At 41.7% G+C, this 121,896-nt stretch overlaps 1 protein-coding gene across 16 annotated transcripts; it reads left to right on the plus strand.

Moving 5' to 3' along the window:
• The first annotated feature begins 34,715 nt into the window (after nt 1-34,715).
• Nucleotides 34,716-121,674, plus strand: CD44 (CD44 molecule (IN blood group)). Of its 16 annotated transcripts, none has more exons than XM_020963845.2 (18): nt 34,716-34,991; nt 67,749-67,914; nt 73,631-73,764; nt 78,724-78,795; nt 80,040-80,255; nt 89,270-89,392; nt 90,819-90,935; nt 91,774-91,896; nt 92,721-92,840; nt 95,323-95,442; nt 96,442-96,624; nt 99,202-99,288; nt 102,324-102,416; nt 103,903-104,103; nt 107,843-107,890; nt 111,597-111,677; nt 114,228-114,306; nt 118,011-121,674. In XM_020963845.2, the coding sequence occupies exons 1-18, from the start codon at nt 34,742-34,744 to the stop codon at nt 118,222-118,224; spliced, it is 2,427 nt and encodes an 808-aa protein (XP_020819504.1). In that variant the 5' UTR covers nt 34,716-34,741; the 3' UTR covers nt 118,225-121,674. The 16 variants fall into 16 exon arrangements, with proteins under 16 accessions (XP_020819504.1, XP_020819505.1, XP_020819506.1 ...); XM_020963846.2 differs by having other exon boundaries at nt 102,327-102,416; XM_020963847.2 differs by having other exon boundaries at nt 90,819-90,929.
• Nucleotides 121,675-121,896: the final 222 nt, after the last annotated feature.

A 121,896-nucleotide genomic window follows, 5' to 3' on the forward strand; every position in this document is an offset into this window, starting at 1 on the left:
TGAGACCTAAGGACAATCTAGTCTTATAGGCAAAAGGAATTTGGACAGCTGCCTCATTGAGTCTGCCAAAGGTCAGTGAGGAGGGGATAGGCCAGGGAAGGGAGGAATTGTGCCCCTGACTGGTATCAAACGCTATTCTCTCTGCTCCCACCCTGGAAGCTCAGCCCCCTAAACCCAACTTTCTGAATCCCTTGTCCCTCTGTTCAGTCATTTCAGTCACTTCCAACTCTTTATGACCCCATTTGGTGTTTTCTTGGCAATGATACTGGTGTGGTTTGCCATTTCCTTCTCCAGTTCATTTTACAGATGAGAAAACTGAGGCAAACAGATTTAAATGACTTGCCCATGGTCACATAGCTAATAAGTATCTGAGGCCAGATTTGAACTCAGGAGCATCAATCTTCCTGATTCTAAGCCCAGAGCTCTTTCCACTTTGCCAGCTAGCTGGCCTTCTGTGGCCCTTAGCCAAATGTACAATTTAATTTTAGGCTGGACCTGGTGGGCTGCCAAGGAACTTAGGCTGACACCATCTGTAAGAATTAGCCTTTATGGAAGTGTGGTGCAATGGAGAAAGCTCAGGGTTGAGGAGCAAAGAACTGGGACAGTTAGAAAGCACAATGGTCAGAGCACTGCTCCTTCAGATCAGTGGCAAGGCAGATGATAATAATACTTAATGTCAATTCTATTGATTAAACCATATCCTTTTCTGATGTTGAATCCTTTAGTGGGGAGAACTTTTTTTTTGAGTCTTCAATAATCATGGCGGCTGAGGAGGTAGGGACACCTGTAGGATTTTTGATGGGGAGGTCCATTCAGGCATTGCTCTCCTGGACAATGGTGACATTAATAGATTTAAAATGGTAATGAACATGAAAACATTCTGCAAACTGTAAAGCGCTATCCAAGGAAAGGGATTATGTTCCCATCAATATTATCTTCCCGATGATATAATTTTATTTATTATTTTTTATTGATTATTGTTAGACACAAGGGAAGTGGCTTGGTTGCAACTTCTTGAAGTTCCGTTTTATAAACCATACGGAAGTACAAAACTGAAAGAGTCTTCAGAGTTCATCCGGTTCAACCTTGACAAATACAATCTGAGCCATTTCATTAATGTCAATTTTCAAAATAGGTCAGCTTTTTTTTTTTTTAGGCCATGATCAGGACATAGTGTTAGGGTAGGGAATGGTGTGAGTGGAGTGTTCTTCCAGAGGCATAAAATTAACAAGGGGAGGGATAGATGTCCTGCCAGACCGAGCCCTATCATAGCAGGGTGGAGTTACCAGCCCCAGCTTAGGGCCATGGTTGGTGAGAAAGTCACAGAGCAGCTCTTTGAGTCAGGGGAAAATAAGCCAAGCCAGTTTGGAGAGGTATCACAAAAATGGCTCATCCTATAGCCCTCTCCAGTTTACATGGTGCATTCCTCACAACAGCCCCACCAAGAAGGAATGGAAAAGTCGTGGTTGTGTGTGGCCTGGTTTGGATGATGAAAATAATAATAATTGCACTAGCTCATATTCCCCTGATGCTTTAAGATTTACAATATGTTCCCCTAATGGACGATGAGCTGGCCCCCAAAATGAAAGGGAGGAAGAGGCAGGCTGGATTGCAGATGGGCTTTTAATGACCTCAAGCTGCTCTCCTGCTCAAAAATGCATCTTTTTATCACCCATATTCTCTTTCTCTCTCCCTCCTCTGCTTTCTCTTCTCTCTCCTCTTTCTCCCTCCTCTCTCTTCTCTCTGTCTTTTCTTTCTCTTCTCTCTCTCTCTCTTTCTCATCTCTGTCCTCTCCCTGTCTTTTCTCTATCTCTTCTCTCTTTCTCTTCCATCTACCTATTATCTATCTATCTATCTATCTATCTATCTATCTATCTATCTATCTATCTATCATGTGGCACAGTGAATACAGCACTGGGCCTAGAGTCAGGCCCACAGTCTGGAAGATATGAGTTCAATTCCAGACTCAGATGCTTATTAGCTGTGTGAGCTTGGGCAAATCTTTTAACTTCTATTTGCCTCAGTTTCCTCATCTGTAAAATGGGAATAATAATACCACTACCTCCCAAAGTTGTGAGGATTGAATAAGATATTTGTAAAACATTTTGTATAGTGCCTGGAATATAGTAGGCACTTAATAAATACCTGTTTCCTTCCTTCTCTCCCTACCTTCCTCTATGTATGTATGTATGTATTATGTATCTCCTAGCAGAGTGCCTGGTGGTACATCATAAGTGTTTAATAAATGCTTGCTGAGGTGAAGGAGCCTAATAGGGTGAAATGAGCACTGACTCTTCTGTCAGAGGACCCAAGTTCGAATTTTACTTCTGATGCTTACTACACATATAACCATGTACAAGTCACTTAAATTCCTTGGGTGAAGAGAAAGCAATTAAAAATGAGTTTGTTTTTTTAAATCAAATTTGAATGAATGGTAGAGCTATCAGAAACCTATTTGATTAGAAGAAAATGGAAGGATGGGTCTCCTTGGAAATTGTGCCACTAGGGGCTTGCTAGAATGTACAGGGTCACTGGCTCTTTCCTAGGAGTGACTGACCCCACAGGGGTGCCTCTGGCTGAAGTCACAGACAGCTGGTTTCAGAACAGCCAGCTCTGTCAGGGACTGGCTGTTGGCTGCTGCAGCTGCCCTAAGGCTTGCTCTAGGCCCGGAGGAGAAGCCTATACTTCTCCTGCTTCAAGGAAACAGTAACTCTGGGTCTGCCCCTCAGGTCTCTGCTTGTCATGACTTCGCCCTGATTCTGAGGAAAACACCCCACCTTGTGCAACCAGTACGTAGAGTCTGTCCTGGAAACCGCTCACAAGTTCCTGCTGGCCTGCTCAGGAGAAGGTGGCTCAGGGAGCCACAGGGCCTGCTCAGACGTTGGCTGGGCCTTACTCATGAAGTGTCATGGGGCCTGGATGGGTCTGACCATCAGGAGACTGGCTTTTAGGTAGCATTTTCCCTTTAACTCAGTTCAAAGGACCTAGCTAGTAGGCTCCATAGACTCAAAGATAAAGAGACAAGATCATGTATCATGGAACCATAGTTTCATTGCCAGAATGGACCTTGGAGGTTGGTATAGTCCAATTGTTTCATTTTTTACAGGTGAGGAAACTGAGGCAGATAGAACTTGTTCAGGTTCATGTAGCTAATAGGTATCTGAGGGCAGATTTGAACTCGGGTCTTCCTGACTCTAGGCCCAGTGCAATATCCACTGGGCCACCTAGCTGCCTAAGATGAGGCTATTGAGCTTCAGAACAGGAAAGTGACTTGTGGAAGGTCAAACAGGTGAGCTCTGCTGCACAGCAGAGGTGAGGTTTGAACACAGATGATGTCAAAGCTAGCCTGCCTCCCACTGCACAAACTTCCCTGAAGTTTCCCTAGAGAGCAGGCAGGGTGGTGCAGTGGAAAGAGCCCTAGACCTAATGTCAGGAGCCCTGAATTCTCTCTGGCTGTGCCTTGGGCTCTCTGTGTTAGCTTGAGACAATCATTTTACTTCTCTGGGACTCAGTTTCCCCATATGCACCATGAAGGGTTTAGGATTGATTGATTTCTAATTTCCTTCTGGATCTAACCTGATATAACTCAGCATTATAAATTCCTCTCTATTAAGCCTCTTCAAATACTAGCAATGGTGGGGAAACTGAGTCAGAGCTAGAAGCTTTATTCTCCTCCTTGGCTAGAGGGAGAAACTTATTGGAGGTCTTTGTCTGGACAATGTGTCGTCTCCCCAGGCCAGCTTCCATCCTGTTACCAGAGTTACTAGGGGATTTTTTCCCCCCACCTCCCTCGCCATGTTTCTGTTTCATTCTTTCACCATTGCTGGGATGTCAGTAAGAGCCCCCGAGTGCCAGGGGCTGACCTCATTGGTCTTGCTCATTGGGCAGAAAAGCATCACGGTATAAATAGCCAGCATGACTCGATAACGGTTGCCAGTTACCCTCAGAAATGCAAACCACATGACCTGGCAGAGAGGCCTTAAGCCCCAGAGCTTAGGAGGGCTCAGCATTTGCCAGACCTCATTGCAACAGCAGGGAATTGGCCAGAATCAAGGTGCAGGAGACCTGGCTGAGGGGGAACAGGAAGATTTCCCTGGCTAGCCATCAGGCACTCACCACTTCCTCTTGTTCCCCTACTCTTCATTTTCTGGCCACACCTCCTCTCTTGCCCTGACTCAGCTCCGCTGAATCATCCCTCCCACAACTGGCTTTTTAAAAACTCCTGTCTCTACCACAAAAAACCGCGGTGGCTTTCGTGCATGCAATCACCAGCTGTGGTCTTTAAAACTGAGAGAGATCTTCATCGATTCCAGAAACATTTATGTAGTGACTGCTCAGTATCAGACACTGAGCAGATTCTGAGTATGACAAAGGTCCAATATAATTTCTGTCCTCGGAGATCTTGAGTTCATCCAAAATTACAAAATGAACTACAATATCATATATATGGATGATGATGGAGTATTAACTTATTGATTAATCTATCCTATTTCAAGGTAATTACCTTTGTTAGGTAAAACTATTTCTTGAATGTATTGATCAGAACTTAGAGTGAACAGGTGTGTAGACCTTTTTGAATCAATCAAAATTGGGTTACCCTGCTGGGTGGGGAGGGAGGAAACAGAACTTGAAGTCAAGCTTTTAAGGAAGCTTGGCAAGTGTGGGTTTGGACGATGGTTTGTTATCCAGCAGACTGTAAGCTCCTGGAGGGATTATTTTTGGCTTTGTGTCAGGGGGAGGGAGGGGGAAAGAACATCCCAGGCCAGTTTGTCTAGAATGTACCGTATAGGATAGTAATGCAGGATTAGCTTGGAGAGGTAGTTTGCACCTAGCTTGGAAGGGCCTTAAAATCAACTAACAAGCATATATTAATTACTTACTGTGTGTCAGAAGCTGTGCTGAGCACTGGACGAAAAGAAAGGCAAAAACAGTAACTGCCTTCATGGAAAACAGCCTGAGAGACCCTTTCATCCAGTCCTTTCATTTTGCAGCCAGGAAGATGAACTCATTGGAGGGTCCCAGGAAAGATGGCCTACACATGAAGCTAGAAGCAGAGCTGGGGCCTCTCAAAACTCCTTCTCCAAATAACCTTTCCAAAGTTTCTTTCCCTTGCCAGGGCTTCAACAACTGGCATCTTGATTTTTCCCTCCCTTCAGGGACTTAGTCAATTCAGTGCAGCAAGGCAAAAAGAACTGGGGTTGGGGTCAGGAGACCTGGATTCGAGTTTTGTTTTTTCTGCTATTTTTTTATTTTAGCTATGTGAACTGGGCTAAGTCTCTTCCTCTCTCTGAATCTCAGAGTCTCATCTGTCCAATCTAGTTCAGATAGCCTGTGATTCTGTAAAATGTCTTCCAAGAGGATTAGACTAGAATTAGAGATATCAAACACTTGCCCCAAGTTCAACCCTAACCAGATTAAAATGTCATTGGAAAATAATTAACAAAATGAGTAAAAATGCAGTAGAACTCAGATAATATTATTCTGTGGTTATTCTGTGAGTCAATCTATCATGGGAGGAATCTTCACATATAGTTTTACTGACTCTATTTCTATTTGAGTTTAATCCGAGGGGTTGAGGTAATCTCTGAGATGCCTTAGATCTCACAAAATATCTCCTGGGGTCAGGCAGTCAAATTCCTCCCTTACAATTTTGGAGAGAGACAGTGGTCTAGTGGTGCTGGTAACTTACTACCCCGTGTCAGTCACCCTAGGCATGTTACTAAACCTGTTTTGGTTAGAGTATTGAGCTCAATGATCTCTGAAGACCCTTCTTTGTTGCTGGGAGCATTTGTCCTTTCCCTATCCCTTAGGGCATGGGGAATACAAGAGAAGTTTGAAATGTCCTTCCGGAACTCAAGGAGTTTGTCGCCTATTTGCTGAAGATAGGGCATACAAATACACATAATTATAATTCAATGCAAAAGAAAATCAAATTTCAAAACGTAGGTTGCAGACACCTATTAAGTGCCTTCTATGTGCCCAGCATTGTCCTAAGTCTAGATTGGTAGCTACTTGTATACCCTTGACCGAAGAATGAATCATTCAACTACAGAGGACTTGAGTTTGAATCTCAGCTACGTGGAGTGAGTTTCCAAGTCACATCCTCTTTATGGACCTCATCTGTGCATCATCTATAAAATGAGGAGATTGGACAACATGAGAGCGCTTACAATTCTTGAAAATCTGTGCTGCTTTGTTACTGTGTATTTCTCTTTCACCCAAAGAGTTTCTTAACCTGGGGTCCATGAACTCGATTTTTCAAATATGTATATGTATATATATATATATATATATATATATATATATATATATATACATATATACATATATATATACATATATACATATATATATATATTTGATAACCATATTTCAAAATATTTGGTTTCCTTTGTAATTCTATGTATTTTATTTTATGCATTTAAAAATTATTCTGGGAAGGTATTTCTTAGGCTTTGCTACCCTACCAATGGGGGTCCATGGCACAAAAATAATGTTTAGACCTCTCTCCCACTCTATAGTCTACCCAAACTGGTTCCATTTCTCATTCTTATATCCAATATTCCATCTTCCTACTATGTGTCATTTCAAAGGCTGTTCCTCAAGCTGAGAATACACTTCCTCCTTATCTTCGTAGAGGAAGGGACAGAGGAACTGTGAGCCAATATGAAGGGGGCCATTGAACCCTGTGCCTTCAAAGGGTTGTAGTACGGGCCTGGGATGGCCATCACTAGAGAAGAAAATCTCCTGGAATAGAATCAGCTTCTCTTGGGAAGGAAATGTGCCTGTCCCATATTGGTGCCTGGTCCAGAGACCCATTATCTTTGGGCTGATTCTGGCTGTATATTCATGTGGACAAGAGAATAATAACTATAATAACAATATCTAGCATTTATATAGCACTTTGAGGTTTGCAAACTACTTTATAAATAGCTCATTTTATTCTCCCAACTTTGGGAGGTAGGAAATATTATTATCCCCATTTTACAGATGAAGAAACTAAGGCAGGCAAAAATTATATGACTTGCCCAGTATCACAGAACTAGGAAATGGTTGGATATGAATTCAGATCTTCCTGATGTCAGGTCTAGCACTCTATTTATTATGCCACCTACTTGCCTTAAGGGATAGGAATTAAGTGAAGATATTGGAGAGACCCCTAATAAGCTTTTCAAACATTTGGTCAGCTATTAATATATTGGTGGGTCACATTTAACTAACCAGCTAGCCTATCACTCTTGAGTCTCTGGTGATCAGAAGCTGATAATCCAGTCCACTTGGTGGTGGGGGATGGTCAGGATTACCCAGATGCGGCATCATCCCTCCCACTGAGGTTTGATAACGAGCTGTATTTGCTCTCAAAGGGGGATAAAAATCACTCTCCAGAGAGTGAATGTTGACATTGAAATCAGAAGCCCGAGTTTCTTTTCACCACCCACTCTTGTGGTCATGCTGAAAAACCCTCTTGTCCTGACATGCGCTTCCCTCACTCCAGGGCTGAAGGAAGGAACTGAGTGGGCTGCCCGACTTCTCCTGAGAGATGAGATGTGAGTCACCTCAGTAAGGAAGGCATTGGGGAAATCTCTTCTGGTGAAGAAACCCAAGGGCGATTAGCACGTGGGGGTGGGAGGGCCACTGCCCTGGCCTCAGGCCCCCTGCCCGTTCTAGTCCCCCATTTGTGACTTTGACCTGAAAATGAAGTGGGGCTGGGGGCAGAGCAGATCCTTTCTAAGAACCCTCCTGGCTCCAACATTTTGAGAGGTGCTGGCTGTTAGCTAAGCTTGGAGTCCCATTTCCTCATCTGTATGAGGAAGGTTGATTAGATGAGCCTTAATGTTCCTTCCAGTCTGATTAGTTATACAGTGAAAGTCCTGGACTGAGAGGCATGCGTCACGGCTGAAAGAACGCTGGTCCTGAAGTCAGGACACCTGGGTTTAAATTCTGGCTTAGGTACTTATTAGCTGGATGTTCACTGAAAAGTCAGTGAATCTCTCAGAATCCCCTTGTTTTACAGAATTTCTCAGGGCCTTGGTTTCTTCATCTGTAAGATGGAAACAATCATCCTTGCTCTCTGCTTCATAAATTTCTCAAGGAAGGTGCTTTGTAAGCCTTAAAGCACTGTATAATGGGAATTGTTATTATTGTCCATTTCAGCCATATGTAAATGGTGTGACTAGGTGAAATATGCAAATATATGCCCCGAAGGCTTGTCGCTGAGTCAGTGGAGGCGTCTTAGACGCTCTGAAATGTCTTCAGTGACTTGCCCATGACTATAGAAGCTAGTGTCTCCTTGTTCCTAGGAAATATTTCCTTGATTCTTGAAAACAGCTGTGTACCCACTTAAAAAAAAAGTTTTGTTGAACTTTCTCTTTTTCTTTCTTTCTTCCTTTCCCTTCTTTCCTTCGTTCCTCCATCCTCTCTTTCTCATCTCCTTTCCTTTCTTCTTTCCTCTGTCTGTCTCTTTCTCTCTTATTCTCTCCCCTTCCTTCTTTCTTTCTTTCTTTCTTTCTTTCTTTCTTTCTTTCTTTCTTTTTTTCTTTCTTTCTTTTCTTTCTTTCTTTCTTTCTTTCTTTCTTTCTTTCTTTCTTTCTTTCTTTCTTTCTTTCTTTCTTTCTTTCTTTCTTTCTTTCCTCCCTTTTCTTTCCTTCTTACCTTCCTTTCTTTTTATCATCTAGTGGTTAAACTTCATTACACTCATTTTGGGATGTTCCCTTCCCTCCCTCCATCCTCCTTAACCCCTGCACCAGTTTTCAGTTGTAAAAATAAGGTTAAAATAAGTTAAGCACAACTGACAGTCATATCTTCACCAGAACTGACAGCATACACAGTTCTGCACCTGTAGTCCCTCTCCTCTTCAATGGATTGAGGGTATAGCTAGTAATAGCAAATATCTATGTAGCTCTTACTATGTCCCAGGCATTATGACAAGTGCTTTACAATTATTATATCATTTGATCCTTATAACCCTGCAAGGTACGTGCTATTATCACCCACATTTTACAGTTAAGGAAACTGAGGCAGGAAGGTTAAGTGACTTGCCCATGGTCACATAGCTTCTAAATGTCTGAGGCTGGATCTGAACTCAGGACTGGCACACTATCTACTGATATCCTGTTAGGCATCTACTTTTCTAGGGCTAGGAAAATTTGGTAGTGGGGGAGTAGTTGCAATAGCTCTTAGTAAGTTGGGGAATCCCCTCAACTTTCAAGTGGAGGGCGATCAGCTACTTAAAGACCTACTTTGGAGGCCTGCTAGTGTTGTATGTTTATTCATTGACTGGTTCACTGCATTCGGGGTGAATTGGGGATTTTAGGGGGAAGCTATCTCTGGACCCTTCCAGATGCAGCCTCATGGTATCACCTAGACGATTGCAATCGTCTCCTAATTGCCTTCATATGAACCCTTCTCAGCCTAGCCTCCACCTAATTGACTATTCCTAAAAATTATTTGATTAAAATCGATTATCTGTTATTTATTTACAAATTAACATTCCTAAAGCACAGGTCTGATCACGCCCCCTGCTCATGAAACTCCAGGGGCTCCTTCCTAGTTTTGGGATCAAACATCAACTCGTTTCTTTGGCATTCAAAGCCTCTGACCACCTGGCTCTTGCTGAATTCATTTTACTCCCCTTCACACATTCTATGATCCCGTCAAATTGGCCTACCTGCTACTCCCAGTGCAGGGCTCTCCAGTTTCCACCTGGTGCCTTTGCAGTCAGTCTCCTGGTCCTGAGAATCTCCAGACTTCTCTTAAAGCCCAGTTGAAGCATCAGCGATACCTCCTACAGGAGATCTTTCTGGTCTCCCCTTTGCTGGTAGCTTTTCCTCCCCACCCCCTTTCTCTTTTACTTTGTTCTGTTTATATTTTTAATTTGTTTGTGTTATCTCCCCTTGTAGACTGCAAGCTTCCTGAGGGAGGGGACTTTGCATCCCCAAAAACCCAGAGCCTGGCGCACAGTAGGGACTTAATAAGAGCACACTGATGGATTAATCGTAGGTGACATCCTCTATCTAACTTACATTCTGTATAGTGCTTTAAGATTTACAAAGTGATTCCTCCTAAGATTTACACAGGGATCCCTCCCATAACAATCCTGTAAGGTAAATTAAAAGATTGCAAGATTTTTTTTTTAGATGGACCTGGGATTTCACTGATGCAAAGAACTCCTTTTCTGATCAGCTTTTGTCAGCTTGACTATAGTCATCAGGATTTACTTGAAGACACAGACTAGGTAAGTTATTTGTCCTTAGTATGTATCAGATAAGATTTGAACACAGGTCTTCCTGACTCCAGAGTAGAGCCCTCCAGCTTCTAGACCTATTTGTCATCCACCTTTTATAGGTAAGAAAACCGAGGACCAGTGAGGTTGTGACTTACCTGAGGTCACATAACTAGAGAAGGTCAGAACCTTGATTTGAACTTGGGTTTTCTGGCTTCAAGTACAGAGCTCTTTCTGCCCCCAAATCTTACTCTCCAACTTGAGATAATTAAAGGCTTGACATTTAAGGAGGATGTTGATAACACCAAACCTTCTCTCCTTTTATCTGGTTCTAGATTGCCAGAAATACAATGTTCCGTGAGGCAAATACTTAAAGTGAGGAAATGAGGTTTCAATACAGTAGCCACAGGGAAGGGCAATGCCCTAGTTACATGCTTTGAGGAAGCAGTGACATATGGTACGTGAAAGCAGGCAGCAGTATATTACCAATGATGACTTGTATGAACGAGGTGGTATAAGACGGAGGTATCAAACACACTGCCTGTGGCCTGAGTGAGGATCCAGACAGATTAAAATGTAATTAGGAAGCATTTAATAAAATAAAATATTTAACAGAAAATTTAAATATTTAGCAAAATGAATACACACACTATAGAACATAGATAATGTTAATGCATGGTTTTCTAAGTCAGTATATGGTTCACAGGCAACCTTGGTTTAGTGCCCTTCTGTTTGAGGTGGATGCCCTAGCTAAAAAGAGAAAGTCTTGAGAGCCTGTATTCCTGGGAAAGGAGGAGAACCAATCCTCCCGAGCAGCCTGGGCAGGGGTGTGCTGCAGGGATACCCTGGAGATGTGAAGAGGCAGAGGAAAGATGCCAGAGATTTGGGTGGATACTCTGTGGAAGGAGAATTGGGTGGAAGAAGAGATGGATGGGTTGCAACTTATACTGATAAGATCATCAATTCACCCAAGTATCAACATATGGTCTAAGGCATTTTTGTTGCTGCTACAGGGATGTCAATAGCACTTATGGAAATAGGGTTATTTCCAGTGTGGCTTGCTCCTTCTCTCATGCCCTTGACACACTGGGTCAAGAGGGGAGTTGGCTTACTTCCAAACTCTCCAACTTCTGCCATCTCATAGGGATAGCTAGGTGGTGCAGCAGATAGAGTGTGGCACCTGCAGCCAGAAGACCCAAGTTCAACTCTGGTTTCAGCTGCTTTCTAGTTGTGTGACCTTCATCATTGTCTGCCTCAGTCTCCTTATCTGTAAAATGAAGATAATGACAGCGCCTATCTTCCAGAATTGATGTGAGGATAAAATGAGAGAATATTTGTAAAATGCTCTGCAAACTTTAAAGAAATATATAAAAGCTAGATATTATTATTATTATTAATATTTTCAACTCTGCAATCTCTCTTTTTTTGAGGTTTACCTACCTATTTCAAATCACTCCATCTAGAGCCTTCTTGTCAAAAAACCTCTATGTCATCCCCCCTCCTTTCTCAGGGAGTCTAGTACTTGACACGTGGTCTTCTTCTACTCCACACCCCCACCTTTACTTTTGGACTTTAATATTTGTATTGATGAGACCTCAACACCTAGACCTCCCAGTTATCAATCTTTGAACTCTCATGACCCAATCTCTCACTCAGGAGTGATCTCACCAATGCCCCTAACAATACAATTCCATATTCCTCACTGGGGTTGACTGCCACTCCATCCCTTCTCATCCTGGCTCTGGCCTCCATTTCCTCTCTTCATAGCTTGTTCCTAGAATCGGCCAGTTCAAGGATCCACTTTCCTCTAACCTTTAATTTTTTGCTCCCTCTATTCTTGCCATGGTTTATACCCCATCGGTCTTCAGCTCTGAGTCACCCCCACCATCTGTCTGCCTTCTCAGGTTTTTCTCCTGCACTAGAGAATGGCTGTAGGAACTCCATTCCAAAATAATGTTACCTAATCTCAACAGGGTTGTCACTGCTGCACAGAAATCCTTTCATTCTTTCCTGGTTTATTCTCCCACTCCCCTAAGTAGCTGTTCCAAGGGCTTCCTATTGCCCTTATGATTAAAATAAACACAGACACTCACGTTGGCATTGAAGGTCCTATACACTCTGGCTCCAACCTACTGTTCCAGCCTTACCTCACATCATTCTCCTTCACACACTCTATGTTACAACCTAACCAGACCCTGAGCTGTTCTACAAACTCAACATTCCATCTCATATCTTCATGCATTCTCATAAGTCATCCCTCCTTCTTTGGAATCCTTCTCTCTCTTTTTTTTTTTCAAGGCCAACCTCAGGTAGCATCTCCTTTGTGATGCCATCTTTGATTACACTCCCTTTCCTCGTCCTCCATACAGCTCTTAAGGCTCTCTTCCACTGGCTGGTTCCCATTTGGTTCATCCTTCTTCCTTGCCTTTTTATAGACTCAACCCCCTCCCCCCCCAATGCCTGAAACAATTTCTCTTCTCATCTCTGCCTCTTGGATTTCTAGCTCTCTTCCAAAGTTGATTCAAGGATAACTTCCTAGCTGGGTCTTTCTTGATCCTTATAGCTGTTTGTGGTTCACCACCTCCCATCCTCCAAAATGATTTTGCATATGTTTTTACATTTTGTATTGGCTCATATTATTTCTCCTGCTTTGTTTGCTTCTTCTTAGTATTTTACATTGACTTATCTACATACTTGTGTGTTTCCCACAGTAACTTGTGAGCTCCCTGAAGGCAAGGGTCATGCTCTCTTTCTCTTGTTCAGTGCTTAGGATGAAGCCTAGAACAAAGTAGGCACTTAATAAATGTTTTGTTGAATTGAATAATTGAATTCTTCCTCAAATTAATTTGCATCTTCTTAGCCACATATGTCTTATATTCCACCAACAGACTATGAGCTCTTTGAGTCCAGGAACGGTTTCATTTATATCCTTGTATTCTCCATATCTTGTAAAGAGTAGGTCCTTAATAAATGGTTGTTGAGGTTCGTGTGTTCATGGGGGAAGCTCCTGCAGAAAAGCAGAGTGCTGTATTCTAAGAATATTCTATTCTTTGTAATGGAAGTGAGATCCAAACCTGTGGGAGAACTTGGGGAAAAGAAGCACAAACCTTTTAATATCACATGAGTAGGGAAGGAAGTTTCTCCAATGATTAGCGATGGAAGGGCAGAATTAATATGAGTGATCTGGAAAGGCTAGTCTTCTGGCCATTCACACATTCTGGGGTTGGGACTTTAGCAGTGTTCTAGCAGCGTCTTTGGCATGGAAAGCGGAGTGACAAACGCGCTTGTCCCCTGACCCTCTGGTGCCAATGGGACCCCTCCCCCACTTTCAGCCTTGTCACCTAGTCCCACGACAGTGTGGACACCCAGGAGTTCAGCTCACATCCCCACAATAGATGAACTACAATTGAGTAACTGTTTTCTGGAATGAAGAGGAAAGAGCTATGGAATGGTGTGTGTAGTTCCTTTAACACCCCCCCCCCCCACACACGCACATACATATAATTGTTGTTGTTCAGTCATTTCAGTTGTGTCCAATTCTCTGTGACCCCACTTGAGGTTTTCTTGGCAAAGGTACTAAAGTGGTTTACCATTCCCTTCTCCCACTCATTTTGCTGATGAAAAACTGAGGCAAACAGGGTTAAGTGACTTGCCCGGCGTCACACAGCTAGTAAGTGAAGGATTTGAATTTAGGTCTTCCTAACTGCAGGCAGGGTGGGCTCTATCTACTATATCACCAAGCTGTCCCTGCCTATACAATACATACATAATTAATTGTCCCTTTTTAAAACTATCACTCTCACTTCCTCATGATTCCTTCTTCCAACAGAATTCCCTGTGATAATAAAATTGAGTGAAAACAAAACAAACCAATGCACTGGCAAGAAGAGCAAATGCATGGCTCGTTCTGCACCTGTGGTCTACCACCTCTCTGCCTAGAGTGTGCAGTGGCTCCCAGAGGTGCTCTTTCGATGTCTCGGCAGGCCCTGCTAGGTGGGCCCAGCTGGAACACTTTTTTTTTCTTTCTATGTTTGAGCCGTTGAAATTCTGGTCTTTCTGAAGTATCACAGAGGAAATAAAACAAGAAAAAACCACCTCCAGAGAACACTTCTGGCTCCCTGGGGGCCAAGGCAAATTGTGGGGTGGGGAGACAGAAAGGGGATAACCCAGCTTCAAAGACAGTTAGAGGCACACACAGAAAGAAACCCGGAGTGTGGAGAGGAACAAGTAGATTAATGAATCATGTGGGGGAGAGAGGACTCAGAAAGGCAGGATCTCAGATTTGGAGGGGACCTCAGAGGCATCTAGTAATAGAATCGACCAGTCTCAGGAGCGAGTTTGAACAACCAGTCATTCTATAACAGAGGTGTCAAACTCGCACCCCCTGGGCATCCACAACACTTTCGCATTCAGCCTGAACCAGATTAAAATGTAATTGGGAAGTGTTTAACAAAACAAAAATAACAATAAAATATAGATAATGTTAATATGTGGTTTTCTAAGTCAATATGTGGCCCTCAAGGGTCTTTACATGTTTGTATTTCAGTTTGACACCATTGGCCAACAACATACTGGAAACATGGCCAACTAGCCTTTGCTGGCAGATCTCTGTTAGAGGGAAAGCCTTTCTATCCTTTGGTGGCCCGTTCTGGTTTTTGGATAGCTTGAATGACTAGGAAGTTTTGGTCTCACATTGAGTAATTTGCCTCCTGTCAATGTCACCTGCTCCTCCCAATTCTGTCCCCTTGTGCCTAGTGAATAAGGCTAACCTCACTTCCACACTATGGCCCTTCAGATAATTGAGGACAGTAGTTCTGTTCCAAGTCAGTGTTCCCTCCACCTGGCTGAGCATTCCCAGTTCCTTTAACTAATCCTGATATGGCATCAGTTCTAGGAACATCACCATCTTGGTGACCCTCCTCTGGATCCTCTCCAGTTTGGCAAAGTCCTTCTGAAAACATGGCACCTCTAAGTCAACCTAACACTTCAGGCAGAATCCAGTGGAATGATCTCACTGATCCTGGACAGTATGTCTTTCAATGCAGATTAAGACTGCACAAGTTTTTTGTTTTTTGGGTTTTTTTCTTTCTGGCAGCTACATCACATTGTTAGTTTATACTGAAATTGTAGTTAACTAAACCCCTCAGATCTTCTTCAGGTGAACTGCTTTCTGGACATACCTTCCTCATCTTATACTTGTGGGTCTGACTTTTTTTGAAGCACACCTTCCTTACCTTCCCTCCTCATGAAGTCTAGAGTTTAAATCCAGCCTCAGACACTCGCTATGTGACCCTAGACAAGTCACTTTGCCCTTTTTGCCTCAGTTCTCTCATCTGTAAAATGAGCTGGAGAAGGAAATGGCAAACCATTTTAGTATCTCTGCCAAGAAAACCCCACAATAATTCTTCTCATTATTATCTCTGGAGGCACTTTGTTCTACTTGGTGATGGATAACTGTAATAACTAGGAAGTTCTTCCTTTCATGGAACCTAAGTGCATCTTTTTCACAAAGTCCATCCATTGCTTCCAGTTCTGCCCCCTTGAGCCACAAAGAAGGGCCAAGAGGGACATGATAACTGTCTTCAAGTATTGGAAGGTATTTAATATGGCAGAACTTCATTCACTCGAAGATTCATGTCCTTGCTTTCCTTTCCTCCTCCCAACCACCATGTTTACTCTTCCTCAGGTTAAATATCTGTTCATTAGTCTAGTCCTTGTATGGCATCCTCCCTGTCCCTCTATCATTCTGATGACCCTTCTTTGGATAGTTTCAATTTGGACAATGACCTAGAGAAAGGTTTTAAGATGGATTAGTGAGAAAGATAGAAGAAAAAAATAAACTGGTCAAAGGAAGAGAGGAAAGTCGGGTTGTATTCTAGTATTTGAAGGGCCACTGTCACCTGGAAGAAGGATCAACCTAGATGGACTTGTCTTGAGAAACTAAATATGAAAAGATTTCTCTCTTTTAAAAAATAATTTTTTTTGCCATCTTTCAGTTTTGTACCGTCTCCATTTGTCACTATATGTCTCTTCCTTCCCTCTTCCAGATAGCCATGACTTAAAATAAAGAATAAAAAAGGAGGAGACCCCAACAGTTAGCAAAATGTCTAACATCAATATGCAGTGTTCCATACCTATAGTCCTTTACCTCTGCAAAGGAGAAGAGGACCTTTTTCATATCAACATTATTCCCCTTGAGAGAGGAAGAGGAAATACAGAATAAAAGAGCATAGATGACAGAGACAAAGGATAGAAAGTCAGAAAAAGGAAATGGTTCCAGATGCATTTCATTTCTCCCCTTCCAACAACAACAAGGCCAATAATTAATAATAGGTGACATTTGCAAGGCCCTTTTAAGGCTTATAAAGCACTTTATATCCATCATTTTATTTGAGCCTCACAAAATCCCAAAAGGTAAATGCTACAAGGTCTATTACCTCCATTTTACCGATGAGGAAACCAAAGCTTAGAAAAGTTAAGGGACTTGCCTAGGTTCACAGAGCAAGTAAGTATCAGAGGCAGGGAGCGAATCCCATGTTACTCCTAATTCTACCATACCATGTTTTCTTTCTGCATGTATGTGGCCTATCCACTGACTCAAGTTTATTAAGTGATTTTGTTCAATCATTTTTCAATTGTGTCCAACTCTCCGTGACCCCATTTTGGGTTTTCTTGCCAAAGATATTGGACTGGTTTGCCATTTCCTTCTCCAGCTCATCTTACAGATGAAAAAACTGAGGCAAACAGGGTGAAGCATCTTACCCAGGGTCACACAGCTAATAAGTGTCTGAGGCTGGATTTGAACACATGAAGATGGGTCTTCCTAACTTCTGACCTCATGCTCTACCCACTGTGCCACTTAGCTGTCCCTAAATGGATACTAAGTTTCAGACATATTCTCAAAAACAAAGGGGAACAAACTAACCAACTGACCCTAGCTATGCTGGAAAAGAAAGTTGAGTAGGAGATGAGGACATTTCAATTTCGTTACTCTATTCTCAAATCCTTTCCTGAGTTCACTAGAACTTCTCTTTTTTTTCAGTTTTGTTCTTCCTGAAAGGGAAAACAGTACCTGTCTAGTCTGAGCCACTGTAGAAGTCATTCAGAAACACGCCACTTTTGGCTCCAGCGTTCTAAGCCATTCTCTTTCCCCAGTTTTTCCCCTCTGAGTCCCCTGATGCCCAATGAGTCACACTCTTCTCTCCTCCAAATCCTCCATAAAAACCTACTGGTCAGATGGACTCATTCACACTAAAGTATAAATGACTGATATGGCCTAATGTTATCCGTCCTCGGATTATTTGGTTGGTGGAAAATGCTTGACTTGGAGTCAGAAGGCCTGGGTTCAAATGCCACCCTTGTGACCTCAGGTATGTAATTTAACCTCTATGGGCTTCAAACTACTTCATTTGTAAAATGGGAGAATTGGCCTAGATCATAGATTAATTTAAGCTTTTGGTGTCATGGACCTCTTTAAGAGCCTGGTGATCTATGCTTTTAGATGCATGAAATACATAGGATTACCAAGAAAATGGATTATGTTGAAATAAAGTTGCCAGTCTGCACCCACCATCCAAGTTTATAGACCCCAGTTAAAGAAATTCAAATCCTTCTCAGCCCCTAAGTTCCATGATGCTATTTTCATTTTGTTAAGAGACATAGGAGAGAGATTCTAAATAGTGAACATTTCCCCATCAGACACTCTAACAGGCAAGGATATTTTGGAGATCTTCTCTTTCCTGATGTCTCACTTTACAGGTCACCTGGGCTCTTACCCACAGAGAACCTCAGGCCTCCCTGAACAACTTCCTGGAATGTTAGCCTAATGACCATTTTCATGTTGTAGGTTTACACACAGACTGATGGGATTTGGCTGAAATTTAAGGGAAGGTGGTGTAAGACTTCTCCTTGTCAGCCCCATTGCCAACCAGATCCAAGTTGGGAAGATGGAAAGTACTTTTTTGTGCCTTGTTATAGGCCATGGGCACAAGTTGGGTGTGGTTTAGAGCATGGAGGTCAAAGATACTACCTGGCCTTACAACACACCTGAGTGCAGCCTGAATCAGATTAAAATGTAATTGGGAAACATTTAACAAAATGAACAAAAATTCAATAAAAAGCAGCTAATGTTAATATATGGCTTTCTAAGTCTGTAGGCATCCTTATGTATGGCTCAGTGACCCCCATTTCTATCTGAGTCTGGTTTAGAACATCATAGTGTTGCAGATGTTTTGCAGAGACAGAAGCAATGGAGCAAGGCTGCTAAGTGGGCTCTCCTTTGAGTTTGCATAAGAATGCACTGGTGCATTTAATTTTGCCTCTATGGTCTGACCAAAGAGTTGTCCTCAAACCTGCTTAGCTGAGGAGGGCAGGAAATCCAGGAGATATACCAAGGTTTTCCCTGGACAGCTCCCTTTTTAGCCCCAAGAATGATTAGCTCTATAGGATCATTGTTCCAGAGCTGGGAGACACCTGGTCTGTTATCTGGTCCAAACTCATCATTTAAGAGATGGGGGAACTGAAATCTCAAAAGGTCACACAATTAACTCTTGCAAGCTAGTCAGAGCTGGCTCCAGAACACCTTTCTCTTGAAGTCATGAGGATGCCACTTGGCCATATGGACTGTCCATCGGTTATCCCTCATACTTAGCATAGTGTCTAGTATATTAGCTGCTTAATTATTGCTTACTTATTGATTGATTCTTGCCTATCTCATTAAATATTCTTTTGTAAAAGCTAAGTGTAGTACTTGTTTATTGATAACGTGGAGGAGATAGCAACTGGTTAGGTGATACTAATTTGCAGTAATTATTGCTATTGGAGCATTAATTATTGGTGATCATATTGGGGGAACATAATATGGGAGAATACAATGAATGGAGCTCAGAAATTCGATGGCATAAAGCATTTATTAATGTTTTCTATGCTCTGGGCACTGCGTTAAGCTCTTGAAACACCAATATAAACAAAAAGAAAAATAGATCCTGCCCTCAAGGAGCTTATATTTTAATGTAAAATAAAAGTGAGTTAGAAAATAGAGGCTGGTATCTATCTGTAAAAGGAGCAAAATGTGAAAGTAGTCTGGGGTCTCAAGATCTGAGCCAGGTTAGAGATGAATATGGTTAGTGTGGCTGCTTCTTGATCAGAATTTTTTGGGGGAGGAGAATTCACCAATCAGAGGAGGAGGCATCAGGAGTGGAGGCATTGCTAGATTGAGGGGGGCAAGGTGGAAAAGGCGTCCAGGGCATCTGGGGTTGAGCCCTATTAGGAGCTGACTCAGAACCAATGGCTTTAGAAAGATGCCTCTGATCCCACAGGAGTACCCCTAGAATCTGAGGAAAGATGTAACCAAGCTCTAGGGATTCAACCTGCCAGCATGATGGGGGTGGGAGAGTAAGCTACCCGCTTTAGACAGGCTACAAATACCACAACATTGAGCACATGGGGATGCAAAAGATGGGACTATTTTATTTTCTGGGAGAAGTTCAGAGTCATCAGATAAAATAGGGACAGAGACTAGACCGGTGATTTCACTGGTATTGGAAACTGCCAGTGAAGAAAATTCCTTTGCCTGTACAGCTCTGCCTCTTCTCTGCAATTTAGAATCTTAAGGGGCTGTCTAGGACGCTGAGAGATAAGTAACCTATCTCCCAACACACAGCCGGTAGTGTTAAAAGTAGAACTTGAACCCAGGTCTTTTGGGTTTCAAAACCCTCTCTCTGTGCAGTGTTCCATTCTGCTTCTCTTAAATAAAATTAACTAAATATAATTTAAAAAAAAGATTGAATGGGATGCCTTACATAATCAGAAGACCCCCTTTAGATCCAGTAGAAATTTTAGAGTCCATATAGTTTGGCCCCCCTCCACCCCACTCCCATTTAGCTGAGAGGCCAGGTCATGTATAGTGCAAATATCTCAGGCAAGATTTGAATCCAGATCTTCCTGACTCCAAGTCCAACATTCAACTACCCTATGTCACAGATTCAAGAATGTCATCAGTTTAACACCCTGTATTGGGTAGCCATTGGGGTACATGACCTCTACTGTCCTTTCCTTGCCTATGCCTGGACGGGAGGCTCCATGGACCTACTTCCCTTAGTTAATACAAAAGCGGTCACGGGGAACACAGCAGATTACCACTTGATGATGGCGCTAATGAGGACCTGATGGCAGCAGGTTGAGTTCAGAGTTAAACTTCCCAGGGGAGGGGAGAGTTAGGGGGGAGGCAGAGAGTTGCTGGAGGAGGGGGAGGCACCCAGACTAGCCCAGAAAGGCTCAGCTATTGATGATGCTTGCTAGGCTGAGGCCAGCCAGCTCTAGAAATTCTCCAAGAACCTGGAGGTTGCATAAGATTGTAATCTCAACAACCCCAGTGTGGAGGACATGTGATTAGAGGAGCCATGTTCTCATTGCAACTGTTTTCCAGTGGACTTTAAGACTGCCGTGGGGAGTTAGGCAACTTTCATGTGATAATTACAGTTTTTCATCACTACCCTAAGTGAGTTTTTATGGCATCACATTTTTCTCTGGCAAAGACTGTGGTTAGCATTAGTCTGTGCTAATATTTCAAATGTAATGGTCATTCATTGAACAAATATTTAAGTTGCCCCTGTGAGCAGAGCACTGTGCTGGGTACTGAAGCAAATGTTTCAAAGTCTAAATAAAATTCCTTGCCCTCATGGAGCATACAATCAATCATTCATTTAATTAATCAAGAAGCATTTATTAATTGCAGGGTGTGTTGGTAAATATTTAACAACCGGTTCTGGGGAGGAGGAAGGGCATGGGAAATATACTCACAATGCACTTTTAAATTTATTCGACATTATCAACATCTCCCCCCATTATTTTCTTAAATCTAAACAATCAACGAAACAGTGAATCAGGCCCTGACTTGTAGCATTTGCTGATTTCCGAGGTTTAAATGCTCACTCTGGAAATTTAGCAATCAACTCTCAGAGCAGGTATGAGCTGGCTCTGGGACCCCATGGGCTGGACATTGTGCAAGTCCTTGAAGATACAAATGACCTCCCTATTCCCTGAGACACAACAATATTGAAATCAGGCTGATTAATAACCTTAATGCTGTCTAAATGTTCAAGTGAAAGGAAGAGTCAATCAGTGCAGCAAACTTCATTGCTGTCTAATTTTAAGAAATTGCCCCAGCCACCTCAACCCTCAGCATCCACCTCCCTGATCAGTCCGCAGCCGTCAACGCTGAGGCAAGACCCTCCACCAGCAAAGAGGCTGAAGGCTCAGATGAGGGCTAGCATTTTTAAGCAATAAAGTATTTTTAATTAAGGAATATACATTGTATTTTTTTCTGACATAATACCATTACATACTTAATAGATGATATAGTATAGTGTAAATATAACTTTTATATGCACTGGGAAACAAAAAAATTCATATGACTCTCTTGTGATTTTTGCCTTATTTTGATGGTCTGGAACTGAACCCACAGTATCTCCGAGGTATACCTGTACAGTATTCCATTTCCCATCTTTGCACGGGCTATCCTCATGCCTGGAGAGCCTTCCCTTCCCACTTTCACCTCCTGGAATGCCCAGATCCCTTCAAAAGCTTGTTTAGGGGCCATCACCTACATGGGTTCTATCTCAGTCTGTCTCATTCTTAATATCTACCCCTCACTCCACCTCCATGGTACTTTGTACTTACTGTGTATATTCCTTTCATTTATTTACCTGTGTACCCATTAAATCCCCCTAGTAGACACGGTCCTGGAAGGCAGGAGCAATTTTGGTTCGGTCGTTTCATGGTCAGTGTTTAGCACAGTGCCCAGACACATTTTAGGCAAGAAATGCTCAGCGATTTGCTGCTCTTCCTGACCTAGCAGGTTCCTATTCATAAGGACACAGAATTAATTGATCTGAAGGGTCTCATGGCAATGACCCTTAAGACAGGTCAAGTGGGTAAGGTCAGCCTTTGCCCAAAAGTCCAGAGCCGCTCTGAGCTCCCTGCATGTAAGAATTCATGGCAGGCTCAAAATCTAACTCAGAATCTTCCCCTCACCTGCCCCATTACTGATTTTGCTTGCTGATTGGTGGATTCTGTACCCATGTCCCTCACCTCTGTAATGAAAAGAGGAAGTTGCATTTTCTTTGCTCTATTCCCTGGCCAACTTTGATCATAATTACACTGGATTCAGTTTTGCCCTGGCCGAAATGGACTGCGGCCACCTCCACCTTTGGTGACTGATGGATGCTTCCTTGTGGTCAGCTGTTTCAGTATATGTTTCTTACCACTGGACCTGCTCAGATATTCTTGTGGAATCATCACCTCTACTACTTAGTGTAGGCTTACCCTTGGCTTTGGGCCCTTTTCTGAGATGGAAGGTAAGTTTCCTGAGGACTAGGATTTTGTTTTCGTATACTTAGCACTTAGCACGTAGCCAGTGTCTGAAACACACCAGTTACTTAATCTGTGCTTGTTACCTGATTGATTGGGCCCTTGATGGGCTGGGCATCAGCTTCCTTACCTTGCTACCCACAAGCCTCAGTGTCTGATCCTCCCTCAGCCCAGCTCAGCCCTGGGCACTTTATCCTGGCCCTAAGGACCGCACCCTGAGAGAGCAAAGCGGGAACAATGAAAGATTCCTAGCTGTGCCACACCTCTGGTCCCATCCCTGGACTGCAGTGATTGTCTTCTTTGTTAATTGATGTCTTTTATCTGTACATGCACTCATTTCCCAATGCATTTCTCCCCCCTTCCCTACCCATTGAGCCACCCTCTATAAGAACCATTTTAAAAGGAGAGGGGAGAAAGGAACCAAAATGCTGGCCTTGGCGGTCTATGCAGACGCCCAGCATGATGCCCGGTACTCAGTAGGTGTCTGAGAAACACTTGTTGCCCGATTGCTTCCATACCCATAGTCTCCCACCTCTGATGTGCAAAGAGGAAGCTGCATTTTCTGACCTCTCTGCCCTGGCCGGGTTTGATCATCATAATTACACTGGGTGAGGTTTTGGCTTTTTGCTCTTTGTAGACTTTGCTGTGGTCATTGGGTCGATTTTTTGTCTTGGTTTCTGTTTGCTTGAAGGAGAGATTGTTGTTATAGACACAGTGCCTGAAAAGAGTACTTTTCATTCATTCATTCACTTTTTATCGGATGCCTACTGTTCCATTATTCTCCTGGAATTCTCCTTTGCACTGTGTAGCTGCTTCAGTTTTCCTTTGTTAAAGAAAACCAGGTCATTTTCTTGTTCTGAAATATTGCAAATTCCAAATCAGTGGGGTCCAAATGACCTGGGTTAGATCCCAGGAAAGGAAGACATCTTCAAGGGGATTCTTCAAGGGGAAAAGGAGCGAATCTCAATTCTCCTTGGGGTACTCAATGTCCCAGGACAAGGATCTGACCCAACTTTTATTATTTCTAGAATACTGTAAGTTTCCACAGGACTTTTGAGGTTATTTCCCTAAATGCCTCTGTGATGTCACATCAATAAGCTTAAAAGAGGCAGGATTGCTGGGTGGGGAGTCAGAGAATTCAGATCCAGCTCTCAGCTCTAAGTGTTTTCTGCATGACCTTGGGCAAGTCAATTCCCCTCTCGGGGCTTCAGTTTTCATGAGGCACAGGATAAGCTCTCAGGTGCCTTCCAGCTCTAAGGCCTAGGGCCATTTTGTGGCTTGGAAAATCACAGCCTAAAGGTCAAGTGGCTTGTCCAAAGCGGCTCGGCCAGTTTCAGGTGGAGCAGGTAGACAAACTTGTATAGCCTTGACTTCCCAGGCTGTGGCCCAGTCCTGGTTACTGCTCCGGCAGCACAAGCTGGTGGAGACTTCAAAGGCGAACTTTTCCTGCTCCATCCAACAATTCAGGTGAACTCGGAAAAACCTTGATTAACAGCTTATAATGTGCCAGATACTCTGCTAGGCACTGGGGGATGCAGAGACAAAAAAAAAAAAAGTATTTCTGACCTTCAATCAACTTACCTTCTGTGAGGGGGAATACAGCATACACCCAGACAAAGTCAAAACCAAAAGAGATTCAAAAGTTCACAGAGTCATTTCAAGAAGGAGTCGGGGGGGGGGGATCAGGAAAAGCCTGATCCTTCGGAATGGGAGCACCCAGCTATATTCTTCAGAGGTAGAGATGAGGAGGGAATACATTCTAGACCCAAGGTTATAGTGTCAGGCAAATGCCTGGAGGGAGGAAATAGAACATTGTGAAAGGGAAACAGTATAGTCTGGGCTGGGATAAATTAAACTACAGATTCTCTGGATGGCCCTTTATCTTTCAAATATCCGGCAATTTCCTATTTCCTGAGCAAACTTCCATCACATCCAAAGAGCTGGGTAATATTTGGAGAGAATGAGGGAAGGACTATGGCTTTGTGAGTGAAATGTGTGATGGGTATAATGGGAGAGTCAGTCTGGTGTGGGAGGGGAAGGTAGTGGTTTTCACCTTCTGAATCAGGTGGGAGGAGCTGAGCCCTCAGACTGAAGTTGTAGTTCAGCCAGGTGGCTCTGTGGACAGAGCGCTGCACCTGGAGTCAGGAAGACCTCAGTTCAAATCCAACCTCAGACACTTATTGGTTATGTGACTCTGAGCAAGGCACTCCACTTCTGCCTCAGTTTCCTCCTTTGTCAAATAAGGATGATAATGATAGCACCTCCCTCCTTTGGGCTGATCAGATGGGATCACGTATGTGAAATATTTTGCAAAACTCACAATAGTAGAGAGGCAGCATGGTGCGGTTGATAGAGAGTGAGTCTCTGAGGGAGGAAGACCTGAGTTCAAGTCCTGATGGCTGAATGACTGAGCAAGTCACTTACTCTCTGCACAATGCTGTGTAAAACCGAAAGCACTGCATAGATTGTGGATGTTGTCTTTGTTGTTATCTGCATCCCCAGCCCTGACCAGATTGCTCCTCATAAATCTTAGGAAATGGTTTTCGGAGTTCCTCGGGCTATATCCCTTCCTGTCTGAGCCCCCACTAGTGGTCAGCTTCAGTTGTCTGATGTTTGGATCATAGCGTCACAGCTCTACCAATCAGCAAATCAAGAAATATTTATTAAATACCTACTAGGTGCCAGGCACTGTACTGGGTGCAGGGAATACAAGGACAAAGAATAAAACAATCCCTGCTCCCAATGACCTTCCATTCTAACAGGGAACACAAGCATATGTAAAAATGTAAGCAGTGCAAATGTAGAGTGTATGCGTACAGATATTAACGAAGTAGTTGTGGCAATTTGGAAGGGAGGGCACTAGCAGCTGGGAAGATCAGAAGCAGCTCCATGCATAAGATGGTAGCTGAGGTGCATCTTAAAGGAAGAGAGGGAGCCCATGAGGTGGAGGCAAGGACTGAGCCATGCCAGGTGTGGAGGACTGACTAATGTAAAGGCACAGAAATGGGAGAAAGCTTGGAGGGAACTCACATGACATTTACGAACCACCTCGTTTTGTGTGTGAGGAAACGGAGACCAGGGAGTTGAAATGATCCAAGGTTACACCGGGCACTAAGTGTCAGAGGCGGGTTCTAGGTCCTCTGACTCCAGGGTCAGTTTTCATCCCATTGTACCCTACATGATGTCACTGGGTCCACTGATGAAGCCTTTCTTTTTCTTTCTTTCTTTCTTCTTTCTTTTTTTTGGAGGCAATCTCAGGTTAAGTAACTTGCCCAGGGTCACACTAGATAAAACCTCTTTTTCTTTATTCTTTCTTTTTCCTTCCTTCCTTCCTTCCTTCCTTCCTTCCTTCCTTCCTTCCTTCCTTCCTTCTTCTCTTCCTTCCTTCCTTCCTTCCTTCCTTCTCTTCCTTCCTTCCTTCCTTCCTTTCTTTCTTTCTTTCTTTCTTTCTTTCTTTCTTTCTTTCTTTCTTTCTTTCTTTCTTTCTTTCTTTCTTTCTTTCTTTCCTTTTTTGGAGGCAATCTTGGGTTAAGTGACTTGCCCAGAGTCATACTAGATGAAGTCTTTCTAGACAGGAAAAAAAACCTTAGAGTTTGAATTCTACTGTCAGAGCCTGGGAGAAGCCAGTTTGACCTCCATGCTAGATGAGCCATGGGAGGACTTCAGAGGGAGATGATATAGAAGGGAAAAGGAGGAGTGATGGAAAGAAAGGAGAGAGAAAGGTGGAGAGGTTTCATCAATTTATCAATAAGCATTTATTAAGCACCTACTATGTACCAGGAACTTAGGTACATACATACTAGGTGTTGGGGACACATACACACACACCAAAGAATGAGACATTAGTCATCTCTCAGAAAACTCTAAGTCCATTCAGGGAAAAGATAAGCAAAATTATAGCAGAGACTAGAACTATGATTTCACTAGCACAGTAAACTCCCAGTTGGGGAAACTTTCTCTATTTTCCTCACAACTTATAGTCTTAGGGAGTTAGTTGGGACATGTGATTCACCTAGGGTCACACAGCCATGAGGTATGACTTGAACCCAGGTCTTCCTGGTTTCTAGGTCAGCTCTCCATCCACATTGCCTCCTTGAGTGTGTGTGTGCGCGTGCGCGCACGCGCGCGCGTGTGTGTGTGTGTGTGTGTGTGGTGTGTGTGTGGAGAGAGAGAGAGAGAGAGAGAGAGAGAGAGAGAGAGAGAGAGAGAGAGAGAGAGAGAGAGAAAGAGGGAGAGAAAGAGAATACAAAACAAACCCAGGGTAGCGAAAATTGGAAGGATCAAGAAAAGCCTCCTTCAGGAGGTGATACTGGAACGAGTCTTGGAGGAAGTGAGGGAAGCAAAGAGACAAGATTAGGAGGGTGTGCATTTTGGCTCAGGGGACATCCAGGATGCTGAGACAGGAGCAGAAACAAGGCTAGCGGGGCTGGATTGTAGAGCCCCAAAAGGAGGGTGGTGGACACCAAGGCTGTGGAGAGGTTTCATCAGTCTTTCACTTTATGAGACTTGAAAGACTGAGTGGAAGCTTGGCCAGAGTGAAATCTCACTAACACAATGTTTATGGAACATCCTCCTAACAATCAATTAACAAGGAATTGTGGATGGCATTCGAGGCTGGCTAGAGGGCTGGGTGGCTAGAAGGTAGCAGGAGGGCACTCAGAACAAATCCACGTGCAACTTGCATTATTTAGACAAAACAAAGCTAGGGCCCCCACCTCCCCCAGCCCAGGTCTGGGAACTTGATGCTTCCAAACAGTCTGCTGATAATCCTAATGCTGGTAGATGATCTGGGACCTTGACTCTCACTCTGAGGCTTTCATAATTTCCTAAATATTTTTTATCTCTGAACCCCAAGTCTGCTTGATCCTGCTTCTAAATGCTTGCTGCCTGTGTGACCATGACCATGACTGTGATCTAACCTCTCTAGGGCTCAGTGTCTTCATCTTGTCCAGGGCAGCTGGGTGGCAAAGTGAGTGGAGTTCTGGGCCTGGAGCCTGGGAGACAAGTTCAAATTCAGCCTCAGGCACTGCATGGCTCTGGGCATGTCACTTCACTGCTGTTTGCCTCAGTTTCCTCAGCTGTAAAATGGGGATCATGATAACACCTATCTCACAGGGTTGTTGTGAGCATCAAAGAGATAACATGTGTAAAGTTCTTAGCACAATGCCTGGCACATAGTAGGTACTTATTGAACATTTGATTCTTTCTCTCCCTCCTTCCTTCTTCCTTCCTTCCTTCTTCCTTCCTTCCTTCCTTCCTTCCTTCCTTCCTTCCTTCCTTCCTTCCTTCCTTCCCTTCTTCCTTCCCTCCCTCTTTCCCTCCCTCCTCTTCCTCCCTCCCTCCCTTCCTCCCTCCCTTCCTTCCCTCCTTCCTTCCTTCCTTCCTTCCTTCCTTCCTTCCTTCCTTCCTTCCTTCCTTCCTTCCTTCCTTCCTTCCTTCCTTCCTTCCTTCCTTCCTTCCTTCCTTCCTTCTTCTATACAATGAGGACAATGAGCCTTTGATCCTGTGATCTTACAGTTCCATGCCTCCCTGGGTTCAGAGATCTGCCACCACCCAACTGGTCCTGACCTTTTCCCTTTCCTCTGCTGTTACTCCTATAATTGGATGCATGATTTTCTTAGGATAACACAGGATTATGGTGGTAAGAGGCATTAGAGATCACCCAGCCCAACCTCCTCACTTTACATAAAAGGAAGCGGATGCTCAGAGAGTTTAAGTGATTTGTCCGCTGGCATGTAAGCCCAGTTCTTCTGTTTCCATAGCCAGTGGCTTTGCCCCTAACCTGTACTTCCTGCCCCTTCTCCTCCTGAATACCACATACTCTAAATTGCAACAGTGCATCTCCTGGTAGAAGATACTATACAAACTCTGTAATAACAGAAGATATCTAGAAATGTCCATCAAAGAAATGAACCTGGTTGTCCTGAGCAATGTGATACTTAACTCTTCTATCTAGCTATGGTGCATAGATTTACCAAAGGAAGGGAACTTCCAGACTATTAAACCCAATCCTCTAATTTTACACATGAGGAAACTGAGGCAAGCAGGGTTAAGTGACTTGCCCAGGGTCATACAGCTGGTAAGTTTATGAGGCCAGAGTTAAACTCAGGAAGATGAGTCATCCTGACTCCAGGCCTGGTACTGTATTCACTGTACCACCTAGTTGCCCCTGGGAAATGAGTGGGAGTCAGGGAAATGCCTCTTTAGCAAAGCAGGCTCCCTTGGGTAGCCATCCTTTGGAGACAGGGCCTTGTGGGGCAAGCTTAGTTTTCATAGGTCCTGTGCTTCACAGGATCCTAGAACACAGATTTAGGCCTTGAGAGGTCATTGACTCCAACTCCCTCATTTTATAGATAAGGCGGAGTGGCATTTCTTAACTTGCCTAGACATAGCTAAGTATCTGAAGCAGGATTTGAACTCATGTCTTCCTGACTCCAAATCCAGAACTCTACAGATTGTACCACCTTGCCGCCTCTGCTGAATGACAAGCCTTCTTGTTTCCCATGGCATTAAATAATTTAGTCTTGTCACTGAGGGATGCAGTTCTTTCCAATTAGTTTGAATTAATACAGCTTGACTATATTCTTTCCAGAGCTAGTCAATATTTGTAGCTAAATGGTGGAATTTAGTCAAATTTATGTGTTATTTTGACTCAGTAAGAATCTTTTTTGTGGTTTGCTTCACTTACCTGATATTCGTTGTGATAAAGGAATAAGAGAGGATTCTTTTTTTAAAAGTACCATATATGTATGTATAGTATATGAATATATATCTGCATATGAATATGTATGAATATATACATATGCATATTCAAATATGTATTCACATATAAATATACATACATATATATGTATATGTGTGTGTATATATATATGTATATATATATATACATATATATATATGTATGTATGTATATGTTTGCTCCCAAAGTATACAGGCATTAAGCAATTATTCCTGAGAGTGCTCACTGTTATTCACCCTGCATACTTACATACACATAAATACATGTGTATAGATACACATATATAAACACACATGTTTTATCCACATATGTGTATGTGGATATGTATGTGTGTATCTATCCATGCATCTATCCATCTATCCATCCACTCACCCATCTGTCCATCTATCTGTCTATCTATCTATCTATCTATCTATCTATCTATCTATCTGTCTGTCTGTCTGTCTGTCTGTCTGTCTGTCTGTCTGTCTGTCTGTCTGTGTGTCTGTCTGGCTATCTATCTATTTATCTATCTATTCACCTATCTATCTACCTATCTACCTACCTATCTACCTATCTTCCTACTTACCTACCTATCTGTCCATTTCCCACATTGTCAGTCCTTTGGTTGCAGGAATAGCTAAGCAGCAAGAGCACCATGATGCCTCCTGGTTCACACTACCACTAGAGGAATGCCATTCAATGTGAAGTCAAGTGAGATCATAGATTTTGAGCCAGAAAGGTCCTCCTAAGTCATCTGGTCCAAACCTCTCCTTTAACAGATGAGGCACCTAGAACAGAGAAGTGAGCTGCTTTTCTTGAGTCCACAGAGCTAGCAAGGAGGCAAAACTGTCATTTGACCCCAAGTCTTCTGACTCTCAAACCCAAGGCTTTTTCAATGATACCACTTTTCCTCTCTTTTCTATGAACCTCCCCTAAATGATAATGGATTAGGTTATAACTAATTAGCTCATTAATTTATCATTTGTCTGGAAGATTTTTCCCCAAAGAGCATGCTATTAGTGATTCTTCCTGAGAATGCTGACAGTTGTTGATTCTACATGCCTGAATTTTACAGCTTAGTGCTTAAATGGGTGAGTGGAGCTAAGCCACTGATTTGCTTCCTTGATCTAGTTTGACAGCAAAGTGAGAGAGGGGAGTGCATATACATTGCCCCATTTAATTAGTTTGTGGCTATGTACTTATCAACCTTGACTCCCACAATTTAGCACAGAGCTGTAACTAGCAGTTTTGGTGCCCCTGAAAAATTCAGTTAGGGGTTGAGGCTGTGGGGGAGCTGCAGAGGGGAGTGTGTCTTCAAGTGCCTTGTTAGATGGAGTCATGCTGGGAAGAGGGGCCTCTTGTGTGGCTAAGAATCTGCTCCCAGGCTCTGGCCATTGGTCTTCAAATCTCGACATCTAGAAGGAGGAAGAGGATGGGGAGAAGTACAGGGGATCTAGCTGGGGTGGAGGGAAGACAGGGCCATCAGGATTACAGGATCATAGACCAAGAAGAGATTTCAGAGGTCATCTAATCCAACCTCTTATTTGAGAGATGATGAAACTGAGACTCTAAGTGGTTAAGACCCAAGGTCACCTAAGTGATACGTACAGCAGGTGAGAGGAGCATACATTTATAACTGGAAGGAACCTCAGAGGACATGGAATTCAAGTACTTACTATAACACTGGAGGAAATAAACTGAGACTTGCTTCGGGCAAGTGTTTGAGGTGGAATTTGAACCCAAGTCTTCTGAATTCCAAGTGCATTGCTCTATCCATTACACCACACAACTCCAGCTCCAGGGCTCTTTCCCTTGCACCCCACTGTCTGCTTAGAGAAGGGGGTACCCAGAGTCACACTAGAGAGTCAGGGCAGCTGCTTGGTGTGGGGCCATTATGATGGAGAGCCTATTTGTTCCCCTTCTCCCAACCCCCCAGACGCCATCACTCTGGAGCAAACCTCTGGTTGACTTATTCTTATTACTGTAGCCCATCCCCAGGTCTCAAGGCTGCTTACTCTTCAGCTCCTGCTTTGATCTATACTCTATGCAGCTTATTTACAGTCAAGAAAAAGGTTACTCGCTACTGAATGGTCCACCTGAGAGATCAAAATTAAGCAAAACCAAGCCTTTCTATACGAACAACCCTCCTAGGAGTATCGCAGGATTCCTGAGTCAGATCACCCAAATTGACTGTTGCTAACTCCAGTCTAAATGCAACAGGTGAAATACTATCCTGGGCAGCGAGGTGGCACAGTGGATAGAATCCCTGGTCTGGAGTCAGGAAGATGAGTTCAAATCTGCCATCAGACTCTTACTAGCTAGAGTCACTTAACTCTGTTTCTTCAGTTTCCTCATCTGTAAAACGAGCTGGCGAGGGAAATGGCAAACACTCTAGTATCTTTGCCAAGAAAACCCAAATGAGGTCACTAAGAGTTGGACACAACTGAACAACAAAAGGTTACTACCCTCCACTCCAAAATTCTCTCAGAATGGGTACAGGTCCACAATTTGATTTCTATGTGTTTTCAAGAATGTTCCTCTGAACACACTGTTGCCTCTTATTAGCAATGGAGGAATTAATAAGGTAGTTGTTTCAGTATGATACAGAACTTTTACTGACCTAGATCTCAAACATCCATCCATCCATCATTCATTCAAACCATTTATTAATTATCTACCATCTGTAGAATACTGAGCAAGGTGCCAGGGGGTGAGGGGGAGATGACAGAAATAAACAAAGATTCTTAATCCATAATCCCTGCTCTAATAGAGTTTATAGTCCAGTCAAGAGATATGGTACATATGCAAATGACCATAACACAAAATAATACAGTTCAATACTGGGAGGAACTGTTTTTTTTTTGGGGGGGGAGAATAGGGGATTTATAGTCAGATGACCTTGTTTCAATTACCAGGTCCAACAATTAGAAGCTGTGTGACCTTCAGACTCCACAATCTGGAGCCATCTTCTTTTCCCAGAATTCGTGTATTCTATATTCTAAGTGTATAAATCACTTCAACTTTCTGGGTCTCAGTTTCCTTATTTATAAAATGAGGGCGGGTGGTTCACCTAGAGGACCTCTAGCTGCTTTTAGTATTAAGCCTCTGATCTCATGATTCCAATAGAGGTGTGGGCCATGTGAGGTCTAATAAAGAAGTGGAGAATTGTTTGAAATTCTAATTCATGAGTAGTGTTTTAACTTTTCATGCCATGACAAAGTATCCACATATAGGAATGTAAGCAATGGAAAGATGGACAAGTTAAGCCCAAAGCAAAAACAATTATAATCACAAAGGCTTAAGATGGGTAGGAAGATGAGGGGAAAGTCAAGATTCTAGGAGTAGGGAAGAGTGTAAAGAAAGAGGTGAAGGCAGGGGAGCTTGGGGACACATAAATATGCTTGGGGGATGGTGAGTAATACTGATGAATTCCTACTTGGGATATAGAATACATGGAGTGGGGGAGGGACAATATAAAACAAGTCTGGGAAGATGGTAAAATGGCATCAGATTATAGTCCTGAATGCCAGACAGAGTTGAAGTTTCTTCTATGGGCAATGGGGAGTTGTTGAGGATTTTTGAGCAGCCTTTTATGGAAAGTTAATCTGATAGAACAATTAAGGCCGTTTTAGAGAGAAAAGAGAGTAGGGTTGGGTTATTGTTATTGTTGTTCATTCTTGAAGAGGACCATGGCATCAGGAAGGTGATGCCATGACTTTCAAGTGAATTGTATTTACGTGAGGGAGGGCTGTGCAAAGTCACCAGCCTCACTTTCTCCTCTGGAGCCATCTGGGTCCAGTGGCCAGATATGGATCAGGGTGACTGGAGATGGCATGGATGCAGAAGTGCAGGGTAAGGAGATCCCCAGGAGAATGTTTCTAAATAAAATAAAATATAGGATTATAAAGGAAATCTCAACATATTTTCAAAAGTTTGTAGATCCCCAGTTAAGCACTACTAACCTAGATCTAAAAGGGGTCTCAAAAGCCATCTGGTCGAACCTCATTTTTTAGATGAGGAAAGTGAAGGCTTGAGAAGCTTTGTAATTTACCCTAAGTCACACGAGGAAGTAAAAGTCAGGATTCAAACACAGGTCTTCTGACTCCAAATCCAGCACTCTTTGTATGAGACAGTACTAGCCTCTCTCATACCATGCTTTTTTTTTTTCCTTATCCCAGAGTACTGGACCTTACCCACAACCTAAATAATTGTCTCAGGAATATTTGCTGTTGGTCCCAAGGAGAATCAGCTAAGAAATGTGGATGACCTGGTACAAATCCATTAATTCCTCCTACCGGGAAAATCACTGTGCAAATATGGAGGACAGCATGGTGTGCTATATAGTCCCTTATTCCAGATAGAGAGTATCTGGGGAGTAGGTAGAATGTAAGTTTCTTGAGATTAGCGGCTTCTTTCCATTTTGTCTTTGTATTCCCAATATTTCACAGTGCCTTGCACACAGTAAACACTTAATAATTGCTCATGGAATTGAAGTGAATTGAATTGAGCTGCTGTTTATCCCTACTGGAAAACTGCTCATCACCCCAACACCATACTGGAAACACAACATGACCACTTATCCCATGTTGGCATCACGGTCAGTCATCACTACTCCAGGTGGCTACAATCATCAGGGAAGCAAAGGACCACCAGGGTCATGCGTATGACATTACTTTCCTGTTTGGGGAGGACTATGAGGGAATGGGTACCAGCCCTTTCTGTTGGCTGGAGCAGGGCTTCCCCATTTGGGGGAAATGGATGGAATTGTAACTTCCACCTGTAAATGGGTACCTGGACTCTGGATCTTGAAAGCAGGATGGTACTTCATGAATAGATGCTGAATTGGGAGTCAGGGGACCTGGACTGGAATCTTTGGGCAAGGCAAGTCACTCAACCTGCCTAGACCTCAGTTTCCTCATCTGTAAAATGGGGGAATTTGACTAGCTGCCCTCTGAGGTATTTTCCAGTTCTAGATCTATTATTCTAAATCATGTAAACACCTCAGGACCTCAGTTTCCTCATCTATGAAATGAGGGGTGTTGAAATATGTGACTTCTTGGGATACTCAGAACCTTTGGGGAATTAGGACTGGATTGCTAAAACAGCTCTAAAGAGGGGGAAGCGATTCCTGCTACTCGTTATTTCTAGGTCTTCATTCAGTCCTAACAGAACTAACAGCTTTGGGAGAAAGGATTGATAAGAAAGCCAGACCACCCTCCCAGCCAAGTGCATTGACGGGAACCCTGCCATCTGCTCTTTGCCATCCGTAGTCCTGATTTACAGTCTCATTATACTTTAAAGAAAGCAAGCAAGCAAAGAAAACACAAACCAGGAGCCAAACAAAAGAGCGCTGGTGCCTCCTTAAAAGCGTCTCCCTGGCAGGCTGCTTGCTTAATCATATAACTAACTACCCTTCAGCTATCCACATGGGTGTGCCCTCACTCATGTCCCTCCTTCATCAAAACTGCAAGCAAACTTCCGAGACTCTCTCACTCTTGGACCGACTCATCCGACTCGGACGTGTTCTTCGGTGCCTTTGTCTTAGCGGCTCCGGCTGGGGAAACTCCGAGTTTGTTTATAGAGAAAGAAAGAGAACCCCAGGGCAGACAATGGACAACTCTTGGAGTCGTACGATTTGGGGATTATTCTTAGTGCAGCTGAGCCTGGCCCAGATCGGTGAGTGGATTATGAATGAAAGAAAATGTTCGGGTATTTGTTCAGTGTGGACGGACTTTGACTAGAGGGGAACAGGGACTGCTGAGCTACGGCTGCTGCTGGCTTCGGGAGGCAGGGGGTCTCCTCCTCAGCTCCTGGCTTCTCCCACCCTACCTTACTGCCTTCCACCCTGTCCTCAGCTCTACCCATCACCCAGCTGTCTACCCCCAGTTGTCTTTGCCTAAAGTTTGGTCCCTTGTTAGTAACTTGTGGGAATGGTCAAGTCAGAAAGAAGTTTTCTGTGTTTGCCTCCTCTCAATGAGTGAATACAAGGCGCTGAGAGAGAGAAAGAGTTGAGAGTTTTAGCTCCGTTGTTTCAAATTTCCTGTTGGAAAGAATGTTTCTCTCTCTCTCTCCCTCTCCCTCCCCGCCCCCCGTCCCCCACGCCTTTCTTCTTTTTAAAGTTTGCTCAGGGAAACAGAGATCGGTCCCAAAGCCTGGCCATCACCTCATCCTCTGTACGCTCAGACCACATGGTGTAAAGGAACTGACTAACTGTCCTTGTGGAATCCCCTAGCCTGCTAGGAGTTGAGTAAGAAGCCCATTGCTGGGGCTGGGCAGGGCTGGGCAGGGCTGGGCTGCAGTAGCAGGCTCAGATATGCCCAGGGCAGGAGAAGCTCCAAGTAGATTTCACAGAGCCCAGTTGAAGACTACCCAAGAAGCTTTCCCTGCCTGTTCAACCCCCCACTGATCTTACCTGTCCCTGAATTATTAAAGGATTTTTGTTGTTGTTGTTCTACTAGCTCTCAACTGATCGCAATTGTCTTGTATTGTTCTCTAATTAGATCATAGCTTTCAGATTGGGAGGGTGTTGTGGAGCCATTCAGTGGAATACTGGCCCATAGAATTAGAGGGAGGATTCCCGGTGGACTCAATCCCCTCATTTTAGAGAAGTGGAAACTTCTATTTAGAGGTGGAAGGAACCTCAAAGGTCGTGAAGCCCACCCCTCTTAGTATACAAAAGTGAGGCTCAGAGAGTTAAGTGACTTGAGCCCATATCTTCTGAATCCCCTCCTTCTGCCCCCGCCCCAAACACACACATAGAACACATTTTCTACTACCTGTTTAGAGGAGAATGAGTTTCCTTTGCACATCCTGTATACCATGTAGCGCCTCAAGGGCCCTTCATACCTTAGGTGCTTAATAAATGCTTATTGCATTTGCTAGGGTTGGGGCTGACCAGAAAGCAGATTGGCATTGGGGAGAGATGTGAGAGCATGCTCTGAGTAGGCTGAAGTAAATAATTCCTTACAGCAACCCAAGTCCCTGGGGGAGCCGAAACCTGCTGCTCTCCACTCCCCCTTCCCCCACCTCCCCTAACTGTCTACAAATCCTAGCTCTTAGAAGCTCCGTGGTCGCTTCAGCTGAGTGAGTGTTTGCGGGAAACTGGAAACAGCCCGGCTGCCTCTTCCTGAGCTCCCCAGGAATAGAAATGGTCTGGGGGAGGGGGGTGGGAGCAGAGAATCAATGCTTGGCTCCAGCCTGCTAGCGCTGTGAGAGGCTTGTGAAGATCCCCAGTGCGCTGACTGACTGTTTCAGATCTGGGGCCCTCTGACTTTCCTGACTGAGATGGCACCTCTACAGGGAAGTGAGGAGCGGAGGACCAGCCTGGTGCCTTCTTGGCCTGAGAAGGGATACGGCTTTGGGCCAGTCACGGCAGTGGGCTGGGGCAGCCCTGTCTTGGGTCTGGAGGAGGGGCTGGGAGCTTGGGTGAGCTAGGGATGGGAGGTGGGGTTCTTCCCCAGGGAGGGTTTTCTTTGTCTCTCCTGGCCTCGGTAGATAATTACAGAGCCCATTGGCTTATCGCTCGCTAAATTAATTTCCCCTTTCAAGAAGTGCCAACGGTGTCATTAAACATAACCCAGCTGAGGATTCAGTTCAAGGAGTATTTATTAAGGACCTTCTCGGCTCTGGGGCTGTGCTGTGGGGCCAGAGAAAGTAGGAGAGCTACAACATCTGGCATTATAAACTGTTCCCCAAGCAACCTTGGGAGATGGGTAGCCAGGCACTGGATGGGGAGTTGGGAACGATTTGAGTTCAAACCTTGCCTCAGACCCTGACTAGCTGTGTGACTCTGGACAAATCACTTAATCTCTCTGCGCCTCCAACGAATGAAACAAAAGGGTTGGACTTGGGGACCTTTAAGGTGTTTTCTAACTTTAAATCTTTCGTTGTCATTTCACGCATGAGGAAACCAAATTGGTTAATAGCTAGGTTCGATGATGGAGGCCACAGAATAAGCAACAGAGCCCGGACCTCTCACAATAGATCCAGAGGTCTTTATATTACAAAATTAAAACAAAAATTCAACTTAGGAGGAACTTATTGTCTAATTGGGGAGACAAGACTTGTACCCACCAAGCTGGAGGCAGAGCGGCGTTGTGATTAGAGATCCAGCTTTGGAGTAGGGAAGATCTAGGTTCAAGTCTCATTAGTTTCATGACACTGGGCAAGTCAACCTCTCTGAGCCTCAATTTCCTCTTAAAAAATGAGGAAACTGGTCCAGATGATGCCTAAAACGGCTTCCAGCTCTAACTTGTGTGGTCTACGACCCACTTAGAGGTTAATTTAAGGCATTAGGTAATCAAGCACTGGATTATGTGCTGGAAACAAAAGTCCTAGGAATTCAACAGCCAAAGAGATGGGTGTGAGCTGGAACAATCAGGGAAAGCTTGATGGAGGAGGAGGACCTTGATTTGGACTGTGGAGAGCTGGTGAGCTCTGGAGAGGGTAGAGAAGAGAAGAATAGCTCAGTCCTACAGCAAGTGTTAATAGAGCACCTCCTACCCACCAGGCACCATACTGAAGACACCAAGACAAATATGAACGCCCCTTCCCTTGAGGGGAGGAAGGAAACAATGTGTTTCTATGTTAGGAAACTTGTCCACATGTTTAAGTTAGTGAAAAATTGACACTTCATGCAAATAGTCTGCACCAATTTCTGGTGGAGCTTCATGGGGCACAACAGGAAAATGTTCGTGGTGGAGAAGGCCCTCGAGTTGAACTGTGAAGGCAGTTAGGACTACTGAGTCAGGGATGAGGAGGAGGTGCGTTCCAAGGATGGTGGACAGCCTGGACAAAGGCATGGAAGTGCAGGTACAGGTACAGCCAGTGAGGCTGGCTTGAAGAGTGTGTGAAGGGGAGTAACAGGGGCAGCTTTGCCTTAAAGGTCAGAGAGTGACCCCTTACTTGCTTACATACTTACTTACTTACTTGTATCTCAGGAAGGAGAAGATATTGAATTTCCCAACTGGCTCTAAGGGAGTTATTTAATAACTTTGCACAGTATTAAACTGCAGCTCAAAGCATCTTGACTCCAATTGTCTTTATCATAAACCCAGGGATACTTATTAAGTACCCCAGATATGCTAAGCCTGGCCAGTAAAACTAAAAATGTCCGGTAATTTGCCTGGAGGCGCGCCTGTTCTCATATGGGGTTCTCCTCTCCTTTTCTACAGTTCTTTTTGGGTGGGGTGACTCACATGATGAAATCAGTAGCTGCTCTGGTCCTAGCTGTCCTGACTTTCATGTGCTTGTGAAGCTGTTTGGAAGGGAGCTGGAGGCTTGAGGGGAGGCAAGATTAAGTAAAGGAGACCCCAGGAAGGGAACGAAGGCAGGGAAGAACGTGGTGGAGAAAAGGAGAATTCTCCTTCTCTGTAGTTTAAAGAAGGGAACTTGGTAGTAGTTGGAAAGGGATGGCGGTTGGAGAAACAACTGAGAAAATAAGGAGGAAGAGTGTGGGCCAGAGGGCAAGAGCTGGGTAGCCTAAATATGGGCGATGGTTTAAGGAGAGTGGAAGAGGAACTGGAACAAGCAGGTGGAACTAGAACTGGGCAGGACATCTGCTTCCAGGCTGGTGTTTAGGTTTGTTTCTGGGGAAATGTTGCCTCGGATCGTGCTCAGAGTATGGAGATCTGATACTTTCTGGGGATGATCTCAAAGCCCCAGAGAGTCTATGCATTCTGTTGTTGCAATTCTCTTGGATGTCTGGTGCAAAGGACTTTGGGTGCTTTCCCACGAGATTAGATGAGGAAGAAAAGATAGTGGTGGTATTTCATTCACTCCTTCTCTCATTCATTCTACTTATTCAATGTTTATTGAGCCATAATTGTATGCAAGGTATTATGGGAGGGGCTGTTTTAGGTTGGCAACTTTTAAATAAGCCCCAAGAGGGGAACTTGCCAAGAAATGATTCCCCCTTCCCATTGTGAAACCAATGCAACCTTACAAGCACTTATGAGGCACCTACTATGTGCATGGTGCTGGTGCCAGGGATGCTTAGTTTTGGTCTAGACTCACTATGCAATTATAACAGTCTTAGAGAGGTGCCTGGGGACGCTAAGTGGTGGAGTCATTTGCCAAGGATCATACCTCTATATATGTCTGAGGTGGGGCTTTAACCCAGGCTTTCCTGACACTAGGGCTGCCCCTCTGGCCACTGCTGTGAGGGATCTTAAGGCAAAAAAAAAAACCACATCCCTATATAGACACTGGACCCATTTTTTTTTAGATAAATCTAAGAGAAAGAATCCCTTTCTACCAATTTAGGTTGGCAACTTGTCCGCAAGTTAAAAGTGTTAGCCAAGGTCATATAGCCATTAGATTTCAGAGGACAGACTTGACCTCAGGTTTTCCTGACTTCAAACCCTGCTTTCTATCCATGACGCCATACTGCCTCTGTATACAGCCTAGAAGAATGACTAATTTTCTGTTGGACTGGCCCTCAGGAGGCTGGGTACCTGGAAATGGGCTGAAGGGAAATCAGTGTTGCTGGGTTCCATCTCTGCCTGTTTGAGGAGCCAGGCTTCAGTTTGCCGAGATGCCAACGTCTAGAGGGCTACCCCCTCTAGACATCTCATCACTGCTTGTAGGGGACAAATGAAAAAGCTGGTAAGATGCTACTGGGCTCTGGGCCATGGAAGGCTGGGACTTCCCTCAGAGCTCTCTGAGATTGACCAGAGGATCATTTCAGATGGTTCTGCCCCAGAAAAATCAGTCAGGTCACATGTTAGGGAAGGAGTGAGTTGTAAACATTAAGCATTCACCAGCTCACCCTGTGGCCCCAAGCAGGGTAATCCATAAATCCCTTCTCTCTAATCTCTCAAGGAACCAGGGCAGCCTAACTAAGGTAGGAAGTTTGCTTCTTGAATGTCAGGGATTCCGAAGGAATTTCCAATTCTGCCCCTCTCTGTCATATACTCGTTCTTGCTTAGTTTCTGTCAGTAGGGACAGGGGAAGTGGATTTATTTGACATTGACCCACATTAGAGGCCCCTCCTCACCTCTCCAGGTCCCTAGTAAACAATTTTATTTTGGGGGAAGCTGAAATAGGAGGCAGAGTTTCTTTCACCCTAAAAAGGTGTTCTAAGGAACTGACCCACTCCTGTTCTTGAGAAGGGAAGGTCAGGTGTGAGCTTGGACCCCATTCATTTCTCCCCCTCCAGCGACCCATGCAGTCTGTGTGTGTGAGAGTGGAGGGTCAGGAGGGGAGCAGTAATATCAGCCACAGCTGGGTTTCCTCGGTCCCTCTTCTTTTTCCTTCTCCTTCTCTTACCCCCCTCTAGAGTCCTGGAAGGAGAGCAGGACTTGTGAAAGAAAGAGTAGAATCATGAGCAGATGGTGCTAGGCAATGTTATTTTTGGAGGGAATCTCTTCTGTGTCAGAAAAGTTCTGAACTTTGGTTGACAGGGATATTCATGACTCAGTTTCCTTTTGTGCCTCAGCCTGAATGAGAGGGGGGTGGAGAGAAGGTGAATGAATGAATGAACAAATAGATGAATGAATGAATGAATGAATGAATGAATGAATGAATGTTAGATTAATCATAGGAGTGCTCAGAATGTTACTCATCAGGCCCAGGGCTTGAGTCCTGAAAAAGCTTCATGGAGAACTTTATAGCTCTGGGAGCAGGTTTTAGCAAGCCCTCCCACCCTGACCAAAGTTCTCTAACTTTTGTGGGTCATTGGCATTTAGGAGGGGTCCTGGCCCAACCCTCTCATTGTGCAGATGGGGAAGGAAACTGACTTGTTCAAGCTCACCTGGCTCATTAAGGGTGGAGCCAAGACTCAGGCCCTTGATGGGAATGGGTGAGTCCCATACATACTGTGAGTGTTTTTCTGAGGAGAGAAAGACATTAGAATTTTCTGGTAGTTCTCCCATCTCCAGGGTCATAGTTGTAGAGTTAGAAGGGAACTAGAAGGAGATCAGATCCAGCCCCCTCATCTTACACAGGGGGAAACTGAGGTCAAGTGACTTTCCCAAAGTCATGTAGCTAGCAAGGGTCTGATGCATGATTAACACCCAGATCTATCCTGACTCTAAGCTCACTGGCTCCATATTGTCTCTCCTCAAACCTCAAGGCCAGAGATGAATGAGGACTCAGCCCAACATTTCATACAGGGCCCATCTGTGAGGAAGGGGTGGGGCAGAGAGGCACATTTACATGATCAGGCTACAAAGAGCAACGAGGCCGTGTGGTATAGTGGATAGAGCTGGGCATGGCATCAAGAAGACCTGAGTTCAAAAGATCTCAGATCTAGAGGCTGGCTTGCCTAGTCCCTTCATTTTTCAGTTGGGGAAACTGAGGCTAAGGGAAATAAAGGGCAAGGTAACCCATGACAGCACAAATCAGAGGTGCTGAATTTGAACCCAATACCTCTGACTCCAGAGCCAAGACCCCCCCCCCCAAGTTTCATGCTTCTTCATCATTTGGGATCTGGCCATATGGCTCATTCTCACTTGTCTTATTATTAAGTGTGTGTGTGTGTGTGTGTGTGTGTGTGTGTGTGTGACAGAGACAGTGACAGAGACTGAGAGACTGAGATATCTACCAGACACCCATGTGACACCGTGCAAATGACTAAAATCACTCTCAGCCTTAGTTTCCTCATCTTCATTGCCAGATAAGTGGACACTGGGCCTGGACTCAGGGACATCTGAGTTCAAATCCAACCTTAGACACATAGCTGTGTGACCCTGGGCAAGTCACTTAACTTCTTTTTTTGCCTCCATTTCCCCAGCTGGGGAGAACAACAGCACCTATCTCCCAGGGTTGTTGTGAAGAGCAAAATGAGATAACATTTATAAAGCACTAAACACAGTACCTGGAATACAGTAGGAGCTTAATAAATACTTATTCACTCCCTCCCTTCTAAAATAGAGACAGTAATAGTATCTATGTCACAGGGCTAGTTAGGAGAAGTGATTAAGATAGCACATGTAAAGTATTTTGTGAAACTTTAAAGCTACCTATGAATAAGAGCCATTACTTTGGGGGGCAGCTAGGTGGTACAGTGGATAGAATAAGGGAGTAAGGAAGTAAGGAGTAAGGAAGACTCATCTTCTTAAGCTCAGATCTGGTCTCAGACCCTAACTGGGTGACCCTGGGTAAGTCACTGAACCCTGTTTGTCTCAGTTTCCCCATCTGTAAAATGAGAAAGAAATAGCAAACCACTCCAGTATCTTTGCCAAGAAAACCCAAGGGGGGTCACAAAAAGTTGGACACAACTGAAAAGGCTCAACAATAACATTATTTTTTATTGAAGGGGTTCTTTAACAGAATCCGTCTCATTCAACACTTCATTCTCCAGGTATGATGGTGTGAATGCTCCACCCACCTATCCAGATTGCGGCTTCTCTATGACTTAGTAGATAGTCTTTGAGAATTGCCAAGGCAGAAACATGCATCCCCCTTGAGGCCTCCTTCAGTTTAGCTAACCTGGCCTTCAATCCATCAATCCATTATTCAATCAATAAGTGTTTACTAAGTGTACTGCTGAGACATGGATGCAGACACTGGGGCTCCAAAGACGTATGGGAGGCAGTCCCTGCCTTCAAAGAGCTTATGTTCTAATGTGAGATCTCCCAGTGTGATCCTAGGGATGCGAAGTGTGGTGGAATTCCTGGCACTTACTCCCTGTATGACCTTGAGCAAGTCCCCTGTCTGGTCTCAGTTTCTCCTGCTGTAATATGAGGGAGTGGTGCTCTATGGCCCCTATGGTGTCTTCTCGCTCTAAATAAATATGTGCTCCTCTGGTCGTACAGAGACATATCACGGCATGGTGGATAGCAGGGCCAGCCTTGGGGTCAAGATGACCTAGGTTCAATTTCTGCCTCTGATTCATTTTAGCTGTTTCACTATATCTTACAATTATTTGAATATGTATGTGTCTCAGAGTCCCCAGCGATGGACTGAGACTGTAATTTACAAATGAGTTGTTGATCTGCGTAGGTGGAGGGGGCTTCCACACCTGAAGTACCCCATGTGGGAGAAATCACAAACCCTGACTCCCTCCTCACCACATTGCAAAAACAAAAAAAAACAAAAAAACAAACCTATGACTAAAAGCCTTATTTTTTCATCTACAAAATGGGGATTAAAATAAACTCACACTGCCTACCATATGTTCACTGTGCAGAACAAGATTTGTAAATGGGTAAAGCAATGATATGGCACTGTGAGCCACATAAATTTGAGCTATTTATTGTTATTTCTTGAGTAAGTGATGACACTGCCAATCTTTTCTGCTGTTTGAAGGTCTTTGGAACTGGTGTGTGTGTGTGTGTGAAATGATTGGAGATATAAAGTCAATGTAAACCATTACCTTCTCTTCCTAATGGATCCCCTCTGGCACTTATCAAATATGCATCCATGGGGCAGCTACCAACGTGGGGTGTGACCTTGGGCAAGTCACTTAAGCCTGTTTGCCTCCGTTTCCTTATCTACAAAATGAGTTGGAGAAGGAAATGGCAAACTGCTCCAGTATCTTTGCCAAGAAAATCCCAAAGGGGTCACAAAGAGTTGGACACGGCTGAAAATGACTGAACATCAGTTTGACTCCAAGGAACCTTTGCCCCTGCAATTTGTATCTCTTTGCTCTAAGGCACACTTGCCCAGTTCCAAACTGCCTCATTATTGGAGCCCGTCTCTCTTGTGGGTGGGGTAGGGGAAGGGGTTCTCTCCTCATTGGCAGCACAGAAAGGACGATTGCTAGCAGGTGGGGAGGATGGGCCATGGGAACCTCATTTCCCTAAGGTTTCAGGCTGTTTGGTGTCTGGCTGGGTCCCTCACTTCTAAGACAAAAATCTACCAGACTGGTGGGCAGCTGGGTTCCTTGCAGATGCATCTTCTGCACCATTTCCGGATGAATCTCAGGGACGGTGGGGAGAGACTGAGTCATTCAAGGAAGTGATTTGCAAACCAGAGGCTTGCAAAACCCTTTTAGATTTTTGGGTTTGTCCCAGATGGGCTTCTGAGAGGCTCATTATAGAACCACAGATTTAGGCCTAGAAGGGACCTTGGAGGCCATGGAGTGTAACCCTTTCATTTCACAGATGAGGAAATTGAGCCCTAGAGAAGAAGACTTAGCAGCTAGTAACCAAGCTGGTCCCCTCCAAACCAAGGTCTCTTTCCAATTTGTTTTTAGAAAGTAAAGCTGATTGCAAGACTTTCCAGGTGAAGAAAATGATTTGTTACCTTTCAATGGAATCATTACATTTATTTACTATTACCTTTTGGCAAGAGGTATGTTTCACTGGGACGTAGGGGTGTTGTCTCCTTTTACCCATTCTTTCTTTGTGTTGATGTCTCCCTTGCCTTTGCTTTGAGATCTTCATGTGGTATACCCTAGAACCAAAGCTCCTATCTTCTTTCTCTGGTTGGGCTTTTCCCCTCCCTATTGTTGTGACCCATCAATGAGAATATAGGTCTTTTTCTTTTTCCACAAATGGAGGTGTGTCTTCCTTTTATGCTGTGTGGCTGGAGAATGGAATTATAGAATGAGGGGAAGGAAAAACATGTAATTGGAGTTTCCTCACACGAATAGTTTGGGCAGCTTATTCATTCCAAGCTATGAATGGAAAGGAGTTGGTGCTTTGCTGTGCGGGGTTAGGGGATGGGGAAAGAACAGCCTTTGTGGTTTTTTTGTCTATAATTTCTTCACTGGAGACCTGGATAAGGCAGAAGTCCCTGCTGCACTTAGGCACAAAACCAGCACTTAATATATGGCTATTGACTGACTGGTTGATTGATTTAGAACCAAAAGGAACTCTCTCATTTTATAATCGGTGTCTACATAGGTTAAGTGACTTAGCCAAGGTCACATAGTTAGTAGAGCTAGGATTTAAACTTGGGTCATTTGGAAACAGCAGGCACAGTACAAAGAACTGCAATTGTGGTTTCAGACTCCTGGATTCTAATCTCCCTTCTAATGCCTGTGTGACCTTGGGCAAACAAGTCACTCTTCCTCCTGAGTCTCCCTTTCATTACCTGTAAAATGGGTTAATCTACTCAGCCTCTGAGGCTTCTTTTAGCTCTGAATCTGTGATTCTCTGGCTATAAATCCAGTATTATTACCACTGCAATGCTCTTTTCTCATTGGTAGTATTGACCTCCTAGGTCAAGAGTGGAGAGGCAGCTCCTCTATCTTTACACTTGGTCAACATCAAAAGGGACCCTTAGCTTAAAGTTTCTCTAAGAAGACCTTCAGATCCTGGGACTCTCTCCTTGCTGAGACTGACAGGTGAGGGAAGCTTTGAGCCTAACAAACTCTTGGAATGAGGTGCTGCTCTCAACAGATTGAGCCCCTACAAGGAATAGGGCTGAAGGTGGGAGAAGAACTTTCTTGTCACCTGAGAGGCACATAGCATAACGGTTAGAGTCCTGGCCCTGGAATTAGAAAGACCTGGGTTCAAAATACTGGCACATAGTAATTTCAATTAGCACATAGTAAGGCAACGCTTGTTTGATTAATTGATTCTGTTGAACCCAATTCTAATCAACGATTAATAAAATTCAGATGTTGTGAGATCCATTCTTGTTCTCTGACCAAAAATTTAGCTAAGAAACAAAAGTCTAAGAGATGGTTTTAGTTCAGGTCTCCAATATCCCCACTCTCTTTTGTATTAACACTTGAAACTGATGAGTGTATCTAGCCCCTGTGAAGAACTCTGATCTGAGGATTGAAGTGGGTCTAACCACCACACCAAAGGTTACCTGAGCTGAGGATTGTCCCTTGCCCCCTGGTATTACAACCACATCTGATGGGCATCCCGGACCACGGTCACCACTGAGAGGAAGTCAGAGATGGTTCAGGGAGTCCACACAGGTATTGCTGAGATTCAGGGAGCCATGTCATTGGAGGGGCAGGAAGTCAGAACATTAAAGAAACAACCATTCTGGGCACCATCTAGCCCTGGGATTTTGTCTCTGGTAGTTATCTCAAGGGACGATTTAAGGGTGATCACTGTCGTATTTGATGATGTGAATTCCAGAGATTTTGAATGTCCCTCAAACATTCCCTAGCCAGACTCTGGGGATCTAGTTTTCATTATTTATTTAAATGCTTCTCAAAACTTTTGCTGTTTACAACCAGCTCTTAGAGTCTTGAGTTCCATTTACTACTTGCTTGTGAAAGGTAGGACTTAAAATCACATGATCAAAGATTTAAAGCTAGAAGGGCCCACCTACTTCAAACTTTTCATTTTAGCAGTGAGGAAACTTGAATGTCTCTGAAACTGTCTCTTTGAAACTTCAATGGGAGCCTCCCACTTGCCATTATTTGGGTACTTGTCCAGTCTCTTCTATAGACTTCCTGACCTTCATCTTCTTGACAGAAGTCTATGTCTTGTGAAATTTCTATAGCTACCACAGCACCTTGGCACAATGCCTGGCCCCTAGGTTTTATTTATTTGCTGTTTACATTAACTAATTTGCTAAATACATATTTGAGGTAGCTAAGTAATGCAGTGGATAGAGTACTGGGCCTAGAGTCAGGAAGATCTGAGTTCAAAACCTCTTTATGCCTTAATTTCCTCATCTGTAAAAGAAGAAGGGCTAGCTTCAAAGGCCTTCAGGGTCCTTTCCAGTCTGTGATCCTTTGAAAGAGCAAGGAAGCTAGAACTGGATGTTTGGGTTGGGAATCTGTCAGGCTTTGGGAATGGCTCCCAGACTTGAGCTGGGATTCCCCTCCATAATCCTAGAGTAACTTCTGTTTCCCTGTCTCCAGCTTTCTAGCCAGTCAGTCAACAATCATTTTAAAGTGCTTACTATGTATCAGGCACTGGTTAGACACAGGAAGGAAAAAAAAATGATTTCCAATTCTAAAGACAAGGGTCAGAAAGATTTAGGATGTGAAGCAGAAAAAAATGAGGTTCTCTGTCCCTTTTCTGACCTCTTTCTAGGCACCCACCCAAAGTCCTTAGCCGGAATTCAGTCCATCCTGGGTGTGCCCATTTCATGCCCTTCAAGGATCTGCTGACGGGAGGTTCAAATGGGTCCCCTCATGATCTTTGTTCGTGTTTCTGATTCAATGCCTTCAGCTCCTGCTGAAGGAAACGAGGGGTCACACCCAAGTACCACCAGCTGTTCACTCTGGGCCCTCGTGGAAGGTGGTGTGGCTTGGGGAAAGGGGGAATCTCCTCTGTCTCTGAATCACTGGGTAGTCTAATAGTGACATGGACGGGAATTTGGAATCAGAGGATGTGGGTTTGAAGCGCGTGATGCCAGTAGAGGCCCTTGGAGAGGTTCCATTCTACTGGGGCATGGGGAGGGAACAATGCACGCACAGATTAGAAAATACGAAATTCATGCGAAGTAAATGCAAAGGGAGTTGGGTAGTGGGAAACTCTAACAATGTGGAGAATCAGGAGGCCTTCATGTAGGTGGTGGCATTTAAATTGGGCCTTGAATGAAGCTAGGAATTCCAAGAGATAGAAGTAAGAAGAGGGACTATTCCAAGTAGGAGAGACAGTCACCTGGGCAAAGGCAAGGAGAGAGATTGCAGAATTCAAGGAACATTAAAATTGGCCAGTTTTGGCTGGAGTAAGGGTGTATGATGGGAAATAAATCTGGGAATATAAAATAGAAACAAATTGTGAAGAGCTTGAATGTCAAACAAATGAGTTTCCATTTTCTCCTGGAGGTGGTAATGAGCCATTGGAGCATCTGAAGAAGGGGCCTATTTAATTTGCCTTAATTAAAGCATTCACCATACCTGTACTTTAGGAATTCTCTCTAAGCCTCCATTTCCTCATCTATAAAGTAAGAGGGCAGAATCAGATGACCTCCAAGGTCCTTCCTGGATCTAAATCTACGACCTTGTCTCTGCAATGTATTAGCTAATCTAATTCTCTTTACATACTTAAGGAACATTATTTAAACTTACTTAAGTATGTGAACTCAGGTAGTGGCTTAACTTTTTTGGCCTCGGTTTGTCATCTGTAGATTGAGATGATTGAACTCAATGATTCCTAAAATCCCTTCTAGCTCAAATGATCTCAAAATCATTTGAGATGGGTCAGACTGTGTTAGCTTAGGATTTTAAGAGTCCCTGAAATCCTTCATACCACGTACATACTTAGCTATTTACATCTTGACTTCTTCATTAGAATGTAAGCTCCTTGAAGGCAAGGATGACTTTGGCTTTTCTTTATATCCTGAGCACTCAGCACAGTGCCGGACTTTAATGATTTAGTTTAATAAGTCCTTAATAATTGCTTGTTGACTGACATATTGTCCACGTGACTTCGGGCATGTCTTTGCCTTGGTTTCCCTCTCAACTCTCCAAAAAAGCTTCCTCTGAAGGCTGATGATTCTTCCAGTGTGAAAACGTGGAGGAAATTATTGTGGGCCATGCCAATGAATACCGAACTAGGATGAGAACCAGGATGTCAACTCTGAATCTAATCAGAAGATTCTTAATTCCCCCTCCCTTTATCATTTCTACCCAACTGGAAACTGTAGAAAAATGAAATGATGTGGAAAGAATGCTGGCTTTGGAATTCAAATCCTGCTCTACTACTTACTACTTGTGTGTTCATGGGTAAATCATCTCACCTTCTGGGACTCAGTTTCCTCCTCTGTAATCTGAGGGGGCTGGACTAAATGTTGTCTAACCTCTTTTCCATCTCTGAATCCTATGATTTTGGGTTTTACCTGTGGAGGGGGTGGGGCAGGGGTTGATATGAACATAATTAGCTAATGGCAGCGTTGGGCTTTGAAGATGAAAGGGTTGTAAACATGTTAATTAGGACTCTTATCTGGACCTGCAACCTCCTGTTCTCAGTTGTCACAAAGGTCCCCTCTTGGCCTCCCAAGTTTGTATAGAGATTTCAGGTCATGAATTAGTCTTAACAGGGCAATATTGTCAGGATATGTTCTGCAGTCTAAACTCTGGGCTGGTATGAAATATATGTGTTATATAATGAGGATGATGATGAGGATGAAAATAATAATAATAATGATGCTTTACATTTCAATAGGTCTTTCCCATACATTAATCAGTTGACCCTCACAATAGCTCTATGAGGCAGAAAGGACAACTATTATTATCTCCAAATTAGGGGTGAGAAAACTCAATTTGGAGAGAGTTATCAGCTTGCCCATGGTACCAGAGCTAGGATGTGTCAGAGTAAGGGCTAGAACATCTACAGATGTTCTCAGCCCATATACCAGCATGGTGTGATGGAAAGGGTACAATAATGCCACGAGGTGGTATTCTCAGTAGCAGCAGCCCTCCCCAACATCTTTGCTTTGTGCTGTCAGAAATCACGGGAATGATATTCTTTGGGGTATATATGTATATATAGGTATAGATATATTTAGATATAGATATATGGAGTATATATATGCCAATTCTCATAACACCTCTTTCCTCCCTGACATTCTGCATGTGGGTGAAGGTTCACATATCTAGGGATGGAAAAACCTCAAAAGCAATCTAGTTCACCCCCTTCATTTATAGACAAGCAAATTGAGGGAGGTTGAGTGATTTACCCAAGGTCACACAACCAGTAAGTGCCAGATGTGGGACTTGAACTCAGGGCTTCTGACTCTAAAGCCATTGTTCCACTGTACTAATAAGGCTCAGCATTTAGAATCCAAAAGGTCCTAACATTCTAGGCCAGGAATTCTTAACCTGAGGGCTGTGAACTTGCTTTTTTTAAGAAATATTTTGATAGCTGCATTTCAATAGAATTGGTTTTCTTTGTAATCCTAGGTAGTTTATTTTATTACTTGTCTATTTAAATATCATTATTCCAAGAGAGAGTCCATAAGCTTCACCAGATTGCCAGAGGGACCCATGACATAAAAAGATTAAGGACCCCTGTGATCTAGGCAATCCCATGAAACCAGCCCAAGGGGAACAGCATTATTCATTGGCATAGACTGGTGGGAGACAGCTGGAAAGCTTCCCTGGAGGACTTTATAAAGGGGTAACTTTTACATGTATCTAAGCTGGTTTAAGAATACTTCTACCTTAAGTGAGTGATAACCACACTTATTTACATACTGCTTTATTAAAAGCTCCTTCCTCATACTAACCCTGTACTATCGGGGAAGTGGCCAATAGAGCTTCCCCAGTCCCCAACAATCTATGATTCAGTGTCAAATTCAGAGAGAGTCAGGCTGTATGCTCAAGAAACTCAGACCAAAATCAGGGTGGGGCAAAATTTATCCCAGAGCGCTCAAACTGAGAGGACACTGCCATTTGGTATTCACTGTGCAAGATGCTGGGAGAATACAAATAGAAAACAGTCCTTGCCCTCATGGAGCTTACATTCTACAGATTTAGATTCCATCCAGTTTAAAATGGGAGAAAAAATGCAGGCCACCTTTTTATTTTTCTTCTAGATTTGTTTTTCTCCTCGTCATTCTTCCTCCAGCTTTCTGCTGTCTGTTGTGATGATCTAAGAAATGGTGTCTTCCTGTTTGCTTTAGGAGGGTAACCCAAGAAGTTACAAGCTTTGTTAGATAGAGTACTCCCTTTCCAAGCCGGGCAGGAAAAGTTAAGAGATCTGTTTATCGCGAGGGAACAGGAGGGGACTTGGTCACACTTGGGAAGCCTCCTGGAGAGGGTGTTTTCAGTTACACTAACTTTCGTTCCGGCCGCCATCTCTTTGCTCCCTGCTGGCAGGCGGCAAGGACACCTTTGCATGTGGGTCCCTCCCTCGGGCATGTCAAGGGCCGCCCTCTCTTTATTAATAACAACCACCAGTCTTTGTCACCCAGAGAATAGGAAAGGGCTCGTCTGTCTCTGTTTTCTCTTTCCTTATAGAGTAATGATTTGGCCAGTGAAAACCAACAGCCCCCTTTGTAGCTGGCAGACATCTTCTGTTTTACGAAAACAAAAAGCTTTGGAAGACAGAGCTCCCTGCCTGTTTTTTTTTTTTTTCATGAGCCTCCCAGACATTCTGGCCTATTGAGAGCTACTGATTCCATGGTTGTCTCAGAGGGAGGGAATTAGAAATGTGGGGTCGAGTTTCCGGAGACCAAATTTTTCCGTCCACTTCTAATGTGATTCCCTTAGGGTCTGGGAGCCGGGGTGCATGAGTAGGAGTGAAGGGTGCTGGAAGGGGAAGGGGATTGAGGTTTCTCTAATCTGTTGCTGCTCAGGCTCTGGGCTCAGAGCAGGCTGCTATGGAGGGAGGGTCCCGACTGATCAAGCCCTAAGCTTTTTTTCTGGATCTTCACCCTCAGCTGCTCCCTCCTCTCCCACCGGTCACTTTGAATGTGTTGTCAGACCACAGATTTGGAACCTGATGGGTTCTTACTGTATACTATCTTGTATTATGGCCCCCTAAATGGATCACAGCTCATAGGGCCATAGAGAAAGGGATGGAAGGAGATTCTCTCATTTTACAGAAAAGGAAACTGAGGCTCAGAGGAGTGACATCTCATAGGATCCTAGATTGCCATAAAGAAACTGAGACCCAAAGAGCCAACGTGACTTGCCCAGGGTCCAGCAGTCAACAGACTCAGGATTTGAACCAGGTTCTCTGACTCCACTTCCAACAACCTTCCTCCTTTGATTCTGCCATACAGTTAAATTGCCTGCTGATGCATGCTGAAGATTTTCATTCTATTTCTGGGCCAAGCCTTAGCCAATGAGATCACGTTAAATTGAGGAAAGGTTGAAGAATGGGAATGTGGGGAGGGAGAAGGGAAAGTTGGCGGGTCAGAGTTGTGACATCCGCACATGTTTATCCGAGCAACGGTTACCAAGTGTTACAAGCAGCTCGTGGCTGTATCATGAGCCACATTTTTTTTTTTAAACTACAGCAGCTGGTAAAAGAAAAAAGGAGGGAAAATCCCCTCGAGGTTCTGTCCTTACTTGTTCAATTACAGTAAATCAGCTCTGCTGCTAGTCTGGGCAAATGTGTTCCTTCCTGCCTTTGGCAGGTCTGAGGGCGAGGGAGATGATGGTGCCTGTGACTCAGGCTGGCCATGGAGTCAGAGCTCTGGAGGTGGGAGGGACCTCAGGGACCATCTGGTCTAGCCCCCGTGTGTGTGTGTGTGTGTGTGTGTGTGTGTGTGTGTGTGTGTGTGTGTGTTTTACAGATGAGAAAACTGAGGCCAAGGGAGTTTAAGTGATTTTCTCAAGGTCACACAGCTAGGACATCCAAGGAAGACAAGGCAGTGCAGTGGGAAGTGTGCTGGATTTAGAGTCTAGGTTTGATTCCAGGCCTGTCCCTTAGGCAACTCTCTTGCCTTCTCTGGGCCTCAGTTTCCACATCTGTAAAATTCAGCTAGGGGGTTGTCTGAAGTCCCTTATATCTCTATAGGTCAGTGATCTTATGGCCTATAAGCCTCCTTATCTTTCACGGAAGAAAAGTGAGACTCAAAACCCAACTATGCCAGTTACTACTTAGGTGACCTTGGGCAAGGGACTTCACTATTCGGGGGCCCACAGGATCACAGATTTAGGATAGAAAGGGGTGGTGGAAGTGAGCTCTCTAAAGGAAAGGTCCAGGATGCCACTTTTCCTCCTCATGACAAGTGCCTCAACGGACAGGGAGGATGCCTTGAGGTCCTCCTCAAGGGGATCTGATAAAATTGGAGAGTGGACTGCCAGCCTCACAAGATTTTTCAGGGCTCCCCCTGTCTCTCTGGAGATGCTCCTGGGTTTCTGGAGGGCTTTCAGCAACCCCAACTACCTCCCTTCCTGGGCAGGGCTCTGGAGCTCAACTCCATGAGTGCAGCTGAGTTTCTAGTTATAAATTGGGTGTTCCTGAACCCAAGAGTTGACTCCTACCCCCGCCCCCTAATTAGCAAATTCCATTCATAGCAAGACCCTTTTATAGCTTCTTAATAACTCAAATGTCTGTTCCATGGTAAGACATTTTCATTTGCTCAGTGTGGTCCTTGCCTTACTGAGTCCTGATGATGGAAGGTCAGAGCTCCAATGTGTGAGATCAATGGGCGTTTTGTTAAGAGTGTTTACACTGTATTCTATTCCAGTTCAGTGTTTAACTGTATGAATGTGCTAAAGTGCCTCACTTTGGGTACAATGTAAGAGGACAAAGGGTTTTTCATATGTGAATATGTTTTATAATAGAGTGAGAGGGTCTTAGTGGACCCTGGCCAGTTGTCCAGAGAGATATGTACACTGGGAAAAGGGAGGACAAGGGAAAGGATCCTAAGAAGAATCATAGATTGACCTCAGAGAACATCTAGTTTAACCCCTCATTTTTATTGATGTGGAAACTGAAGCCCAGAGTGTTATATAATCAAAACAAGTAATTTCCATGTAGAGAATAGATCAATTAAAAAAAAAATACATCATGGGAATCCACCACTCTATTGTGGCAGAAGCAACAGCATTGAATCTGGAGTCATCTGACCTGGGTTTGAGTTCTAGCTTTGCTATTTACGATCCTGACCTTAAGCAGATCATTTCTCTTGACCTCAGTTTCCTCACCTGTAAAAGGAGGAGGTGTCCTCTCATCCCCAGAACTGGGGGACTTCCAGACTCTGGATCTCCTCTCTTGACACCATTCTTGGGTTCCCCTCCTTCTTGGGGGTTAAGGGTGGGGTAGAATGCTTTTGATGGCTTGAATCTCATCTGCAGTGTTCCCCATGAAGGAAGTGTTCAGAGCACTTGTATCTGCCTTGCTTGGGGCCCTCCGAGGGACCGCCGTCTGTTCTCCAGGCTTTAGGTCCCCATTTAGAGGAGCGTCCATCTGGTACTTCTCAGCAGCTCTTCAAAGGGGAATTGTCTCATCGGCAAAGAATGGCCCAGTTGGCCTTGCCAGTTCAAAAACTCACTGCAGGGAGCACCGGCACTGTTTATAGTAACTTAGTAAGACCCTCTCCAGGGCAATATTAACTCCACTGCGCTTCTCTTCACAGAAAATGGTCCCTCCTGCACTCTCCCCTCAACCACCCCAGGCTCTAGAGTGGGTATTTGATCCCCTGTTTGCTGGAATGCACCTTTTATGGTGTAATCTGATCACAGAACACTCCCAATTCTCCCGCCCTTTTTCTTGTTTCCTCATTCCCCCTTTATAGGCCTGTCTGCTCATATCTGATGAATGAAGCATATTACTATCACAAGCCATGATACGGAAATGGAATCCTCCAAAAGCACAGGTGGGAGGGACTAGTCAGACAATAACTTAGAAGGAGGGCAGGGGGATGACAGGGAAGAAAGAGAGGGAGAGAGAGAGACAGACAGACAGACAGACAGATGGACAGAGCAAGCTGCCAAACCAGAATTAGGACTAGGGTGGGGGAGCCCAGTGGACATCACCTCTTCATTTTAGAGAGAAGATCATAGCTCAACGTAGTGCCTGGCACTTAGCTGGGCCTTAACAGATGCTAGTTCTCTGACATGGAGGCCCAGCGTACTGAAATAACCACACAGCTGGTTACTGACCTCCAGGTCTCCTGATGTCTCCGTCATTCTACCTCCTCAAAAACACCCACTTAGGAGAGATTCTTTAATGTTTTCAATGAACAAATATTTATCGACTACCCTCCAGAGCAGGGCCAGTCTTCTACCTTTCCAGTGCTTAGCACAGTGCCTGGCATGCAGTATGCACTTAATATATGTTTATTGACTGTCTGCATTCAGTCCTTGTTAATAAACTCTCAAATTCTGGGTCCGTGTTGAATATTTTGTCCTGAAGCAGCCCATTCCCCTTTGGGATTAAGGTGGGAATTTTGCCTGACATCAAACCTGAATCTTCTTCTCTGTAACTTTCCTTTACTTCTAGTTCTGCTCTCTTTTCTACATAAGGACTCTCTAAAACACTTAAAGACAGTTTATTTTGCTCCCCCCCTTTGAGTTTTTTTCTCTTCCAAGTTAATTATTCCACGTTTCTTCAGTAGATCCCCCTCCTGTGTCATAAACTCAAGGACCTTCACCATCTTGACTGCACTCCTCTTTATGCCCCTGGATTAGCCACACCCTCCCTAAAATGTGGTGTCCAGAACTCCCTACAGACCCCCAGATATGATCTGCCCTGGGACTGAGCCCAGCAGGCCTGATGCTGAAGGCCGCATCTCTCTTACTGCAAGCCAGGGTTAGCTTTCCTGGCCGTGTACTACAGGATTGGCTCACACTGGATTTGCAGTCCAATAAAACCCTCAGACTTATTTCAAATGAACTTCTGTCTCTCCCATGTTGTCCTTGCATTTTACTGGATCCAACACTGAACTGTGGGTCATGAACCCTTCATAGCTGTATGATCCTAAACCAGTCTTTTCATTTCTTTGACTCTCAGTCTCCTCATCTGCACAGTGTCCTCTAAGGTCCCTCCCAGCTGTATGTTACGTTTAAGGGGTAGTAAAGTCAGCTGCAGAAGCATTTGACATAGTGTATTCTCCGCTGGGTGATGTTGAAAGTACTCCCATATTTTCTTATGCTCCAAGGTCACCATTCTCAATATTATTTACCACGCTATTGTAATTTTTTTTAACATTATGGGTTGTTTAGTTTCTAGAGCAAAGGGGATACATGTGGACTCCCCAAAGATGTTTGTGGGCATTCCCTGTCTTCACTGTGAACTCACTGGTAGCCTGCTATCGCTGTAATGGAATAGCCTCAGTTTCTCATTAAGCCTAAAGAACATCTAAGAATGGAATAACGTGGTAGTAAGTTGCCAGTTACTAGAGGTATTCAGTCCATGGCTAAGAACTTTATAGAGGAGGTTCCTACTTGGACAAGACGACTTCTCAGGTCTCTTCCAGTTCTTGCCATCTTTAGTTCTGTGGTTTCCAGGTTGGTGAATACTGATTGTGACTTGGAGAGGATAGGTGTTTCTGGTCCTAGATCATTTCCACTTCCATGGTCCATACAATTAGTATCTATCACACTTCTACTGCCAAGACCAGGTCCAAAGGAGACAAATAGATCTTTTTTCTTGGATGTGCAAAAGGTAAAGTTTTACTCCAACCTGGTCAAGAAGGCTCAACATCTCTTTGCCAGGTTTTTGACCCTATCATAACACCCATCATGAATAGGAAGTAAACAGGGAAAGGACTTGATGGATACAAGGTGGTTTGAGTTGGCCCCTTGCTCTGGGACTGCTACAGTTTTCTAAATGGTAAGAAGTGTAGAATTCAGAGGAATTCCTGTTTGCTTTCAGCTGATCTCTGACAAGTACCTTTGCAAATGGCAAGAGTGAACAAGATGCAAGGGCCTTCAGGAGCTATGGGTTTCCATTCTTTTTGAAGAACTTTTCTTGAAAGGCAAATACAATAGTATTTCTACAACAACGTACAGTGGGGTCATTTGAAAACTGCTCTCCCAGCCTTTAGACTCCTTGAATGAATGGACTTGCCTTAGAAGCAGGAAGTTCCATCTGGGCAGTCCCCGCTGAATATAAAATGGAAAAGAAAATACTTTTGCACGAGTCCTGGGACTTGAGCCGGATGGAAACTCATCAAAAATGCATTCCCCTTGGACTGGCATTTCAGGCATGCATTTGCTACTTCAGATGAGCTATCATGGAAGGAAGAGATGTGAAACACAAGCCTGCTGCTAACTCAGCAAACATTGAATTTAGGCTGATCCCCCCAAATCTGCTGGTGGGGATTCAAGCAACAAGGATAGCTCATACGTCCCCCTTTTCCTGTGTGGCACTCCCAAATATCCTCATGACTCCCCAATATGGCAGAAAGATCATGGCCTGGGCTTGGTCTCAGAAGATCTGGATTCTAGTCAGTCAGTAAGCCTTTGTTATGTACCTACTGAATATGCCAGGCACTGTGCTAAGTGTTAGATACACAAAGAAAGGCAAAAGACAGTCCCTGCCCATGAGGAGCGCACATTCCTGGTTCCCAAGTGTAAAATGAAGATAATTCCGTCCAACAATTGCTAACTGCTTATTACACACAAGGCACAGTGCTTTGTCTCTGAGAACAAAAAATAAATGGTCTCTGCCCATGGGGAGCTTACATGCCACTTGGACCTCACCAGGGAATTGTGAGGAAAGAGTATTGGGAACTTCAGAGCATTGGGCAAAGCAGAGCTAGAACACAGAAGGGTACAACTGAGAGGACTAGATTTTGACTCAGAGGTCTAGGGTTCAAATCCTGTTTGCCTCAGTTTCTCATCTGTAAAATAAGCTGGAGAAGGAAATGGCGAATCACTCTAGTTCCCTATGCCAAGAAAACCCCAAATGGGGTCACAGACATGACTGAAAAATGACTCAATAAAGTGCATCTCTTCTATGGGATGATTTTAAATTGGTGTGGACATTAAGTTACTAATATGATCAGAAATTTAAAAGTTCACCAACTGGGCAAATGCTTGTAAGTACCTACTATGGGTAAGGTACTGTGTTAGATACTGGGGACATAATGATTATGATTAATAATAATAATATTAACAACCAGTATTTCTATAGCGTGTTATCCTTCCTAGAGCTTATCTGTACTTACTTGTTTGCCTGTGATGATCCCCCCTCAGACTGTGAGGGCAGGGGCTCGCGTGTACCTTTCTTCCTATGCCTGTCTCTTAGCCAAGTGCCTGCCACATAGCAGGCTTAATGAAAGTTTATGGACTATTATTGACTGAGGCCCAAAGTAGGAAAGTGACCCCGATAAATTTACTTTGGGGAACAGACCTGGATTTGAACCCAGATCTTCTGACTATTGATTTTGCTCTTTCTATTATATCATGGCTTAAGTGACTTATCCATGGCCACACAACTGGTCTGTGTCAAGGCAAGACTTGAATCCAGGCCTTCCTGCCCCCAAGGCTGCTGGTGCCACCTTTATTCCATTCGTCTTTAGAATGAGTTAAAAAATTTAGAAAAGGATTGAAATTTTACCTTGGAATGACTGGCATTCATCCCACCCTTGGATTCTTCCATTGTGTTTCCCTGAAACAGAAGCTAACACATGGGCAGGTATAGAGGAAGAGAGGGCAGTCCTGAAGTGAAATCCTTGATTAATTAGGAGACGCAGCTCAGACTGATAACATAGAAAAGTACTAAATGAAAAACTTCTTCCTTCGTGCCGAGAAGTACTCAGCCAGGACCTCTGAAATAAATATTTTTTGGGTCAAGTTGCCACATCCGGGCAACTTCATTACCATCAATCTGCTACACTAAGGAGAACCCCTCAAAAAAAAGATGAGAGAGGAAGTTGCTGAGCACTTCCTGATCTCCATGGCGACAAACAACCCTTTACATTGTGGTTTTCCCCCAACTGCCTTCCTTGGGGCCTGGCTGTCTATAGGGCTTTTGGCTTCAAAGAATCCTTCAGAAGTGAGACAACTCTTCCCTCAGCCTCAGGCTGGCCTCCACTCTGGTCAGGCCCCCTTCCATAGTCCTCAGTATGCTGAGTGGAGGGGGGATGGTGCAAACAAAGGTAGTGGTCCAAAGATTGGCTTACACATCAGGCTTCCCGGAGGCACAGAGACACCACTCAGTCTGACCCCAGGACTCATGGACCTGTAGGTCCGGAGACAGATTACTTGGGTAATGCAAATGTGACCCAAATGGAAATGCCTATTTTATTCCATAAATTAAAAAAAAAAAACAAAGAAAAAGAAAAGGGATTCAGTATTTCCATTCTGCTTGTCTAATTGATTGGGGGTACAGCCATTTGCCAAGAAATTGGTGAATTTTTTCTGATTATCCAAAGAGATAACATCTCTAAGGAACCCTAAAAAGGTGGAGGGGGTTTCCAGGAGATAAAGAATCTGGGTACAGTTATGTTTGATCATTTACCATACTTATTCAATCTTCATCTTCCTTTCGGGCACTATTCTCTGGATAGAGTGAATCATAAAAGGCTCATGGGATGCACCCAGGAATGCCAGTGGGCAATCCAGCCATGGCGTGTGATTCCTCTCCCCCGGCTCAGAAGTGATTAGGAGACAATGCATTCTTTCACACAGCCCAGTCTTATGGGCTTCCTTCCTGGCGCTGGGTAGCAGGGTGACAGCTATGAACCCTGGGGGCCTTCTGGAATGATGGGTCGGTGACCAGAGCAGCATGTCAGGGGCCACCTCAGATAGACAATTTTGAGTGAAAACATTTGTGCTTTAGAGACATTCTCAGAATCAAAGATTTAGAACTGGAAGGGCCTTGGAAGCCATACAGGCCAAAATCCTTAATTTATAGCCGAGGAAAATGAGGCACAGGGGACTGAGTGACTTGGCCAAGTTGGGATTCCAACCCAAGGGATTCCAACCCTGCTTCTGTTATTTAAATGAGGAGGTTCCTTGAGCCAGAAGTGCCCTTGGGTTTCTTCCAGCCCTAAATATAGCCTCCTGTATATTAATTTAAGGGCAACTGGGTGGTGAAGTGGCTAGAGAGCCAGGACTGGAGTCAGGAAGATTCTTCTTCCTCAGTTCAAATCTGGCCTCAAACATTTGCTATCTATGTGAGCCTGGGCAAGTCACTTAACCTTGTTTGCCTCAGTTTCCTCATCTGTAAAATGAGCCGGAGAAGGTAATGACAAACCACTACAGTATCTTTGCCAAGAAAACTCTAAATAGCGTCACCAAGACTCAGACGTGACTGAGCCCATACTACAACTTTAAAGTAAAAACAAAAGAGCCATTCTACTCAAACAAAACTGATTCCAATTATTGATCTTCTGGGCAGTAAACAAGCATTCACCAAAGCAATATTTTAAGAGGAAGAGACAGAGAGAATTAGGTGTATTGTTCTATATTGGAAAGAGCATTGAATTCAGAGTAAAGAAGATGAAAGTTTAAATCCTGCCTCTGAAACTTACTACCTATGTGACATTGGCAAAATGACTCCATCATTGGGATTTTTTTTCTCATTCTTGACCCCAAATCCAGTGTTCTTGTTACAGCAATTCCAAGAAAGGAATGCCTTCTATGGATCATAGGTCAAGGAGTTAGACTTTTTTTGGGGAAAAACCCAACAATATAAAAAGAGAGCAAAATGGAGTGGAAATTGCCCTCGATTTGGGGGACCCAAGATCTGGAACATGTGGTTCCTCCCAGTAGAATGTAACCTCCCTGAGGGCAGGGACTCTTGTGTATGTCACTGTCTTCTCAGTGGCTATTAGCCCAGTGCCTGCCACATAGCAGGGGCTAAAAAAAATGCTTGTTCCATGCACGAATGGGTCTTAGCTCAGCCCATGACTTAGTACATAACCTTGGGCACAACATGTCATTTTTCTGGACCAACCTGTTTTCCTTTGGAAAATGGAAAAGATTATCTCTCATGTTCCTTCCAATTCTAAAGTTTTATAAAGAAGAATCTTTGACTGACTTTGTTTTTCAGTGGTTAATTCTATTCTCCTAAGGCCTCCAGTTTCCCTAACTTATTTTTGGTACGATAATCGACTAAGCTGGGTTCTTATGTTATGTACTCTTCAGTTCAGGATATGAGCTCAGCAAATTTCATTCAGTCAGTCAACAAGTATTTCTTAAGCACTTGCTAAACATATGCCAAGCACTGTGCTCATTGCTGTGGCAGAAAGGCAGGAAATTTTGGATTTTTTTAACGATGAATATCATAGAAGTGAATATAGACAATTTGGAGATCTTTCTCTGTCACCCTCCAGCTCACCCTCCAATTCCCTTCTATAGCTATTGCCATGAGATCTGGATCCAAATGAATTGAGAATCATAGCCGGGGTCTGAGGAAGTCAATCCCAGTGTACCCCATGTAGCGTCAGCATGGTTGTTCCCTTCCCCTCCCCTCTAAACCTTGAAGTGTTTGGTAAATGTTAGCTGCTACTGTTATTATTGAATAAGCCCCTCAAAAGACCTTTAGCTTCCAACCTCCCAAATATCCCAGGCCCTTTTATTGTTTAGAAATGATACTTATCATCTTTCAAAGAATGCGCTGGATTGTTTTTCCTTTTTCTGGAAGGAGCCCTGATAATGGTGTTGATAAAAGAGACGGTAATAAGGCAGGAATGATTTTTAAAGAAGAAAAAAAAAAGAAAAAGATTTTTTTTAAAAAAGAAAAAATTAAATTATTTTTTAAAAAACTGAATTATCTCTTTGGAGAAGACCCGGTCATCAAAAGATTGTGACATGAGTTCTGTACTACCAGGATTCCAAAAAACAACTCTTAGAACTCTTAAGGGTTGGAAGGGACCTTCAAGCCTGACCTCTGACCCACTTCTAGCTTTATCACTACCACTGTGGTCTTGATTGAGTCATAATCTTTCTATTTCTCAGTTTTCACTTTTGTTAAACGAGGATCATAATATATCAGAGACCTTACAGGGTGAAGGTTGTCAGGGAAGGGTCTTTATTGCCTCCTCATTATTTACAAGAACCAAAGGAGAAAGGTCATGAAAGCCAAAGAGTGAAGTTCCCTTCCTCTCCACACTCTCTCCCCATCCTGGCTCCTCCTTGACTTACCTTATAGATGTCTTTTTATTTGTTTGTTTTTGGATTGAATTCGAGATTTAATTGATACAGGGAATTCCCAGTGATGAAATTCCCCCTGTCAATGATCTCTTATCCTACAGCTGCAGACTGTCGCTTGTTCTGGGAGTTAGGGTCTTAGTGAGTCACCTGGGGGCATTGAGAAGTTCCGTGTCCCACAGCCAATGTGTGTCAGAGGTGGGACTGGAACTCAGGTCTTCTTGCCTGCAGGCTGGGGCCTCTCTATGTACTACACCATGCTGTCTCTCACTGATATGTTGTAGATAATTTATTTGCAGTGCCATAAAGGTTGTGAAAACACTCTACCAATAGAAGACTTTCTTATCACAACCATTTTTCATGTATTGAGGCAATATTCTCTCATAAATGGAATTCTGGGTTTAGAGTCAAGAAAGACCAGGGTTCAAATCCTGCTTCTGAAACTTATTAACTATTGACCTTAGGCAAGTCACTTAAACTCTGTGTATCCCTGGAAACTCCCTAGTATTCCTCTAACAAAACAGAGATCAATTATTCGTCCTTGGTGGAAGTTTTCTTCCCTGATGAAATCATAGATCCTTCTCATACACTTCTGTGTAAAAATAGCTAAAATCATGTACCATTTTGACCATATCTTGATATACAATGTGATATGTTGGTCTATACCTAGCTTCTGCCATACTGTATTCTAGTTTTCCCAGCAGTTTTCCTCAAATGATGAGTTTTTGTTTCAAAAGCTTGGATCTTTGGGCTTATCATATATGAGATTACTATGGTAATTTACTACTGTGCCTTGTGTGCCTAATTTATTCCACTGATCTACCACGATATTTCTCAGCCAGTACCAGAATGTTTTGATAATTACAGCTTTATAATACAGTTTGAGATCTGGTATGGAAAGACCACTGTCCTTCACATTTTTTTTTATTAATTCCCTTGATATCCTTGATCTTTTGTTTTTCCAGATGACTTTTGTTATGATTTTTTTTCCTAGCTCTTTAAAATAACTTTTTTTTTTTTTTTGGTGAGGCAGTTGGGGTTAAGTGACTTGCCCAGGGTTATATAGCTAGTAAGTGTCAAGTGTCTGGTCTGAGGCAGGATTTGAACTCAGGTCCTCCTGACTCCAGGCCCAGAGCTCTATCCTCTGCACCACCTAGCTGCCCCTAAAATAACTTTTTGATAGTTTGATTGGTATGTCACTGAATAAATAGATTAATTTAGGTGAAATTGTCATTTCTATTATATTGGTTTGGCCTCCCCATGAGCAATTAACATTTTTCCAATTGTTTAGATCTGACTTTATTTGTGTGAAAAGTGTTGTATAGTTGTGTTCATATCATAAGCCCAACTGCATTAAACAGATAAATAGATCCCCCCAATAGGAATGGGTTACCTAGGGGGTAATAGGCTCCCTCTCTTTGAATTCATCAAGCCAAGGCTGGATATTTACCTGTCAAGGAAATTATAGGGGGAATTCTCATAGGATAGAGATCTCAGTACTCAGATCCCTGAGGTCCTTTTGGGTTGAAATTCTAAAATTCTGTGGCTACTAATTCCACCAGTCAACTTCCCCTTGGCATGCATTCAGCGTCTACACCGAGCCGTGTTTCAGCAAATATTCCTTGGTGAGCACTGGGGAGCATGTTGTATCATGCAAATTGGAATTGTTCCAGTTGCTGAGTTAGGATTCAAGGGCTAATCTTTCTGTGAGCCTTGAGTTCAGGGCAAATGATAAGAAACTTGATGAGAAGAGAGCTTCGTGGACCCCCAGGCTTAATCGCACATCATTCTTGATGCTACAGGAATCGTTTCTCATCTTTTTCTAGCTTCCTTCCTAAGCTGTAGGAAACAACGAGGAGGAAGGCATGGAGAAAGGTGGGAAAGCACAGCGTACATGCAAACAAAAAAGGGCAGGTAGTCCAGTTTGGTTCCAGCTCAGAACACATGGAAGAGAGTACCTCGGGAAGGTTGGGTTGTTCCAAATTGGGTAGAGCCTTGAACGCCAGGCATGGAAGCTTGATATTTACTCTGAAGACCAAGAAGGGAGTTAGTGGTATGCAGAGGTGGTATGCCATCAGATCTGATCTCTAGATTTCAAAAGGATTTCTCAAGTGTACATTACCATCAGATAGTTTTGCCTTATACCCTGTTTACCTCATTAAGAGAATTCATTAAAGAGTGAAAAGACATTTTGAGACCAAAGTTCTCATTAAAACAGTAGGACACCTTCCAGATACAACCAAAGCAGACGAAAGATTCTAAATTAATTTATTTTTCCTGAAGCTGACTTTAAAACGAGGACCATCATTCTTATTTGCTTTTATCAGACAGTGCTGACAAGTGGTTGGGGCCCACAGTCATAATCTGTGGTAATGAGGATTATCTCGGTGGTTATTTAGTGATTTTAGTAAGCACCATCCTAACTCTTCAGGCACTCAGGTGAATAAATGAGTGGATTTTTTTTTTTAAAGCATTCATTAATCACTTACTATGTGAGAAGCACTGTGCTAGTCACTGGCGATACAAATAGAAAAGCAAGGTAATATCTGTTCTCAAGGGGCTTACATTCTAATGGGGGAGATGATAGTGATGAGGGTGGTGATGGTAACAACAAGAATCATTTGTGCAGCACTGTAAGGTTTGCAAAGTGTTTTATAAATATTGTCTCATTTGATCCTTGGAACCACCCTGGAAGATGGGTGGTATTATTACCCCCATTTTACAGATGAGGAAACTGAAGCAGACAGTAGTCAAATGACTTGCTCAGGGTCACCCAGCTCCTAAGTGTCTGAGGTCATATTTGAACTTGTCTTTCTGAATCTAGGTTTGTTTTTATGGCAAATAGATGAAAAAGCTCCATAGTTCTGCGGGTACAGGGACAAAGCAGATGGGAACACATCTTCTTTAGTGTAATTTCAACTGATAATCATATTTCTGTTTCTTAATATTGTCAATTGAGTAGGGAGGAAAATTAGCCCTTGATTCCTGAATATGGCTTTGAATGATCTGGGCTTTATAGACCTGGAACGGTTCTGGGGGTGGGCATTAGGGGTAGCCAGAAGCATGGGAACAATATTTCTCTCATTCTTTTTCTCCTGATCCTATTGTCTTGGCCCAGTACACCTTTTGCCCGAAAAACAGGAAAGACATTGAGGCAGCCAACCAGCGGTGGTTACTGGCTATAGAACTGTAGCTTTCTCCTCCAGATCAAGTACTGATCTAGGCTGGCTCAGAACATAGACAGAGTATCAGAACTGGAAGGGACCATCAGACACAGAACATACAATGTTCAAGCTGGAGGGGAACATAGAACGTGCTAGAAGGAAACTTGGAACATGGTACCTAGAATATCAGATCTTTAAACATAATTCACAGAACGGTAGAGTTAGAAGGAAATCTAGAACCCAGGCCACAGTGCTGTGTTTTTAAAAACACTTTTTGGTATGCATTTAAGTTCAAAATGGAAAAAAAAAATTAAAAGATCACAGGATGTGGAGTTTCAGAGCTGGAAGAGACTTTGGGGAGGCCATCTAGTCCAAGCCTTCATTTTGCAGATGGGGAAACTAAGCCCCAGAGAAGGTGATTGACTTACCTTGTCTTAGTTAGTGAGTGGGGGGAGAATTTCAGCCTCAGCTTGGAGTGGGGCTGGAAAAAGGGTGGCAGATAATGGATAGGAGAGCTTAGTACATTTGTTCAAAGAAGGTGAAAATCTGTGTTTTTGAGCCCAAGTGAGGGGCGCTCATCACTGTGGGTGTTTCATGATTCCCATGCTTAATTTAAATCACTTCACCCTTCTCTGTCTGAGGTTACTCATCTGTAAATTGGGGATAATATGCTACCTGAGGAATAATGAGGTTATTTAATAATTAAGGTTCTTGAAGTCTTCAGAGATTGCAATACAAGATCAGATATAGCAGTATAATTTTCTGCTGCTCATTGAGGCTACAGATTAATTTCTGCAAAACTCCTAAGAAGCCTGGCGTGCATTTCCGTCTCATACGCTAATTAGAGACCTCTTTATCTCGTAAGATGCCAGCTAGGCTTTATTTAGTCTTTCGGTCAGCTATCACATGGGCCATTTGGACATAGCAGAATGCTCATCCTGGCAAAGCTCAGATTAGTGCTGATGCCTTCCATTTTCTTGTACAATTATCCCTTCCAAATCTCCATGATCTGGAAAATCTGCATAACATTTTTTGTCTTTCCCTTTGTATCAGAGAGGAAGCATGAAGTTTTTCTTTTTCTTTTATGGGGTGTTGATATTATATGATACTATACATATGTGTTATGCATTTCTGAGTTTCTAAACTTTTTCTGTGGCATCTGCTGGCCTTTGTGTATTGTCTGTGGCTTCCACAAAACTCCCCCCAAATTCCCATTTAATTTCTTATGCCGACCTGTGAGATATTGAAACTGCAATGGGGAAAGTCACAATGTGGAAGGGATTAGCATGCTTGACAGTTGACCGAAGTGGTTTCGTGCGCAGGATCTCACTTGGCTCTCCCAACAACCTTGTGAGACAAGTCTGGTAGGTCTTATTAGCCTCATTTCACAGATGAAGGTAAAGCTCCAAAGGCATGAGTGACTTGTCAAGGTCTCACTTTTGGAGTCAGAGCCAGGACTGAAGAATCCAAGAAATTTAAAGTTGGAGTGTCCATCCAATTCCATCCCCATGTGAATAGGAATCTACTCTACATCATACTTGACAAATGGGCATCCTTTCTTCCTTCCCTTCCTCCTTCCTCTTTCCCTTCCTTTACCATCCCTTCCTTTTGCTTTCCTCCCTCTCTCTTTTCTCTCTTCTTTCTTTTCTTCTTTTCTCCCCTTTCTCCTTCCCTCTCTCTCTACTTTCAGAGGCAGCCTTTCCCACTTTTATGTAGAAAATTCTTCCTTGTGTTCTGTATAAATTCACCTCTTTGCCCCGTTGCTCCCCACGTCTGGGGCCAAGCAGAGCAAGTCTAACATATTTTTGATATGACATATATTCAAACCCGTGAAGACAGCTGTCATGCCCCACCTCACTCAAGTCTCTTCTCCAGCCTAAAAGTCTGCTTTCTTTCAATAGGTCCTCAGAGGGCATGATTTTGAGAACCTTTATCGGCAAAGTCAAACAAAGGTCTTGTGAAGGGCAGCCCAGGGCTGCTTCTACTCCACAAACCAACCAGGTGTTGGGGATTACTCCCTCACAGGGTTGAAGAATAAGATTGCTTTGCCTTAGGCTTCCCCCAAATCGAACTCCATGTGATGGTGGTGCCTTTTGGGAGATGCTTGTGCATCTGTAGAAAGAGAACCCAGCCAAGAATGTTCAAGCCACGGTTGAGTCCCACCCAGTATTGCTGTGGGACACTGGGCAAAGCATTGTACCTTGCCAAACCCCTGTCTTCTCATCTTTGAAATGGGCATGATAATATTGGCCATTCTCACTTGACACTCCATCTCTTGTCTTTTTGCTTGGTCCCACGCATTGAAAATGCTATCACCCCAACCCATGTGCCAACTCACCTCTGCCTTAGCACCCCTTCTTTCTTCCAAAACTCAGATCACGCTTTCACATGAAACCTTAGCTGATTCCCACCCAGCAAAACTGCCTTGTATTCGTTTTATATATATTCTGCATAAACTTTTGTGTGTACGTATTATTTCTGTTATTAGAATGTAAGCTTCTTGAGGGCAGGGACCGTTTCACTTTTGTCTTTGTATCTTGCTAGTAGGTAGCACAGTACCTGGCACATAGTGGGCACTTATTATATTAGTAGGCACTTATCCCTGCTAATTATTGAAGTGTTTCGTAAACTTTTAAGCATTATAGAAATGTATTACATTTCTATATCAAGTATAAATTTCTATCTAAATTATAATTCAATAATGTCATATTATATACATTATATAATATATAATACCAATGATATATAATGCATCATTATTATATTAATGTATGATTATAATATAATGATCATTTAATATATAATACATTATGTTATTATATATTATAAATTAATTATATAAATTATAATTTTTAAGACTAACTTACTTCTAATAGTCTGAGATTCTGTGGCTTATTGTTCTTTAAGTGGGATTAACCAATAAACTGACTTATTTTTCTTTCCCCTTTCAACCAACAGAACTGAACATTACCTGCAGATATGCAGGGGTTTATCACGTTGAGAAAAATGGTCGATACAGTATTTCTCGAACCGAGGCTGCTGACCTTTGTAAGGCTTTTAATAGCACCCTCCCTACCCTGGCACAGATGGAACAAGCATTGAGTATCGGGTTCGAGACTTGCAGGTAATGATAATCATCATTGTCATCATCATCATCAACCTCATGTATTATTATGCCCATTTTATAGATCAGAAAACTGAGCCTCAAAGAAGTGAGGTTGGTTGTCTTACCCAGGGCTGCATATGGCTAGTAAATGGTGGAGGCAGGGCTTTTACCCAGGTCTTCTGAGTTTCAGATCTCCTTCCATGCAAAGGGGGCAGGTTCCCTGAGGGAAAAGGGGTTAGTCATCAGAGGCTGGCTGTATAGTGGGGCTGTGGGGAAGTTGGGAGGGTCAGAATGACAGCCGAATGGGCAGTCTCTTGAAGACTCTGATCCACCTATTAATCTGTCAAAGTAAATTTTAAGCTAGTATGACAACTGGAATTTAGTTGGCTTAGATTTCTGTGAATCATAGAGAGGGCAGCCTTGAAGAGGCCACCCCGGTCATCTGCTTGTTTAATGCTGAAACACTTCCCTGGCTTTCTCCTGCCTTTGAAGAGGATCCTGATAGAATTGGCTGAGCCACAAGAGAAGAAATAAACAGTAGTGTTTTGAGATCAATATGTGGTTTATACTCTAGGACTTGACATGTCAGGAACCCTTTTTTTTTCTTGTTTTGTCATTTTCTCTTTCTTGTTCTTCCTTTTTTTCTTTCATGTATTTTTTTTTTTTGGCTTAGAAGTATGATTTAATTGATATTTGGAACTTCCAGCTAGGTGGTACAGTGGGTGGAGAGCTGGACATAGAGTCTGGAAGGCTCTTCTTCCTGAATTCAAATCCAGCCTCAGATACTTACTAGCTGTGTGACCCTGGGCAAGTCCCTTCACCCTGTTTGCCTCAGTTTCCTCATCTGTAAAATGAGCTGGAGAAGGAAATGACAAACCATTCTAGTATCTTTGCCAAGAAAACCCCAAATGTGGGAAGAGTCAGACACAATTGAAAGGATAGAACAACAGGAAGAACACCCAGAGTGGAAATTCCCTCTGATTCTGATGGGCAACTCTTCTACAGAGTTGAAGTCTTAGGTGATTGCCTGGGGCGATGAGTGGTTAGGATTTACTAATGGTCGTACAGTTGGTAAGCGTCAGAGAAGGGAACTGACCTCAGCTTTTCCTGACTCCAAAGCTGGATCTCTAACACTGTGTCCAGCCACCTCTTTCCTCCTTATCTTTGCCCACACTGCTGCCCCCTGTCTCTGGAATGATTTTCCTCATTTTTGCCTCAGTTTCCCTGGTTTTGTTCAAAGCATACCCGAGCCCAGGAACCACATCCTAAATGAAATCTTTCCTGCTTGCCCGAGGATTTAGAGCTCTTCCAATCCCAAAATGACATTGTTTTTGCCTTGTTTGTACTTTGAATGTATTTACCTGTGTGCATGTTTTATCTCTCCCCACCCCCAACTGCCTCACATAAACTCATTAAGGGAAGTGATGGTAATTTTTGAGTCAGTATTCCCTGTGATAGTATTATGCTTGACAAATAGTAAGCATTTAATAAATGTTTATTGAATTGGATTCCTCCCTCCCACCTTTCCTCTTTGCTTCCTTTCTTTCTTCTTTCTCTCCCTCCCTTCCTCCATCCCTCCCTCTTTCCCTTTTTCCTTCCTTCCTCAATCCCTCCCTCCCTCTCTTCCTTCCTTCCTCTATCCCTCCCTCCTTCTCTTCCTTCCTTCCTTCCCTTGCCCTCTCTCTTCCTTCCTTTCTTTTCTTCTTTCTTCATCTGTTACAATCTGGGAAGGAAAAGCAAAACACCTTTTAAAAGGTGTTTTCCAAGATACTAAAAAATAAAAACAAAACTCTTCTTAGACATTAAAAAACAGACAAAAATAACTTGGTTCCAGAGTACCAAGAAGGGCCCCCAAAGTTCTCTCTTTTCCCCTGTCTCCTCCCATATACCTTTCCCCTGCCCACCCCAAAAGCCTATCTTGTGATTCTTCGCATCAACAAAACAGCCTCATCTGTATCTCTTTTTGGTCCTATGGACAGCAGTGTCCGTTAGTAGTTAGGGACCATGCTGACCACAAATGGAAAGTTCTTCATTTTCAGTTGAAGATTTCTATGTAATCTCCTCGTTGCCTGCTGTGCAGCTTCTGGCGTTGGCCCACAGCTTTCCCTTCACACACACACACACACACACACACACACACACACACACACACACACACACACACACACACACACCTCTCTGTGTCTCTCTGTCTCTGTCTCTGTCTCTGTCTCTCTCCAGAGATCACTATGTAAACTTCATAAAGTCTCCATGACAGGTGCCTCCAACACCTGGTTACCAGGTGACCACCTTGATTAGAGTCTGAGATCTTAGCTACCTGAGTCACTTTCCTTCTCTGAGACTAACTTTCTTTACTGGTAAGAGGATGAGGTTGGATTAGATCCCCTCAAGTTTAGAGTCAGAGGACCTTTATTGGAATTCTGGCCCAGCCACTTGCCACTTATAGGACACTGTAGATTGAGAGGACTGGGCTGGACAGTTTCCAAAGTCCCTTTGACCTTTAAACACTTATGATTTCATCTGGATCCAAGACACGGAACCCTCACCTATAGAATGAACTCTGGTTGCTTTCCAGTGGGAAGGACGAGCAATTAGCAAACCTGCGCAGGGGAATCTTATGGGCTTTAAACAGGGCCACCAGTGAGTGCTAGAAATCATGTCTGTTGAGGGACTTTCAAGTCCATAAGGAAGTTCTTATTGAAATAACAATGAGAGCAATAATATCTCCCAGTTACATAGCATTTCCCAGAAAAAGTAACAAGCATGTTATCTCACATGTGGCAGAAAAAGAGCAAAGATTCTGACGTCAGCAGATCTACATTCAGAACCCAGCTGGGCCGTTTAGTGTCTGTGTGACCTTGGCGGCCTCAGTTTCCTCATCTGTAAAATGGAGGTTGGCCTAGTCGGCCGTAGATCTGTGATCTTTCCATTTTCACAATAACATTATGAAGTAAATAAGGCAAATTTATTGCCTTATTATTATTTCTATTATGTCATTTCCATTTTGCAGCTGAGGAAAATGAGGCTAAGATACATTGAGACTGATCAAAGTTGGGATTCAGATCTAGGCCCATTGACTCCCAATGCAGTGCTGCAAGGGAAATTCGGGGTTCACACAAAGCAAGATGGCCCCCAAGTAGCAACCCATTGTTCATTTCACCCACAATCGAGAGTTTGAGTTACAAAATCTATTTCCTTAGTTTCTGAATCAGTTAGCGGCCACATGACAGATACCAGGGATAGACCTGGAATCCCAACCTTCTCTTGCCTGCCCCTCCCTGATAAATAGCAATTTTCAGGTATATAGACCTTATTACCACTTAATGTTCCCCACCCCACCAAGCTGAGGAGACTTCAGGAAAACCAGTTGGTCCATTCAAATGAGGAATTAGTCATAAGCTCTCTAGTTGCAAAAGACTGTTAATTAGTGCTGTGTGCTAAGACACTTGAAAACCTGTATAAATGCCAGTAGGTTGGGGGGGGCGGTACAGTACCTGAGGCAGTTTGGCTTTTTGGCATGAAGTTGCTGAAATATGAGAGACATGATTTTAGCCAGGGTAGCATTTTAGAAATACTGCTGATTATGAAGCTTTTTTTTTCTTTCCTTAGCTCAATTCAATTCAATTGGATTCAGTCAACAACCATTTATCAAGTATTTACTATATGTGCTAGAAAAAGCAGCAACAAAGACCTGCCCTTAAGAAGCTTACATTCTAATTCCATTCTGTGCAATAGACACTTATCAATCTCTTTCATGCAAGAGAGGCAGTGTGTCCTCTGAAAAAAGCACTGGACTCAGAGGTGGGAAAACCTGATTTTAAGTCACATCTCGATCAAAGAGTGAGTGTGTGATCTTGGGTAACTCACTTGATGCCTCAGGAAACTCTCTAAGACCATCCATTAAAGAATGATTTAGTATATGTATGGCATTTATTTTGTGTATTCTTTTTCTTTTCTTTTCTTTTCTTTTCTTTTTCTTTTTTTTGGATGAGGGGTCTAGGCAATGGGGTTAAGTGACTTGCCCAGGGTCACACAGCTATGTGTCTGAGGTTGGATTTGAACTCAGGTCTTCTTGAATCTAGGGCTGGTGCTCTATCCACTGTGCCACCTAGCTGCCCCTATTTTGTCTATTCTTATGTGTATGTAGTGACTTCTCATATAGAATGTAAGCTCCTTGAAGGCAGGGATGGGGTAATTTTTTTTCCCCCTGTGTATCTCTAGTGTCCAGGCTGCACCTGGCATCTAGAAGGTGCTTAACAAATACTTGTTAATTAATTAATTGATTGATTGGAGCAGTTTCTTTACAGGAAGTTCCCTCTACCTTTGAAGTCACAGGTACAGACCTTTAATCCCCGTCTCCACCTTCACCCCACAGATTGGAAGGCACTGGGCTAACTGGCAGAGATAGAGAGTCAAAAAGGAAACAGAGCCCACTCTCAAAGAGGTTTCATTAGACTAGGGCAGCATTTCCTTTTTATCAGACCACATCTCATTTGTTGTTTTGTGGTCATCAAGTCTTAGGCCAGAGAGCTGGAAGGGGTCTTGGAGACCATTTAATTCAACTGTCTTATTTTACAGATGGGGAAACTGAGTCCCAAAGAAGACAAGTAACTTGCCTCTGCTCAACACAGATAGTGGCAGATACAGGATTAAACAGAGAAGTGTTTTTGATTCCGTTTCCACTCCCCTTCCCTTACTAACTTTGGACATATTCAGCTTAGGAATAGAAGGAAAAGATACTCCCCTGCTCCCCTCTCCACTTTCACTGTCCTACAAGTTTTCTTCTTAGGAGGCACTGAAAAAAATGTTTTGTTCTTCCCTTCCCTTCCCTTCCCTTCCCTTCTGCCTTCCCTTCCCTTCCTTTCCCTTCCCTCCCATCTTCCCTTCCCTTCTGCCTTTCCTTCCTTCTCTCTCTTCTGCCACCTTCTTCCTTCTCCCTTCCCTTCCCTTCCATTTCCTTTTTTTTTCAGTAGTCAATTAGTCAAAAAATATTTATGAAGTGCCACAATGTGTCATACACTGTGCTGAGCACTAGGAATACAAAAAGAAAATAGTCTCTGTCCTCAAGGAGCTTACACTCTACAGGGTTTGCGGTGCAGAAGATCTTCTTGTCTCTGAACATGTAGCTCTTCATTTCTGTAGTTGTTTATTTTTATTTAACCAGCACTCCAATTTTCCAGTAGATCTATGGCCTCTTTAGTGTAGACATTGCCTTTAGCAGGGCAAATTACACCCCATGTGTGCCTGCCTGTCGTAAGTGACCGGCCCATGTCCTTACATAAATTTGCCACCGGGTTTCCACCTAATGTACTGGGTGCTTTCCTTATATACTGTCAATATTGCATACATACCACGGAGTACATGATCTACCCTCTGTTATCCCTTCTTCTCTCCACATGAGTGGCCTATCCTTTTTCTAGTCATACATTTACTTGATTGTCTCCTTTATTCTATTTCTCCCATGTAATTCCTTATTTAGAATGTATTATAACATGCTCACACTCAGCTTGATGACCTCTGAAACATTTTAGGGCTAATTTAAATAAAGGAATATAGAATAAGTAAAGAATTGGGTCCAGCAAAAATTATTGAGAATATTCAAACCGTTGGGCTGGGAAAGGTACAAAGAAAAATTTAAAATCGTCCCAGACCTCATATAACTTATGGATCTTGAGTTATTCCATGACTCACCATGATAATCCTAGCAGGTTGATAACTCCCTTTTCTTCCACAGGTATGGATTCATAGATGGACATGTTGTAATCCCACGAAAGACGCCCAGGTTTCTCTGTGCAGCAAATAACACTGGGGTATATATCCTTCCCTCAAATATGTCTCAATATGACACATACTGCTTCAATGCCTCAGGTAGGTTGGCATTTATTTCCATTGCATTGTTTGTCATTTGAATGAAATAAATTGATACCATAGCTTGGAGAAGCTTTACCTTGGTGCAAAGTAGGGATGAAGAAAGCACCTGATAATGGGTTAGAGGTGAGAGGTCTAGCCAAATCATTAATTGAATTAGAGTGGTGTAAGTCAGTAGTCATTAAAAAACTACCATATACATGGCACTATATGGAACATATAGTAGTTATACAAAATTCAATAATTTAATTCAGTAAACCTTTATTAAGCACCTACTATGTACTAGGGTGCTGGTGATATGACATCAAAAATCAAAAGCCCCTGACCTCTAGCTTACATTCTATTGGGGGGGGGATAGAGATAAGTACAATATAAAATATATGACATATGGAGATAAGTACATATAAAATATATGACATGTTATGTATAATATTTTATAACAAATATTATATATACTTCATATTTATTACTTGTATTACATGCAACCTTCATTATATATCATATTGCATAATATATTATATGTGGTACTTATATATTATATAACCTAATATAGGTAATATATAATATATTATGTATAATGTTTGTTAGATATTATGTTAATATTTGGTATATGTTATATAACATATACTATATTACATATACTATATACATTTTAACCAGGACCCTGGCACTCTTTGTATGCATATAAACATATACGTTGTAATTTATATTATACATAAATTGTATATATGTTATATGTATATATGTATATATGTGTATATGTGTGTATATTTTTATATATTTCAAAAAGGAGTGAGCACAAGTATCTGGAGGGAAGGGCTAGGCAAATGAACAGATCAGGAAAGGGCTTGGTAAGTGTCATCTGTGCTGTATTTTTTGAAGGAAGGTAGGAGTTTACTATTCAGGTGGCTGGTTTGGTGTGGTAGAGATAGCCAGAGAGAGAGAGCTCAGTCTTTACTGTCTGCTTTCTCAAGGTCTCTGTGAAGGGTCACTGAATAAAGCAGCAGCCTCTCTTTGCCCTAATTCTCTCCAGTCCAGCAATGCTCATTAAGTAGAAAGCCTGGCTAATGAGGTTCCATTATTGGAGAAGGGAGGGCAAACCTAATTGAATGTCTTTTGGGGTTATCATCCTCACTGGCATGCACGCTGCTTTGGACCCAAGGAATGCTAAAAACACATCAAACATTCTTTAGAATAGAAATTGGAACACCAAGTATCAGTCTCTCAGCTTGGGGAAATGGTCTGCATTTGGTCTTCCCTTGGTTTTAATGTTCTTGATGCCATATCAGTATATAATCAGCCCTGAAGGAAGTTGAGAGTAGCTCCCAGTCCAAGTCTGAACTGAGCTGAAATCCAGTTGGGAATTAGAGGCAATGGGCATGGGGGCTGCTTTCACCAAGCCCCACTAGTGAATGAGAAGGCAAGTTTGAAGGCTAAATTTATGACATGGTCAGAGCCAGGGTCCTGGTTTGAATGTATCATTGGTCAGAACTAATACAGCATTTATATTGTACTTTTATCAAATACATATTGAGCAGAGAAGGAAACAGAGACATATTAGGGTGAATGAGTCAATGAAAGTCGTGCAGCTAGCAAGTATCAGAGTCTGGCTATGAGCCTGGGTCTTCTCTGTATAAGAGCCTCCTAGTCATTTCACCAGCCTACCTTTGCAGGGAAGGGAAGGAAGGGAATGAGCATTTATATAGAACCTACCATGTACCAGGTACTGTGAGTTTTCCAAATATTATCTCATTTAATACTTATAACAACCCTATGAAGCAGGTATTGTGATTGTCCTTATTTTACAGTTGAAGAAACTAAGGGAAATGGAGGTTAAGTGACTTGAGGTCACATAGCTAGTATGTGTCTGAGGCTAGATTTGAACTCAGGTCTTCCTGACTCCAGGCCCAATGTTGTATCCATGACACTATAGAGCTGCCTAGATGAGAGTCTCATCTGTTTCTAAATCTGTGATCCTATGATTTTATCTTTGTTATTCTCCAATTTAAATATTTTTATAGCAGTCAAGGTAATGCCTGGATGTCTTTTTTGGGGGGGGGGCAGGGCTGGACCTATAATTTCATAAGATCATTTTTGTTACTGTTGTCCAGTCATTTTAGTCAAGTCCAACTCTTTATGACCCCATATGCAGTTTTCTTGACAAAGATATTGGAATGGGTTTGCCATTTCCTTCTCCAGCTCATTTTACAGATGAGGAAACTGAGGCAAGGAGGATTTAATGACTTTCCCAGGGTCACACAGCTAATATGTGTCTAAGGCCAGATTTGAACTCAGGAAGGTAAGTTCCTGACTCCAGAACCAGCACTCTATCCACTGTGCCCCCTAGGAGCCCTCATAGGATCATAGGACCACAAATTTAAAAATTGGAAGGCATTTCAGAGGCTTACAGGGAGCTCCTAGGGAAAAACAAATTCTCTACTGCAATATAAAGGATCAGCTGTTCTGCAATTTACAATCTCAGTGAGGTTGTCACCTTCCGTGCATGGGACCATTGGCTTTTTTGTTTGTTTTTAGTTAAATGATCAACTTTATGTTAGATGAAAGGCCTCTCCTCTTAAGAAGTCCTTGTGTGGCAGCATGGTGATTGCCATCATTTACTGTATTTGCTAAGGTAATGACTGCCCATTTCTCTCCTCCAAGTGGACAAAAACCAAATCTATAAAAGTCATCTTACATGATCAATGATATTAACAATAGCTGCCATTTACAGACAGCACTTTCGGGTTTACAAGGTATTTTCCCAATGGCAGCCTTGAAGGAGGAGGACCAAATGGGATTCTTCCCATCTTAAAGATGAGAAACTCTTCTTCTTAACAACTTCTTTTGTATGAAGTTCCAGACTGTGGCATTTCCTTTGAGCTGATGCAAATCAATCAGCCAGACAATGAACAAGCATTTATGAATTGCCTTCCATGAGCCAGGCGCTAAGGATGCAATGACAAAAATGAAGATCTCTGATTTTAAGTATCTTAAATTCTAAAGGATCTTGTGGAACATGCAGAATAGGTTATTGGATATGTGTATTTATAAATAGAAATCATGTATTAAGTGCCCACTATATGCAAAACACTGTGTTAGGTTCTGGGGATACAAAGATAACAATTAAACAGTCCTTGCCCTCCCAGAACTTATATTCTGTCAAGGGAGATTTCTGAAATATGTATAAAACAAATATCATAAATTTTTGAGGGGAAGGTATAAGAATGTCAATTAACCAGTTCGCTAACAAGTGTTTGTTAAGTGTCTACTATATGCTAAGGATTGTGGTAAGGCCTGGGGATAGAAAGGCAAAATTGAAACAATCCCTGCCCTCAAGGGGCTTACATTCTAATAGCTCATGGCAAATGAATTAAGTAGAAGGTTAGTCATCTCAAGCCTTCCCTGGAAAATGAGAAGGAAAACTCCAGAAGAACAGGGGGAAAGAGAAGTGAGCTTTAAAATGTTAGTCTTTCCAACTATGATGCTGAGGATTGATGATTAAGAATGCTACTTACCTCTTGATGGAGAAGTGATGGACTCAAGATGCAGAAAGAGATTTTGGGGGACATTTTTGGACATGGACTATGTAGGGTTTTTTTTTTAATTTTGCTTGACTATGCTAATTGTTAAAAGGATTCTGTTTGTCTTAACAATCAGAGAGGATAATGTGAGAGGGGAAAAGGGAATAGGAATAAGAATCTCACCCTCCCTCCCCAAAAGAGAAGAGAACAGAAGCAAGGTCAGGAGAAACTGTAGACAAACAGGAAAGCTTTGAAAATTACCTAGTGAATTTACTGTATACTTATAAAAAGAAAAGCACTATAAAATAAAAATCCAAGGTTTCAGATACAATCCTCTCATGTTCTACAATGTATACAGAGAGACTTGTTTTATTTGGAATTTGTGAGGTTCAGAGTACAAAAACACATAAAAGGAAAATGAACAAAAATAATTAGTCTTTCATGTCTAACCCGTGGAGCTAACCCATGCTGTAAAGTCCTAGGTTTTGTTGACAGGACACCTAGAAATGGTCAAGATATCAGTTAAACACAAAGATTTGTTGACTTGTGGTACTGGAAGGAACCACAATTAGGCATGAGGTAATCAATCAACAACTAGATAAAGCCAGGAGAAAAAATCCATCTGGATCTAATCTCCATAACAGCACCAAAGAAGATAATGACTCACCACATTTTCATAGAGAAATGCAAGCTCTCGTCAAGCTTTTAGATGGCTGTTAAGAATTCTTAGCTGATGTGATCTTCGGTCTTGGATTTTCCCATTTCATTTGAGGAAAGGGATATGAGATGGTGGAAATTGAGTTGGAATCTCTGACTCTATTTGAATTGCTGCTGCAGTTTCAATTTAACCTATAAATCATGCTCATTTTCATCATATTTCTATCCCTGTGATAGGATTTAGGCAAAATATTCTGTTTCGTAAGATGTTTGATGCTGTGTGCACGTGCTTGTGGTATAGTGTGTTTTTCTGTGACCACTCGGGAGTTAGAGAGTCCTGGGAAATGGATGATGACAATAGACTTCAAGATCTATGGCAGAAGTACAACACCAAGCACCTTCCTCTCTTGGGAAGTGTCCAGAGGAGATTTCCCTGGCAGGGTTGGATGCCACCTAGTTCTGCTCTTTACTCCCTATGTGACCTTGAGAAAGTCTCTTCCCCTCTCTTAGCCTCACTTTAAAAAAAAATCTGTATAATAGGGTTGGCTAACTGGATGATTTCCAAGATCTCTTCCATTTCTAAGATCCCAACTGAGGTGGAAGGGGAAGGGTAGATGGGTTGGAAAGGCCAGATTCAAATGGTATTGGGAAGAGCCGGGAGATCATCAAATTCCAATTAAAAAAAGAGTAAGGCATTGTCTTAGTTAATTTTTAAAAATAAGACTAGCTCTTGACTCATTTCAATGAAATTGACCATTTGCATTGTTCTCCTTCCTCACAGCCCCACTGGACAAAGAAGACTGCTCATCTGTCACAGACATACCAAGTATATTTGAAGGACAAATCACCATAGGTACCTTTCCCTTCTGACTTTTATCATCTGTTCTTATCACAAGTGTGGGGTGTGGGGTGGGGAGTGGGGATCAAAAGTGCTGCATGTTTTCAGTACTGTGTCAAAAGAACAGGGCCAGTTCAGAGGCAACAGTCCACTGTGCTCATGCAATTTTTTTTTTGTTGCTCTCTACATGGATTTTGGACTGACCTGGTTCATCTTAATTGGGGAAGGATTCTATTAGAATCCCTACCAGGACTTTGGGTGGGGGTTGGAGGAATTCTGATATTTGATCTCTGGAACCTGAACCCAGGTCTTCCTGAGTCTGAGGTTGGCTGTCTCTAAGCAATTACTTCAAGTTGCCATGTATGTGTATATGTGTAAATATATGTATCTGGACAGATACATAGATATGTGTACATATATGTAGATGTGCGTATGTGTATATATGTATGTGTGCACATGTATGTGTATATACATATACACCTGCACAGGGCATATATGTCCATAAATCAATATGCATGCATATATGGCTAATGTGTATTTATAGTTATACCCAATAAATGCATATTCATAGGCATGCTAATTTATACATGTGATGTGTATATGTACACATTACATACAATGTAATATATATTACATATACACATGCATGTGTGTATATATACACATATATATTTATATACACATTTATGTAAAGGTGATATTTCATAATAGAACAGGAAGGAATAGTTACCAGTTCTTCTGATACTTACTAGTTGTGTGAACAAGTAACATTAACATGTGTGTTTCTAAGATAACTCCATAGGACACTTATTATATCAAGGATGGATTGCAATCTCTTCATTGGAGGGAATTTGTACATAGGGAGTTCCTTACTCTGACAAAATCACTGGCAGTATAGATAGATGTTCAGGTTATATGTGAATATATTTCTATATATACATAAATATATACATGTATATATATATATATGTATATGTATATATATATGTATATATATATATATGTGTGTGTGTGTATGTGTGTGTGTGTGTGTGTATGTGTGTGTGTATACATAAAAAACTACAAAAAATGCGCACAGTATCTTTGGGGTCTAAACAGCTACTTTTGGTACATTTAGGTATGATTCCTAGTCACACAGTGAATATAGCCCCTGTGCCAGTGTCTATATTTGATGCACTCATTACTTAAAACTTTTCCCCGTGCTTGAGTAATCACAGGGGTGAATCTGAAGCCCTGATGGTACTTTTCCTTTCCTTCAGGCATTGTAAACCCTGATGGAACCCGCTATACTAAGAAAGGCGAATATCGGACAAATCCTGAAGATATCAACCCCAGCTTCAATCCAGATGATGATGGGAGCAGTGGGTCTGCAGGAGAGAGGAGCACTACGGGTGGTTCCACCATCATTCAGACAACATACGATGATGTAACGCCTACTTCCTTCCAAGACCATGAAAGCTTTCCTTCTGTCACCAGTAAGGAGAACACATGTCCATTTTCACTAGTCAGAAAAGTCCCAAGCTTGCTAGTTCCTGGGTAGTTCTTCCAATCTTTCTCAAACCAAGGACCATCATTAGGAGAGACAAAGCATCTTTGTTACAAATACTCTTCCTCCCTCTCTAGCTCCTCCTGCCAAGATATAGCCTTGGTATATACCCAAGGTTTCAAGATTTGGGTTTGTAAGAGGGAAATACAACATGTGGACCAAAAAGGCCATCTCTGAGGAAGTGAGAGTATGGATCACACATGGTGCAGGTGCTAATAGGCAGTATGGCTTTCACAGGACAGAGGGAGGCAAAGAGGATGCCCATTCCCAGGTCACCAAGGAGAGTTGTTAGGTGTTCTGTTCTCTTAATACTCTCTCTTAAGCATTCTAAAATGGATAAAAGAAACTGATGATGATTATGATCGTGATAGCTAACATTTACATAGTGATTCGAGGTTTGCAAAGTGCAATAACCCTAGGAAGCAGTTGCTATTAAATTAAATTTATTATTTATTATTAAGTGAAGAATACTTTGGCTTTCCTAGCTCCCCCTGCTTTCCTGAGTACAGAAGGGGGCAATCAGAATGGGGAAGGATGTTGAAACTGTGACGTGCAAGAACCATCTTAAGGAACTAGAGATATTTCATGTGGAGAAGACCTAGGAGAGACATGATAGATGTCTTCAAGTATTTGAGGGGTCACCTTATGGAAGAGGGATTAAGTTTGTCTGCTTGGCCACAGAGAGCAGAAAAAGGAGCAATGTAAGGAAGTTGGAATGAGGCATATTTATACTCCAAATCAGGGGGACCTTGCTAACCATTAGTACAATCCCAAAGTGGAGATGGCTTCAGAGGTAATGCATTCCTGATCACCAAAGGTCTTAAGGTAGAGACTGGATGACCACTTGTCAGGGGCACTATAGAAGGGATTCGTGTTCAGGTAGAAGTTGGCTCAGCGGACCTCAAAACATGCTTACTTCAAAGGCTCAGATTTCATGATTTGATGAGAAGTAAGATAACCCAAGGTGTCCCTTATGCTCACCAGCATACTGCTTAAGGACACTTAAGTGCCAATAGTGGATTGAGGTCCAAAATACTGGAAAAACCAGGGTGAGCTGAATTTACTGATGACAATCATTTTCTTTAGAAAGGGCCTGCTTCAGCAATACTTTAGTTAACTTGAATGTTAATAACAAATATGATTTGCCAATTGTTTTTGCCTAAATGGAACAGGATGTGGGGAGAGCCTTCTATACTGGTTCGGACTGCTTATATTATTCTCTGGCACTTCAAGCGAGAAAGAGGATAAGCAGATGCCATCTTGGGATTCTGTCTCTTGGTGTTTTGTGTTGGTTGGGAAATGTTTATCTCTTTCTTTTGTCTTCTTTCCTTCTCTTCATTTGGTCATTTGGTTGAGTTATTTTCTTAACAAGGAAATATTTGATCTTAAGAGTATCTTTCTTTGGGAATTGTGTGGTGGGATTTTTCCTCTTTACTCATGCAGTATCTTGCTGAATGACAGTAGTAGGTGGAGTTCTAAAGCTGCAGATTGGGCCAAGTTCTTCAAAGAGGATGGTAGAGACTTAATGGTATATGCATTCTTGTGGCAGGGGCCTTTTCTGCTCTCTGACTCTAACAAACCAGACAGTAGCAATAGCAATGTCTTTGCATTCATATTCATTTTATGAATGGTTTTCTGGGGTTCAAATTTGGTTCTGTTCAGACTCAGGATGTGGTCAGCTCTTCCACTGAGAGAAATTCCCCATGAATGCATCCCACTGCTGATGGCCAAGGTGTTTGAACTCTTCCATGTTTCCCAGTATGTTTTAGTCTTCTTGAAAATTCACACCTCTTCAGTTCCATTCCAAAGGAACTAAGAGTTTTACTGCTGACAAAACAAAAATAGCAAAACAGGCTTTCTAGTGGGCAGTGTACAATTTCCAGGGCTCTCAATTTCTTAACCCATTTGGAGATTTCAAATCATTAAGATCACAGGATTTAGAGATGGAAATGGACCTTAATGATAGTTTCATTTTACATATGAGGAAACTGAGGCATAAAGAGGAGGATATGACTTGTCTAAATCCACATAGATCATGAGTAGGAAATCAGTCAATCCATAAGCATTTATTTAAGTGACACTTTCCTAGGTGCAAAGAAAGATACAAAGACAAAAAAAAAAGAATGTCTCTGCTTTTGTGTTATAAACTCTGGTATCAACACCAGAATTAGAACCTAGGTCCTCTGAATTCAAATCCACTGTGGATTTGAATTCTTCGCTTTCCACCACATGGTCATTATGCTTTGCAAGCTACTTTCTTTGCTAATACTATCAAAATGAGACAATAAGTGACCTCAGTCTCAAACATACAGAGTTAGATTACTGTAAATGTGTTCCCCTCACATACGACAATCCTGGTAAAATATTTACTGTGGGGATTAAGCCAAAATAAAGGCCAAACTAATAACACATGCTTAATGGTAAACATTAGGTCTATGGTTTAGCAAAGGAGAGGCAGCAGAGTTTATTACCCAATCCCAGCCACGTAGGGATGACTTGGCTTCCCAACTCAAACTTTTCTATCCTTGAGAGAAAAGCAGAAGGAAAAAGGGATGAAGGCTGCTTAGAAACAGATGAATAGTTGCAAAAATGAAACATCATAAAATATATCTTTAAAACCTCCCAAATGTGGGTAAGTTTTGGGCAGGATTCCTTGATCTTCCTGTAAACAGGTCAGCTGAATGATGGCTCAGTAGCTGAAGATAAGAAAGCTCAATTACTCAGATTGGGAAGAACCCAGGAGTGACTATCACTGAAATGAATTGGGAGGGAGAAGCTCTGGATTCAAATCTCAGCTCTGCCTCTTATAATCTGTGTCCTTTGGCCAATTCATTTCATTTCTGTATGGGTTTTAGTTTCCTCAGCTGTAATATTAAGGGATTGCACTAAATGAACTCCAAGATCCCTTTAACTCTGACATTTAGCTTTATAGAGGATCCAGCAATGTAACTTAAGAGAGACCCTTTCAAAGCAGAAGAGGTGTGAAGTCAGGTAGTTAGTCAATATAGTTATTAAATGCCTACTATGTGTCTAGTATTGTGCTAAGCTCTGGGGATGCAGAGAAAAACATAAAGCAGACCCTGCCCTTGGGAGCTCGCAAACTAATAGGGTAAAACATGTAAACAACTGTGTGCAAATGACTATATACAGGATAAACTGGAGATAATTAACAGAAGAAAGCCACTAGAATTCAGAAGGGTAGAAAAATCTCTTCACTAGCTCTAGTATAAAACTCTGAATGAAATCCTACTTTTTGTGCCACTGTGGAGATACTCTCAGTGCTTAAGGCTTTTGGAACAATTTTTTTTAGAGCTTGGATAAAAGAAGCATAGTACAGGTAGCTCAGTAGTTCAGTGGATAGAGCACCAGGCTTGGAGTCAGGAAGATCTGAGTTCAAATCTGACCTCAGGAACTTACTGACTATGTGACCCAGGGCAAGTCACATTATCTCTATGCCTCAGTTTCCTTATCTGTATAGCAGGGATAATAATAGTATCTACCTCCCAGGGATGTTGTGAAGGTAAAATTAGAAAACTTATGTAAAATACTTTGCCAATTTTAAAATGCTATAAAAATGCTAGCCATTATTGTCATCATTACAGTCTATGGTTTACAAAGCCCCTTTCTCTTCTTGTTGCATCTGACCCTCACAACAAACCCACAAGATGAGCAGGGCAGGTATGATTGTCCATATTTCCACAGAGGAGGAAACTAAGGTTCAGGGTGGCAAGGTGACTTGCCGAAAACTGAACTGTTAGCAAATGCCAGAATTCAGGTCATCTGATTCCAAATCCAGGGCCCTTTCTACAATACCCTGGCTGCCTCCCCCAGAGTGCTTTTATTTCGTGGTCTTCTTTTGCTTTATTTCTGATGTGCTGTTGGGTGAGGGCCATGGTGACTTGGTAGTGGATAACAGTGGCAGTATGTGATAGATTTGGGAGATGTTAGATTGTTTCAACAATGGAATCTTGAAGGGTATCAAGCATATTCTATTTTTTTTTTTTTTGGCTATCATGTTGGCTCCATGGCATGAATGAACTTGGCAACTGGAGTTTTTCCTGTCTAAATGTTGATCCTTTTTTCTTGGGGGTGTGTATTATTTCTAGTGTCTTCCCTCTGCCTAATCTGGGTTTCTATCCTTTAATTCCTCCAGCTCCCCATTATACCCCCTTCCCAATTGAATTCAATGGCAAACTAAAAATGTGCAAACTCTTCTCTAGCTTGAACACAGATTTCTATAATTTCAGTAACTGCATTCGCAATCCTGAAAGGCCAACCCTTGCTTGTGAAGGGAACATTTTGCCTATGCTTCGTTATAAGCATACTTATTGGTGATAAATGCTCAAGCCACATATAGAAGGTGAAGAAAGTAATACTATGGATGATTGAAGAAGGCTTTCCATGAATTTGATAATCACTTCTAATAGGATGTATATCCCATTAAAACACAATGATAAATATGAGACTAATAATGGTGAATGAACACTAAATAATTTAAAGGATAGCCTAGCTTCAACCTTCTTCACAGCCAATGAGGATACTACTTACATGGGGCATAAAATGCTAGTACCAGTGCTTCCTGGTTCAACTATGGGGTGGAAGAAGAAAGATGCAGATCTATACTTAAGAATTACCTTAGAGAAAAATGAGTTCTAGTGGCCCAAGTCAATGTTGAAGTTAGTGAATCATGGCTGAATTGCTGAATGCTACCATTTCAGCTATGTAACACTACATAAAGGAGCCAAGGAAGCCCAGTTTTGCCATAGATCATTACTTGATCCTATGCTGAATTCTTTGTAAGGGGATGTTAACTTATGTTGATCAATCTCTACTCTAAGATGTTCATTTGGGAGGGAAAATAACTAGGTTTTCTGTTCAGGAAGTTTTGAAGAGGGCCACTGCTGGGGCTTTTCTATGCTCTGTCTTTTCCAGTCTCCACTGTGACAAAGAAGTAGATTTTTTATAGAGAATTAATATTATGTAAAGAAAGAACTCTACTTCCCTAGTGGGATCCTCCTAAATAACTTTTCTGTAACTGATTTATCACCCTTGTGCATTCAGAGACTCATTCCATTCCTGAAACAACAGCTCAGGTGCATCATAATCTAATGCAGGAGTGGTTTGCTCATCCACTAACTTATAGTAAGTATCTTTCAACAGCCAAGCCAGGTAACAAGTCATATATGATTTTATCAGTTGTTCTTATGGAGGTCAGATGAAAGAAAATAGATACGTGTTGTCTATGTCTAAGCTTCCAATTAATGGCTCTTTAACTTTCCTGGTGAGAAAAGGGCCTGGTCCCTTTCTCATATGGCAACCCTCAATTCTTACTAATGGAGATGATTACAAGTTCACCTAGAGTCTTTTTTTTTTTCTTTTCCCTTTTCCCATATATAATGGGAAGGAGGCCATTTTCATTCAGAAGTTTATGGTCACAAGGTTCCTTTGGAATAGAAGATGTTGTATCTGGTTACATCCAGAAGATGTAATTCTGAAACATTTTTTATCTGCTTTCTCCCAAGCAAGTTAGATTCATGAAAAAGGTAGTTTCTCTGTTATGAAACTGGTAGAGAATGGCTTATTCTCCTACACATTTATAAGCAATTTCATTATGAAGTATAGTGACTTGATTTATTAAACCACCTTTATATCTCTATAAATACCCCTACTGTTTAGGAAACACTTAGAGCAGATAAGTTTGGGGATCTTTATCTGAAAGAATGAATGGAATGTGGCAAAATGAGGGAATAAGAATAACTTAGCTTAGTCAATTTCATCAAAGGAAGTGTCATCTGTCAGGGTGTATTATCACTCTATTAGCAGAGAAGTAGCAAGAGAGGGATGGATGAGGTGTAAAAAGCATGATGCATGAAAAAAAATTTTGCAAAGATTGTCTTTTAGGGCAAAATGTGCACTGAAAACTTGCTTTCTGGTTTGCTCTTTCTTGGGCCTTTCTTGGGTTTCCTTGGTAATGGAAATGAATAACCTAAATAATTAACCTTTGGGATTTTAAGGACTTTATGACTGCTTTAGCTTTTCTATTGGGTTTTGGTCTTATTCTGTCTTCTGATGGTCTGGTTCTTTGGGGTCAACAAGCTATCAAAATGGTTTCAAAGAAAGACAGCTCCAGTATACTCGTTAATTGATGATGAAGGATCCTTCCTTCTGGTCTTGTCAATGGGCTAGTCATGCCATTAACCTTTGCTTAGCATTCCTTCTTGGTGTTCTTCTCCCTGAAATAAGAATTCTAATGGCTCACTGTACAATCACAGTGCTTACTTAAAAATGAGAATTTTTAAGAGAGAATTTTGACTCTGTTTTTTCATCATCTTCTATTTCTAACCATCTTTGTCTACCTGAAATTCTGTGTTTGGGTTATCTGGCTGCAAATGTTAGCTATATCTTGATATCTAGAATAATGTTACTGGATATTAGTAGATGACATTGGATGGTTTTAAATCCAATGATGGTCATGCAAAATAATATATAGGTTTCTGGGCTTTCTTTTCTCTTCTCTACCATCTATAAAAAGTGTAAATGGTCATCTTGAATCATTAAAGAAGAAAAGTCTGAACACAAAAAAAGCTGTTCTCTAGAAAGTAGCAAGTAATGATTTCACCATTGATTCAACCACCCTCAGAACAGCTTTGACTAGCACTAGTGGTCCAATCCAGGAGACAACAGCAATGAAACAAGAAGATTCTGACTGGTTCTGGCCTTCAAAATCTGAGAGATAGCCACAGAACCACAAGGACGGCTGGGGAGGGGCTCAGAAGATCTCTCTTCATAGACTTTCTTACAAGCCTCCATTGATTCTCTTTGGTTTTTGGTGATGTTGGCAAAGGCTTTTTTCCTTCTGGGTCTCAAGGGACTCTAAAAGGCTGAAGAAAAGATCACCAAATCACTGACAGGGAGCAGGAGGTGTCCTGAAGAGAATTTTATAATATTACTAAGCAGAGTTAGACTCTGTCTTCTATCTTTTAAAGAATTAATATAGTATGAAAAGAGGCCCTAATAGAAAGTCATTGTGCAGGCTGATAAAAGAGAAATCTTTCTTGATAACAGATGTGATTTTTAAAGTTGTCTTTACTTTTATAAGGCATCCTTTGTAATACCATGAGACATTAGACTAATAGATTGTTCATTTTTCCTTTAAGACATCATATTTTTGGAAATTTGGGGGTGGGGTGGGGTGCGGTGGGGAATCCTTAATCCCTAAGCAATCTGTTGCAAACTTGACAAAAAAAAGAACTGAGAAAAATCTATCTCAACCAATAGATAATAAATATAATTATCTTCACAATGAGCCTCCATATGTATGGACAGGCTGATGAGATCAGAGCTGCAACTACAAAGTTGCTTTCATATTACATGATGATTTTTAATAGTAGAAGCATCTCACAAGGTGTCATGTTAGGTATTGCATGATGTTTCTTCCCCAAAGAAATATATACAGAGAAAGTTACCTATCAGTCACAGATCTAATATGTGCTTTTAATTTATACATTTGGAACAACAATTCTTGAAACTTTCCCCAATTTCATTGGAAATGTTCTTGTTTGGTTCTAAAAATATTGCTTTCTCTGACTTTCGGGTGGCCAATATTTGCAAGTGAATCATAAGGGGAAATAATAATATGAGGTTCTAACATGAATGAAAAAAAAACCCAGATATATATACCTATGTATTCAAAGCCAGAACACTTTCTAGAAAACAGCTTGTAGCCCATGTATGGAACTCATTCCTAGTGAAGGGGATTATTCCAAAAGACATATGGAGGTCATTTGGAAGATTGAATCTTTTCTTTCTATGAGTTTCTATCCAAGAGGAATAAAGAAGAAATTGTGTCTCCCCCTCAACCCACAATGGATTAGAACCACCACTGATACCAAATACTGAATGATAGAATCTAAATAAGCCTCTGTCACACTATGAATGCTAACTACACATTCTTTTACTCCATTCTGAGTTCTATATGAACTTTTTGATTTTTGTGGGTCTCCATGAGACTCACCCTAATCAAAGTGGGGCATGTTTATTTCGTATAGGAATATATGTTGTGTATATACATATACATATATGTGTATATCTATAACTGAATCTATATAACTATAAGTATGTATCTATATATGTTTCTCTACATATTTATGTCCATATGTACATCCATCCATCCATCCATCCATCCATCCATCCATCCATCCATCCATCTATCTATCTATCTATCTATCTATCTATCTATCTATCTATCTATCCATCCATCCATCTATCCATCCATCCATCCATCCATCCATCCATCTATCTAATATTTCCATCTCTATCTGAAATCAGCATGCCACACTTGATTAGGACAAGTGCAATGTTTTTGACCAATTTACTACCTGGCTCTTTGAACTCCTTTGCTTGGTGACTATCCAGATGAACACTCATAGGAAGAGAAAGAGTTTGCAGCATTGCCAATCATTTTGTGTCCTATAAAGAGATGTCGGCTCATGATACTCCATGAATTGATGATATATGTTTGGAGTTATAGAATCTTGGAAGTTGGCTTAGAAAATTGATAGGCACACATGAAACTCTTCTATTAATTTCTCAATGCTTTGGCATGAATAGGCTTTGTTTGCTCTAAGCAGTAAGAAATCTGTTCCAATATACCAGTTTTAACTGTTATTTTCTTCCTTGACTTCTTTGGAATATTTGTAGTCTGACTTTTTTTTTTCATTTTGATTTCTGGTTACTTTCCAGTACGCTATGCTTAGTTACAAAGTTGTTTAAATTCATTTAGGGACCAGAATTTGGGAATCTTGGGTCATGCGTCTGGACCTACTACTTTCTTCTTGAGATAATCAGGCAATTGATTAACTCATCTGTGCTTGACTTCCCTCTTCTGTCAAATGGGGTTGCCTAGGTTTTTGCTCAGTCAATAACTACAAGTCATCACGACAGGTATGGACTCAGCTATCATCTCAGCAGACCTGGAACCAAATGAGGAAAGCGAAGAAGAAAGAGAAAAATCTCCCAGTTATTCTGGATCAGGCATTGATGATGATGAAGATTTTATCAGTACCAGTAAGAATAATGATTAATTACAGTAGAATCATTTTGTGGCAATAAAACTAGAGGCACCCAATGGGGCCAGCCTTTGGGAAAGCGTGAATATGATCCAAGACTGCAGTTTGGCAACACAATCCTTCTTATAAGTTAGTGAATCTATAGAGCAAGAATTAGCATCATTTTGATAACAACCAAAATTTATTTTTTCAAAAAAATGGAAAAAAAGGATCCTCACAATTTTAAGGAATTAGTTTGTGATTACTGATTGCCTTCTCAATATTGTAGTAAACTTTCCTTAACTCTCCTTAATCTTGGTTCCTATGTCAAAAACTTAGTAAGAATCCCCCCCCACTGACCCCCTAATACTCTTTGATATCCTTGAGAGTAAAAGGAATTAGTTCTTATAAATGTGGTTTATAACCTTCAAAGTGTCTTTGTTTTAGGTTAATTGGTAATGGTTAAAAGTTCCAAAGTATTTTTTAACATGTAAAATGGAAATGATAACATTTTGTATTTGTTGGAGGGATTTATTGGGTTAAAAAAACAGCGCTAAAAAGGATTGTGAAGCATTTGTGGGTAGCCCTCTCCCAAAATGCACTGATATTGATCATATCTCGATTTTCACTAACGTATATTTTGTATCTTGATGCTGATGTTTTGGGGGGAAACATTACTATGTTTGGTAGATGCTTAACTGTGTGGTGAGCTGGTGTGGTGGTGGTTTTCTCATAGACCTTTTCTATTGGCTCTTTTCATTAGCTCTGGTTGGCTTAACCTTGGTTGTTTTGCATATTGTCAGAAGATTGTGTGTGTTTGGCAAACAAAACATAATTTGGACCTATTAATTATATGGGCTATTAAAGATAGAGTTTCTCTTGTGTCGTTATCAGTGGGGAAGATCTTACTCTTGGTGTTTCTTGCCAACACTATTGTTGATTCATTCAAACGATCATTTCAAATACCCGTTTTACTTTTCTGTCACAGCTGGTACAGCTATCTGAGCACAGAAACACGGGATACTTGCCACTGCTCTAGATTCCTGGTCCTTTTGGCTATGGCATTGTGTGGGGTACTCTAGGCTGCATGGATTAAAAAGGCCATGGCATCTTTTGGTCAGCCTTGGTGAAGGGCTGTTGTGCTTGCTGCTATTGCTGCTTTTGTCAGAGTACTTGGGATGCTTTTCTATGAAGATCTCATGTCCTGAAGACCCAGGCGATGAGACAAGATGGCAAGAACGTTGAGATCCTTGGCAATGCTACTGAATCAAACCAAAGGCACTCTGCTTTTCTTCCTCCTCTCTTCCAACTCCAACCAGATGTATATGTTTATACATCTACTGGCTTATCATGTGTACAAAATAAAGAGAAAATTTAATTCAAGTCTGTCAGGGGAGGCTCGGCAAGTGGTTTTTTCATAATTTCTTCAACCATCATTGTGACAGCTTCAGCTTCAACACGTGCTACAAGTCATGAAACGATCCAAGACTGGCAACCCTGGGCTCATGGTCACCCAAATCCTGAAGAACAACCTCAAACAACAGCAAAAGTGACTGGTAATGGTTTGTACATATTTAATTAAATGTCCTTAACTCAGAGATGCTAATGCAGCTGAAGAGCCCTGAAGGAGAGAATAGGAAGTTGGGATACTCTTTAGTCAAATGGCCCTTGTGAATTTCACAGCTCTCTTTGTAACAATCATTGAGATATTTTAGTAGCCATAAAACCTATAATCCTCAAATTTAATGAGCTTTTCCAATACAAATGACTGAGTTAGAATGGCTTACTCTGTAGTCCTTTAACAATAAGGGTTATGTTTGTGTATCTTCATTAAACCTTCCTCCGATGCTTCATTTTGGGCATGGATGTGACCCTGAATTCCTAAAGCCTATGTCAATGGAGGTAAAGATTTGTCAGGTTCACCCAAGTGGAAAATGCTTTGACTGTGGAACCCATCTGAGGACCAGCTCAGCCAGGATTGGAGAGGCTTATCACTAGTTTGGCCTCAAGGTGATGAATTTTTTTGACTTAGCAACTAACAAGTGGCCTCTATTAAGGGACAGAGGAGATGTGATATGTACCAGGAGAAGGGGTATGTGGGCTAGGAGTGGGGCACATTGATGAATCACGGTTCCCTGAATATTGAAATATATTTGCCTAACAGGTAGTTAGTAAACTATTTCAGGCACCATTTCCCCTGTGACATATTGGCAGTAGTCCATGGAAATTCATTTGAGATAAATTCATTTGGGACAAATTTACTTCCTCCTGAAAGAAGAAATTCCAAAGTGTCTTCTCTAAGAGAGTAACTATAATGGGTGAACAAGGGTACAGTCTATTGCAAGAAAATGATGTCAAGCATTTGGCCAACCAAGAGTATATTTATAATCACCATCACAGCTATTGTGGACATGAACAGAAGTGATGATAGGGCTCATGGTGAAAATTCAACCCAAGAATCACAGCCTTCTCTTGTTCCTGGTGAGAAACATGAAGATTATGATGGACATTCTTCAAGTACAAGTAAGGCGGCTAACTTTCAACACTTTTGATTTAAAGATGAACTAGTAGAAAGATCACCAATCAACTTAAGTGGGCATGTAACAGAAGGAAATTTTGGAGGAGTAAGTCCACCAAGTAATTTCCTTCCATGCACTAATTTAGACTGGGAATGCTATTGATTAAAGATTTTATTGTTAGAATTTTTTAAAGTGTCATCTTGTTGGGTTGCATAAATGTCTAAAATGTCCAAGATGGTGATCTGGATATGGTTTTGTATTTAAAGTTTCTCCTGCAGGTTTTTGTTTTGTTTTGTTTTTTGCTAGGCAATAGGTTAAGTGACTTGCCCAGAGTCATACAGCTAGGGAACGTCAAGTGTCTGAGGTTGGATTTGAACTCAGGTCCTCCTGACTCCAGGGCCTGTGCTCTATCCACTGCACCACCTAGCTGCCCCCTGTAGATTTTTTTTGATGGAATTCTTGTCTTTAATATCTTTATTAGTCTTAGACAAATGACACTGATATTCTTTGGAAAGAAAGCTTGATGAATATCCCTTTCTTTTGCTATCCTCATTTCCAGCAAAGGCTTTTGTCTCCATAACTGGGCATGTAACAGAAGGAAATTTTGGAGGAGTAAGTCCACCAAATAATTTCCTTCCATGCACTAATTTAGACTGGGAATGCTATTTAATTAAAGACTTTATTGTTAGAATTTTTTTAAAGTGTCATCTCTAGCATCTGTCCTTGGTACAACTCTGGTGGCATAAACAAAAGTGCCTTCATGGTATATGGTGGGGGGATGGTGGCTATCTAATGCTCTCACTATTGATTCAACCATCATTCTCACAGCCTTGGACATACCTAGCAATACAACCCAAGAAACTGCAGTCCAACAGCAAGGGTGGGAATGGTTTTTGAATCATCCTCAGCCACCAAATGAAGATGCTGAGCCAACAGCAGAGACAACGGGTAATGGATTATGGGTACCTTTATGAAGTCATCTTGATTAAAAGCTTCCCTTATTGATTGTCCTTCATCCAGGGCCATCTCTAGTCATCTTGATCTATATCTTGTCACTGGACCCAGAGGGCTCTGAAGGAGAAAGTGAGGCTGGTGATTTTGTACAGTCCTCTCTCACTTAAATCCAACTCACTTGCAAGTCATGGCATCATCTTCCTGATGTCATGGTCCTCTTTGAGAATGAAGGACAAACAACAACCCTTATTGATAATGCAATAAGGACTGATCAAAGGCCAGTCTTTAAGGAGGTGCCACAAGACATAAGGATTACATTAATATGAATGATGGCATCAGGATTAGATTGTGTGAACGATGGCAGTTTACAGGCTAAGGCCTCAAACAGCTGTCACACATGAATAGCAGTAAGACACGTGGCAAGAGCCTGTTGGGTTTCTCTAAAATACAAAAAGCACAGGGGTTAGAGGATCAATCCTTTTGGAAGTCAAGTATCCCTAATGTCATATACTGGCTGTGTGACCATGGGCAAGTCACTTAACCTTTCTATGCCCTGGGCAATGCTCTAAAACAATGACAAAGAGTTGCTGATCTATGTCAATGAAAGACGTTTCCATATATTAAAAAAAAATTGCAAGTCTGTTTCTCCCTCTCAAGAGAAAGAAAGAAAACAGAGCAGAGGAGAGAGGAAGAGGGAAGAAAGGGGGGGGAGGGGGCTAATTTTTCATCAAACATTCTGAATATCAGAGGACTGATTACCAACTGGACTGGATCACTTCAGTGGGAGTTCATCAGATACTAAGTCAATTAGCTCTGAACTCTCATGAGTTAGTTTATTTTTTTGGAGAGAGAGAGAGAAGGAGGGAGAGGAAAGGAAGGAAAAGAAATAAAAAGAAAGATTAAGAGAGAAAGAAAACTAAGATTTCAGCACAAAGTCAGTATGGTAGTGTTTAATAAAAACAAAACAAACAAACAAAAAAAACCAACCCAGTAGTCTTAGTATCAAGTCACTTTAACTCCCTAATCCTCAGTTTTCCTACCTGAAAAAAAATGGAGGTGAGAGAATAGATTGGATGCTTTCTAAGGAGACTTCCATCTCTAGCATTCTGTGATTCCAATATTATTCTTGTTTGTCAATGTGCCAGGGGTAGATAAACCCAGGGCAGCCCCCTGTGAGACTCCATCCTACTCTCATTCTTATTTTGAGACTTGAGGAAATTTGTGAAAGGGGTTTGTGTTTCAAACTTTCACCATGTTTGATGACTCCATATGCTTCTGTGAAGACTGTGGAGACATATGAGGATTAGTTAAGGGCACTATGTATCTTGTATAAAGAAATAGAGCCTGAAGTTTAGGACAAGATATCTTTCTTTAGAAATATTGGTTTCCATGATGCCTTTTGGCCCTTTGGTCATGTCCATTGTTCACTTCTTGACTTCATCTTGAACTTTAGATATCTCTCTTGGGTGGAGATAATACCCCTTCTATCCTCTTGGACTGTGGTTACTGGGAATAAGATCTCCGCATCATGATCATGGTGGCTTCTTTAACTTTGCTTGGCCATCTTTCTATGTAAAAGAAAGATGATAATGTTTCCTGACATGTGAAGAACTCAGGAATTCTTCATTTGCTTCAGTGACATTGCAGAGCCTTCCTGTTTGTATGGTTTGCAATATGGATTCTTGTGCAAAGAGCTGGCCTTTTCTTTCCTTCACCTGCATTTTGCCTTCTGAATACATAACATTCTTGGCAAAATGGCGCGTTTGGTGCCTGCATACTCTTAGTGTGGTTGAAGTGGCAGAGCAGTTTTCAATAACTTTCTAACCTCTGTTTTCCTTGGCTCCTGATGGATTAGGGAAATGCTGGGTAGACTGGATTTTACAAACACAAAATGGGTATCTTTCTTGCTCAGGTGTCCTTCTGCAAACAATCTAGATGTCAGAAGCAATGCCTTTTGACAGTTGCTCTTTAGATCTCAGAGATGACCAGTCGTTCATTCATGCTCATCACATCTAGAAGCTTTCTAAACCTTTGCCAATTCCCTTCTTTGAGACACAGAACAACATTCACTTCATGGTGATGCTGTGACATCTCAGAATACAAACGCATGCCTTAGGCTCTCCGTTTAAAATACTTGAGCAATATGGCATGGGAGAATATTTATCATCTTTGACCTGCTGTGGTATCTCTCTTTACTCCATTTGTTGGACTGTAGTGCAAATGATTCATAAACTGATGACAAAGAAAATGAGCATGAATAAACAAAAGCTCCCCAAATGACATCTGGCATCAAACAGAATCCAACCTTCCTCTTGTTTACCATCTCTCCCTGCCTTACCACCATCTATACCAAGTATAGATGATACTATTATGAAGCATAAGGAAAATTCTAAGAATATGATGCTTGGCTCATTGTCAGCTGTTAACTTTTTTTCTAAAACTATTGATTTAACAACATCATTGTTATTATCTGCAGCCCAGGACACATATTCCAGGCAGGAAACAACATCCCAGAGGCAAGATGATTCCTGGATAGGCTACCTTGATCCAATTTCCCATCCAGTGGAACACTACAATCCAACAGGAAGGAACATGGGTAATGAATGACTCCCAAGCAGTTTTTGGTAGCGTACCCAAAGACACCATTTGGTCTCACTATTTGTACTCATGTACTAGGCCTTAGTTATTGCTTCTTTTGTTGGTTTTTTTAAATGTTATTTTTTTATTAAGTCAGCAAGAATTTCTTTTAAATACTAATTTCAGCATTGGTGCAGGGGAGCCATGAGCTGAGGGACTGGAGGAGAGTTACCTTTCTGGGATGAAAAAAAAAAGAGAGGAGTTAGTCCTAACCCTCTAACTTATTTTTTTTAAATTTATGTGTCCTAGGCACATATAATTAAATGGAGAAACATCCTATTGTAGGATCAAAAAAAAAAAACACATAAAGGCAAGGAAATGAGAAATGGGCATTAGTCAATTGCACTAAAAGATCAGATTTTAGTTAGTAATCATTAAGGGCTCAGAAAGGGGTTTCAATGTGAGAATTTCTCATCTTGGTATTTAGAACCATAACATGGGATTTTTTGAGTCTGGGACTAGTATATAAAATGTGCTTGGGGCAAGAGGAAACTCAGCCCTGGAAGGGGGATGAGAGACCCCTGAGTACCAGCTCGAGAAGAACTCATGGAGACAGGAAGCAGCTCAGCTTGACATCTGGTAGCTTACTATTTCACTAATTATTATTGCTCAATGATTGCTAAATTCTCTAGTTCTACACTGCAGAAGGATTGTAAACAATCCTATTGCAGTCTGCAGTCAGCACCATGGGACAAAGCTCCAGTTCCCTCACCCTCTTTTTATTTATTGCTCCGCCTCTCATTTGAAATTGACATTTCAAAAGGATAAATGCTCTGATTTGGGCACCTGTCATGCAAAATATGGCTCTAGTTTTCTTCAATACGTTTCCGTCTTGCATCTCACAAACAATGCAAATGCAAGATACAAGAACAGACTTGTTTTTCTTTACAAGAACATAAGATAATGATGACACTCTTACCTATTTTTGTAATCATAATTAATTCTCACCTCATGACAGATGGAAAACATACTGAAACATCTACCCATGATCCAATGGGAGGTGGTACCTCTTTTTTCTCAGATTTTAATGAGGAACTACCCCTCAGTCCACCTTCTACCCCTATGAGTACTGTGACATCCGGAGTTACTGAAGTTATCTTTCCAGGAGGTTTTGATTCCAGAAATGAAAAATTCCAAACAGGTAATTAGGCCATAACTAACAATATGGGGATGAAAACTGTCAATTTGCAGCGAGCATGTTACAAATTGACAAGAGCTCTGTATCCCAATATTGAGGAAGAAATCATAATTTTTGAAGGCAGATATGATGTATACATACATACATACATACACACATATACATACATACTTACATACACACATACACATACACACACACAGAGTGTTGGAATACACTCCAAGATGTATAGTCGTATTGAGTATTGGTGGGTTCTAAATCTTTTCTATCCTCGAGCTTTTAATTGAACCCCCAACTCCCACATAGATGACAATTTCCACTTCATTGAGAAGACTGAAGTCACCTGATAGGGCTCCTGCAACTAGTTTTCATTTCTCCACACTTCTCGGTATCACTACCCACTCTTCATGCCTGTCTTTGGAAGAAATTATTTATGCTTAATTTTATACCTGTACTTTCTATCCCATTCCCTCTCACCTTCTGGATCTTGTTGCTACAAATCCCCTTTATCCCATGAATCTTCAGTCACACTCTTTCCACTAGTTCCTTCCCATTTTTCTACTGATATGTTCAAGTCTCTTCAATCCTAAGAAAAATGATTTCCCTTGACTTCTGTCCATCTCTCTTCTCTCTTCCCTGCCAGACTTCTCTGTAAAGATGTCAACAACTGGGCTTAGAATCTGGAAGACCCAAGTTCCTCAGATACTAGATGTGTGACCCTGGGCAAGTCACTTAACCTCTGTCTGCCTCAGTTTCCTCATCTGTAAAATGGGGATAATAATAGCACCTACCTCCCAGGGCTATTGTGAGGATAAAATGAAAGGAAATTTATGAAGTGTTTTGAAAGCCTTAAAATTCTAGATATTATTACCATAAATAATAATATAATAATAAAGTAAGGCATACCTACACAGCATAAAAATGGAAACTTTTTTTTTCTTTTAGCTATTAAGTAATTTCCCATTTGGTCCTTCCAATCCTTATACATCCTACTATTACTAGCAAATGTAGACCAGAGAAAGCATGCTATCTCTACCTGCCAGGTACTAGGATAATGGGGAAATTAGATTTGGCATGACAGAATCTGCATTCAGATCCCAACTCTGAGACTCACAAGCTATATGAATTCATGCAAGGCACTGTACCTCTCTTGACCTTACTTTCCTCATCTAAAAAAATCAGAGGGCAACACTAGAAGATTCCTTAAGATCCTAGTCAGTTCTATAATTATGATCCTCCTATTGACTTTGTCTTTTGTAAGAGAAAGAGAGTTGCCCAGTGGATATAATCAATGTATCAGTGGATGAGAGAACCTGGATTTAAATTCCAAGTCTGTGAGATTTCATCTCTGGGTTTTTTTTTTAATCTGTAAAATTCAGGGATTAGATTAAATGACCTCTTAAATTCCTTACAGTTCTAAATCCTCCAATAGTAAGGCTTCTGTTTAGATTGTGGTCTCTGATAAGACTTGTCTGTAGAAATTTACCTTTCTAGGCAGGTTTCCTTCTGGGACCTAGACCTCCCTTTGGTAGGGCATTCTTTCTTGATTTTTGGTTTTCGAGTTAGGGTTAATTGAGCTCTTGCTTGGAGCCACATTTAATGGGTTATGAGGGAGATCTTGAGTTTTTCCTTCAAGTCTTAAGTAAATGACTTCAATGCAGACACTTGTAGGTAGCCTCAATGATTGTATTTAAAGCAATTTGGAAATGACTAACTTCTAAATTCAGAAGAGGTGATAACTTTATAACTAGTCTGAGCTGTGAGTCAAAGAATCTCAGAGGTAGCCAGGGTCTCAGAGACCAAAGAGGCCAAATGACACCACCCATATGATTTAGTTCAAGTACTTAACTTCTCTGGCCTTCAGTTTCTTCATCTGTAAAATGAGGAGGTGAGACCATATGACCTCTGAGGCCGCATTGAACTCTAAAATGATGATCCAATAATCCCATGGTCTCTCTTTAATATCTCTGACAAATGATTCTCCAGCCTTCCCTGGAAGGCTTCTGTCTGAAAATCCTCCCTTGTATCAACCTGAAATCCGTCTTCCTATCACTTCTACACATCTGTCCCACTTCTGCCTTTTTTTGGTAAGCAGATCTGATCCATCTTCCACAGAATAGCTTTTCAAATTATTGAAGACATTTATCATGCCTTCCTCTCTAGTTCCTCTCCCTCCTAACTATTGCCAGTTTCTTAAAATGACCTTCATACAACCAATGTCGATGTTGATGGAATTTGTGGACTGACCTTGCTTTCCTTCAAGACCCACTCTATGCTTTCCATATGAAATTTATTGTGGTGTTCTCTTAGTTACTGTTAGATTTTGCACCAGGCTATTGTTGTTTTTGAAGTCTTGGTGAATCTCATTTCTCTGGGTGCACCTACGATAATTTACAAGGTCCTATTTCTTTCACAAGCTACTGGATGCCTTTTATACCCATGTTTAGAACTGTCAGAAAAAGTTGTATAAAGGGATAATCAATATATGTATGTAGAAAAACAAAAATAGATCAGAGCCACAAAAGATTTGGAAATAAATGTTCAGGAAACAGATTGTTAATGCTTAATTAACCCCTCCAGATACAGCACCTCACCACTCAACCGCAGATCCCAAGGAAGGGTGGCTAGAAGACAAAGGCACCACACATTATCCTCCGATGGCCACTGGTAAGGATAACGGCCTCCAATCCCTCTTCCCGTCTCAGCAGCCAGTCTTCCTGCTTCAGCTCTTGTTCAGGTTTGCTTGTTGTTGGGTGATGGTAGAGGAATGAAGCAATCTGGCAGCCTTACTGCTGGGAGAGGCATTCAGTTTTGCATGTTGTTGGCTTGAATTTGGTGGATGCTTCTGCTGTCTACTTTGCTTTTAGTGGATTAGGATTGTTTTTCTGTCATATTCTGTATACTCTAGAATCAATGACTTTGTGTGAATAATCTGGGAATATTCCAATGCATGTCTTAATTCTCTAAGGACTGGCTTCTCTGTGAAGAAAGTGGATTTTGAAAATGGTTTTCAAGTATTTTCACCTGCTTACTCCCATTTTCTTTGGGGTCTAGACCTGTGATTTCATCTGTGTAGAGAACTCTTGGTGTGGCTTCCAGCAATGTAGATTTGTATCTCAGGGTTTTAGAGTGTTGCCTGGGGCATACTGAAACATTAAGGGACCTGCCTACCATTATTCATCCAAAGCTATTTGAGGAGGACCTAACCTCAGGTCTTTCTGACCCCAAGGCCAGTCTCTATCCATAATAACTGTCAATCACCCTTATGTGCTAGATATAATTCCTCAAAAAAAATTAGAAATTCCTCAAATGGAGAAGAGGCAGGTATTGATGCCTTTTTTGAAGGGAAGGTAATAGATAATCAACCCAGTGTCCAAGGGAGGAAGATCACCAGGTGTTATTATTTGGTGACTAAAAGTCAAGGTCATGGAAATGAACAAAATCCAAGGAAAGTAAATCACCCAACATTATCTACCATCAAACTTCTGTGTAGAGCCAAACTTGCCTCATTGTCATTTTGCAGTTATAGACACAGTCCAAGAACCCCACCCAAACTCATTCAGAATTCACTGACAGAACGATGAAAAAAAAAATCATTCAATTCAATAAACATTTATTGAGAAATCCAATCCAACAAACATTCATTAAATACCTACTGTGTGCCAGGGAGTCAACTAGGCAAACAGACCTTTTGTAAATACTTATTTTATGTCAAGCACTACGATAAGTTCTGGGAATACAAAGAAAGGCAAAAAATATCCCCCCCTTCACCTCGATGAACTTACATTCAAATAGGGGAAACCAGCATGAAAATAAGTAAATATATACAAGGTGTATACAGAGTAGATGGGAGGTAATCCCCCAAAGGTACTGTGGGGGCGGGGACTGGGAAAGTTCTCATGTAAAAGGTGGGATTTCAACCGAGTCTGGCAGGAAGCCAGGCACCATGCTGAATACTGAGAATACAAGGACAAAGGAAAAACCTTTCCTTCCCTTCCTTCCTCAAGCAGCTTAAATCCTACTGAAGGTTAGGGGGAAGAGGGAGATATTACATTTTCACAAATAAATCCATGGATGATTATTTGAGGAAGGAATGTGTACTGACACAGAGGGGATGAGGAAAGGCTTACTCTTAAAAGAAGTGATGTGTGAACTGATTTTTGAATGATACCAAGATGCCAAGGTGAGCAGGGAGTGCATTCTAGGCATGGTGGATAGTCTATGGAAAGACACAGGAGCCTGGAAATGTAATGCCAAGTTTGGGAAATAGCAGTCAGCCAAATTATCTGGAACACAGAATGGGTGAAGGGGAGTAATATTTAATAAATCAGGAAACACACCCTGCGCCAAGGAGTTTATGTTCTACTTGAATCCAAAGCTAGTTTAGAGAGTCATTCATATGGAATGCCTTTCCTTTCAGCCCCTGCGCTAATGCAGGTAAAATGATGGTCATGTCTTATGAATGAGAGCCTTCATTTTGGGTTTCATTTCAGGAACATTTTTCAGGTTTCTAAGGTCATCCCCTTAAGATAAGGGAAAATCCAGACCAAAGCCACTTTTACAATTTGAATAATTGGCATTAACTTTCTTGTTAGGCCATGTGTACCTATTCTGTCTAGAAATTTCGAGTAAATTTCAATAGAATGTAAGCTTCTTACGGGCAGGGACTGTTTTCCTTTTTGTCTTTGTATCTCCAGTACCTCGAAGAGTTCCTGGCATATAGTAGGAAGACAGAAGAGCAAGAAGAGAGAGAAGAGAGGAGAGGGAAAGGGGAGAAGAGTGGGAGCAGAAGACAGGAGTGTTATTGAATTTTTTCAAATTTCATATGCCTTGTGGCTTAGGATATTGATGATGATATAATAATAATAATGACTAGCATTTATATAGCACTTTAAGGTTTGAAGAGCTTTCCAAATATTACCTTATTATCTTTATAGCAAACCTGGGAGGTAGGAGCTATTGTTATCCATATATTATGGATAAGGAAACTGAGGCAAACAGAAGTTAAATGACTTGTCCAGGGTTGCACAGGTAGTAAGGACCAGTACCTTTCACAGAGAAGCACAAAGAAATTGGTCTCAGACTCTCAAAGCTATTTCAGATATAGTCTGCGATCCTAACCTGAAATGGATATACACAGATAAGGGTCTTGTCTTTGATCCTGTGAATGGTGTCTTCATGTAAGCCCAGAGAGTCCACATCCAGGGCTAAGATCTGAAACATAAGGAAAGAGCCAACTGGCAACTGCTTGATGGAATGGGGCTGGAGGCGGTGGAGGGAGGTGCCTGAACCACGCGTTTCTGTGAATTAAATCCACCTGGAGTTCCCATAAGCTGGTTCCTCTAGCTGGTCCTCTTCCTCTGCTGTGGTTATCTGGCATGTATGACTGCCATGGGAGTTTGTATCCATTACAATCACGTTTCCTGAATAGCAGCAAAGCCTTCTTGACTGTTGGCAGCAACTGTGTTTCACAATACTATGGGTTCCTTTCCTGTTTTCCTTGGTGGTTGGTTTTCCTGTGTGTTTTCTGTGACCAGGGCCAGGGCCAATTCAGGGCAGATGATATGACTTGGGGGGTGGGGGTGAGGGTACAACTCACTCTAAAACTTTTCAATGTTGAAAAATTAAGTGGTCACTTTGGGGAAATGAGAGGTCTAATGCACACCCAAAGTTTCCAATTGACTCTGGATTCCTTATCCTAGCAGAACACAATCACCCTCAGAGCACCTCCAGACCGCATACAGGTTTGGAAGACGGCCACAAGCATTCCCCAGCTCCTTCTCCAACGTCTCTCAGTAAGGATGGCAACTTCTAATGGCTTCACTCAGTAAATTCATTATGTTGGCTTCAGCTATTGATCAGTAGAAAGCATGAGTACTGGCTGTGGTGGATGGAGGAGCCAGCATAATCAGCTGGCCCCCATATTGCTATGGGAGCTGGAGGTCTTTAGTGATGGAGGTGCTTCTGGTGATGGTTCTCTGCTTTTTCTGCTTATTGTCTTCTTGATCAAATATTTCTCTTAAATGCAAGGGTTGATTCCCCCCTCCCCCTTAAACTCTCACATCAATGATGTAATTTTTGCCATAGTAAATGATTTATCCCTCTTTCAGAATGATCTCAAAGTCAGAATTATATATATTTTTTCTGTCTCTTAAATGAATCGCCTCTTTCTGGTTCCCAACATGATCTGTATTCTAGCTGTGTTTGTCTTCATGGGTCATAAATCTAAAATGACAATAGCCTGTGGCTCAAAAATATGCCTTCATGGCAAAGGGTAGAACAATTTGATCAGCAACACTGGATTCTGACAGTCCTCCATGTTTTGTATTCAGGTGCAGAAAGGCATTCAACACGAGGTTGCTTTTTTGATACTGTACTATGTCCACTCTTAAATAAGAGGCAATGTGGCATAATGATTATAGTACTGGGCATGGAACCAGGAAGACCTGATTTCAAATCACTTATAGCTGTGATACCCTGGGCAGTTACTTAGCATCTATGTGCCTCAGCTAAGTCCTTAGGACTATTTTCCTAAGTTCAAAATGGGATGTGATTTGCTTTGGTGGAGAAAATTCCATAAAGGAAGTTTCCCATCTTGATGAAGTCACAAATTCTTCATGTATTCTCCCTCAGCTTTATTAAAAGGATTTGTTGTTCAGTTATGTCTGACTCTTCATGACCCCATTTGGTGTTGGGTTTTTTTGGGGGGGTTGGGGCAAAGATACTGGAATGGTTTGCTATTTCTTTCTCCAGCTCATTTTACAGATGAGGAAACTGAGGCAAACAGAGTTAAATGATTTGCTCAGGGTCACACAGCTAGAAAGTGTCTGAGGCCAGATTTGAACTCAGGAAGATGAGTCTTCCTGACTCCAGGCCCAATCCTTTATCCACCTACCTGTCCCTCATTAAAAGAATACTGAAATAGAAATCAGTTGTGAACTAGATAATGATAGATGTGGTGCTTTACCTGGTTCATGGGTCAAAGCTCCAGCAAATTAAATGATCCTCGAACAACACAGGCAAGAGGATGCAGCTAATTCTCCTGCTGATCCTGATAAACCCACTATGGACCTAACTGTATTTGTGCTCACCCAAATCCCATCTACTTAGCATTGGCCGAGATGCTCATTATAAAATATTGATCCTGGAAGGCCATTTGCTCTCTGGCCCTTTGTTGCCTTGTCAATGACTTTTAAAAAGTTCGATACCAGAACTCAAGAATTTTGTGCACGGGGTAGCGGTCTTGCAGACGTTGGGGTTACAATTGATTCCACCTTGCAGCAGATGGAGATGATGGATTAGAATATGGAAGCCTTCCTGAAGACTCAACCACTCCTGTTGAAGATTCCTTCATTCATTTCCCAGGCAAAAATGAGAACACAGCCCATTCCTCAGTGACCCCCGTGACTACTGGGTTACCAGGAGTTACTAAACCTACTGTTTCAGAAAGTTTTATTCCTGATAATACGCGGGTCCCTTCAGGTAATTAGGTTATTTTATCCCATTTGCTTTTCCTTTAGCTGTTCTCTTAACCTTTTTTTGTGTCATGGAGTCTTATGAGAGACTCATCAAACCTGTGGGTCCCTTCTCAGAATGTTTTAAAATTCATAAAACAAAACACATGATTACAAAGAAAACCAATTATATTGAAATACAGTTGTAAATAAATGTATATATATATATATTTATATCTGTAAAGATGTATGCATATATGTGTATATATCTATATCTATATCTATATCTATATCTATATCTATATCTATATCTATATCTATATCTATATCTATATGTAGATATAGATATAGATATAGATATAGATATAGATATAGATATAGATATAGATATAGATAGATATACGCGGTTCATGGTCCCAAGGTAAAGGGCTGTGCTCTAAGAACCCTGCTTATAATGGTTGGGAAAGATGTTATGTCTCTTTAGACCATGATTAAACTTTGTGTGATCAGAGAAAGACTTTTTATACCTTCTGTTTTCTTAGATTTGAACTGAGGCACTTCAAATCCTTACTAGAGGTGCTGCTGTTAAGTATCTTAACTTCTATCAAGCCTCAATTTCCTCTTCTATAAAAAGGGAGTCATAGCCCTCATGCCACTGACTTCACAGTGTGGTTGGTGAGGTGCGGTTCTCTGGAAAGCTCCATGGAAATGCATGATTCAGTTGATCACCAGTCAGTTCATCCACACAAGATCTCCTTTCTTGATCTGGTGATACCCATTTTGTTGTCTTTGTGTTGACTCTGTGATCCACACTCCCCACCTTCTTATGGTTCTTTCTGACTTTACTCTGCACGTAACCATGGTTCAATCTCCAAAGACTCTTCCCTTTGGTTGTGGCAATTAGATCACTAGTATTCTTTGGTGAGCCAATCTCATTTGGTGATGGTGAACCTCATGAGCATTTCTGAATATATCTCTGTGTTGTGTCTTACTAATCACAGGTTTTTACCTCAGCTGCCTTGATGGGGAAAAAAAAGTGGTTTTAACCTCTTGTTCAAACCCTGTGGATCGATCCAGGTGCAAGTCCTTTTCTGAAGAAAAGGAGAATGAAAGTGTGAAAGTAGATTTGATATTAAGAAATTACCTAGCCTCTCCTAATACTAGGTGAAATTCTCACCAAACCTTTGATCACTCAATCAGGGTTACAATTTACCTCCATTAGGGCACGGACTGATTCACTTTTGTCTTTCTATCCTTAGAACCTTGCACTTTGACTAAAACAGAGTTGATGTTCAATATATGTTTATTGACCAACTGGTTAGTTAACAGCCTCTACCCATAAGACAAGGTGAACCGCCAAAACAAGTCAGAATTCATATTGAGTCCCTTGTCCTAACACTGTTCGATATTCCTTCTGTTAAAAAAAAAAAAGTTACTGTGACCTTTTGTAATGGTTATTATTTTGGGAAATTCACCTGGAGAAATGGTCTAAAAGCACATGGAATTAATTAACTGACATTCTCTATAGCCAGCCAGAGAACTGGGTTTCTCTTATTTTGGGGGGGAGGGGTGTGGTAATTTGGCAATTTGTATGTTAGTTCACATTTTTAAATGATCGTTTAAATAGTTACAAATGCACAACCAGTACGGTGGGGTTGTTACCAGATAGAATACATATTCATAAACTTGATGTTCACATATTCCCATTGTTACCCAACCAAAATTATTAACCAATGTGTTTTAGAGTGGTATGAGCAGAATTTCCATAATTTTATATAGAAAAATTGTTTACAAAGCCTTGAATTCTGGATCATGGGTGGCGCTCAAAATCACTCTCATGCAAAACCCACCTCTTCCCCTGGTTTGTTCTTCTTTGTACTATAAAGGTGTTTTTTGTTTTTGTTTTTATTTTTTTGAGGGAGAGAGGTAGGGAAGCTGTGATGTTAGTGTCCACATTTCCATGAATTTTAAGTTTTAATAGATTTGACCAATGCTGAATGGATGTGAGCAACTATAGTGATGATGTTCTTTGTGACAATTTGACCCCAAGATACAATGGAAACTTGATCTTCTTCAAAATGATAAAGCCCATCTGTCAGTCAACAAGGACTTATTAAGTACCTGCTGTGTGCCAAGCACTTTCCTAGATACTGGGATGTAAATCAATCAACAAATATTTATTAAGCATTTATTATGTGCCAGGCACTGTCCTAGGTACTCCGGATTCAAAAACAAAAATGAAATAGCCCCTGTCCTCAGTAAACTTATAGTCTATCAAGGTAAATAACATACACAGACACATTATATATAAAGATATATACGTATGGGTATATATATATATATATATATATTATATATATATATATATGTATACGTATACATATATGTGTATATATATATATATATATATATGTATATGTATATATATATATATATATATATATACACATATCTATATATGGAAGTAAGTACATCCATTCTCACATTTCACTAGACATACAAACAGGGTAGGGCTGCCATATGAGTCATATTGACAACTAGTGAATCAGCTAGATATTTCTTCAGCACCTACTATGTGCCAGGCACTGTGCCAGAAGAGAAATCAATAGCCATTTTATGAACCCACTTGTCTTCTCCAATACACCTAGTAGATATTAATTATTTGGGAACAATTCACTTTTGTCTTAGTAACCCCAGCATCTGGTATAGTGCCTGGTCCATTAAAAAATATTCATAGACCTACGATTTCATTAATGTTGGAAAGTTCAGTGCAGAATGGCACCTTCTCTGTCAAAGAGCAGGGACTAAATAAATGTTTGTTGATTAATTACTATGTTTAAGGCACCACGGAAACCAAGAAAAGGGGGGGGGGGATCCTTCAAGAAATTTGCCATGTACTAGGATGACACAGCATGTAGCTGTTCTCTGAGGGTCCTAACTTTATGATTAAGCAATATTTCTAATATGATGTTGGGAAATGTAGCCTATGGAGTTGTTGCTGATATCCCCAAATACTTTGGACCAAAGATTCTGATTCTTGCAATCCATGTACCAATCTCTGTCTCAGAGCTATTGGTGATGGAATGCTTTCAGATTTCTCTATTATGTTGATTATTAAAGTATTGATTCTGGAGGACTGGTGGGAAAGACTAAACTTTGATCCTGATCTTTATGTTTCCTAATATAGTTTTCAACTAATTGTGATAGCAATAAATACCAAACTCCCTCACCTTCAATTCAGTTCACCAAATATTCATTAAACTTAGGCTTAAACCCTAGGCTTAACTCTGTGAATGCTCACCTTTCTGGATCTTCCCCTCCCTTTGATGAAAGAGTGCTTGTTTTCCTGACTTCAACATGATCATTCTAGCGGACACTATTGATTTTTCTAGTGACTTCTTTCCATGGTAATTTCCAGTAGAGACCAGATCTTCCATTACCCTCCTCTTCTCAAATTAAGTCACATAACCTTTGATGGGTTGAGGACAAAAATGTTTGTCTTAGAGGTGGGAGGTGGTGGTTGGGTTTCCATTAAGGATACTCTCTTCTTGATGTGTTGTCTGATTTTTCTAAATTTTGGTTTTCATAAAACTTAAACCCACTCTCCTGGTGGATTGGAAGATGAGGAATGAATGATGGTTACTAACCATCCTTGGGTCCTCTTTTCTCCTTCCAATGAGCCTAGAAACCAGTAAAAAAACAATAAGGAGGGTTCAGGAGGTGGTTTAAGTACAAATGACGGAGTCATTATTAATTGATCTTGACAGATCACGACGACTCGCGTGCTGGTCAACCTCGCTGGCCTGCTGTTACAGGTGAGTACTGTCTCCATCATTTGCTAGCAACAGTAACAACAAATAGCAATAACTCATATTTCCACAGGGACCCTAGGTCTTACAAAGTATGGTCCCAGGACATAGTGGAAAAGCTGTTAATTGAAGTGGAAATGGGGCTAGTTTTGGAATCAGAGGAGCTGAGTTCAAGTCGTGGTTTTGTTCCTTACTACTTGTGTGATATTAGGGAAGACCTCCCTATAAAATTAGGCAGTTTCTAATGTTTCTTCTAGCTCCAAATCTATAAGCCTATGAACTCAGCATCTCTTGGCATGTTTTTCTCAGAGTTGAATGAAGACAGTTATTGCTACTACAGCATTATCTCTCCTCCGAGAGATTTTATCTCTCAAATTTCAGAGTCAAGGGCTCCAGATCAGAAAACCTGCTTCCCCAGCTGGTCTCCCATAGCTAGACTTTGTTGGCTTTCTGGGTATGAAGCAACAGCCGCTTTACCTCCTACTTTATCTCTGTTCTTGCCTTGAGTGAAAGCCAGGTGGGTGGGAGTCATTCTCTGTTCAGGTCTGTTCCCTTTCTCTCTATGCAAGCACCCATTGTTCAAATGCTAGGCTCTCACCAGGCTGAATACACACCCAGAGATCTTTCCTTGCCACGGGCAGTTGTTTTGAAAAACAAAATGGTGAGATTAGGCTCCATTAATTTCTTCCATTCAAATATCAAAGGCTAACCTGAGTCAGAGAGAGTCTAGGAAGAGCCAGTGGGTTTTTCAAGCATTCTAGTATACCAGACAGGTGAAAACCTGCAAATGATCTTGAAAACTTCCAAAGTGGGAGTAAAAGCAACTTGGGCTAGCTGACTTGGATAGCCTTGTAGATTAGGTAGAAGCCCACCTCTAGAGCTAGAAGAGATTTGGGGCCCATATCCGGAGCACAGGGCATAGCACAGTGTAAAATCTATTGAGGGCTCCGGACTCAGAGAAATCAGATAATCTGGGTTCAGGTTCTATCCCTGACACTTAACCTTCAGCAAAGCATTTAAGCCTCCCTGGGTCTTAGTTTTCTAACCTGAAAGATGAGGAGGATTGAACTAGATGGCCCCTGAAAATGCCCTTAGTTCCAAATCTAAGCTACGAGGAACCAAGTAGCTTTCCTTGGTATCTCATCAGAGGACTGTTGTTGAGTTTTCCCATACTGTGAAATAGTTATCCATTACAGGAGAAGGCATCTAAATTGAATGAGTTAAGGAGGCACAAAATTAATGAAGCTTAGATTTGGGTCAATTCTTTGTGATATATCTTAGAAGGTTTTCTCCATTTTACTGACTTTCCTCTTTTTTTTCTTGAAAGCAAATAAGTTTTACTGATGCTTTTTTCCCTTACTTCCAGCACCATCATCTTGGGATATATAACTTCCATCTAAAAACAAGCAAACAATTTTTTTTTAAATCTAGTGCACTTTTTCTTGTAATTAAAAAAAAGTTAAGCAAAACCATCCCATATAAGGACCACATCTGACAATGCATACAACATTTTGCACCCATAATCACCCACCTCTCAAATGAAGCCAGTTTCTGTAGGCTGCTACAAGCAGATTGGCAGCTATTGATATCACAACAAATCAAAGCTGGAAAAGAATTTGAAACCTTTGTAACTTAAATCTCCTGTTTTGCTGTGTGTCTTGTAGCGGAAAAGTTGTGGTATTTCAGAAATCAAGAGAAGGCTCAGTGGGTACTTATCAAATCTCTACTATATACCAGACACAGTGCTAGAATCTAGAGATACAGAGACAAAACAAACACAGTCTCTGCCCTTAAGGAGGGCGTAGTGTACTGGGCAGGTGGGGAGATGTGTTATGTATGCCAATAAGTATTATTTTTTATATTTTATATTATATCATATCATAATACATTATAATATAATATAATATATTATAACGTGTAATATATATTTATATTTTATATTTTGCTGAAGGAGAAAACAATTGTGTGGGGATCAGCACTTAGCACAATGTCTGACACATAGAAGGTGCTTAATAAACGTTTGAGTGATTTGATTGACTGATTGACCAGGGAAGATTTCATGGAGGAGGTACTAACCTGAGCCTTGATGGAAGAAAGTGTGGAGTCGAGGAGATGTATTACAGGCATGGGTGGGGGGGGCCTTCGTGCCTCTATGGAAAGGGGACAGATGGAGAGTTGAAGACAAGGAACAACTGGCCAGTATTTTGGTGGGATTAGTTGTTGTCCTCATGCTCGAAGAGGATGAAAATGACATCACTATTTTTGAGCTATTTTTTATGTTATCATACTTTTGGCTTAGTGTCTCTTCTGAAGAAGGGAAGAAGGACAGGAAACAAGCGTTTATTAAGCACCTACTCTATGCCAGGCACCACACTTTAAAAGCACTTAAAGCATTTTAAAAAATCTCATTTGATCCTCACAATAACCTGGGGAGGTAAATGCTATTATTATCCTCATTTTACAGGTAAGGAAACTGAGGCACACAGAGGTTAAATGACTTTCCTAGGTCACACAGCTAGTATCTGAAGCTGGATTTGAACTCAGGTCTTCCTGATTCAATGCCTAGTGCTCTATGCCCTGTGGCACCCTCTAGCTACTTCAAAATACCAAGGAATAAAGTGGAAAAGTATTTATTAGATTAGGACAGGAAAACATTTACTATGTGCCAAGCACTGTTCTAAGGCCCAGGGACATAAACAGAAAATCAAGACAGTAACTGTTCTTAAGAAGCTCATTGGAGGAGACACCATATAAAAGAGGGACTCATGCTTATGTTCAATTCACTGCATTTGGAAGGGCCAGGGTGATACTTAGACAGGGATGGCTGCAGAAAAGATGACAAGACTCGGAGGCCCTAGCAGAACAGTGGCACTGTCATCAATCACCATCATCGTGGCTAATATTTACATAACATAAATCTTTAAAATCTGCAAAGCATTTCACATATTTACTCACTTTGTCTTCACCACATCCCTGAGAGACAGGTGCTATTATTATCCCCATTTTGCAGATAAGGAAACTGAGGCTGAAAGAGGCTAAGTTTCTTAGGCAGGACTTGAATTGACATCTTCCTGACTCCAAGTCTACCCCTGTATCCATTACCTATCCATTAGAAATAATGGTAGTAGGAAGGATGAGCACCAAATTGGACTTTGAAGGACCTGGGTTCAAAAACTAGTTCTGTTCCTTGTTTCCTATAAGATCTTGGGCAAGTGGTATCTCTAGAATCCTTGGTTTCCTCATCTGTAAAATGGGTTAGTTAAATTAACGGGCCTCTAAGGTCAGCTAGCTGACATTTTAGGACTATACGTCTGAGCGTTGAATAGACTGAAATAGAAAGGTTGGAGTTGGGGTTGAGTGGGGGGACAGGACAGTAATTGGAGGAAGCACTGTTAGCCAGAACTGAGTTCCCCAGAGCATCCTGGATGCAATTGAGAGTTTTCATGTTTTGTTAGGAAGAGGGAGTGCTATCTCAAAAAGGCCAGTGTTAGTCAAACTGAGAGCAAAGCTAAGAGTTAGGCTTGGGGGCAGAAGGGGATGTTACATTAGATGGTGTAGCCCGAATCTATCGATATTTTTACTTTGATCTCTCTAAAATAGTGAAAGTTTAGCTCTTTCCTGAATGGCTGGGGATCAGCTCATGGTGAAGGAAGCATTCCCTGATGACTATTTTTATGGGCGCCAAGGTAAAATGCCTTGTTTTCTTTTCTAGCATATTCAACACCAGTCCCTGATGGAAACCAAGGTCAATCTGAACAAAATCCCAACCTTAAAAGGAAGCCCAAAATTCCAGGTATGTTTCAATTTAAAAGAAAAAAATCATCTTATAGAGAACCTCACAAAACCTCTTTGTCCTGATGAATCACAGAAGGAACAGCCGAAAAGGATTGTACCAGACTGGTCACCAAGGCTTGTTCTTACCGACTTTCAAATCCATGGGAGAGGGAAGCAAAGTACAGCTGGATAGCCCAATTCCTCCCCCTGAAGCTGTGGATAATGTAAGCCACTCGGTCTCCTGGGTACCAGGTACAGAGGGATGAAAGCACTCCTTCCCTTCTCCATTGAGCCTAGATTGACTTTTGAGTAGATTTAATCCCCGAAAGTCCCAGAAAAATCATTCTAGCGCCATCATCACTGCAGCTGTGATTCTGTGTATAAGCCAGCCAGCAAGAGACTGTATGAGACATTGATGGGACCAGTTCTGGACAAATTAATTCGCCCATGCCTTGAATTCCAACAAATGTATTTGTTCTGGCAACATTACAGTAAACTGGGTCCAGGCGCACTGAATGGTGGGAAATTAAAAGATTGTTTTTGGAACCATTCAGAGAATGAGTTTTATTCATTTCTACCTAACACCCCAAGGTTTTCCCATATTCAGAAAGAATAGATCTTTTTGGGGAATGATGCATTTGCAGTGGTTAGCCACGTGGTTGTCAGGTTTAGAGTATTGAATTAGAGGCGTTATGGCAGCATACACAGAAAGCTGGCTATGGATTGGGAGGACCTGGACCCAAGCTTGGTCTCTGCCACCCCCTAGCTATGTGACCCTGTGAATAAATCACTTAACCTCTCAGAGCCATAGGCTACTTTCTAAGACCATAAGGAGCAGACAAATTGTTGGTCTGCATTGCTGAAGGGCGCTTTCCATGCTGCAACTTTCTTACAACAATCAAATGATAGGTTGGGAATTAATTGCAAAATTTTTAATGGGTTCAGGATCGAATGAGAGCTTTTATCATTAGGGTTTAATTGAATTTAAGATTTACCTTGAATTGTAATTTGATCTATTTCAATCCATATTCACTGCAGGGGTCACAAGACCATGTCTCTTTAGGACAAGAGGTTTTAAGGATTTTTGTGTGACATAAATCCTTTTCACAGTAGGAAAAAACCCACAGACTTCTTCTCAGAAGAATATTGACTGTTTTGTTTTGTTTTTTTCACTCACATTTGAAAGACATATTAAATTTTAATTAGCGCTTAGTAAGTACTAAGTATTTTTTTCTTGTCCAAGTTCATGGACCTCTTGAAATATATCCATGGACCCCTTGAGGAGGGCCATGTAGCTTGGGTTAAGAACTCTTGCTTTAGTAGGAAGGAACGAAGGAAGCAATTGAAACTCCTTCCAGTGGTCTGTTTGCCTAAACTCTGCCAGAAGCCAGAGCCCTTCAAGGATTTACGGGTGGTAAACATATATGTTGTTTAGAGAAATAATTTACAATGACTTGGGCATTCAGTGAGTCACGTACAAATCAGTACTTGAGATAGGGAAAAAAGAGACAAAGATTAATCCTACCCCTCCCCCCCATTTTTTCTAATCTCCTTTACTATCTCCCATAGGTTTCCTTGACCCTCTTCTCCTCTATCCTCAAAAGATATATTTAAGGGGAAAAAAAAACAAGAGCATAAATCTTTCATAATTATTTTCACTCAGTATTGGGATTAAGCTGAAGTCTCCCAATTGATCAATCAGTTAGTAAGCATTTACTAAGCACCTACCATGTGCCAGGCATTCTGCTAGGCACTGAGACTATTAATCTAAATTATGAGACAGTCTCTGCTCTCAAGGAATTTACCTTCTAATGAGGAAAGAGCAATGACTCAAGATTTGGAGCACCTGAGTTCATATCCCACCTCTAACATACATATTATTTTTTCTTTAATTAATAAGCATTGGGTCAGCTAGGTGGCACTGGCCCTGGAATCAGGAGGACCAGAATTCAAATCCAACCTCATATACTTACTGTGTGACCCTGGGCAAATCACTTGACCCCGATTGCCTCAAAAAAAACCCCAAAACTTTTAATAAGCATTTATTTCCTCTCTCTCCCTCCCCAATTTTTTTTTCTTTTCTAGGAAAGAAATATGTGTAGTAAGGCAAAAAAGACTCCTACATTGGCCATGTCCAAAAATATGTATCTCATTTTGTATATCTCATCACCTCTCTGGAAGTCAGTGACCTTGAGCAAGTCATTTTCTCTTAACTGTTAAGTCAGGGGTTGGACTAAGTGACCTCCTAGATTCCTTCTACTATAGATCTATGATCGATTCAGATCTATAAATCTATAAGACCTGGAAAAACTCCCAGCCAATGGAACAATTAAATGGATGGTCTGTCAGCTCAGTTTAATCCAGCAGACAAGCCAAGCCTTTGTATAGTTTGTCTTCAGATAAGAGAATAGATACAAAGAGCTTCTTTGAAATACTAGGTCCCAACCTCCGGCATCATCTGTCTCTCTTAACACCTGTCCTGTGATAGAAGGTCTCATTAGACTCAATGAGGTGAGGTTCATTTCATGCCCATCCTAACTCACACGTGTGTTTTGGCTCATCTCACCAGAATGGCTGATTATCCTCTCAGCTCTCTTGGCACTGGCTCTGATCCTGGCTGTCTGCATTGCTGTCAACAGTAGGAGAAGGTAAGACACTTGGACATTTTCACTCTGTTCTTGGAGTGGGGAATCGTTCAATATCTATCATAGGCTACTACTGCCTTTAAAGAAAGGAAGAATTTTGAACTCTCTGCTTACTTGTTAGAAATTCTTAAGGGGTGCTTAAGTGGGCAAGAGGGGTATTATTTTTAAATTAAATGACTTCAGATGTGGTTGGAATTATTGAAGTCAGAGAGAAGGGAGAACTTTCCTATGGTGTAAGACTGTGAAATGATCACAAATAGCTGAGTCTCTTTTCCTAGAGAATTTTGGAGAAAGAATAGACAAACATCTGTATAGAGCAGTTAAAATTGTTCTCAGTGGCCAAGATAGTCTAGGCTAGATGGTCTACTTGTAACAATAATAGCAATAATAATAACAATACAAAAACTAGCATTTATATATCACTTTAAGATTTGCAAAGTTTCTTACAAGTACTATCCTCATTTTATCCTGGGAGTTAGATGCTATTATTATCTCTATTTAACATATGAGGAAACTGAGGCGGACAGCAGGTAAATGACTTGCCCAGGGTCACACAGCTAGTAAATATCTGGGGCTGGTTTTCTGGTCTTCCTGACTCCATGCCCATTGCCCTATCCACTTTGCTACCTCTAATATGTATGTAATCCAGGGCAAGTCACTTTAACCCCTTGGGCCTCAGTTTCCTCATCTGTCAAATGAGGAGATTAGACTAGATGAACTTTAAAAGTGCCTTTAAGCTCCAAGTCCGTGAACCTATGAAAGGAGCTACATCCCTTATGTTCAGCCTTTAGAATGTGAAAGAAAAAAAAAAGCTGGGGAAAGGGGTGGAAAAAGTGCCAGATTAAAATCGAGTGAGGCTTGGGTTGTAGCTGTGTGACCTTGGAGAAGTCATGAAGCCTCTCTGTAGCTCTGTTTCTTCATCTACAAAATAAGGATACTATTGCTTTTAGTACTTACTTGTGGGGGTTGTGGTGAGGGAACTATTTTGTAAACATTTTTGATTAGCCAATTGACCAATCAACTAATCCATAAATAATTAATAATTGCCTACTACTATGAGGCCGTTAGGTGGATCAGTGGAGTCAGGAAGACTTCAAATCTGTCCTCAGATATTCACTAGCTGTGTAACCCTGGACAAGTCATTTAACCACTGCCTGCCTCAGTTTACTCACTGGAAAAATGGGGAGAATAATAGCACCTACCTTCTAGGGTTGTTGTAAGAATCAAAGTAGAAAATATTTGTAAAGCACTTTGCAAACCTTAAAACGCTAAATTAGATCGCTTACACTGCTGCCTATTATTATTTGTCAGAAATTGTGTCAGGGAATCCCATGACTACAACAAATATGAGATAAGCCCTGTCCTCAGAGAGCTTTCAGTTAGAAGAAAGCAAAACTGATTTAAACATACACATACACAACCCCAAAAAACCCACTCCTGGAGAGATATGAATAAATGGAGACGGAGTGTTTTAACTGATAATTTCCCTTGAAGAATATCTTGCATGAAGTAACTGTCTTTTTTTTTTGCCTCAGATTAGTTTTAAAAAGTAAAATATAGATTTCTCATTGTTTGAACCCCAGATGGTTGGCCAGTCCTCAGGGTATGGGGTCTCCAATCCTGATCAGGTTTCAGTAAGTCCTTCTTGGCTGATATTAGTGCAGGAATGTCACAGCTGAAGTTCCGAGTACACGGTTAGGTTCACCAGTGACATCCATCCCAGGGGTTCGTTAGAACAGCTGGAGTCTGCACATTATGCCTGGATAACTCAGGACCTAGTTTCTATTGTGCCTATTTAAAAAAAAAAAGACCACCCATTTCTTTCTTTCCCTGTCTTCCAAATGAAGTCATTTGCCATAGCAACCAACAAACAGAGATAGGCTGGATACTGGGCAGCTTGCTGGGAATGAGGCCGCCTGGGTGCTGCAAATTAACACGTACTTAATAATTGAGAACAGATTTGCAATTGTAACTGAGGGGTGGTTAACTGAGTAGGCTGTGTAAGTCTATAGGTACACATCTCCATTCTAAAGCCACCAGCCCATTGCTACTTTTTTTTTAAAGGCTTCTCTCTCTCTTTCCCTCTCCTTCTCTCTCTCTTTATCTCTTTCTTCCTCTCTGTCTCTCCCTCTACACCCTCCACAGACACACATTTGCTTTACAAAGAGATCCAAGATCCCCAAGCTAGATTTCACCTGGGAAGTCTGAGATGGGAGGGAAGCATCATGTGGACAGCCCCATCCAGAGGCAATTTTCCATCCATTGCTACTGGCTGAGGTCTTCCTGTTCTGGTCAACACTTAAGAGTCATTCTCATTATGGCTCACTGGTTGAGGATTCACTTTGAGCTTTAATAGAACTTGGCATCATTCTCCTTGTATCTGAGATGAATTTCATAGGTTCTTGGTCCTAGAGTCAGAAGAAATCTCAAGAGACTGGCTAGTCCAAAGTCATCCATTGTACCAGTCAGTCAACAAACATGTATTAAGCTAAGTGCTGATGTTTTTTTACCCTCCTCTCTGAATGCCAGTAGAATACAGAACCCTGTGATACCCTGATTCCTAGAAGCCAAAGGGACCTTAGCAGTCATTTAGTACAGTTTCTTATTCTATAATGGAATTAATTCCACTCAAAAATCATTTAGTGAGTGTAAGGCATCATGCTAAGCACTGGAGATCCAAAGACAAAAATAAAACAGTCCTTGCCCTCAAGGGGCTTACATTCTACTCGAAAGATATAATATACACAGATAAGTATAATTGGAGAGATTCAGAGTCAGATGGAGAAGACAGATACATAATGCCATCTACCTCATACGCATGGGGCAATGTTATTCTTTTTCATGAGAAAGAGGAAGCATTGCATCATGGTAGTTAGGGAAGTGAGGAAACAAGATATGTGCTATAGGGGGACAAGGTTCAGGTCATTTCCTTTACACAGGGCAGTTGTAAACATCAGATGAAGTAACATGTGAAAGCATTTTGCAAAAGTTGCTGTGGCACAGTAGAATACATGCTCAGCTGAAGAATCACAAGATCTAGGTTCAAATTCTGGCTCTGCCATTTATCACCTTAGGCAAGCCACTCAGCAAGACCCACTTTCTGGGTCTTAATTTCTAATCTGCAAAATGATGATGTTGGATTGTTGTTCAGTCATTTCAGTTTTGTGTCTGACTCTTCCTGACCCCATTTGGGGTTTTCTTGGCAGAGATACTGGAGTGGTTTGCCATTTCCTTCTTCAGCTTTTTTTACAGATGAGGAAACTGAGGCAAACAGGGTTAAATGACTTGCCTCAGAAAATTACAAAGTGTCTGAGGCTGGATCTGAACTCAGGAAGATAAGACTTTTTGACTCCAGGTCTGGCACTCCATCCACTGTGCCACCCAGCTGCCCTTACCTCTAACATCCCTTCCAGTTCCTGATCTATGTTATCAAGGTTCAGTGTTTGGTATTTGTGGTAAAATTCTTCAATCTAGACTAACTGGTCAAAAGGGAAATCTGACTGAGTGAAAACAACAGCAACTTGTATTATTGACTTTTGTTTGAAAAAAAAATGTAGTTTTATTGCTTCGATACACAGACAGTAACTGAGATTGGATTAGAAGTTTGGGAAATGGTTGAACAAGTGGCCCTCCTTCCTTGGCTGCCAGCCCAAATCCCTCTCTTCAGTTCCACTGACCTCCTCTTGTGTTAATTTTCTCCTGAACAGGTGTGGGCAAAAGAAGAAGCTGGTGATTAACAATGGTAATGGAGCAGTGGATGACAAGAAGACCCCTGGGCTGAATGGCGATGCCAGCAAGTCTCAGGAGATGGTGCATCTGGTGAACAAAGAGCCATTTGATAATCAGATGGGGCAAGATGAGTGTATGACAGCTGATGAAACCCGGAACCTGCAGAATGTCGATATGAAGATTGGAGTATAAGACCAGCCAGGCCTGCTTGTCAAAAGAGAGTTGGGGACATCACCGTTCCATGGAACTGGGACTAACTCAGATGCAATGTGCTACTGATAGTCATGTTGGCTTTTTTTTTAATCAAATTTTTTTTTCTCATCCTTTGGGTTTTGTGTTGTTATTAGTTTGGTTTTTTTTTTAGTTAACACCAAGTTACCAAAATCAAACACTGTTGGGTACAAATTTGATAATACCAGTTCCTGCCTGGAGGACTCCCACCAGCTGTGGTTTGTGATGGGTGGCTGCTAGGTTAAACGAAGACATGTTAAACGAATACACGTTTTGTCTTCTGTCCTTCTATCCCTTTCCATCCCCTCTCACATTCTCCAGTCTCTCCCACCCTCTTTCTACCTTCAGAATCTTCACAAATAACAGTCCCTATGCCCAAAGAAGGTTTAAGGGGAAGTGGGATGGGTGATTAGAAGGAAATGTCAAAGTAAAACCGGGCAGGATCTCATTAGGCAGGGATGGTAACACTGTCCCCAACATTCTAGTTGATTCAGGTTTTCAAAGGTGTGCTGGTTACCCACCCATTTGAAGCCTGCCCCTCTGGAAAGTTGTTAAGGCTCATGGGCCCTGCCTGGAGGGTCAAGCTATTTATCTCTAGTAAACTATTTAACTCTGTTTTGGCAAGCCCAGCCCTGGAGGTCTATTGATCAGGGTGCCTTTGTCAGAGAATAGAAAAAAGGCTTTAAAGGTATGTATTTCTGTCCCCAGAACCATTGATGCCGCTCTCCTTTAGTAGCTAAGCTCTCCCTGTGGGTAGAGACCAGAAGGCCACCCAAAGCCATCCCTGGCATCTTTTTAGAAGTAGTACTCATAAGCTCAGACAGACTCAAGACAAATCTCACAAGAGATCAGAGAAGATATCAGTATTGTCTCTCCAAGGTCTAAGAAGTCCCTCTCTCCTAGAACTGTAATTTTAAGAGGCTTGGTACTTATTAGTGTTCTAATTCCCACCTGTTCTATTGCCCTGCAGGTAACTTTAAACTCATATTAAATATGTATGACATACCACTTGCTGAGGTAGGAGGCAAGGGGTTGCCAGTTCCTCTGATGTTCTTTTGAACCCTGGCCCAGCTAGTTGATGTCTATAAAAATCAACCCATGCCCCTTCACCCTCAGAACACAGTGGAGAAAGCAACAAGTGAATGAAAAGGAAAGAGGATGTAAATAGTTACTATCCAACTTAGAGATTGGAACAGAATTTTTTTATTTTTATTTTTTGCTTTTTTGGGGGGTGGGTGGAGAAGCAAAAGGGCTCCTGTGCAAGTGCTTTTTATTAGTATATTTATTTTTATTTTAACAGGCTAGTGGAATCCATTTCGCCCAGGGTAGGTCATGGTTGTGGGTCAAGTTTAGATTGTAAACAGAGCCAGAACGGACCTTGAAAGACATCTTGTCTAACCTTCCTTGTCCTATTATACAGATGAGAAGGAAAATAGGCTTGCTTAGGTCAGTTACCTAAGGGCTCCCAGAAAGAGTTATTGGACTTTTTCTCCTTCTTGGTCCTGGGAAGATTCTCATTCCATGTATGGTACGCACTTAGCTCCCTAAATCAATCGTATTTCCCTTTTCCTCTTCCACGGCACCGAGCAAGTGAAGTAGGCTTTCCAAACTTCTCAAGCCCACTTAAAATGAGTCACCAAATCCATAAAGTGGGTCTGTAAAAGCAGATCCTCTTTCTGGGTCATGGTGCCAATGGGAGCCATATGCCAGGGAGAAAATTGGTTCCTGCTCTACTTGCCAGACAATGCTTTTGAGACAAAAACTTTCAGCACAAATGTCATTTAAAGCCTTGTTCGCAAAAAAAATTCTACTCTAAATGAGTCTTATTTAGCAGATAAATAAAGGATAAGATGGCCTTTTATCAGTCTTATACTAGTGCCTTGGGGAAGCATTCAGTCCTTTTTTTCCTTCTGTCTCCATCCTGGGCCAGTTACAGACCCAACTCTGGGACTTTTTCTTTTAAGTTTCTAACCAATGAAACAACATCTCATGACAAGGATGCCCTTTATTTCTCTCCTGTGATCATACCCAGAAGCATCTATGGATGACAGGTTTAGAACTCTTGATGTAGCCCAATTGCCTCATTTTATTGATGGGAAATGTAAATTCCCACCAGGATTTCTTTTTTTTTTTTTTTGCCTTTGTGTGCTCAGCTTCTATTACCATTCCTGGAACATAGTAGATACTTAATAAATGCTTGCTGAGTTAAGACTTAGAGAAGAGTGTGATTTGGTCAAGGTCAATTGCAATCTAGTAAGCCTAGGAGCCAGGTTTCAAACATGGACTCAAGTCCATTCCTTTTCCCACTATGCCATATACTGCTCTTGGCCTATCAACGATCCAGTTCCCTGAAGCCCATCTACTCAGGGCATTTCTTATCTTTACTTTTTAAAAATCATGGCAGGACTATGATGTATTTCTTGAAGCACTGATGATTTCATGCACATCTTGCCTCAAACTTGCTGGACAACCTTAAATCACTTAGTATCTCTTAGACTCTTGGCAAAATAGAGTTTCTAGTGCTGAATTCCTTGCAAAGCAACCTGAGACCTTATGTAATAATCCATCCCACCACTGTCAAGTTCTTTCTTTTAAGGGCTGCCCTGAAATTTAGCATCATATAATAAATTAAATGGAACAAAAGATCACTTTATATCTACACCTTGATGTGTTGTAGCCTGGAAAAACAGACCTCTCTGGTGGGGCTCCCCCTTTGCAGGAAACTGTATGGCACATAGTAGGTGCTTAATAAACAAATGTTGACCAATTAATTGATAGAGAATTATTTTGCCAAGATTTTGGCTATAGATCAGGTCAGGCCAACAGAGTAAGGTGACTCCCAGTTTATCTTGAGAAAATAATACACTTTTGACAAGCAATAATATGGCCTGTTGGGCAGCGGGGTGATGCAGTGAGCACAGGGCCTGGAATCAAAAAGATCTGAATTAAAATTTGGCCTTAGATACCTCCTAGCTGTGTGACCCTGGGCAAGTCACTTCACCCTGTTTGCCTCAGTTTCCTCATCTGTAAAATGAGCTGAAGAAAGGAATGGCAGACCACTCCAGTATCTTTTCTGAGAAAACCCCAAATGGGGTCGTGAAGATTCATACACAACTGAAACAACTGAACAACAAACAAAAAAAATGACCTGTTAGGCACCATGTTGTGGGTACTATTTAGTGTGACAGATATGTGATGTTTTCTTTAAAAAAAAGTATATTGTTCATTCATCTGTGCATGACAATTGGTTGCCCTCATGTTTTTTTTTTATAGTATATCTATCTTTCCCAAGATACTTGTTTATTTATTGAGAAATTGCTTCTAAAGAGAAAAAGCATGATCTGTATACTGCCCTCATGGAAACAACTTATTGAAAACATTAAATGGGTAATGGAATCCACAAGGAGAAAATTGTGCTCTGGTCTTTAATTGAAGGGGGAGCTTTTCTGACTGATTGACGAAGCTGGTAGAGGGGAAAATAACCTGGGGCTCATCTATCTGGGACATTGTAAGGATGGGTTCCAAAATTCTAAGATAAAAGATTTTTGATATACAGCAAGACCGAGACATCTGCCATGTTTGTGCCCTCAAACAGGATTTGTTCTCATTAACTGAAAGGATGAACTGGGATTT

This window comes from Phascolarctos cinereus, unplaced genomic scaffold (assembly GCF_003287225.1).
Source record: "Phascolarctos cinereus isolate Bilbo 61053 unplaced genomic scaffold, phaCin_HiC Scaffold_9;HRSCAF=440, whole genome shotgun sequence".
NCBI lineage: Eukaryota > Metazoa > Chordata > Mammalia > Diprotodontia > Phascolarctidae > Phascolarctos > Phascolarctos cinereus.

Coding starts and splice junctions, on each gene's coding strand:
- CD44 (XM_020963845.2), top strand. CDS start 34,742: ATGGGTGTGCCCTCACTCATGTCCCTCCTTCATCAAAACTGCAAGCAA. Junction 92,841..95,322: donor GCCAACAGCAGAGACAACGG/GTAATGGATTAT, acceptor TATTATCTGCAG/CCCAGGACACATATTCCAGG. Junction 114,307..118,010: donor GCTGTCAACAGTAGGAGAAG/GTAAGACACTTG, acceptor TCTCCTGAACAG/GTGTGGGCAAAAGAAGAAGC.